Genomic DNA, 143,613 nt, shown 5'->3' with positions numbered 1-143,613 from the left:
TTTCCAATCCATTTAGGGTTTAGGTTTTACATTGTTTTGTATGCATGCAATCTACAAGACTACAAGTAAGAATAATTCCATTTGGTTTCAAACCACATTTACTTAATAATTTGTATAAAAAAAAATCAAGTTGGATGATATAGAAATGCACCTCAATTAGAAAGAGGTTCCTGCACGGTTATGATGCAAGAGATTATGTGCGATGGAATCGCGTGTCTTCATTGCAGCCGTCGATCTAATTCCATTCTCTGGTACCATCTCGTCGTCTATCAGATCAATCTTCAGCTCCGGATCCATAGTCTCGTTTCTCATTTCACATATGTTATGCAATACACAGCATGCCCCTAGAACCATTGGCAAGTCCTGAAGTTTCACCTCTGTTCTCTTCTGTAAACATGACCATCTTCCTTTCAACCTAGCGAATGCATCTTTCGAAATCCTTTGAATCTCACCGGTCTTCTCATTCAAAGCATGTTGAGTCCATGTTAAGTGTTGCTGAGTGTATGGTACTAAAACCCAATCCATTAAAGGATAACCGCTACTCCCAACAATCCACATGTCTTTCAGAAGGCCTGCGTTTGCTCTCTGATAAAGAGCTGATTTCTCCAAAACCTGATCATCTGGCATTGATCCTGGCCAGCCAATGCAGACATCTGAAAACACCCCTCTTGGATCAACAACACCCTGAACTGTAATTGAATATGAAGTCTTCTGGTTTCTTTCAGTATGTCGTTTGTTGAAATAAGCAGCCACGCTTATCTTCGGAGCGATTATGGGTATGTGGGTTGTGTACATTGATCCAACAACGTTTGATATACCCGAAATCGCTTCGAAATTCTCCTTTATCTTGTTAATTGATTCCTCATCAGGCCATTGGAGGTATCTGGGCATTAGAATCTCACGAATTGCTTTACATACCTCAAGAACAAGCTTATGACAGGTAGAGATTCCAAGTCCGAATCTTTTGGATACCAATCGAAGAGGCTCCCCGGTAGCTAATCTCCATATGCAAACAGCAACACGCTGTCGAACAGGGACAGCATCTCTAAGAGTCGTATTCTCCTTCGCGACAACAGAACTCAACTCATTACATATCAAATCAAATGTCTCCTTACCCATACGAAATGCTTTCTTGAAATCCTCCTCTGGAAATTCAGGACTGTTACATTCATCCCACCAAGCTTGTGACCTACTCTTAACCCACAACCTCCTCTGCTGTCCTCCTCCAGCCGTCGCGGTTCCCGCACCGCCGCTACTAGCGGTCTGTTCGGAGTCAACGATAGCCGCGGCCGTAGCAGTCGCAGCAGTAACAACCGCGATGGCGGTTCCAGCACGAGACTTTCTCTGTTTAACTTTCTCCGATTCGTTCTGATTTTCATAGCAACCCTGTAATTTATCGTAGTAATCGAGCATGGCGACAGTCCTCTTTTTGTGATTCTCCTCGAACATTTGCTTCTCTTCATATCGAGATTTCTTCAATTCATCAAAATCGGATTTTTCTTGCTCTTCAAGCAATATTAGAGAAGTGATTATCTCTTTGAACTCCTTCTGCCCCCCACCTTCTTCTTCTTCTTCATCGTGTTTGTTGTTCTCCGGGTCGCAATCCGGATCTCCGTGGTTGATGTCGTTGCCGTCCTTTGTCCGTTTTCTCCGCCTGCTACTGGTAATGGAAACAGTGTCGTTCAATTGAGCCATGGTTTGGAATTAGTAGAATCTACAGGGTGAGAGATGGGTTTCATATATGAGGTAGCCCTAATGGGTTAATGGGTTATAGTGTGAAAAGGGTATTGGAAATGACGACAATTAGGGATTGGATATTGATAATGAGAACGGAAACAAGATGGATTGGATTTTGCAGACGAAAAGGCGTGAAAGAGGAAATTGAGGAGAGAGAAAGAGAAAAAAATAAGAGACGTGTGAATACTGAATAGGTGTGAACGCGTTCCTCTCTGAAGAAACTTCCATTTCCAGGTCAGATAGATGATGATCATCATCATTATGATAAAGAAGACGACTTTTACATTTTACGCGCTTCTCGTTTCTTAAATTAATTAGTTTTATATTTTTTTATTATTTATATTACTTTACTTTAACTCCCATGTTTTGGATATTTTTCTTTAAATTTCATCATTTTAGAATATTCAGGGTTAAAGTTATACTTAACAAAAACGAGATTTTGTTTTTATCCCGTTTTAAATGTGATTAATTTATTATTTAATTGATCTCGTTCTTGGATGAAGTGTCATGTATTTGAATGATTTTGACCGATAATAAATACATGAAAAAATAATGTATTATGACAGATTATTGTTGGATGTGTTGTATAGATGTGGAGACAGCGTATCACTTGTTCTTATGTGATTTTGAGCTTATTATGAAACTTGACTATTATTCAATGGGTTATGCCGAAAATCATCATTAGTTGTTGGGAAATGTGAATGGAGACAATGAATTTTGTTGGTCTGAGTCGTTTGGCTCGTATCTCGTTTATCTTCTGATATGGACCAATTGGCTTGAAAGAAGCCGTAGAATGTTCAATGTTCAATGGTCGTTATCAATCTATGTGTTTAATTCATAATTCTATTATTATAATAATTATGAAGGTTTCATTGGATAAACCATTTGAAACAGTTAAGAAACTCATTAATCTTTTAAAAGATTTTCGTACTCGTTAAAATTTATTCTTTTTGTTTGATCATTGGTGAACTATTTTGTGTTGTGTTTTTTTTAATGTTATTTTTTAGTTTTTGTAATGTTTTTGTCGTTGATCTTAAACGACACTCATTTATATCATTTTGTATGAATCATTTTTATAATACTTATTATTTACGTGAAATTTATAAATAAATAAGTAAATATTTATGTCACTAATTTAATTATCGAATTTTAACAAATCGAGGATTTTAACGAATTTTTAGAGAATTAGTAATAAAAATTCTAATTCATTGTATTTATTTATTTATTTATGAATATTATGTAAATAATAAATTAACGGCATTTGAAACTGTTAATACATGAACATGTAAATAAGCTAAAATTTAAGAATTCTAACTATTTTTTACATAAAAAAAAAATATTATGATGTGAAAGACTACAAATATTAAAAAAAATGATCTAAGTGGGAAAGAAAAATCTTGATATTGAAGGTAAAAGATTTATTGATAATTTTTAGGTAAAAATTTTATAATAAGAGATTTTGGTAATAATTAATACTGAAAATAAACATGAAAATAAATGGTTGTAATCTTATATATTATAGAGTATATATTATTATATTTGTTTAAGAGTATAAACTAGCAACAATCAAACTGACCCTACATTAAACAAATTAAAGCTATTATTTGATTTGTTTTTTCGTTCAATAAGAAAATAATAATATATCCCTATAAAAAGCTATAGCCTTAAGAAATAAGCAACAAACAAACCTTTGAGGTTGACTTTAAAATTAGTTATATATATAAATTTGTGTCAAAATATTATAATATTATTGATAAATGACATTAAGAAGAAGGGTCTTGCTTGTAATATTTTTTTGTTACAAATATAAATATAAGGCTTCAAATTTGTAATATCTAAGTTAGCTCTTATTTGTTTTTTTTTTCATTTTTCTTTTGTAAATAGACTAATCTCTATATATATATATAATTATGCTTAATTTTTAAAGTGTCCGGATTGCTGGGTCGAGAGCTGTAGTTAATTTGGATATATATGTGAGAGTAATGGATATTTTGGTCGGATTGAGGGTTGATCCGCTCATAAAAATTTACCATAATATTTTTTTACGGTTTTTTATATTATTACTCGTGCAAATGCAGAGTTTATTATATATTATTAAATTTTATACTATTATTAAAAAATAAAAACTATTTTTTAAAATAATTATCAAATATGATATAAATTATAGTTGTTTGAATCAATAAATAATATTCTAAAAAAGGACTTACTGTACAGAAGAATTATTTTTTTTTAATACATTTAAATTTAATTAAGAAATTACTAATTGGATCTTATGATCCTATTAAGGAGATTAGGAAATCTAATTGATTTATTAACAAATGTAATGTCTAGAAAATCGCACAAGAAATGTAAAAAATCTATTTTATTGTCATAGAATATATTAAGCCTTCAAATTAATCAACCATTTTATTAGATGTTTCGATTTCTTGAACTTAGATCTTTATATATTTACATTCATTTATACTCATGTGATGCTTTTTAGAATATTTTTTAATTTTGGTCTATTTAATTTGATTTTATTTTGAAGTGTATCACGTTGATCTTATTTTGTCGGCTATCTAATAATTTTAAATTCGATTATATTGCAGTTATCTTCTATCAAAAACCCTATATTTAGTAGATTGGATGTATAAGATATTTGGTTGATTTAATATTTTTATGAATATTCAATTTTATACATCTAGTAATGTATATATAGTTTCACTCCTATTCAAAAGGCACAATTTTCTAAACTAATTTTAATTAACTTTGATATTAACAAATTAGTTACAAACACAAAATGTAAATAATTTTAAATAAAGACGAAAATATAAGTTAGTATCAATTATTTTTAGTGCAAATTAGATTTGTCCGGTTATTTAAATAAACCTCATATTATAATTTAATGATTATATATATATTTTTCAATTCAACTCATATTACTATTTAGCGGTTCAAATTCTCAATTTTATTAACTAATTATTTTTATAAATACTTTTTTTAAAGGAGGAAACTATCATGATTTTCATAGATGCAATTTTCATCGCGTTTTAAGTGAAAACTGAAACGGTGATGTTTTATTTCTTAAAAATTATTTTTGTCATTTCAGATATTTGAGTGAATTATGTTTATAAATAAATTTATTTAAAAAAAAAATTAAAAAAATAATTATACACGTCTACCAGCAAATTAACATGTGTAACCGTGGTTACATATGAAAATACTTTTTAATCAGTAACATAAAAATACAATTTTAATTTATCTTTTAACAAAATTTAAATTTAAAATATTTTGTATTTGAATTCAAATCTAAATATAAAAATATATATTATTATATGAGGCCGTTATAATTCTTTATTAAAAGCATAAAACTTTAGACCAGTTTAGTTTGACTTTTAGGCTGAAAATAATAAAATAAATTAAAAAACTAAGATAAATTATGAGAATCTGTGATTCTTTGAGGTTAAGAAATTTGTATTTTGACAAAAGTGAATAAAAACAGCTCTTGAAATTTTAAAAATAAATATAAATTATTTAGGAAATGACCCCAAAAGATAATCTATTAGTTTATTTAACATAATATAAAATACAATTTAACTAATTTTAATCAACATAATTTTTAACCATTACAATACATACCTTTTTTTTAATTTATAAAAATTATGAACATTTCATTGTAACGAAACAATCAAAATATTGATTCATGTATAAAAAGAAATGCATTGATTCATTTCTTCATCTTATACTATCATTAAAAAAAAAAACATATATATAACACTTTAAATTACAATAATATCGTGTTAATTTTTTAAATTAAAAATATAAAAAAGTTAAATAAAAATTTGATATGATACTAGAAGTTCAATAACATTAGTTGAATAAATATATACAGTATATTGTGATATTTTTAAAAAATATAACAATTTTTGGTTGAATGGTTTGTATGGAGAATAGAGAGACAACTCTCAATTCTTTTTAATCAATTCATACTTTAATAGGCATCAATCAAATATAAACATATCAAATATCATATTGACTAAAAAAAATTCTGACTTTGATTTTCCATATATATATATATATATATATATAATTGAAATGACAATAAAATAAGTAATGCAACTTGATTATAAAAAAAAGTCAAACAACTCAAATATTGAACTCAAAAACTTGATTAATTATATATTGTCATTGATTTTCTAACCAAAGAGTTAAAAAAAAAATTACATCATTAAACTTGATATATATATATATATATATATATTTTTTTAAGAACTTTAGTTCCGAGTAAGATTAATCTTCACAGGCAAGATTGTCAAAATCGAGAGTTTACGTAAAATCGTTAACTAATTATAAACTCGTAAAATTTAAAATTTACTTGAAAATTTTAATTTTAAAAAATAATATATATATTATTATCATTTATATATATAATTAAGTATTTTATCCTTAGACAATTTTAAAAATTTATATATTTAAATATAAAATTAATTAAAAAATAATAATAGGTAAATAATAATATAAAAAATTATACTTACCAAATTAATTATATTAATTTATTTATTTGAATAAATAATAACTTTATTTTTTATTTTTTAAATATAAATTTATTTTTTAAACTTAAAATCGTATAAAATCTAAAATCGAAATTATTTATAAAATCGTAAAATCTTTTTATCTTAAATTTAAAATCGTAAGAGTTTACCTATTTAAAATTTTACTTAAAATAAAAAAATAAAATCTTAAAATTTTAAGAGATAACTCGATATTTGTATAATAGGCTTTAATCCATATTGCTAATTGTTTTTCAATTGGGCCACTTTTCAATTCAAACCCAGCCCATGGGAACAGCCACAAACATGTCCGATCCATTTGCTGTAAGAACCCAGAAAAAAAACCGGTCTGATGAATTAAAGATCAGAAAAATCTGAAGAAAGTGAGGGCGCGGCGTCGGGAAAAGAAGGAAAGGATTCGCTAATCCGTTGGTAATCCGATTCTCAGAAATCATAGGTACGATATTACTTAATCGAATTCGTTAATTTCAGTTTGTTAACCATTGAAATATCTGGTTTATTGTTGTTCATTTGGATGATTTAGATTCAGTTTAAGAATGTTGGTTTAAACTTTAAAGCATATATTAGAATTACCCAATTGATCTGTTATCTGATATCTGGAAATGGGTATGTTAATTCCTTAAATGTTGTTAAGAAATGGGGCAGAAGAAGAAGACTGCATCCATGTTCATCAGACTTGTTTCTGCTGCTGGGACTGGATTCTTTTATGTGAAGAAGAAGAACCCTAAAAACTTTCCACAGAATTCTAAACTTGAATTCAGGAAGTATGATCCTCGGGTTAATCGTCATGTCTTGTTTACTGAGGCAAAGATGAAATAAACCAGACAACCCTTTACATGGTATGTAATATCTCTATCTTGATCATTTCATTGCTAGACAACTTGTTACAGTTTAGGGTTTATAATGATTTGGAACCATTGAAATAGATTAATGAGTTTTACTTGATCTGTTGATTTGAAATGAAATCAAGAATGGCTTTTTATCAGTCTAATTGTGTTACCACTTACCTAACATTGTTATATTGTGCAATATGATGTTTTACCTGTCCAATTATGTAGATTGTTGGCACTAATAATGATAACTAATCTTTTGTGCAAATCATTTAAGTCAAAACCAAATTCCGAGCAAATTTCAGACTCGATATTGAGATGATTGATCTGAGCCTACTAGAGATGTGGGTCTGGAAAAGCAATGAGCCTTCATCTTAATGGATTTTAGTGATTCATTTGGCTTAAAAGTAATCGTTTGAACTTTTAGCGACTGTATAAGGCATATTAGATTCACACATAAATGCAATTATCATCTCGGCTTTGGCTTGTGAAAGCTTTGGCATCGTCTGCATTCCTGCGAATGCAAGGGAAATGAGTGTAAGAAATCGATCAATCCTATAAAAAAAATGGAATTCATTTATGTAAGATGACATCCAAAAGTGCAAGGACCCTCTGTTGGAGATTTGAAACTGTCCAAAAATGAATTTGTTATATAGAGTAAAATAAGGTCCATGGATAATTATAATATATATTGATATTCAATAATTCGTTTCACGTTACTGTTCCAAAATTAAAAATAAAAATAAAATTGAGTCTTAGGACCAGAACTCTTAATCTTATTTAAGTTGACAAGATAATTAAAATTTTGACTTTATTTTTAAAATCTTATTATTTTATAATTAATGAGTAAAATTTAACTATAAACTTTTAACATGTTAAATTTTTATCATTTTAAATTTATGATTTGAATATTTTTTTTAAGTTTATAAATTATTTTAATTTTATTATTTGATACGATTTAAAAATAAAGTAAATTAATATTTATAAATTCAAAATAAGTAATTAATTATTCAAATAAATTAATTAATGTAATTATTATTTCTTTTATTTTTTTTAGAATTATTTTAATTTTATATAAAAATTAAAGTATGTATTCAATTATTCTCACGTACAAACTCTTTAGGTTTAAGGGATAACATAATCAGTGATGACAATTATAAACTGTTCACACCCCGCAGTTTTGACTCGATTTTTTTTGCAATTTTTCATTGGTTTGACCGGTAGTTGATCAGGATTGTATTTGTGTCATCTGCTCCGATCACACTCCGATTTTTTTTCGAACATTATAAACGAAATTAAATATATAACATTACTAATATATTTATTTATTTTTCATATTAAAAAAATAATTATTTTTTTAAGAAAATGATATAATTTTTGTTTAAGAAAATAATATAATAGTGCCATGGGGAAGTAAAATGGGACGGGATGGTAAACACATTATCTGCCCGATCCGTCCCATAATTGTGCAGAGCTGTATCAACTTGTAAAAATAAAAATAATTCTTAAGGTCTTATTCAATTGAATTTATTTATGATAATAAAATAATAAATTTCACTAAATGACACATTCAAACCCTCTTCCATTTCCTGGAATGTAAATAAACTAAAAGAGGGTATAAAGAGATAGGGCACTTGTGGGTTGTAAACCGGATGGTACACAACTTGGTTTTGGAAGGTTATTCTCAATATCTTCATTTACAACATGATTTGATTTTGAAGTTTGTAGCTTTGCATAGGCAATACCTTTTCTAGAAAATGAAAAATATTTAATTCATTCACCATAAATAGAAAGTTTTATCCATTTAAAAAAAATTCTAAACAATGTTGATATAAAATGAGAGAAAGTAAAAAAAAAAACTAATAAAAACCCTAAATTGAAAAACTTAGCTAAAAACTCTCTTTTTCGCGTATACAATACAAAAAGCCGATATAAAATATTCTTTACTTTATTTAGTTCGCTTGAATCGATTCTTTGTCAAGTCACGGAATGTCGACACATTTGCACGAGTTTGACATATGTTCCATTTGTAGAAAAGTATCATACGAAAGACAGAACAAGCTACATGTGTAAGTTTTTATGTAACTATTTATTTTCTTCCTAATCAACAATATAGTAAATAATTTTATCTTGGATATAAGTTGGTCACTTCATCATTTCTACTCTCAATGTAAATAATATTTGCATTTAATTATAAAGTAATTTTTGAAAAAGGTAATGGGGAGTTCAAAAGAGACTTGATCAAATCAAATTTGGTTGTTCTAAGTTGGCCATACATATACAAAAATGAACTATATTGAGCTTGACATTTTTGACTGATCATATTTGACAAATTTGAAAAGTTCTAAATAAAGCATGTCCATTATGAATCCATAATGAAAAGAAAGAGGTACAAAAAGTTTCCGTTGCCTAATGAGTGTTGTTTGGGTTTGACAAATCACATTGAATTTCTTTCCATGACATTGACATGATTAGTGATAGATGGAAGCACAATCAAAATAACCATATTTAACCAAATAGTCAACTCCCAAACAGTCCCTTGCACTTTCTATCACCCATAGTTTAGATTCATTGAATTTGCATTATATATCACAATTTCTCACTATATAATATATAATTAATATTCATATAGCTATACATTTCGATCTGTTATGTTCTAGTAATAATGATTAACGACAAAAGGCCGCCTTATAGGTTAATTTGTGTCATGTTGGTGGAACTTTAATGATCACCCATATTTGATGATATTCGTCACCCACATGAAGTTCCATCGATATTTTATATTGAAAGTGTAAAATAATTTTATTAATCTATGTTTTTGTGAAGATTGCAATTTATAATAATAAAACTCAACAAAATAGTTCATCAAGTAAAAGTTATTATCATAAATAATCATAGTACAAAAAATGTCCTTCGTTGATCCAATAACCGTATAAAGTTTTCACATTAAAAGAGCACTAAGATTTTTCGTAAATGGAGGATGCTAGTATGACTCAGTCCTCTCGTACGTAGCAACGACATCCACTTCAACATAAAACGTTTTAAATGAGAATTGAATCTGTGATATTTGGTCTCTTAAAAATCACACTTGAGTTAACTTAGTGGGTTAAAAAGTTTCCGTTGCTTAGAAGAATAATTAATGATGAGTTTTGCAAAATTGTTAAGTAAACAAATAATCACTTTATTCATGTATAACTTTGGTTTTTTGGATGGATAAATAATTTTAATAAGTGTATTTGTGAATTGGTGAAACACAATCAAAACATTAAATTTAATTTATAATATCACACTATATATACCCATTGTTAAGAGCTTTCCAAGTTTCATTGCTAGCGCATTTCGGTCACAAACAATATTCCGGGTGTGAATTAATATGCTTTCATTTCTACTAGGGACTTTATCCATGTCGATAGTGCAATTCTGTGTGCCAGTAAGGTATTGCCTAATAAAATGTGACAACTATAGCCTGTGACATCATCATAAACGCTTAAAGATCAACTCAACAACTCTAATGACCCATTATCGATCTATTAATATTATTTTTCATTGTGTTTTTTTCCTTCTTACAAGATATTTATTCTCCAAACTTTCTTTCACAATAAGTCACAACGTTCTTCATCACACCACACCACAGGATGATTTAATTATGAAATAGTTTCACTCTTTACAAAATCGGTGCTTAATTTCTTGTTTCTTTTGAAAAACGAAACATTTTTCATTACTCTTATTAAGACAATATATAAACATCTAAAGATGAAATACAATCCAAATAAAATCAAGTTTTGACAATAATGGTAATAAATACTTACATCAAATCATCCAAATTAAACAACAATAAATTAAAGAAAGAGAAACAAAAACTAATGAAGTGAGTACATCATAACATGAGTGCTTTTTCTTTAATTTATCTTGTAAAGAAAGAGAAACTTTTCATTGAAGAATGTTTTATGAGTTGAAAATTGAAATCCTTTAAAAGTATCTTTAATGAAACCCAACTCTAAATCTCCACTAAAGTATGATATGAAGATTGTGATTTCTATAGTTGCATGCACCAACATCATTGAGCCCAATTTTTATCAACCTAATTTGTCATCCACCATCCATTGAATGTTAACCACCTACAACAGGAGCTTCCATATAAAAAAACAATAAAAAAATAGACATGCAATAAGCTATCAAGAAGAGAGAGAGATAGAGAGAGTGGTGGGGTGACAGAAAGAGGGTGAGCACACATAGCTTCAAGCATAAGAAAGATGAAGCTACATAGATGCATGAAAGGCCATGTGTGCTCACTCTCTTCTGTCACCTCCTTTACCCGTCCGGCGCCGCCACCGGCGCCGGTTTTGTTTGTTTTGGGATGGTTTTCATGGACGGAGGATGGATCTTTCAAAAAATATATAGTATATATATATATGATATATTCATTAAGTGTTTGATGGGTGTGGAATTAGGTTATGAGGGTTCCTATGCTTTATATAGGAGGAGGAAGCTGATGGGTGCTAGCTAATAGAATAAATGTGGGCCGGGTTATCTCTTTTTACTTATTAATCTGGGCGGGCTTATCCTCCTTATAATATATATTGTTTTTCTGCTTGCATGTGTCTCTCTCTCTCTATATCTATATCTCATCCCACTCCATCATATGTATCTGCCGCCCTCTTATTGGCTCACTTAATGATGCTTTTTAACACAATCTTTTTCTTTTATTAATTATCAATATCATGTGCCAAAGTTTATTATTATTATAATTTTATATATCACATGCAAAAAAAAATCTAATTACATTTGAGATTTATAAGGGCATGCATAATGTTGGATATTATAGAATTTATCTATTTTTATATTTTTTTATAATATAAAGAAATATAATAATTTAATATTAAATTTAATCAAATTAAATTAACATTAATTTTTTATTTAATAATTATAAAATAATATTTCAAATTTTAGGAGAAATTTATTTATTTGCTTACTTTCTTATTTTATATTTTTATTTTAAATTATTGATCTATTAATATTGGTATCTGAAGCCTAGTTAGAATTATTATAATATATAAATAATTTAACAAACTAAACTAAATTATTTATATTATTTTAATACAATATTATTAATGTTCTTTAAAAAATATAACTATGTTAATAATAAATAAAAATGTATTTTTTCCGACTAAAATCGCAAAATATATATCCAAGATCGATCCTCTATTACGGATTTCTTTCCTCTTCTATGGAGGGCAAAACAGTAATATATATATTAAAATATTACTATTTTGCCCTCTCCATGTGAGGGAACAGAGAATAAAGAAGGAGCAACTGAACGACCGTAAAAGTCTGTCATGTTTGTCAGTTATCTGACCGTACTTTTTACCTATGTGTTGACAATCGACCAAGAGTTTTCGCTAGCCTCGCATCTAATCGTTAGTTTTAATTTATCTATGGTTTGATATTTTCGACCGAGAAGATCAATCACGAGTTACGACTCGTTTTTGACCGATAAATCAATGACAATCGGTCAATCTTCGCCCTCAACCGGCCCAATCCAACCCGCAAAATTCTCATTTCTTAAATTTTTATAAAATGTTTGATAAAAATAATAGTTATTTAAAATATTCTTTATTGAATTATTAAAATATTTTTTTATATTTTAAATTTAATAAAAATAAAGTATAAATATTTTAGTATTTTAATTAATGAAATAAATGATTTGATAAACCAAAATATTATGATTTGATAGCTAGTTAGAATATAGAAATATGGTAATATGAAAGATATTTAAAAAAAAATAAAAACGGTATAAAATCTCCCCAAAACAACATAGTTCTTGTTTAGTTTTGTAAAAAAAAAAACTTAAATGAAATTAACATGCAGTTTAATTGTTAAATATGTCAATAATTAATTAAACAATGTTTTATAAATAAAGTACATGAGAAATTAATATGTTAAATTATAATTAATATAAAATAAGTATATATCACACTTGATCAGACATCTGCAAAAGTATTTAATGTACAATGTGAATTAATTGAAATTTATTATAGCGGCTTTATATATATATATTTATATATTTATATATATATATATATTTATATATATATTAAGAGGATCTATAGGGAGCATGACTTTGGGGAGCGACTCGTACCGCGAAAGTGACATCGCTGATATACAAAAGAGACATCGTCCCTTTCGTATAACAACGAGGTCTCTTTTATATAATAACAAGGTCACTTTCGTATAACAGCGATATCACTTTCGTTGTACGAGTAGTCCCCAAAGTCGTGCTCCCAAACATTTTTCATATATTAAATATCTTTTATAAACTATTAATAATTAAAATTATATATTTGAGATTTCTAAATATTAAAAGAAATAAATAATATTATCCCATAAAAATGATATTTAATTTGTGTGGTACTCTTCTCATATCCATATAGTTCAGATTCAATTAAATACAAGAGAGACATATTTTTTAATTTCTTATTTGATAAATTTATCAAGTTTAATTAATTAAATTTATATTTGTAGTTGTGGGGCATTAATTACTAAACTGTTGTGACCAATGTTTTTTTTTTCTTTTAAATCTAAACGATTGAATCAATTTTACATTAATGAGATAATGGTCTCTCTCAGAGACAAGAGACAAAAGACAAAAAAACAGAGAGACTTTCTTCTCATTGGATCCTTATCCTTTAAGATCGATCGATGATCAGATTGACCGTCGCTGCTTGCCCCGCCCATTGCCTTACCTATCAGCTAGCTGTCGTCTTTATTTTCATGTTTCATCTCTCTTCTGCATGCATATCTCTGCACCAATACTTTTTTATTGTTATTAATTCATAATTAATATAATCTTGAGGCAAGTGAAAATATTTGTAATTCTCAAAATATCATAATCAATACAACCACTATTTATCCCAACTTCTACCCTACACCAACAAAATTTAAATATTCAACTTCGTTTGGAACTTGGATTCGAGCCCATCACATGTGTTTAGATATTGGATTCGAGCCTATCTGTCAAACTGTCAGCCCTAGGGTGGAGTGGAGCGAGCTAGCCAACTGCCCAAGGGCTGCCCACCGCCCACCGCCCACGGCCCACCATACTCAGACCTCGTACCAAAAAAAATAAAAAATAATAATACGACCTTAGAAGTGATATTATAAATTTAACCAATGAGACTAAATTACTTCTAATAATTTAAATAATGTTTCAATATAACACAAAAGTTAAATAAAAAGTAAAGAGCCCAAAACTTCGGGCCTACACAGATCCTGTGGTTAAATTTGTTATGTGTGTTTGTGAGCACAAGAATGACACTCTAACATTCTAAAAAAACGATAAATTAAGTTTAAAATAAAATCTTCAAAACTTGCATAAATATTTATATTTCTCTACCATTATTTGTCTTGTGTTATCATCCTATAAATTATTATTTATCTTCTTAATATAATTATTTAAAAATTAGTATTTTGTGATAATCACGGTTATAGTTACTTTTTAAAAATTATTAAGATAAAAAGTAAATTTGATTTTATTGACATTGATATGAAAAATGTGATTAACACTAAATTTTTTTATAAGTATTTAGATTAAGCTAGAAATTTTTTTAGATTATAATTTTATTTTTTGATAAATAAAAAAAAATATTATAGCAAATAAGGTTAATAAATTAAGAGGCTTTTAATTAACCATACATATTAGTATTAATTCAAACTAAGTACTTGCACATAATATTCAACAACTTTCTCTCAATCGTTAATTATATATAATTTAATTACTTTATATTTCCCTTGCCTCTAACACTAATAATGGCGTGACACCTATGAAAAAGATTTAAAAGGAATTTACTTTAACTAAATAAATAATCAGAATTGTTATATATATGATGAAGCCAAGACCAATAGGAAATCAACAAATACTATGTATGAGAACCCACGCCAAGATCTTTATACGGCGCAAAAGCCGATTTAGTTACAAGTATATATGCCTTTGAGATTAATTAAATCACATAAAAGTAAATATGCTTTTCGATTCCATTATATACATATATAATATATTGTAATCAACCAATAGCTAGCCATGAATGTTATACAGAGAATAATTTATTAAAATAACATACGGTATCATATGCTTAAAGAGAATAAGTACGTGATCATGCTTTTTCATCCATCACAAAAACAAAAAATACTTGAAAAGAATATGAGGGTATATTAATTTGACCGAGTGAATATTGGTTTTAATTAATACATAAATTGTCTCTTTAGTTTTTTTTAAATAAATAAGTAATTAGAGTTTCACTACAATAATAATAAGAAAGAGTAAAAGCTTGAAAGAGCAATTATACCATAATACAACCCATTTGAGAATACTTTTTTTGAAATATATATATATATATATATATATATATATATATATATATATATATATATATATATATATATATATATATATATATATATATTATCATGTCTAGTTAAACTTGTTTTTATGAATGACCCAATAAAAAAAATGATATTCAAATTAAATAATGTACGGTAAAATACGAAAAATAAATGAATCTATTAATGATATTATATATTCTACTGTGTTTAGTTAGTGTTTGGAGTATAATCGAGCGTCATCGGGGCGAGAATACAAATATCATTCATGTTTCATCCTCGGTTAACTACCGATTAAACTAAGAAAAAACTGTTAGCGGAAAAATTTGGATTAAAACCACAAAAACGAATTACCGTTGTAATCACATGTAAAACTTCATAATTAACTTCTTCCCCATATAAAAATTTCACCAGCTTGAATAAAATAAATTACTTAACAATTTCCAATATGAAAAAAATATCATTTCAAAATGAGGCCATAACACTGAGTGTAATTAAGTAATGAGTTATAATTTAATATATAAGCTTTAAAAAAAATAAACAATAAAAAAGAAAAAGAACACTAAACATGTGATGACCAGAACAAGTTGGTCAAATGATTTAACTGTGAGGTTTCTTGAATGTAATATTTAATTGTGTTGTGACAATTATTTATTATATTTGTGTTGTACAAAAACTGTTATCTTAAAAATAAATAAATAAATGAATAAAAATTAACTGGTAGCTAGATCTTACAAGAATTCAAGTTAAGAATGATAACAAAGGGGTTTCCCTTTTGGGTATGGGTCATTTGTTTTATCAAGTGGGAACTTTCTCTTTTGGGAGTGGAGGATGAGAAATGCCTCCTCTCTCCTATTCTCATTGGCTACTTAATTTTATAATAAAAAAAAATTAATCAAGAAACAAAATGATCTTATTGAAAATGAAATTCAAATTAAGTTTATATGATTTCTTTTAAATTTACAAGATTAAAATTTTACCAATCTATAAATAATTTTGATTTTGTTTAATTTTATTAAAAAATAAAATAACATTTACAAATTAATAAAAAAAAGTTATTATTTATTTAAATAAATATATTTTAATAATATCTTTTAATTAATTATACTTAAATATATTTGTGTTTTTTTGATTAAATTATCAATATTTAAAATTATATAATTAGACATAACTAATATTTTTTAAAATTAAACTTTTACAATTTTAATAAACTTCAATTCTACTAATAAGAATTTGGGTTCCATTTGTTCGGAATACGACTGATACCCGCGAGTTAGCCTATAGCCCGCAAAACACTTAGCTAATTAATCCGGGGAGCGAAATTTGACACATGACTGAATCGAACTCCACTTTTATTTCTAACCTAGAAGATCAATCCTATAATTGATTTAATCTTTCATAAGTAATCTACTTCTTAATTTCAATAGCATGATCTTAGCTAAAATGATATGCTTCTCCTACAAAAACACATAGACATTAGCTACCTAACTGGATACAAAGGCAGATCTACCTATATATATATAGCCTACCTGGGTAGATTTCAAATTTTAACAAAATCTTTATAACATTTGTTATTATTAGTTTTGAAGGGATCTAGCTAGGTTAGTGATCATCAACCAACTTGTCCATGTTCATAACGGAACAAGATGAGATCACTTGAATATATATATAATATAATAATATATAATCCAAAAGAGTATAAAAAATATAAAAAGATTCCCAAAACTTCCACTAGCAAGAAGAGGAGGAGGAGGAGGCATGGGCGCCCACATGTGAATTGTGATCATGTAGCAGTGGATATATATATATTATATTTATTTAAAAAAGAATTAGTCAATTATTGATTGATCTTCTTCAAGCTTTCTCATCATCATCACTTTCGGCAAACAATCACTCATGATAATCTATTACAAACTTTCGTGAATTGGGTTGTTGCCACGTAGCACTTTGAATAATTCGCATTCCAAAACTTCCCCAGCCACATCTCCTTTTATTCTTTCTATCTTTTCTTTTCTTTTCTTTTCTTTTTTCTTGGAGATTTGTTTTTCTTTTTCTGCTGTTTTCTTGGACATATAACGTGTACATCACTCGTTGGTTTGAAAATGAAAAGAATAAACAAATATATATATATATATGGGATAAGCCAATAATAGGCTTAGGGCATATAGTTCCAATTTTCATTTAAATTTCAATTTTAAGGGATCTACAAATTATTTTAGGCCAGACCCATAAAGTCAGCATTACAAATTTTTTACTATTATCTCTCTATTTTCTACTTTGTTGTCTTCTTTTAATTTTTTCAATAAAAAATAAAGACCACATTTAACAAATAACTTGTTGTTTTGTCCGGAAGAAAGATGAAAAAAAAAAAACAGGAGTTATAATTTGGGGGATTATTTCAATTATTTGTTTGGTACAAATTTAAAAAAATAATTAATTTTTGTTTGGTTAACGACTGGCAAGATAATAATATATAATAATAAAATAAATTTTAAAAAATAAAATATTTTAATTAATGAATTAAATAACATGATTAAAAGAGAAAAATAAAATGATAAATTAAAACAAAATTTTCTATATATTATTTTATAAAAATAGTGCTACATAAATAAATAAACAAAAAAAATTGTTTTATAAAAATTTGAAGTTTTTTTTCTACTATATTAACTAACACTAATAATTTTATTAAGTTTAACATTAAAATATAATACATTTCTTGTTTAAAAAATAAAAGTTGCATACCATACCAAATCGTATATTTGAATTGGTTTGATATATATTTTTTTCAAATTTTAAAAGATTTAGCAAACAATACATGAATTTGAAAGACAAGAAGAGTAAGGTTTTACAACTCTGCCGAATATTATACGTCTAAGAATAAACCACGCAAAGAATAACAAATTTTGTAAAATAATCCCTGATCGATAAAAACAAATAGAGCCGTCTTCAATCTTCTTCTAAAACAAAATTCAATAATTCAGGAATTATTATTATTAATGTTCCTGGGGTTCAAGTCGATTGAGATTGAAGTCTGATAATGGCTCCATCTGCCAGCTCTCATGAGGAGCCACATGATCTTTAAAAGGCATATATTGCTGTCATTTTTGTTATGGAAGGAGGATAATTAGGCAACCATTATTTGTGATTATATATGAATTCCTATTTGAATTGACAAAATAGATCCAAACTTGAAAGCAAAATCAACATTTGATACGACTAAGAAACTCCAAATTTTGTAGAAGAAGGACAATGAGTAATAGACTTAGTAATTGAGAAAGTTGTCAATTTGCTTGGTTATGCATCATTTTCATTAAGGGTGCATTAACAATAACAGTATATCCATATTTGATTCTCACTAAAAACACTCTAATCAAGAAATCAGGGTGTCGTGCTAGTCATTCCTGGTTAAAGGGATATAAGCAATTTTGCTCGAGATCAAACATTTCATTTTAATGCCTCTTCAAATAAGCTTGATTAGAAACTTCTGTTGGTTTTTTTGAGTAAAAATGTATAGACAAAGAAGAATAGCAAATGACTGACTTTCTTTGTTACTAGTTTGAATGAGATAAAATGAAAATGTATGATTTTATCATTACCTCCATCTGCATTAGAAGCTCTTTAGCGGTTGGAGCAGAGAGGACAATTCGACGAGCATCTGGCTTAATGAAACCCTCTTCAACACCATTATCAAACAATGCCAGCAATTTGTTATAATACCCATCAACATTTAGTAGACCAATCTAGGAAACACAATACAAAATAGAACATTAACCATCAAATATATCTTCAACAAGGGAAAAAAGTTGGATAGTTTTACCGGCTTTTTATGAATTCCAAGATCGGACCATGTTATCATCTCCAATAGTTCTTCCATGGTTCCATATCCGCCTAAAACAGATAAAACCGCCATTAGAGAGGTCAATATATAGATTGTATTATGAGTTATGTTCTTACCAGGAAGAGCAATGAAAGCATCAGACTCTCTAGCCATTAAAGCTTTGCGCTCATGCATGTCTGAGACAATCCTAACTTCTTCAACAGTTTCACCAGATATCTATTATGATAAACTAAGCCAGTGATCAATGTCTACTATTGACAGAAAGATTATCACTAGTTGATACAAGAACAGAATAGATACCTCAAGAGGCACAAGAGCTTTGGGGATTACACTGCATATATCACAATTTGAAGATAGAAAGGATCAAAATTTATTTGATTAGAAAATCAGGAGGAAGATATTAGTTGTTCAGTTCCATTTCTTACTAACCCAATAACATGGCAACCACCATCATGTACCTTCTGGGAAATCAAACCCATCAGACCAACACTTCCTCCTCCATATACCAATCCAATATTCTTCTCAACCTGCAATCCACATTCATTACTCAAAACACTCTACACATATGCGGTTTTTATAAGATGAAAAATTATTTGTGTCTTGTACAACTCAAATTTTGTTTGTCATCCAAACTAAAATTCAACTACATTTTAAACTTTTCTTAATATATTGGATTGTCTACTATTAAATGCTATAATTTATAGACAAATAAAAGGAAGCTAGTTAAATAAAGAACAACTTCCTAGATAAATATAAATGAGTTTTTCTTGAGAAGACACAACTATTTGGAGTTAATGTACTATTGGACAGGTAAAGATGTGCTTTGGAATAGGCCAAGTTTGATATTACCACACTCGCCCCTCAACATAAATGGGGAGACTCGAAAGATCTTAATTCAACACAAAAAACAGTGGCTTTGGACATAAATCCGAACAAATGGTCTATGTCAAGCTTCTCGTGCACAGAAGAGTCATGGAGTGTCCGCAGAATGATGAGCCTTGAATTGACACAGTCTGCGCACAAATTTCTTTCATAGGTGCCACGGCGTTATGGCCACGAACCTTGTGCTCTACCACTGAGCTAAACAAGCCTTCTGATATTTTCTTTTATAACTGAAAATCTGGAACCTAGAAAACTTACAGAGCCATAAAAGGAAACAGACTTGCCTTAGCAACCTAGACACCACAACCAGCAAGCCAAGCATCCAACGCTCCTGATCTGACGACATAACAAGAGCACGACACAAGACTTTGTGCTTGTTGATTTGTGACAAGACATGCTAGCGCTGTTTGGTTGCATCATGGTATAGAAAAAGAACAGTAGTATAAAAAAAGGTAGAATAGAGATATAGTGAGTAGTGATAATATTTTGGAACCCTCCACCAATGGTTGCTCTTGCCATTGGCGAATGCAGCAGAAGACTATCGATAGACCTAAAACTATCATACCATGAAGAACTTTGAAGGTAATAAGTGTTTCTTCATATATTGGATTGACCTACTGTTACAAAGTGTTAGAATTCACATAATATAAATCATCCAAAACGATAGAGATTGAACACAAGATTTAACGAGATTTTTTTCTAACCGTGCTTACGTCCTTGGGGAATCGCCCATTCTATAGGTTTTTATTGAATAATGGTTCCTGTAATCTTATGTCACAATGTCTCTACTTGTAAGAGTACATCAAGTCACAAAACTAAAATACCCTTTCCCCCTAATCCACTAATAATAACCCATAATCCTATGTATATATGTGTCATACCTAACACAAAAGATGTTACAATTTATAGACAATCAAACTAAACGAAAGTAAATTGGATAATTTCGAATAAAAGTTTGTAGATCAAAAGTCTTGGCAAAAGCCCATTGTTCAAATGAATTGTCATCTAATCCAACTACACTTCTTTCACCAATCGAAAAACAATAAGTTTCTAAAAATAAATCGAAAATCTAAATTAGATCTAGATACAAACAAAAACTTGGATAAATCATCCTTTCCAAATAAACCTTAAATATCCAACATCTGAACATCATCAAAATACCCATATTAAGGAAGAAGAAAAAAGAAGCATAATCATCAGCCTAATGAACTCATAACTGATAGCCAAAAACAAGGGAAAGAACATAAGCTCAAGTCATGGCAAATAAAAATGAAAAACAAACCAGGTATATCATCGAACACTTAACATGCAATCTGAAACAGCTAGAAGAAGTGTACACAGAATAAGCTCAGATAAAAGAGTAAGAAATAAAATGTAGACGAGTCTAATGGATTAAATGCCAACCAATTCACTCCCCAGTTCCACTGCTGCGTCACTGAAGACCTTCCTATGGCCAAAGTTGCTTCCACAAAAGACACAGACTTTACTAAACTTGCTTCTCGTGGTATTGTCTTCCATGGAAAAATCTCTTCTTTCTCTCTCTCAAGAAAATTTACCCAGAGCCGCTTCTAAGGATAATAATTAATGTCAGCTCTCCCCTCAATTCTCGAGACAAATTGTTACTATTAAAATCAAGAAATCATGACAATGAATTTTGGCAAAAACAAACAATGAGAGACATAGACAGAGAGGCTCCCTTTTTCCCACGCCAACTCTTCTTGTCGGCTTTAGAAAAAACTAGTTTTATTATGCAGACCTATTAAAAACCCTTTTTATTATTTGAGACATATCCTTCATATTTCACAAGATTTCAAATTATGCCTCTAATGTTTAACACTTCTATTCAAAATTGAAAGATTATCTATTGATATATATATATAAACTTATGAGGAACAAGGCCAACAAATCTCTATATGGCATTTAATCTTTCATTCACAATGTGACAAGAGAAAAAGACATCATTCTAGAGCATTACATAAGCATATGACAGTTGATCAAACCTATATTGTGTCACAATGTTTACAGAACCTGTATATTTCTTGCCATAATCTGATATGTTAAGCCTTTCAATTTTTAGCCTTGAAACGACTAGAGAAGCTCCATAAAGTATCACCAGTCTTAGCCACTGACATAGGAGGTTTGGACTTCATAAACGTCTGCTTATTTCCCTTGCCCATTCCATTAGCAAGTAACCATCTTGAACCAGACTGTTGCTGACTGGATGAACCCCAAAGTTTCTTTTTTCCCTGATCAATTTTCAGACCTGCAACATGAACTTCAGCGATCTTGAACTTAGGGATAGTTTCCTCTTCGTGATTCTCTTCCTCCTGTTTTGGCTCTTCTTTTACTTCTCCCACTTTTGTAGGTCTTGACTTGTTTCTTTCCTTCAGTTCTACGACAGTGTTGAATATTTTCATTTTCGGTGGTACAAAAACTCTCTCGACCTGAATTAAAGCCAGCATTGGTGTCCCTACTGGTTCATAATTCCTTGAAGGGTCACGAAGCTGTACCATTAACGCCACTGTGAAGTTATTCCCCATAATACCACACCTGCTACTTTTTCCACGTCTTTTCTCTCCCCTTGACCTTCCACGTATCAATTCCAAGCTGGAAGCCTGATGGGCGGCCAGGATTTTAGAAGTCCGCTCACTGATTTGATCTTCATCATAAACATCGCCAGAATCGAGCCGCATCCATTCATCAAGTGTAAGTGATAAACCCATTAATCCATCAATATCATCGTTGCTGTCCTTAATATCCAGTAGCTGAAGCCCTCCAGAACCTTCTATTCCTCTCTTCCCTTCTAGGGTTGAAATTTGACCTATAGATTGTGAACTGATATTTGCTGATCCTTCCTCGTCTGACATACCGGATTGTATTCTCAAACCCTCGATCGAGAGGGCCTCGATTTTATCCATTGCGAGAGGAGCAAGATCTTCTAGTGATACATATTCCGAGTCCATCTCTTTTCCTCTATAATCCATCTTACATGACCTAGACCTATCTTCCGCTCTGCTTTCTCTAAAACATTCATTTTCTTGCTGCAATGGTGTTTGTCTGCAATAAGAGAGCAACAACTTGAATTATTTAATTTTAGCTTAAACAACATGAATCTTCAAAAACCAAAATATAGAAAAATTAAGAACCTGTCAGTTGGCTCAAGCGTGGATGTGTTTTCTTCCCAAGCTATTTGTTGCATTGTCATCCCAGTAATATCTTCTAAGGGCATTAATGTATTTGCCTGCATCGAGAGCTTCTCGATCCCAACTGAAGCCATATGCTGCAATACGTCGTTTATAGTTGAACCCATTTGAGCAGGCACCACAACTGGATTGGAAACTTGCATGACCAAACGACCATTGCTTTTAGCATTCCTAAAGATTGCAGGATTCATAGACCGTAGAAACCCTCCATCTTTTGTCTGAACGAAAGGACCTAACCCTTCTTCTAGTGGAGGTAACTGCTGAAGCTCTTGAGGAGGAAGTTTAATGGGACTCCCAAACCCGCCCAAATTATCAGGTGGGGAACCCTTGAAAACATCGTCATTCAAACCCCACTCACGCATTAGTTCTTCAGTCTCCAAGTCTTCCAGTATCGATGCTCTTGTTTTCTGAATCATGGGTTCTGAGTTGTCAATTGCCAGTTCAATTTCTGATAGTAGATCCATGTCCTCCTCATAGAAATCATCATGTTCTTCAGATCCAACAATGTCATCCGCATAACCATCAAAATCAAATAACGAACACCCAGAATCTAAGATGTCTTTCTCAAATTGTCTCAATAAGCGCTCTCTTGGTGACTCGGGTTCACTTTCAGAACTCAAGCGTAAGGGACTGTGCTCGATTCCAAGCATGTCAAGAAACTCACCAGCTATACAATCGGTAGTGTCGTCAAAGCTTAGCGATCTAACCGTCCTAGAAATCTCGTTGTTTGATTTAACATCCAAGAAATCTTCTGCATCTTGGAGTCCACTTGGAGAATCCATTCCTAATGTCAAATCTGACATATTACTCAAAGCTATTTCTAGGTCCTTCATTAGCATTTCTTTGGAACACAACTTCTCCACTTCGGTTATTTTATCACTTGCTACAAATCCATCTGTAGTGTTATCAGGTTTCTCATCCAGGGAAGTAGCTTTAGAATCATTTTGAAGTGGAATGTCCAAAGCAGCAAGATCACATTCTGAATTAGTAATACCTCCAACCTCCATGATCAATGCATTTGTAGTGTTGACAGGTTTCTCAATAGCATCATCTTGAAGTTGAATGTCCAAAGCAGAACAATTGTCAGTATATATTTGTCCAGACATATCTGGTTCTCTTGAACTCCACTCTATCCCATACTCTGTAACAGAGAACTCACCATCTTCAGCTGCTTTCCCAGCATTTTCCTTGATGAAATCAGATACATGAGCATTTGGTTCAAGGCACGCGGTGGATTCCGATAAATCGATAACCTTGGCTTCAGAAGCAATTTCCATTTGCAAAGACTCTTCATCGAGTTTCTGATATAGAAGATCTATTGAAGTTGAAAGTTCTGATCTAGAAAGGGGTATAACCTCGTGAAGATCTTTAATGTCCTCTACAGAAAGAGAAGGAAGGCTTCCAGCTCGGCGTATTTTCAATTCACTTGTATTATGCCTCCTGAAATTGAGCATTTCAGAAGCATCCTTAACAGAGGAAACTTGAGGTGCAACAGAATTGTCGCCAATTACAGAATATCCAAAGCTAACATTCAGTGTGGCACCTTTAGCCTTGCCCGACAATCTGTAACTAGTTGTCCACTTTCCAGTGCTCTTTTCGTCCTCTAATTCTTCCAGAGTAAGAGGAAGTAGCCTTGTAAGGTCAACCCGATGCTTTCCTAGGTCAAGTTCTGGACCACGAGACACTGCAGCATACAATAAGAAATGTTTTGCCTCATACTTGGCTGAATGGTGAGGACCATTCCTACTACCATAGACTGAGCATACATGCTTCAGTTGATCCCCAAAATCAGCAATTCCTCGAGTAACCCTGGCAGGACGAGTCTCCAACTCACCATCTCGCCTCTTCCAATGGACACGGAGATTCAACCCTTCAAAATAAGAAGGCAAGCCTTCAATGGAATGGACTTCAAGCGTGAAATTGCAATTGAACCTACGATTCCGCACATTGGTAAACGCCTTCAATGGCTTCCAATTCCAAATGGACTTCTTGTCCTTAGCAATGGTGTTGTCTTCATTCCCCTCGTTAATCTTCTTCGTTTTTGACTCGGGCAAGTTCGGTTTCCCCACAGGTTTGGATCTGGAACCAAATGCAGTAGAAACAGAACTCTTTGACCTGGATTTATCAAGGTAAAGGGCTTTGCTTATAGTGTCAATCTCATGTTTCAGCTTCCTACTACTCCCTGAATCCTCACTAAGTCTCTTCCTGGCTTCGGTCTTTGACGATAGCATCTAGTCAAATGAAATGGAAATATATAAACATAAACAATCAAGGTGTAGCAATCAATCAAATCAAATCAAAAACAGTCACCAGAAAGTCAAAACTTGTTTTCATGCTAGCAATGAAGATTCAACAAAAAAACACAAACCCCCTTGAAATATGCACAAACCCACTTGAAATGACGTTAAAAAACACAGAATTGACGGATTTGAAGCTAACCTTAATCAAAATGAACAGCCGATTCAGATGAATGAAGCCCTAGTGCATAGATTTCGGTTACAGAGTATATTGGCTTCTGGGTATGAAGTTAAAGTACCCTAAAATCCATCTGGCAGTAATCAGATGCGTGTGATGACGATATAAACAATAATGGCAAGCAAAGAATAAGCCTTGCGACGAGTTGTGCAAGAATACGCTTCAGCTCTCTCTCTTCTCTCTCTCTCTCTCTCTCCTCCTCTGTCTGATTCTGAATCCGTCTCTCTCATAATCGAATCAAAAGTTCAAATTAAAAGTGAAATGTCCGTTTCAATTTCAAATATCAAAAATATTTCCCATATCTATCCAAAAATAAAATAATTTATATTAATTTATCATTTCCTAACTTAAACCATTGTTATGTTATGCAGTTAATTATTAACTAAGATAATATGGATTATGGATATGAATCATTTTTAAAATATGTTTCTTTTTTATTTAAATTTAAATTCATATAATAGAAAATGTTCTCAAATTAGATATTTAAAGTGATAGTTGTCAAAATCAAAGAATTTGAGTATCAATTGATTTTAAAAGCAATAATATATATTGCAGAGATTATGATAATATTGCCAGCATTATTATGAATTACAAATATTATGATAATATTTTCTACCATAAATATTATTTTGTATTTTCAATATTTAATATTTATTTTATATTAAAAATATTTTAAAATCTAGTGTCATATTAGCTTCTTAAAATTATTAATAATAATAATAATAATAATAATAATTTGATGTTTGTGTTTAAAGATGTATTATTAAATAAATGAAAGAATGAAGTTTAATATAATCATGATTTTATATTTAATTCTTACTATAAATATCTGTATTTATTAAGTGTTTGAGACATATGGTACTGGTTTATTTAAGATAATAATTTATAATTTTAAGAATATATGTTTAATTAATTAATTATAGATATATAATATACCCAAAAGAATGTGAAGAATTGGCCCTAACTACAAAATCCTAACATGTATGAAAATATATAATTTTGATATTCTGAGCAAAAATAAATAAATTGATATGAGAAAGTAAAATGAAAATATATAATTTTGATATTCTGAGCAAAAATAAATAAATTGATATGAGAAAGTAAAATATGAACATTCTTAGCAAAAATTAAATAAAAACGTGAATATAAAAATATTTGCTTCCAAACAGTCTTACACTATTGAAGATTTTTGTAAATATTATATCAAATATTTATTGCAACATAGCTAATATTGATTGTTGCAACTAATTTCACGTGAAACCTATGATAACTGGAAACTGGAAATTATTTTTATTTTATTTTGCTAAAAAAATATTTGATTGCCTCACCAATGATATAACAAGGAAATTGGAGTAAATATGAATTGTTTTTTATTTTATTTTAAAGTAGTACCATGAATTTTTTTTAACTTAAATGAAAAAAAATATATATTATTATAAAATTACTATGCTTTAAATGTTTTTCTTTTATCAAAATGGTCATTTATAAAATGTGGCTCATACGACTTATTTTTTCTTGTTTGTGTTAAGTACTGACATTAAATAGTATTGTAAATAAATAAATAAAATCACACTTATTGAATTATTTAATATCTTAGTCTAATGACTTGTTTTGAAAATTAATATTATATTTCTCGAGAAAGATGAGCTACTTAATTGTTGAGTAATATATCTATGTATGCAATATTTATGTATATCGATATTTCATAAGTTAACCAAATCGTTAAAAAAAATAAAAAAATTAAAGGCTTTTATCGTAAAATAATTTTTTTTTTAATAATCAACATTTTTAGAGACTAACTAAGCATCATATTAGATTTTATTGATTTATTCTAAAAAAAAAAACAAATTTTTAAATAAAATAAAATTAATTTTATATCTAGTAAAATAAAATAATTATGAATTACCTATACATATATATATATATATATATATAATATTACTGTTTATTTTTAATAATTAAATTTATACAAATAAATTAACATCAAATTTGTTTAAAAAAAATATGTTAAAATTAAAGAGACATAACAAATAATTTAAGATTTGAGCCTTAACAAGAGAAAAAAATAAATTTATTAAGATTAATCGATCTCTGTTTAATCTTGTTAACAAATTTATAATGGCGACTAATCTAATTTTTGAAATAAAAACAATTTTTTAATTATTTATAATTCCATTAGTCATTATTTATTTATAAGTATTATATTTATTAAATTATAAATATTATTTTCGTAAATAACCGATTTAATGAATTTAAAAAAAAATCGATATTATTTCAATATTTTTTAATTTTTTCACCCATAATTGTAATTAAAAAGAAATGACATGTACATATACAAATTTATTTTATTATTAATACAAAAATTAACAATTAAAAAATAAAATATCTATTATATAATAAATCGGGTACCTTTGATTCACATTTATGAATTTAGCGCTAGCTGTGCTGGTAGTTGGACCAGAAGAAGAAGCCAAAGTTTCATTGACCTTGTTGTCTGTCTGTAAAAAAAAGATTTCACCGGTCAGTACATTTTCTTTCTTAAATTTCTCATCATCATCCAGGAAGGAAAATGCGAATAATTATCGGACCATGTTTTGCCGGCAGAGGATTTCCGACTGCCGTTGATTCGTCCGGTGGCGGGATCAGATTTCCGCGAAAGACCTCCGATCCTTGATTTACTCACCCTACAAACTCATACAGGCCGCCATGGACTCGACGGCGGCTGAACCCAACCATCAGCTGGTCCCGCGCCGCGACACCTGTTGTTTCCGTCGCTCGCTTTTGTTCCTCTCTTTAGCTTTCATCTCCTTCTTCTCCTTTCCCTGCCTCGTCGGCTTTGTTTCCGTTTCGTTTCAGAACTTGTGGATCGTTAATCCAATCTCTGTTCCTTCTCAATGCAAGATCATTTCCAGCAGTAAGTTTTTTTTATCTCTTTTGGTTTCATATGAAAATAAGTTGGGGGATTTACTTCCTATTTGAGAAACCTTGTTGATTTACATGTTTGATCTAATAAATGTGTTTTCCATTTTTTCTGAGTTGAAATTTGATCATTGAACATGTGTCTATGTATCTAGTTCCTTGTTTTATATTGTCTTAGCTGGTCTATGCTATGCAGCTAGTTTAATGGAATAACATCTAACCCGGCCATGGGAATTGGGAACATAGGCTTCTTTCATATGAAGGGGGAATGCTTTGTTTGAAGTTGGAAATTTCTGAACAAATGCAGGTCTAGATGTTTTCATTAGACATACTATGATCTCATAATAGTTATGGAATGCAAATGACTGTTTTGCCATAGTTTCGGATTAGAATCATATAAGATGACAGTTATATCTTTAGATGAGTCAGAATTGCAAGCTAGTTTGGAGTTGGACTTTTTTGTGAAGCAATGGACATTTTGCTTAATGTTTCTTCCAGATGGATGGGATGGGAAGATTCTAGTAATAAGTGCAGTAAGTTAAATCTATAAGAGACATTGAATAATGCAACTGAACACGAAGGATGACTTTAGTAGTTTTTGCTAACAAATCATTAGAAGCAGTATTATTGTAACTAAAAACTGTTGGCGAGAAAGGATGGTGGTGATTGAGATCAAGAGTTGACCTTTGCTTTCTGAAGGGTGGAGCAACTCTTTCTTTATTATTCCAAACTAGTATAAACAACAGGATATTGAAAATGAACTTGAATATGTTGCATTGTGGTGATTCGAGAGGAATGATTAAAATTTTTGTAACTGTCTGAGCCATGTAGTTTTAGTTTTCTTCTCCTCAAACTAGTTTGATGCATCATGATAAAGTTTGTGTTAGCTTAATTATTTCAATTTTGTTTAACAAAGAAAATTTAGAAAATGAAACTAGCGTTTAGGAGAATGTAAATTCATGTTAGATATATTGCATGTTCTGGTTGGGGCACCAAAATATTTCAATTATAGCTTTACAATGATTCCTTCTGTTTTTTACCCAGGTGTTGCTGCCTTTTTGCAGGTGTTGATCTTAGGTCCTCAAAGGTCTGCAAACTTGGATTATTGAATTACAAAGCAAACTATGTGCTTTACCCATTTGAAAGAAAGAAATTCCGCTGTCGCTATGATTACTACTGGGCTTCTGTTTTCAAAGTATTGCTTCTCATTCTGTGCTATAACTTTACACTATTTCTTTCTTCTTTTAGAGTATGTAGACCTGTGTTTTTTCTGCCTATGAAACCATAAAGACATGCTGGAGTTAGATGTATGAGATTGTGATATTTTCTCCCACTTAAATATGATGGTATTATTTATTATTTGTGGTCTTCCAAACATGTAAATCTTTGGATAAAAAACCTTTTCCCCCATATACTTGGCATGGGTCCTCAAATATGACACCGAGCTATATAAACACACCCATCATAGACACTGAATTTAAATGTTTTGCTCAATTTTGCATTGCCATTAACCCTGTTAATAACTTCACTACATTTTATGGGTATTTTCCGGGTTTCATTCACATACTGGTATAATATAATTCATTAATGGTGTAAACTTTATGAGTAAAAAATGTGCTTTCTTTATGTTAGGACTCTTCTTGTTTCTGTTTTCTCTGTGTCTTTCTTTATTTGACTATTCTTTATAGATATTTTACTACTACATATCTTCTTTGGTTTTGATTTGTTTGAAAGATCCAGAATTTAATTTTTAAAGTAGAACAACATTATGGAAGCTTGAATTTAGCAGCATCCTCCAAGATATTAGTTATTTTCAATTTTTTGTCCTGTACAACTGTTTCAGTTTGCTTTTATTGGAGACAGTGAATGGTCCCATTTAGGAACATTTTTTTTATTTCTGTTTCCTTATTGGGATCCAGTTTCAGATGAGAAGCGTCTAATAATTACTGCCTCTGATCACATTTACTTTCTAAATGTTAGGACTAAGATACAATAACATAAATAAACAGTGTTTCCAAATGTGGCCAGAAACCTTGTAGTGTGGTGCATCATATTACTCCTTGTGCTCCTCTTTTGGATGTGAAGCATAAGTGTGCATGTCTGCAAGTTTAATGATATTTACAAACTAACTTACTGATTGTAACCTGGTTACCTTAGGAACAGTCTGTTTATCTAAACCAGAGGCCAATATTCACATTTTCTTCTTGAAATGTTGATTTTAATATGTATTAAAGGCATCACCTGAGAGTATCAATCAGCTTTAATATTGAGTTTCTTTAGTTAAAAAAATTAATGAATTAGTGTATGAAAAATTGTAGGTTGCATATAGTGATCATTCTGGCGAAACCCGGTTTGCACTTGCCGAGGCTCCAAACGAAGCCCTTCCAGTTGACTGTAGGCCTAACTTTGAAGCTGCATGGACAACCAGAGATATATTTGAGGTTCCCAACTTATTGAATTTGTTTATTGTTTGTGTACAATTTGTATTTGATTATAAAATAATGATCTACATGTTGTCTTATTCTCTAGGTGAACAAGACTTATGACTGTTGGTACACCATTGGTATTTCTAATGTGAATCTTAATGCCGACAATTTCTTTAACTGCCAAGCTGAAGGTCCATCCATATTTGAGATGCTCAAACGATATTCCATACTGTGAGTATAAATTATACAAGATTCTGTACTCTATTGGCGAAGAACATAGCTGTTTATTCTTTAGAAAGAACTGCATGTCTATATATCTAATTTTCATTTCTTAGCCTTTTTTTTTAAACTGTTACTGAAAAATATATATCTGCAATGTATTATCTAAGTTGTAGTTTTCATGAATTGAGAATTTGAATTTTTCTTCTTTCTATGGCATGACAGGTCAATGCAAATCTTGTTATCCTGGTTTTCTGGGAGGGGAAGGAGTGAATATTGGAAATGGGAAGTAATAGCTGGTGCATTAACTGGTTTCTTAACTTCCTTGATATCAGTTGGCTTGATAGGCATTGTCCCCTTATTGAAGGCTCGGCTTTCTAAACTTGGGTTGCGCCCCAGAGATTTTTTTGCAGCCCAATCGAAACGAGCTTTTCTGTTTGTTGCATATTTTTCCTTAGCAGGGTGGTTGCTCATTCAGTATTTGAAAATGCTCGGCTTTCCAAATGTATTAGACCGAGTCCTATAATTATCCTAACACCCTTTTTTTTCCTTTTTTTTCTGTAGATTGTTGGTTGGGGAGTGAATGTTAATGTGTATAGATAGTTTATGGAGTAGAATAAACAGATAGTGGTTAGATTATTTGATGTTTGTATGAAACGAAATCAGTCTATACAACAAAGATGATGATTCCTGTAGAGGTTCTGTTTGTATTTTTATTTTCAAACTTGGGTTTTCAATTGATGGATATTGCTCATTGTTCCATAACAATTTTAACCCAGAAATATTTGAGACCAAATGTTACAACAAAGAAGAAAAAGAGTTTTAATATGGTTTCATATGTTTCCTGTTTCCGAAATAATCCTCTCAATCTCTTCTAGGAGGCGTTCTTTTTCATCAGTTAACTCGTCATTTTGTTTCTGAAGCTCTTCTATGTGTTTGGTTTGCTCCGAGTCCTTTCTGTAAATTCCAAAATACATAAAACAAAGAGTTCCATTTTAGTTTCATTGTGGGTGCTTTTTTAAAAAAAAAATGGTGTTCATTCTTCATACCTATTCATGAAGGACAAGTTCAGTTTGAGAGATCGAACTTCCTTCTCAAGATTCTCACATCTCTTCAGAATTGACTGCATATCTGATGGAAGCGATGGAGTCAGGTTTCTCTCTTTAGCTTCTGCCATTCTGCATCAACAAGTGGATTCAGACGTGTCTCACGTTAAGCCAGATAGAAATTTAAAAATTATTGGTGTTTATCATTTGGATCTGAATCTGAATTTAGTATATAGTACACATACTTTCTTGATCTCTCGACCCTTCGCTTCTTTGTAGGATCACTTTTGTCCACTGAAACAATTCTTTTCATTAGAAACAAGTAAATTATCCCAGTTAATCAATATTGACATATGTGAAATCAAATAATGGGGATGACAATTTATGAATGTCACATAATAAGCATGGAAAATGAGAATTGAAATAAGGCTAATTTCATAAATAAATAAAGCACAGGGTAGGGGATAAAAAAACTCAACCCTAGAGAATCCTATTTTTCTCCTTATTATGTGACTTGATGATGATTGAAGGGGGAAAAACACCTGAATATGTAGAAGTTACAGATCCATGTCGAATTAAACTTCCCTTCTGCATAAGACAACACAATAAGGAAAAAAAAAGGAAATCAGCACACGACGATCCAACATGTTTGTGTATATAGATTGTCACCACAATAGCGTATTACCTTCTTATCATCTTTTATGTTATCATAGATCCTTTTGCATTGATCTGTTATTGAAGAAAAAATATTATTCAAGTAGTCTATCATCATTTCTTCAATTGGAATTTAGAACTGAAGAGACAAAGTAATAATAACCTTTCATTTTAGATCCATTACCCACAATTGGTTTCTTGTTAGCCTTTGAGAAACTCAAAGTTTGTCCACAGTTGCTTGGACCATCATAAGCATCAAAACCATTGGAGACTAAAGGTGCTGCCACTGAAGATTCACTTTGAGAAGGCTCACCAGACATTACACACATAATGGGATTCGTGTGAGTCATAATAAACCCATCATCCAAACATGTTTGTGATGTACCAAAATCATTTTCAACTTCAAAAGTTCTGAGGGCCCCTTGAAATTCAGTTTCTCGCCCTTCATTTAAGCCAGTCTCATTGAATCCAGAGGAGTTATTAAGCTTCTTGCGCTCTATTGTGCCCTTAAGCATGCTTACAACTGATGAAATTTTATCAGGTTCTTCTTCATCTTCTTCATCTATTGGTGGGTTGTTGAAAGCAGAAGATGAAGAATTTGACATAGATATAAACATGTTGAACTGGTTAGGAATGTTTGGAGTCTGAGCTTCGGCTAGACCTTCTGGGTTAGCGAATTCCTGCTTCGAACTGTTCATGCTATATCTTGACATAGTGTTGTTTGTGGCTTCAAGACCAAGTGATGATTGAGAAATCTGCATTGCAGCATACCTTTTCCTGAGGAAACAGAGTGTATATGTACTTACTTAGTCTAACTTAGATACTTTCTTAACAAGATCTTGGAGAACTGGATATATTGTCATTGTCAAGATACTTTTCTATGGATATACCTCAGCTCAGATGATCGGCTTCTTGTCATAGGCTGAGAACTGTGAAACCATGCCTGGATATAATAAATTATGATGTTAGAGACATTAAGATTTATGATGTCTCATTAACGGCCTTGAATCTACAGACCTTAGCCAAATGAAGATTGTTGGGTTGTAGTAAATCCTTTTCAACTGTGTTTCTGACAGAACCCCCAAAACAAAATTATAGAACACAATCAAAATGGAAAGAAATGAAAAGGGAAAATTTAGTTTCACTCATTTACCTGGTTAATTGTTGATTAAATTCACTCATGGTTCCATCTGCTGCGGGAATATTTTGAAGAACTGCATTATTATTATTATTATTATTATTGCTATCATTGTTTCTTTTCTTCTCAATTATGCTTAAGGGTTCTTGGGATAGAGTGGCTAAATCAGTTGAGATCCTGAGATGAATTAAGACCAAAACCTTTGTCAAATGAAGTGCTATTATGATCCTAATAAAACCATCTCTACTGCAGTTTTCTGACCTTTTTGATGCTTGTCTAGTTCGATGTGCAATGCTTGTTGTTGGATTATACCCATGGTTCTGAAAAGAAGAGAAAGTCATCAATTAATGATGAACCATAACACATACACGGATGATTTTAGCTAATGAAATGTATGATCCTAAAATGAAGAGATTGAATTATCGATTGAAAAATCTTAACATCTGATGATGAGAAAATCAATTGCTTGCCTCTCCATCAGTGAGCCAGTTCTTGAAAAGTTCTTCACTGTCAGTTCTGAAACTTTGAGAAAGATTCTTAAAACCCAGGATTTCCATGGATGGTACTGTCTCCATCAAAGACTTAAAGAACATGTCTTCGCTTGTGTTGCGATACAATTCAGAGTAGCTCCTTCCTTCCATTTCCATTCCCAGCCTCAATCAATCCTCTGATGGAGGATTTCAACCCAGAAAAAAGCAATTTCTTTTCCTTAAAAACACTTCACTTTAGATACTGCATACAACACAAAACCAAATAGAGATATCCTTCCAGACTTCAAGTCAAGCTTGTTCAAGTGTAGAAATGGTGGGTGAGACTTTGTTGCTTCATAAGTAGAAGAGACAAGTTGAATTATTATTGCAGGCAGCAAAAACATATCAATTTACTCATTAAGCACGGCAAAAGCTTTCCGACAAATAATAATTAAAATAAAAACTATGAATTATGAATATGAACAAGACATGGTCAAGACATGTTTCTTCCTATTTCTCCCAACCAAACTAAATTTTTAAATATCCTTCTTTGACATTTTAACAAACACTTGGTGGGCCATAAAAAGAAAACAAAATAAAATAAAATTCATGGCATCTTTGAATTACAAGTTTCCACCAGATGCCAAGCAGATGGGTTTTGTCATCTTCCTCACCTGTACAAAACCTAAATGATCAAGCTTGGAAATTTATAAACTGGGTACAATTCAACAGACATGTATGTATAAATATATATGAACATTCATTCTCTGTGATTGTGAATAATGTAAATATCTAGATGATGATTGCAACTTTCAAATTCTTTTTCTTTTCAACTACTCTACAATCATTTCAGGTATAATAATTTTAAACTAAACCTGGTTTGTTAGGTTGTGATTTTTCAAATAATCTCAAACAAAACATCAATCATTCTCATAGTATTTAAATAATTTCAAGGATTATTAAATAACCATGTACATAAAATAAATTAAAGAATTATTGAGTACTCTTTATATAAAATATATATAGTTATTTAGTAAACTTAGAAGCAGTCCAAATCACATAGCTAGCAATGCAGGCCTTATAGTGGGCTTTGAATATTAATTTGTTTTTAGGTTCAATTACTTTAATCAATTTCTATCCGTTGAATTTTGAACATGAGAACAAAATTTTAGATTCCATTTTTATTATTTACATTTTAAGTTGAATTGGAGTCATATTTTTTACTGCGTGGTGGTATTTGTTTCTTTTAATTTAAATTAAAGATAATCTCAAATTTCTTAAAACAAACTTATCAAAATAAAAGAAAATGACAACATTTTTTTTTCTAAAAAATTAAAGAAATAAATGTATATATTACAAACAATTATTTCAATATTCAAAAGCCAGTCATTTATAAAAAATCATAATTTTCTTTAACTCTTAACCTTTTCCGTCCATTAGCTGTTGACATTTGTATCTTCTCACTAAGTCCTTAACTTTTATCAAGTTAGTCGAAGACCAGAAAAATCATTTTTCGTTGCAAATCATATTTCTCATGTCATTATAGGTCTATAAAAATAATGATAGTTGAAACATGTTTCTTGTTTGGTTGACTACATTTGCAACCAGTTGATTATTTGAAAATAATTTCAATTCCCAAATTTAATATGATTGGAAGAACTTCTCCCCCCTCCATCCAATAAATCTCGAATCTCAAACTATACTCCTTACATTTCAAATGAATATTTGAAATATTTGTTTTCATAACACTTAAAAATTGTTTTAAATGTTTTTTATCTAATGAATTAAAGGTAAGTTGTCTTACAATTCCCCAATCAATGACTTTAATTGATCAATTTTTATCTAAATTTAAATCAAATGACAATAGAGGCCTTATAATGGGCTTTCAATATTAATGTTTATATATTCTATTCCTCTAATCAATTTGTAATAGTTAATTTTGAATAAGGGAATAAAAATTTTAGATTTAATTTTTATTTGGATTTTTTTGAGTGGAAATGAGTCATATGTTTGGTAGTGGTATTTGTTATTATTAATTTAAAATAAAAAAGAATCTGAAATTCCTTACAACAAACTTATCAAAAATAGATGAGACTAATAATATTTGTCTCTAAAGAATTAAATGAATAAATGTATATATTACAAACATTCATTTCAATATTCAAAACCCTGCTCATTAGCATAAGTTTTCAATGCATCATCGATTGATAAACTTATTTGAGAAGGAATATCTACGCCGCTTATAGTCTCAATCCTTTCTAGAAAATCATAATTTTCTTTAACTCTCAACTTCTCGTCGTTCCTTGGCCGTTGACATTTGTATCTTCTCATAATGTCTTTAACTTTTATCAAGTTATACGGAGACCAAAAAAGTCGTCTTCCGTCGCATATCATATTCCTAATATCATTATAAGGTTTATACGACATTTCCTTAGCCTTGATAGCTAATTCAACCCACGACCACCTAAGATAATGATCGTTCGAGCATGTCTTTTTTTCGGTGGTGGCTTCGTTTAAGACTAGATGATTATTCTTAAATAAACCCAACTCCCAAATCTGATAAGGTTGGAAGAACTTTTCTCTCTCCCTCCATCCAAACGAGCTATAAATCTCAAACGTTAAATTATATCCCCTATGTTTCAAAGGAATATTGGAAATAATTGTATTCACTGGACTTGGAAGATGTTTTAAAATATTTATATCTAAGGGGTTAAAGGTAAGCTGCCTTACCATTCCCCAGTCAATTGTTTCCATTGACCAGTTTTTATCAAAATTTAAGTCTATTGACAACTTACTAATATGAAAATCATAAAGAGCAACAAGGTTTCCCTTGTTCTCATTTAAGATTTCTCCTATCCTTTGATGATGAACCATGTCATCAATTTTTTCAAATATCTCTTTAGGAAGAATATTCTTAACTTCTTCGTATAATTTAATTCGATTCGCTTTAACCTGATATGAACTGAGATTGTCGTCTTTGATCTTCAAAGTTTGGATGTATTTCTTGAGATTATAGAGGTTGTTGTTATCCATCTTCTATTCTGCATTATATATTAATTTGTTTGTTAGTTCATTTACCATTTTTTTTTAAAAAGGTGTTAATTTTTTTAAGAAATTGAGTTAATTTTTCAAACTTTATTAAGAGTATAATGCAAGCATCTGGTTATCTAAATAATTATCTAAATTACAACATTAATTATATATCTTCAATCATATCATTTATTAATAAAAATATTTATACCAATAATATATTTTTATTAAAATAACTAAAAAAACAAATAAAATTATTTGAAAACAACTACATGATTATCTAATGAAGTTTTTGCGTACTGTATAATTGTTTTTTATATCATTTTAAAGATAAAATCTAAATCAAAATAATCTATAGATAATATGATTTTGGGGACAAATTAAATCTTGTTAATTTATTGAAAATCGAATTATTTGAATATATTTTTGTATTTAACATATATTTTATAAAATATGAAAATAAAATAGGGATAATTTCATATTTTATTTGATAATTTAAATAATTATGGATGAAATGATTTTATTTAGATTAAATTCAAACAATTATTCATTGAAGACCCATTCTTAACTGACATGCAATCTTACTACGGTTTTGAAGGAGAAAAAAAATATAAAACTTACAAAGTTATATTTATGGTTTAATACAAACATTCAAAATTTATACATATTCACATAAAATATTTAATATAAAGAGGATAATAATAAATAACAATGTACCTGATATTGATTGTGATACAAGAGAAACTTTGATAGAGTTGTCCGAGTTGTCCGACACACTCGAATAACAAGATTAAACTCAAATAGTTCTTGATTTTTCTGCCGATTATTGGAAGTCACTAGAATTGTTTTCACACAATGTATTATTTAAGTTTAATTTGTGAATTTATATAAGTAAAATTTAGCTTATTTTGGTATGTTGTGTATAATTTGAATTTCAATAGTAACATCTAATAAAAAAAAATTAATTATATTTGAAATTTAGATATAGTAAATACCTATGAGAATATACAATGATGTCATTTTTTTTTCTATATTCATACTTAATTCAAAATTTGTTTATTTTACCAAATTCACATGAAAAATAATGAAATCTATGGAAAATTTTAAATATATTTTACATGTTTAATTCTCACATATAAAAAGAGTGTTTATTAAAAGAAGAAGATAGAAATATTGTAGCATGAATATAATGGTCTAAGCCAAATTTGAAAATGGAGACTTGTTATAATATTTCATATTTTTAATTTTTTAAAACTTTTAATAATACTTTTTTTAGTGAAATTATTTTTTAATTTGATTGGGTCAAACTAAAATTTATGATGGTTATTTAATGTAGAGATATTTTATCAATATTTGTAATTTATTATACTAGCAATATAATTTTAACATATATATGGTCTAATATATATTTATAGAAATACTATTAATATTTAATTATTTACATAACCTATTAATTAGTCACACCTGTTCATAAAAGTCACGACCTTTCAATTTGATGAAGGATTATTTACATTTAATTCTTTAATATTTTAAACTTATTTACATTTCACCGGTCATCTTAATTAGAGACTACCTTTGTCAAAAAGTAAATATGAGTATAATATTATAGTAACATTTAACTTAAGTAAAAAAGTAATATCTGTCAACAAATATTAGTGCAAAACAGAGACAAAATAAAAAAAATCTCCAATTAATCTATTTGCATACTATTATTATTTTTTAATTATGTGCAACTTAGTGAGGATATTTTCATAAGATTCATATATACAGAGTCAAAATAAATAATATGCTAAATTTCTGAATATAAATACTTGAAAAATAGAGTAATTGAAGGAATTTGATATTAGCACATAAAGTTGTCAAAAATTAGGAGAAATAAAAAAGAACAACAAGCATATTAAATAAGATGAAACTATGACAAAAATGATCGAAGAGAAAGATTTGTCGTCGATTGTATTGTCTTGTTTCATCTTATCTCATATAAAATATGATTAACATGTCTGCAACCATATAATCTCAACAAAATATAAACAATATAGTAATGGATTGTGCAATTGTGCAACATCTTGTGAATAAATCGGTGCAACATTATCTTGTTTCATCTTATCTCATATAAAATATGATTAACATGTCTGCAACCATATAATCTTAACAAAATATAAACAATATAGTAATGGATTGTGCAATTGTGCAACATCTTGTGAATAAATCGATGCAACATTATCTTAATATTCTTTAAACCACAATGACATTCAAAATCGAAAGTGGTACAATTGTTCAACATGCGCTACTTATTCATTGAGATTTTATTCTTATAAAGGCGACAACTCACCCTTGTAATTAATTATAATTGTAACGCTTCAGATATTCGAGTGTTGTTATAATTGTAACGCTTCAGATATTCAAGTGTACAACACGTGTGAGTGTGATAATATAAAAAAAAAAAATCAAATATCTTACAACACACTTATCAAAATAAATTTGTGTCTAAAGAAATAAAGGAATAAATGTATATATTACAGACATTCATTTCAATATTCAAAATACTGCTTACTAACATAAGTTTTTAATGCATCATCTATCGATGAATTTATTTGAGAAAAAATATGTACGCTGTTTATAGTTTTAATCCTTTTTAGAAATCATAATTTTCTTTAACTCTTAATTTCTCGTCGTCCCTTGGACGTTGACATTTATATCTTCTTATCCTTAACTTTTATCAATTGTTATATAGAGAATCATATTTCTCATATCATTATATTATATGGTATATACGACATTTCATTAGCTTTAGTAGCTAATTCAATCAATGTCCACGCAAGATAATGAGTCTTATTTGGCTACATTTGTGACTAGTTGATTATTTGAAAATAAATCAATTCCCAAATTTGATACGGTTGGAATCAGGGACGGATCTAGGAATTAGAATTGGAGTGGGCTTAAATATTATATAAAAAGTTATATATATTTATAAAATATAAAAAGATTATATTATAATATTTAAATAAGTTGATTTTTACGATATTTAAAAAATAAAAATAATATATAATAAAATATATTTCATTATCCTTAGCTAAATCTCGAGTGTCAAATATTCAATAAAAAAATCATAATTCATTTATTACAAAGTTCCGTCTTCATTTTCTTTATTGCTGAAAATGTTCGTTCAGTAGTTGTGGTAGAAACAAGTAATTTTAAAGCAAGATAAATCAATATAGTCAACATAATATAAATTTTTGTTCGTTCACTCTCGATCAGTTGTGTCAACAAGTGTAAAACTTTCAAATTATTCATCACCTCTCATGTTTATAATATACCAATTCATATTTCAACGCAATGATATGTCTTCATCCCTGAAATCTTCGTGATAAACTTCGTTGCAAGCTTTCTAATATTATGGAGTATTGATAAAATGATACATTGTCATGGTTCTACATTAAATCAAACATAAATAAAAACAATAATAAACATTATATACATAATTAAGTTAATGATTATTTAAATTAAAAAGATGAAAATTGTATAAGAAAATTATAAAAATATTAAAGAGGATGAGATTGTACGTATTTGAGAATTAGAAAAACAAATACATGAAATTTAAATAACAATAATTAGAGAAAGAGATTAGTGAAATAATAATTAATAAAATAAAATATATTACTTGCCAATTAAAATAAAATAAAAAGGAAAGCAATTGTGGCTTATGGAAAGAATTGGTATATATACAAAATAAGGGATAAGGGAAGGAATTAGTTCATAGGAAGAGACTTATATTTTTATTTTCAAAATTTCTGGGGTGGGTTTAAGCCCACCTCAGCCCTCACTTACATACTCCCCCCTGATTGGAAGAACTTTTCTCTCTTCCTCCATCCAAATGAGCTAAATGTCAAACTATACTCCTTATATTTTAAAGAAATATTTGAAATAATTGTTTTCACAACACTTGGAAGTTGTTTATTTTTATCTTAATTCCACTGTCGTCCACCTCATATATATTCTCTAAACTTAAATCAAATAATTTATTTATTAATCAAATAATCTCTTTAGTCTCCCTTAACCTATTTCTTCAGTCGGCACCTCCTTCTTTCATCTCTATTCTTATATAAAAAAACATTCATAAATCTTCACCTTTTGTTATATTTGTCCTCCTTCAATTCTTGTTATATTTGTCCTCTCAAATTTTAATCTATCTAATTTCACTATCTTTAGAGATATCTCTAGAGTTTCTTCTTTGTAAACACTTGATTTGTTTTGAATTAAAATAATTTAAATTCAAGATTTGACAATAAAAAAAAATGAAAATTAAATTCGGTTCGAATTTGAAATATTCGAAATTCGATACGAATATCAAATTCGAATTCGGTTCAATTTTATTATAATTTATTCGAATTCGATTCAGTTTTCAAATTGGCTAAAAAAATTAAAAATTTGAAGAAACCAAACCGAGGAATTCAAATAATCCGAAAACCGAACTAATGAACATCCCTATTTGTACAATTTGATTTTTTCTCTTTAAAAAAACTTAAATTATAAAAAGAAAAATGATATAAAATACATTATTTTTTTTATGAATATTAATATTAATTTATTATCTTTATCAAGGTAGCCCACAAGTAAGAGCCGGTTTAAGAGACAAAAAGTCAAGAGTTTGATTCAATCTAAAAGCATTTTGAGTTTAAGCCGAGAATCAATGATTATGTGGTGTTATTTTAATTCTCCTTTAATTAAAAAAAAATAAAAAAAATAATGTTAATTTGTTGAATTAAATATTTATTAATAATTAAATTTTCAGAATAAAAATATTTTATTGGCTTTGGAAGTTGGATCTATATCCTAAAGTTCTTTATATTAATTTTGTTTTTGAAAATGTTCAATGTATATTAAAAATAAAAATAAAAATTGATTAAACAAAATAACAAAATATGACATGAAAATAACAAATAAAAAAATAAAAAATAAGTGAAATTAATACTAAAAAGGTTATAGAGCTCGTAAAAAGGTATATATTGAATACTGAAATTTTAAAAATCTCATCCCTTTTATCTTACCAATAATTTCGGTATTGATAAATCTTTTTATGTATATAAAATAATTAATATTTTCGATATAATAATAATTTCGATAATTTACCACCTTAGACCATATATAATTAAAAATCTTATTGCTACAATAGTATAATAAATTATCAAATATTGGTAAAATATCTCTATATATAAAAGATCACCCTCATAAATTTCAGTTTTGACACAACTAGATTATAATATAATTTTATTAATTAATTTTTTTTTAAAAAGTAATAAAAGTTAAATAACATACTCCGTTACAATATATTCATTATAACACTGTTTCTATCTTTAAATATTATTTCTATGTGTAGTAATTAAACATGTAAAAAAAACCTTTTTTATTTATACATTTCATTATTTTTCTTGTGCATTATTAGAATACACCATCTTTATATTATTAAGTATGAATATAGAAAAAAAAGTTGACATGGTATATTATCACAATATTTACTATATCTATATTACAAATAAAAATAAAATTTTGATTAAATTAATATCACTACATACCCAAATAAGATAAAATTGATACCAATATAAATTCATAAATAAGACAAACAATACATTACAATAAAACAATTTTAGTGACTTTATTTATCTATAGTGAGTCATAATCATCGTCAATCTTTTAAAGAACTATGTTGAATTCTACCTTCTTGGATTGGATCGGAGAACTCCATAAAAAATTTCTTTAGCTAACGATCACAAAGAATACAAGGTACATTGCTATTCATTATTACCCGTATATATTAAATATTTTATGTAAATATATATAGAACTGAATATTTATTTATTTTTATACATATATAATTGGATATTAACCCTAATAAAATTGCATTCTAACATTTGGTAATGTTTGATAAAGGATTATTTATATTTAATTATTTAGATAAAATTATCCTATCATAATCACTTTATTAGTAATTATTCAAATCATTATATGAAATATCAAGTTATCGTACCTTATTTTTTATAAAACAAATTAATAAATATTAAATACAAAAGTATATTTTATTTCTCTAAACAAAATAATTTACTTTTTCAACAAAAATAACATTTTTTTCTCCCAAAAATCTAATAAAGTTGTCCAACAAGGAGGTTGAACCAAAATTTAATCATATAAAATTATAAAATAATGTACTTTTCAGTTTTTGAATGAAATTTTGTGGTTTAAAAAATAATAAGACAATGTTACAACAATTTATTCACAAAATTTTGCACAATATACAAAACATTACTATATTTTGACAACATAATTCATGAGGACAAATCTTTTTTTTCGAATCATTATCTTATTTTATATAATTTTTGTTATCATTTTTCTATCTCGTATATATAATTTTTGTTTTAACTGTTCAATAAGTTTCACTTTAAAAAATTCAAATACAAATAGATTAAATAGAGAACTTTTTGTTATTTTATGTTTTGCAAGTTTTTTTTAATGGAGGAGACCCAGGTCATGACAATTATTTCACATTATTATGACCGTTCTAAGTGGATTATATTTTGCATTAATATTTGTTGATATCAGACTTTTACTTTAATTAAATGTGATTTATATATATTAGTATAGACTTGCATCACAAAATTATTATTAATTAATTTTGTCAAAAAAAATTATTAGTTTTATTATTATTCAAATTATATGGTAATTCTACATGAGGCCTTGTTTAATTATAATAGTGTAGTTATTTTCAAATAATTTAATTTTTTTGGTTATTTGAGTATAAAGATATATTTGCACAAATATAACTAACATATTCTAATCAATAATTTAAATGATGTGACCGAAAATATATGATTAAATGTTATAACTTCTATAATTATTTAGAGAACCAAATTAATTTATCCTATATTCTTAATAAAAGGATATAAAGTTCGGAAAATTTAAACCGATTTAAAAAAATGGTAGATGAACTCACAAACAAATTAATATCTCATATAGAATAAAAAATATAGATACCAACAACCTTTCTAATATAAAAAAAAAAAATCAGAACAATGGAGATCAAGGACGACAATCCTAATACCTATCAGGTCAAAGTAAATCAAATTCAATTATACAAAAAAAATTAAGAACGATCTTCCTAAAGAGATATTCAAAAAGATTGATGACATGTTTAACATAGCTAGAGGATTCGAGAAACTTGGAATGAGAACAAGAAAGACCTTGTTACTCTTTTAGATTTTCATATTAGTATATTGTCATTTAATCTAAATTTCGATAGAATTTGGTCAATAGAAGCAATTGACAGGAAATACTTACTTTTAACCCATTAGATCAACAAAAATTAAAACAACTTTCAAGTCCTGTTATTATAGTTATTTCAAATATTTCTTGAAATATATGGAGTATAGTTTGACCATCGTTATTTATAGCACATTTGGATGGAGGGAGAAAAGTTCTTCCAATCATATTAAATTTGGGAATTTAGTTTATTTTTGAATAATCAACTAGTCTCAAACGAAGTCATCGAACAAAAAAAACATGTTCCAACTATCATTATCTTATGTGGTCATAGGTTAAATTGGCTACCAAAGCTAAAAAAAATTATATAGACTATATAATGGTATGAGAAATATGATTTGCAACGAAAGACAAGGTCTCCGTATAGTCGTCTTTCATCGCAAATCATATTCATAATATCTTTATAAGGTTTATATGATATTTCCTTAGCCTTGATAGCTAATTCAACCCACGACCACCTAAGATAATGATCTTTCGAGCATGTCTTTTGTTCGGTGGTGGCTTCGTTTGAGACTAATTGATTATTCTTAAATAAACTCAATTCCCAAATTGAATATGGTTGGAAGAATTTTTCTCTCTCCCTCCATCCAAACGAGCTATAAATCTCAAACGTCAAATTATATCCCTTATGTTTCAGAGGAATATTAGAAATAATTGTATTCACTGAACTTAGAGGTTGTTATAAAATATTTGTATCCAAGGGGTTAAAGGTAAGTTGTCTTACCATTTCCCAAACAATTGTTTACATTGGCCCGTTTTTATCAAAATTTAAGTTGATTGATAACTTACTAATATGAAAAACGTCAAGAGTAACAAGGTTTCCCTTCTTCTCATTTAAGATTTCTCGAATCCTTTAATGATGAACCATTTCATCAATTTTTTCAAATATCTCTTTAGGAAGAACATTCTTAGCTTCTTCGTATAATTTAATTCGATTCGCTTTGACCTGATATGAACTGAGATTGTCGTCGTTGAACTTCAAAGTTTGGATGTATTTCTTGAAATTATGGAAGTTGTTGTTATTCATCTTCTATTTTGCATGATATATTAATTTGTTTGTTAGTTCATTCATCAATTTTTTTTAAATAAGTGTTAATTTTTTAAAGAAATTATTGAGTTAATTTTTCAAACTTTATTAAGAGTATAATGTAAGTTCATTTGGTTATCTAAGAGTAATTATCTAAATTACAACATTAATTATATATCTTCAATCATATCATTTATGAATAAAAAATTTTATACCAATAATATATTTTATTAAAATAACTAAAAAACAAATAAAATTATTTGAAAACAACTACACATTATCTAATGAAGTTTTTGCGTTCTGTATAATTGTTTGTTTGTTTTTTTTTATCATTTTAAAGATAAAATCTAAATCAAAATAATCTATAGATAATATGGGTTTTGTTTGTGTAGTTTTTTTTATGTTAATATGATTTGGGGGACAAAATTTTGTTAATTTATTGAAAAATTGAATTATTTGAATATGTTTTTGTATTTAATATATAATTTATAAAATATTAAAATAAAATAGGGATAATTTCATATTTTATTTGATAATTTAAATAATTATGAATGAAATTATTTTATTTAGATTAAATTCAAATAATTATTCATCGAATAAGACCCATTCTTAAAAAAGAATAAAAATCTTACTATGGTTTCGAAGGAGAAAAAATAATAAAAATCTTACAAAGCCATATTTATGGTTTAATACAAATATTCAAGTTTTATATATATATTCACATAAAATATTTAATGATAATAATAAATAACAATGTTCCTGATGATACAGGTACATTGACAGTGATGCAAGAGAATTTTTGATAGAATTGTCTACCACAAGAAAACAAGATTGAAATTCAATTAGTTGTCGATTTTTTTTAATGATAATTAGAAGTCACTCGAATTGTTTTTACACAATGTATTATTAAAGTTTAATTTGTGAATTTATATAGCTAAAATTTAGCTTATTTTGGTAGGTAGAGTATGATTTGAATTTCAATAGTAACATTTAATAATATATATATATAATATCATATTTTATATTATTATATATAATTTCTAAACCTATTTTCGTTCATCTCATATATATTCTGTAAACATAATTTCTTAGTCTATAACTTCATTTTTATTCTCTAAACCTAATTTTATGTAAACATAATTTCTTAGTCTATAACTTTATTTTTATTCTCTAAACCTAATTTTATAACTGCCTCCACCTCATATATATATATAATTAAATAATTTCTTTATCCTCCCTCGTATTTATTTTCTTAACATAATCCTTCAGCCCCTCAACTCTATTCTTTAATCTAATTCCCCCTCGTATTTATTTTCTTAACATAATCCTTTAGCCCCCTCAACTCTATTCTTTAATCTAATTCTCCAATTGCAACCTCCTTTTTCATCTCTATTCTCATATAAAAAAACTTCATAAACTTTCAGTCGTCCACCTAAAAAATGAGACTATAAATCTAATCTTACTATATTTGCCCTATGAAGTTTTAATCTATCTAATCTCGTTATCTCTAGAGTTTCTTCTTTGTCATGACTCTTAAGTCTTGATTTGTTTTGAATTAGAATAATTTAAATTGAAGATTTGACAATAAAAAAAATGAAAATCAAATTCGGTTTTATTTCGAATTATTCGAAATTCGAAACAAATATCAAATTCGAATTCAGTTCAATTTTATTAAAATTTATTCAAATTCGGTTCGGTTTTCGAATTGATTACAAAAAATTAAATTTTGAAAAAACTGAATTGAGAAACTCAAATAACCTGAAAATCGAACTGTGAACACCCCATTTGTACATTTTGATTTTTTCTCTTTTAAAAAACAACTTAAATTATAGAAAGAAAAATGATATAAAATACATACTTTTTATTTTATGAATATTAATGTTAATTTGTTGTTCTTACCAAGATAGTCCAGTGGTAAGAGTCGACTTTACATACCAAAAAAAGTCACGATGCCATCTGAAAACTTTTTGAGTTTAAGTAGGGATCATAGTTGTCATGAGTTATTCTTTAATTAAAAATAAAAATAAATGTTAATTTGTTGACTTAAATATTTATTAACAATTAGTTTATCAGATTAAAACTATTATAATGACTTTGGAAATTGAAACTATATTATAAAGTTTTTTAAATTAATTTTGTTTTTAAAAGTTCATATATATTAAAAATGAAAAAAAATAGTTTAACCATAACAACAAAACATGACATGAAAATAATAAATAAAATTATAAAAAATAAAAAAAAATACTTAAAAGGTTATCGAGCTCGTAAATTCTCGAGAAAAACGATTAACTCCTCGAAAGACTCTACTGTTTTTTCTAAACGAATCTCAGAAAAAATAATAATAATAATAATATGAATGATAAACATCAGACGATTATACGATCATTGAAAGTTCGACGATTTCTCTTCAAACTAGATAGTCCACCAAAGAATAATTGCGATAGTAACTCAAATATGTAGGTTTGTCATATCAATCGCATCAATCCAAACTTTTTAACAACTATCTAAAGACTCGGGCAATATCCAATGAATCCTAGTAAAACTTCACCCCTCGACAATGCAAAAGTAATTGAATTATCGATTCAATATTTTTTTTACTCTTTATATTAATTAATTTGTTAAAAAATATTATTAGTAAAAACATCATTATTAAAGAAAATATTAATTTATTAAAAGTAGAATATATTATTTTATTGTAAATGGATTATATAAAATAATTAAATAATTGAACAAATTTCAAGAATGAAGGTGATTAACTATGATTGAATTTTGTTTAAATTTTTCATACTCTATCCTATTTATTGTAAAAAAATTATTTACAAAATATATATAAACTAAGATTCAAATTTAATTTAAAATAAAATAAATAAATTACAGAAAATGACAACGTATAGAAAGAGGGCTCTACATACATTTTTCTTAATATATATATATATTAAAAAAAACAAGACAAACCAACATATTATAACAAATTAACAATATAACCTATTAAGCTTAAAACGTAATTAGGAAAATCAATTATATAAAACCCAAAATAAATAAAATTTCACAAAAATATGTTACAAAATTTAATTATGAGACTATTAAACTATATAAAATTTAGTAATCTTAAGTCCTTAAATTATTTTCACTTAAAGCATTTTAGTGAATTTATTTTAAATATTTTATTTAAAATGTCTTACCAATTGAAATCCCAAAACAAAATATCGAGACCACATATTTTGAATTCCCAAACAAGATGGATTACCCACCAATGTAGTTCAGTGATAAAAATTGGTTTAAGAGAACAAGAGGTTACGGGTTCAATTCCATCTGTAAACGTTTAAATGGAAGCCGATGGACATGATTATGGGGTTGTCATGCTAATTCACTTTATTTAAAAAAAAAATTAAAATAAAAAAATATCGATCACATATTTTTGAATTTAAATAAATAAAGTATGACGTATTTCTTTTGGAAAAAAATGGATATTTTAGATTGTAAAACGCATTCATTCAATAACTTTACCAAATATATTTATATTTTATATTATCACTTTTACACGGGTTGTACACGTTTATCCGAAGCGTTACAATTAGAATTAATTACAATGGTTGGTTGTCGCCTTTAAGAATAAAATTTCAATGAATAAGTAGCGCATGTTGGATTATTGTACCACTCTCGGTTTCAAATGTAATTGTAGTTGATAGAATATTAAAATAACGTTGCATTGATTTGTTCAGAAAATGTTGTACAATGCACAATTACTGATTATGTTTTTGTTGAGATTATATTTGTCGACAACATAATTAGCGATAAATCTTTCTCTTCTATCATTTTTGTCATAATTTCTTCTTATTGTCGTTTTTTTTCTCGTAATTTTTGACAACTTTTTGTTCTAATATCAATTTTACACCTTCAATTACTCTCTTGGTTAAGTATTTATATTCAGAAGTTTAGTATATTATGTTTTTTTGTAATTTTGTATATGCATCTTATTAAATATCCCTAAGTTACACATAATAATAATAAAATAGTATGCAAATATATTAATTAGAGAATATTTGTTTGAAAGATGTTTTGCACTAATCTTTAATTCAACGTTATGATAATATTATACTAATATTTCTTTTTTTACCAAGTTTTTGTGTAACTAATATGTCCGATTGAATTGAAAAATAAGTTTAAAATATGAAGGAATTAAAAATAAATTAAAATTTTGGTCCATCAAATTGAAAAGTTGCGACTATTATGAACAGGTGTGACTAATTAATAGATTGTGTAAATAATTAAATATTAATATTATTTCTATAAATATATATTAGACCATATATATGTTAATAATCGTATTACTAGAATAGTAATAAATTATTAGTAAAATATCTCTACATTAAATCACCATGATAAATTTTAGTTTGACCCAATTACATTACAAAATAATTAATTTTTTTCAAAACATACAATAAATAAATTAAAATAATATAATAAATTTTACATTTCCAAATTAGGGTTATACAATTATATTCATGCTACACTATTTCTATCTCCGTCTTTATTTATTTTTATATGGGAGAAATAAACATGTAAAATCCATTTAAAATTTTTCATAGATTTTATCATTTCACATAATTAGTAAAATAAACAAATTTTGAATTAAGTATGAATATAGTAAAAAATAAATTGACATTTTTGTATATTGTCATAGTATTTACTATATCTAAAATTCAAATATAATTAATTCTTTTATTAAATGTTAATAGTGAAATTCAAATTATACATTATATACCAAACTAAGGTTTAAATCTTTACCTATATAAATTTACAAATTAAACTTAAATAATACATTGTGTAAAAACAATTAGAGTGACTTCTAATCATCAATACAAAGAACTACTTTGAGTTCAATCTTCTTGAGTATTTCAAACAACTTTTCTTGCATCAATTTAAATATCAGGTAAATTGTTATTTATTATTATCATCGTTATATTCAATATTTAATGTGAATATATATAATTCTTGAACATTTGTATTTAACCATAAATATGACTGTAAGTTTTTTACTTTTTCTCCTCTTTCAAAAATCATTGTAAGATTGCATCCAATAGTAACCATTTCATCAATAATTATTTAAATTATCAAATAAAATATGAAATTATTCCTAATATATATATTAAATACAAAATAATATTTTAATTATTTTATTCAAATAATTCACTTTTTCAATAAATTAACAAGATTTTATCTCAAAAATCATGATTATTTTGATTTAGATTTTATTTTAAAATGATATAAAAAAAATTATGCAGTGATGTTACATGAAGGCCTTATAGGCAAAACTTTATTAGATAATTATATATGTAGTTATTTTCAAATAATTTTATTTGTTTTTTAGTTATTTGAATAAAAATATATTATTGGTATAAATATTTTAATTAATAATTTAAATAATATGATTGAAGATATGATTGAATATATTCAATAATTATTTAGAGAATCAAATGAACTCACAAACAAATTAATATTTTATGCAGAATAAAAGATGAATAGTAGCAATCTCTCCTATCTCAAGGAAGCCACACAAACATTGGAGATCAACATCGACAATCTCAATTGGGCCAAATTGATTCGAATTCAATTGTATGAAGAAGCCAAAAATGTCCTTCCAATTGAGGTATTTGAAAAGATTGATGGAATGGTTCACCATCAGAGGATTCTAGAAATCCTAAAGGAGAACAAGCGGAACCTTGTTACTCTTCATAATTTTCATATAAGTAAATTGTCATTTGATTTAAACTTCGATAAAAATTGGTCGATGGAAGCAATTGATTGGGGAATGGTAAGACAACTTACCTTTAACCCATTAGATACAAATCTCTTAAAACAACTTCCAAGTCCCGTAACTACAATTATTGCAAATATTCCTTTGAAATATAAGAAGTATAATTTGACGTTCGAGATTTATAGCTCGTTGGGATGGAGGGAAAGAGAAAAGTTCTTCTCACCCTATCAAATTTGGGAACTGAATTTATTTCCAAATAATCATCTAGTCCCAAATGAAGCTGTCGAACTAGAAACATATTCGAACGAACATTATCTCATGTGGTCGTGGGTTGAATTAGCTTCAAAAGCTAAGAAAATGTTATATAGACCTTACAATGATATGAAAAATATTATTTGCGATGGAAGGCGAATGTTTTGGTCTCCGTATAACTTGATCAAAGTTAAGGAAATCATGAAAAGATATAGACGTTATCGGCCAATGGACGATGAAAAGTTAAGAGTTGAAGAAAACTACAACTTTTTAGAAATGATTGAGACTATACGCGGCGTAGATATTCCTTCTCAAGTAAGTTTATCGATAGATGAGGCATTGAAAATTTATGCTAATGAGCAATGTTTTGAATAGATTGTAATATATACTTGTTTTTTTAATTTTGTAGACACAAATATTGTCATTCACATTTATTTTGATAAGTTTGTTTATGGAATTTGAAATTATTTTTTATTTTATTTTAATTTAATAAAAAAAAATCAAATTTGAAATTTTTGTTCTCTTAATCAAAATTCACGATTACATGATTACAGAATAGAACATAGAAACAAATTAATATTTAAAACCCATTGTAAGGCCTGCATTGCTTAGTTATTTGATTTGGACTACTTCTAAGTTTATAAAATTAATGAGTATAATTTGATTTCCCTTTAAAAAAACAACTTAAATTAAAAAAAAGGAAAATGTTATAGAATACACTATTTTTTTATGATAATAAATGTTAATTTGTTGAGATTAAAACTGTTTTAATGATTGTGGAAGTTGGAATTACATTGTATTTATTAAATAATAAAAAAAAAATAAGTCAAGAATGAAAGGGTGATTAACTATGATTGAATTTTGCTTAAGTTTGTTATACTCTTTCTTATTTATTGTTAAAAAAATTATTTACAAAATATATATAAACTTGATAAATTTAATTTAAGATAAAATAAATAATTTACAGGAAATGACAGAAAGAAGGCTCTAACATTCATTTTCTTAATATATATACTATTAATTAAGCCTAAAACTTAATTAAGAAAATCAATTATATAAAACCCAAAACAATTAGAAACAAAATTTAAATATGAGACTATTAAACTATATAAAATTTATTAATCTTAAGTTCATTCTTAAATTATTTTCACTTAAAGTATTTTAGTGAATTAATTTTGAATGTTTTATTTAAAATGTGTTGCAAATTCAAATCTCAACAACAAAATATCATGATTTTCTTAATTCTAAAGAAATAAAGCATGGGGTGTTTCTTTTGAAAAAAAAAAAAAGGATTTTTTGAGATTTTTTGAAAAAAGGAATTTGAAAGCTGAAATCATCATCTGGATATTAACATTATTCACTATCACAGAGAATAGAAGAGAAGAAGATGGTATAATCATATCTATACATGTCTGTTGAATTGCACCCAGTTTATAAATTTCCAAGCTTGATCATTTAGGTTTTGTACAGGTGAGGAAGATGACAAAACCCATCTGGTGGAAACATGTAATTCAAAGATGCTTTGAATTTTTTATTTTGTTTTCATTTGATGGCACACCAAGTGTTTGTTATATATGATCATACATTTCATTAGCTAAAATCATCTATGTATGTTTTATGGTTCATTAATTCAGAACAATGGGTATAATAATCCAACAACAAGCATAAAAAAGGTCAGAAAACTGCAGTAGGGATGGTTTTATTAGGATCATAATATATAGCATTTCATTTGACAAAGGTTTTGGTCTTAATTCATCTCAGGATCTCAACTGATTTAGACACTCTATCCCAAGAACCCTTAAGCATAATTGATAGCAATAATAATAATAATAATAATAATAATGCAGTTCTTCAAACCATGAGTGAATTTAATCAACAATTAACCAGGTAAATGCGATAATTTTATTTATTATACTATTATTGCTACAATAGTATAATAAATATCAAATATTGGTAAAATATCTCATACATAAATTTCTGTTTTTGACACAACCAGATTATTAGAATATAATTTCATTAACTAAAAAAGTTTTGAAAAAATAATAAAATTTAAATAACATATTACGTTACAATATATTCATGATAACACTATCTCTACTTTCTTATTTTTTTTTATTTGTTAATAAATATTATTTCTATATGTAGTATTTAAACATGTAAAATTCATTTATTTTTATATTAAAAATTTCATTATTTTTCTTGTGTTATTAAAATAAACAAACTTTATATTATTAAGTATGAATATAGAAAAAAAAATTGACATGGTATATTATCACAATATTTACTATATCTATATTTCAAATAAAAAATAATTTTTTGATTAAATATCACTACATACCAAAATAAGATAAAAATTTTGCGTATATAAATTCACAAATTATACTTAAATAATAAGTTATAAGAAAACATTTTTAGTGAGTTTATTTATCTAGCGAGTGAGTCATAATTATCATCAATCTTAAATAACGATGTTGAATTCTACTTTCATGGATTGGATCGGAGAACTCCATCAAAACTTTCTTTAGCTAGCGTCACAAAAAAATATAAGGTACATTGCTTTTCTGTTAGGTATCTACTTATAAATTATATCAATTATTAAAATAATTCTAAATTACACTTAGATTAAATGGAGAATTATTTGTTAGTTTATGTTTTGCATTTTGTTTGAATGGAGGATGTAGAATGACCCACCGTCGGGAAAATTACTTCACATTATTTTGCATTAATGTTTGTTGATTATAAACTTTTACTTTAATTAAATGTTGTGATTTATGTATATTAGTATACTTGCATCACAAAATTATTATTAATTGTATTATTATTCAAATTATACATCATATACCATAAGCTAAAAATCCCTCCCTATATATATTCACAAATTAAACTTAAATTATACATGGTCTAAAATCATTTTTTAGTGACTTCGTTTATCTTGTAAGTAATTAATTAGTGACAATTACAAAAAATTTGCTACAAATCAGATTTTTTTTTTTTTTAGTATAAGCTCCACTTTTAATTATTATTATTATAGTCTTTATATTAGATATTATATATATAAAATTATCCCTATTTTAAATGATATAATTGAAGATATATGATTGAACGTTGTAATTTCAATCATTATTTAAAGAATCAAATGAACTCACAAACAAATTAATATTTTATGCATAATAGAAGATGAATAGTAGCAATATCTCTCATCTCAAGGAAGTTACCGAACTTTAGAGATCAACCACGACAATCTCAATTGGGCCAAAACTAATCGAATTCAATTTTATGAAGAAACCAATAATGTTCTTTCAAAGGAGATATTTGAAAAGATTGATGGCATAGTTCACCGTAAGAGAATTCTAGAAATCCTGAACGAGAAAAAAGGTTTTGTTACTCTTCAAAATTTTCATATAAGTAAATTGTCATTTGATTTAAATTTCGATAAAAATTGGTCGATGGAAGCAATTGATTGGGGATGGTAAGACAACCTACCTTTAACTCATTAGATACAAATCTTTTAAAACAACTTTCAAGTCCCGTAACTACAATTATTTCAAATATTCTTTAGAAATATAGGAAGTATAGTTTGACATTCGACATTTATAGCTCGTTCGGATGAACGAGGGGAGAAAAGTTCTTTCAACCATATTAAATTTGGGAATTTAGTTTATTTTCGAATTAACTAGTCTCAAATGAAGTCACAGAAAAAGAAACATGTTTCAACTATCATTATATTATGTGGTCATATGTTGAATTGGCTACCGAATTGGCTATCAAAGCTAAGAAAATGTTATATAGACTACAATTATACGAGAAATATGATTTGCGACGTAAGACGACTTCCTGGACTCTGTATAGTTGTCTTCCGTCGCATATCATATTTTTCATATCTTTATAGCTTAGTAGCTAATTCAACCCATGATCCTATGATCATTTGAACATGTTTCTTATTCGATCGGCTGCATTTGGAATCAGTTAATTAATTGGAAATAAATTCAGTTCCCAAATTTGACATGGTTGGAAGAACTTTTCTCTCTCCCTCCATCCCAACGAGCTATAAATCTCGAACGTCAAATTATACTTCTTATATTTCATAGAAATATTTGAAATAATGGTAGTTATGGACTTGGAAGTTTTCTTAAGAGATTTGTATCTAATGGGTTAAAGGTAAGTTGTCTTACCATTCCCCAATCAATTGCTTCCATTGACCAATTTTTATCGAAATTTAAATCAAATGACAATTTACTTATATGAAAATTATGAAGAGTAACAAGGTTCCGCTTGTTCTCGTTTAGGATTTCTAGAATCCTCTGATGGTGAACCATTCCATCAATCTTTTCAAATACCTCAATTGGAAGGACATTTTTGGCTTCTTCATACAATTGAATTCGATTCAACTTGGCCCAATTGAGATTGTCGATGTGTTTGTGTGGCTTACTTGAGATAGTAGAGATTGCTACTATTCATCTTTTATTTAACATAAAATATTAATTTGTTTGTGAGTTCATTTAATTCTCTAAATATTTATTAAATATATATATATATATATAAATTTCATAAAATATTTAATATAGAGTGCAATAATAAATAATAAAAAATTGGTTTTCACAAAAAAAAAAAAAAAAAAAAACTTTGATCACACCAAAAATACTTTGAATGAGTGGGACTCCAAATAGTCGAAGAAGATATAACTCAAAATAATTGTCATGATATACCGTGGTAAATTTGATATTATCAATAAGTGTTTGTAGATAAATGAAGTCACACAAATTGTTTATAGATCATGTCTTATTTAAGTCTAATTTGTGAATTTATATGGGAGGTTCAACTTATTTTTGTATGTAGTGTATAATTTAAATTTTAGTACTAACATTTTATCAAAAAGTTAATTTATAATTGAAATTTATATATAATAAATATTATGACAATATACAAGAATGTCAATTAAATCTTTTTCCATATTCATACTTAATTAAATTTTTTTACTAATTCACATTAAAAATAATGAAATCTATGGAAATTTTAAAATGAAATTTACATGTTGAATTGTTGCATATAAAAGACTGTTTATTAAAAGAAAAAACTAGAAGAAGTTAATATATATATATATATATATATATATATATATATATAATTATACTTTTCTATTATTAAAATAATTCACATTTTATCATGGTGATTTAATGTAGAGATTTTTACCAATATTTTGTAATTTATTATACTAATATAATAACTAGAGGATTAATTAAATACTATAAAATTTATAAAAAATATAATTAATTATATTAAAATAAAGAGTAAAAAAATAGAAATTTATTATAATCTTCCTAATCAAATATCAATTATTTATGTTAAAGTTTAAAAAGACAAGTGTGAAATTAATAACATTTCAAACCTTAATGATGTAATGTTATATCATTCACTTTTTTCTCCCAATTTCTTTGTCCTTATCACTCCTCATTAGAGTCGGTTTCGAGTTTTAAACTGCCCTAACCCTGATAAAAAAAAAGACGTTAAGTCTATTTTAAAAAATTAATAAAAAAAATAAAAATTGATAAGATTTAAACTTATAACCATATAAAAGTTCTAAATCATTATCTTCAATCACTGAGCTATAAGATTTTATATTTAAAATTATAATAAATTTAACTAAATATCTTAATATTTTTAACAAATAAGTTGTCCTAAGAGTGAGAGGATTTGTCGGCTTTTATATATATATATATATATATAAAAAGATTTTTAACAAATATATGGTTATATATATTGATGAGTGATATTAGACCATCTCTAAGACCATCTTCAACCCACAAACCCACTCTCAAACCCAAAATGCAGTAAACGTCACATCAAACAGTAATTTATCTTCAACCCAAAAACTCATTTCCAAACCCAAAACAATATTCTTAAAATATTCTTTTTTTACACTAACTTTTTAATCTTATTAATATTATCTATATATTTATCAATTTCGCATATTTAATCCCAATCTTTTCTTATTCATTTAATAAAATTAATTATATATTAATAATTCATACATAATAAAAATAATTAAATAATATATCTAAATAAAACAAACATAATATATTAAAACATTATTAATAAAAAAAAATTATATGTTTATTCGTAACTATAAAATAATTTAAATAAAATTTTAAATATAATATAATTTAATAATTTAACTATATATTTAAAAATATTATAACTTTTATATTAAAAAGAAAAAAAAAAGTTTAAAGCTTAATTTTGATTATAGATATATAAAGTTATATATAAAAAAATAAAAAAAAAATAAATTGAGGGCCATTTTAAAAAAATGGCCAAAACGAGGAATGAACAGTGATAACTCAAATATGGGTTGGTTAGAGGAGAGAGACATTCAAACGCATTTTAGGTTTACGAATGGTGTCCGGTTGAAGTGAAAAAGGGCACGCATAATGGAATTTGTGTGCCCGTTGGAGTTGCTCTAACCCACCCTCAAACCCAAACCCATTTTGCGTTTTTTCCCCTCCAACCCACCATCAAACCCAAACCCATTTTACGTTTTTTCCTCTAACCCACCCTCAAACCCTAAACCCAAAATGGTGAAAATGCCATGTTTTCTCTCTGGAATATCCATATTTGGGTATTTACTATTCACAAACGTATTTACTTTTCAAAATTATAAATAAGTCCTTTAACTTTGATATATGTATAAGCATTTTTTTAGTTTGCATTTATTTTATTTAGGTTGTTTATTGTAAAACAAAATACTATTGATATGTATGAATTTTATATATTAAGTTTTTTTATATATAATTTATTTATATTTTTATAGTTTATTTAATATTTTTATATTATATTTTATAACTTAAATTTTATAAATTATAAATTTATAATTTTAAAATGTATTATTTTGTTGTGTATGAATTATTAATATATAATTTATTTTATTCTAATTTTATTAAATAAATAATAAAAGATTGAGGTTAAATATGTAAAATTGATAAATATATAAATAATATTAATAAGGTTAAAAAGTTATTGTAAAAAATAAATATTTTAAGAATATTTTTTTAATTTAGAAATGAATTTTTAGGTTGAAGATGAATTATTGTTTGAAGTACTGCATTTTAAGTTTGAGGTAATTTGAGAAAATGAATGATATAACATCACCAAGTTATGAAAAGAAAAAAAAGTATAAAAATAAAGAGATAAATTATTTGATTTTATCAGCACTAAAATCACATCAAATTCTCTCTAATTCACTTTTTTTTTTTTTAATTCCCGAATCATTTCTCATATACTATATATTTATAAAAAACAAAATAAATTTTTATTCCGAACAAGGCTAATAACCTTGAATACTTTTTTTCATGCCCAATAAATACCAAATAAATTAGATCCCTTTATCATTATGTATTTTAAATTATATTTAATAAACAAAATTGTGATATTTTTATTAAAAAGAATATAAAATATTTATATTTATTTATTTAAATATAAAATATAATTATTTTAACTTAAAAAAGTAAAAATAAATTTATTTATTTTTTAGCTCGGAATAGATTGTCATCGTCTAGTAGAAGGTAACATGGAGGTTAGGAAAAAATAAATTGATTTTAGGTAATAAATTTTAGTTTCAATTTGAATTAAACTATTTTGAATAATATTATATCAAAATAAAAACTAAAATATCTATTGCATTTTTTTTTAGCATATGACAAAAGTAAAAACACAATACATTAAATTAAAGGATAAAATAACAACACACTCGTCCTCATATGAAGGCCGGAAAACATTGGTGCTCAAGCAATCTTAACCTGAATGATTTTAGGTTTCTTGGGCTCCGGCGGCGGCAGTTTCTTAACCGTAACAGTTAAAACCCCATCCTGACAGACAGCCGCGATTGCTTCTATATCTGCATTTTCCGGCAAGGCAAATTTCCTCATGAATTTCCCAACCCTTCTCTCCATTCTCACATACTTTGAACCATCCTTTTCCTCCTCCTCCTCTCTCTTCCTTTCACCGCTGATGATCAAAACATTATCCTCCATTACCTCCACCTTAATGTCGCCGGATTTCAGACCAGGCATGTCGATTATGAATACGTACGAGTTCGGATACTCTTTCACATCGGCCGGGGTAGATGCCATAGCCTTGGCGTCGCGAACGTAATCCTGCGTTGGGGCTGAGCCCTTCTCACATGCGCCGCCATCGACGAGGTTTTGGAGTGCTTGGAAGAAAGCAGGGGAATCGAAGTTCATAATCCTCATGTCCATTTCTTCTTCTTCTTCTTATCTTAATTAATTCGATGATCCTATCTGTTGATGTTTGGTTTCCGTTTGTTTGTATGTTTAATTGATGATCTTCAATGGAAGGCAATCGATATGATTTATAATGAAGCTGATGAAGATTCTAGAAAACTCAAGAAGGAGAAGAAAAAGAAGAACTTAGAGAATTCTAGGACCTTCTTTATACTTCTACTCCTCATGAAGATGATGACGTCACGTGTTTTATTATTTTAAAAAATCAGAAATGTTGATGAAAACTGGTATATTTGTTTAAATAAAAATTTAACCTTAAAAGCTTGTTTAAAAGCATGTTTGATCTCGAGTTTTTAGAATTCACAAAATAAGTTACTCAGGAATTTTTTTTTCAGGATTAATCACTACCTTTCAAATTTAATACGTTGCATTTTCATTTAAGAATTCAAACTCGGAGATAAATGTTATTTGTACATAAATATTTTAAGTAAAAATAATATTATTTAATTTTTAATTGGTTTAATTTATAAATTATATATAAAATTTATAAAACATTTAAAAAAAATATATAAAAAATGCAAATAATCATATAAATTGACAACATTTATAAAAAAAAATTATCAACTATTAAATTTTGAATCAAATTACTAATCAAATTATTAATATAATAAGTAAATAAAAAATTTGTTAATAGAATATATAGTTGTTTTCTAGTAATAAAATATTATGGTATATAATTAAAAAAATATTAAAAATTATTTAAAATTAATATATATATATATATAAATAATTAAATAAAAAAAATGTGATACTAAAGAAATGATTTTTTTTTTCAATTGTCTTAATTTATTTTTTATAATAATAAATAAATATTAAATAAATCTATTAATAAATTTAATTAAATATATTTTAAACATTTTTAATATATATTTTTTTTAAATTTTTTATAGTTTTATTTTGATTTTTAACAAACATTTTTTTATTTCTTTTATTTCAATCTTTTTAATTAATAGTATATTTATATTAATTTTTTGTTATTTTTTCGTTAATTCTAAAATATTATTTCAAGTATATAATGTCTTATTTTGTTTTTTATAATAATAAATAAATAAAAAAGAATTTCTTTAAAGCTGAACATATTTTTTTTTTAATTTATATATTTTTTAATATATATATATATATAAAAGAACATGATAAATTAAAATAATAAATATTTATTATATTCTTATGGATTTTTGGATGTATATTTATATATCATTAATAATTTTAATACTAAAAAAAATACATTATTAAAATCTCTCACAGATATATATCATCTCAATTATCATCTTCACCTTAACCATTCTCAATTATCATCAAACTTAAGCATTTGACTATGCATTTTGACATGATCTTTTACTTTGATTCACCCTCCGTGAAAAAAATTTGCAGTCTTCAAGGGTGCATTCTTGAACATTCGATTACACATTTCGGCACGATCTTAGACCCTGAATCACCCTCCCTGGACGAACCCTTAAGTTTCTCACTAATGTTTGTTTTACTCAAACCGACATTCTCAACATTCGATTACACATTTCAACATAATTTTATGCCCTAAATTACTCTCCATGAACGAACCTTTAAGTTTTAGCAATAATGTTTGTATTATTCAAGTCAATATTACATTTGTGAAACTCTTAAGTTCTTATCACCAATGTTTGCGTTACTCGAGCCGACATTCTCTCCGTTGACGAACCTTTTGGGTTCTCACCAATGTTTGTGTTATTCAAACCAACATTCTCATTTTCACTTTTTATCTATTAATGTTCACACACTCACATATTTTAGGAGGGATTCAAATGTGTAATTTATATATATTAATAAATAATTTTGTATCAAAAGTTACTTAATATTTTAAGTAATGTGTATTAGAGTTAGGATTAGTTAAGATTTAAGTTAGGGTTGAATTGGATTCATTCAAATTCCAAAAAGAAAATTTTACCTTTAATTAATTATTTACTTATTTAATTTTTAAGAATAATATATATATATATAAATAAATAAAAAACAAAAAAATATTTTAAGTTTACTCAACTTAAATGGTTGAATCCATCCCTAATTATAGTATATCATGTAATTGATTCTCAATAGGATATAATAAGTCCAATATTTTAAAACAAGATAAACATGATATTATTGTTATTTAATCTTATTTTATGAGAGGACTAATAGTATTTGATATATAAAAGATATTATAAAAATTGAAATTAAAAAGCATTTTAGTATTTGATTTATAATTTTTTTGAATAACTAAATTTAATATAAAAGAACCCCTTAAAATATACCAAAATAAGAATAACAATATTACTTTTCTAAAACCTGCAGCGGCGGCACTCCCATCTCCCAAGCTCTCGCGGACTAACAGCCGCCGGCGCTCAGGGGTTGTCTCGACTTGTTCCTTGCCAGAAGCAGTCGATAAACTCCCCCCGGCTCCCTCGCCTGCAACTTTAGGAACAGGTATATAAGTCTTATGGATTTAATTCATTAAGTTTGTATGGTTTGGTTTCAAATGTTACAAGATAAACTGATATGATGTAGAATTGATTTTGTGTGTCTGATTCAGTGTAGTAAGTTGGTATTAAATGGTGTGATGTTGATCTTATCAGCATTTATTTAATCTTAGATGTTAACATGTTGTTTCCTGATTTTTAAATGATGCAAGATGGAATGAGGTAAGAAATAAGAGTTTTGGGGTTGAGTTAATTAAGTACCGAAATCATACAAATAGAAAATTGAAGAGTATATTATGTACAAATTGAACACTAAACCTTTGAAATCCCAACAAAACTTACATAAGACCATGAGATAAAGGAACTCAATCTTTCCTGTGGTAATCCAAAGAAGATGAGCATATAATCAATACCAGTATGATTTCAAAACAGTATGCAAAGCCTTCATGTTTGGATTGAGAGAATACATGTTTATTGTTATTGTTGGGGAGGCTGAAAACTCTTTTTGAGAGTTTGTAAGCAATTTCAAGCGAGGTTGTGACGGGATAGACCATTATCGATTGTGGCTTTGATATGAGTTTCAAGTTCTTACAAAATGAATTGAGCTTATCGGCAATCAGCCTCCCTTGAATAGTGATTGAGTCCAGATGAGAGAAGATCAATACATGGACACCAACAAAGGAGACCATTGCTGGAGTGGGGTTATAGGGTTCCAACACTGGCTAGCATCAAAAGCATGTTTGCTTCATCAACTTATGGTAGACTTGGCTAAAACTACTTATAGTCATCGTTTTTTTATTAACCTCCGTTAAGTTCTCGATATTCAATTTAAAAAAGAAAATGAGTTCAGAAAGCAAAAATGAGCCCTACACAAATTGAAGAAGCAAAACTAGCATTTGTTGCAAACCATTTAAAAAAACTTAGATGCAATTAACAAGCAAAAATAAATAAATAAATAAAACAAGGAGACAAAAGACTGAAAATTTGGAGGGATTGTTTGAATAAACTTTATTTTTTGTCTTCATTGCGAGCAATGGAGTCATTGTGAGTGCATGCTTGTAGTCTTCTTTTCTTCCTTCTCTCATTTTATGTACAAATTGGGGAGGTGGGCTACTTTCCATAATGCAGTTTTATTGTATTGCTCAAATTACGATGAAGCTGTTTTACATTGTTACCATGAATGTTGTTGTCTAAGATAGTTGGAAAACTTGTTATTGGTAGGGTGTTTCCAGTTTGCTGAATCTTCTCAACAATGGGCAAAGCATCAAGGGATAAAAGGGTCTGAATTATTTTCCATGCCCTCTGCAGTTTCATGTCAGTGCAAGGATCCAGTTAATTAGTTCATTGACATATATATTTTGGCAGGATATCTACTATCGAAAAGCAAAAGAAGAGGGCTGGCGTGCACGTAGTGCTTTCAAGCTCCTTCAGATTGATGAAGAGTTCAACATTTTTGAAGGTATGTTAACTGTGTAAATTTCCTGGTTTCTCTAATTCGTTGTTACTGTATTCTCTTAAAATTTTAGAATTTATCTGATTACAAAGTTTTCAAAAGAAAATTGCCTGCAAATTCTTGATCCGAAGATTATTCTTATCTCACATGTCATGAAATAAAATCCTTACCTTATTGTAGTCTTTCACATATTGCTATATGCTGACTGCTTTTGAAGTTTCCTATATTGTCTCAGCATTTTCTACGCTGGTTCTTTGCAGGAGTGAAACATGTGGTGGATCTTTGTGCAGCACCAGGTAGTTGGAGCCAGGTACTCTTAGTCCTTTGTGTGTGTATGCATACATGTACTTTTCCACATGTCATGTTAATGGAATGTGAGTGTTTCCAACATGAGTATGAGTTGAAGCTTTAGTACTTGTTTGTAGCGATTAGTTGACTTCATAAAACTGTGTAAAAAGAGGAGGAGAATGCTTACTTATTATGATACTACATTAAAGAGCTAAAACGTAGGACTTGATGATAGCTCTGACTGAGGAAGGATAAAACTTTTTTATCTAAATTCTTGATATTTGCAGTATAGAGGTTGTAGTGCATTTTTGTGTGGTTTTCACATATATAAATGATTTTTGCAGGTTTTGAGTCGAAAAATATATCTCCCAGTGAAGCTGTCTCCTGATGTAAAGTGAGTTCTCAGATGAAATCACCATTATCCAGTTCTTTTATATAGAGAGACAACCCACTTTTGCAATTAGTGATAATGCCTGCCTGTTTATGCTCACACTATATTTGTTTCTGTGCAATATGTAATTATTCGAGGCTTGAGTCTTAGTTGACATTCTATAGTTGTAGACACTCAGTCCTATACTTATGAAACCTAGTGTTGGAAATATGAGTTGATTGTCACTGAATAGGAAGCTTTGTCCTTTACTGTATTTGTCTCCTGTCATGATAAGATATTTTATCCTCCTTTAAATTGACTATTGGGTGGGAAGGGATTGGAATACTTGAAACCCAATAGTATGATCCACTCAGGGTAAGAATCAGTTTTGAGTTTTCTGATGCAATAATTTTTGGTTGTAGATTTTTCTTGCTCTGTTTTTTTCTCCCCACCCCCTACATGCAATTTTGAACGTCCCTTGCGTTCTAACTTTTAAGTTGACCTTAAAAAAAATACTAATAATCCAAAACCATACTTAAAGAGAGTTCATTTCCTTCTTCTATTTGCTTCCAACAATACAGCCCGAGTTTCCATATAGCTTTAGTTCTCAATCCTTGAGTAGAAGTCTTTAATGATTTCCATATAATTTTAGTTACCAGTCTTCATATCTCTACACCAGTCCTTTCTAGGCTTCAAATGTAATGGATTGGGTAGATGGAAGAATTAACTCCATGTGAGTGCTGGATTGTGTTTGCCTTTGTTGGATGTATATTTGTCCTAAGTGGTCCTATAAGTCTGAATTTGTAAAGTCAGTGCACAAAGCTGGGTATATGTTAAGCTTCAAATCACTAATCCTGAATTACTCATCTGACATCTTAAATTGTAGGGACAGTGATCTTCCACTAATTGTGGCCATTGATTTGCAGCCAATGGCTCCAATAGAAGGTGTTATCCAAGTGCAGGGAGATATTACAAATGCTCGAACAGCTGAAGTGGTAATTTGACTATCCAAAATTCTTATTTACATTTTCCGAGAGTGAAACATTTATAATAATCATAATTCCAAGTGTCAAATATAAGCTGGCATTGCATAGTACTAGTCCACTTTGAAACTAATCCTTGACTGTTTTGTTTGTGGTGAGCATGTTTATTGTATCCTTGTTTCTCGTCATTATGTGGAGTACTTTTGTCATGCATTAATTAGAAATCATAAATATATTTAGGTCCATAAATTTGTGATAGAATTGTTAACATCAGACTTCTTGTTGATCCAATTTTTTTTTCTGATTCAGGTAATTAGACATTTTGATGGATGCAAGGCTGATCTAGTTGTATGTGACGGGGCTCCTGATGGTCAGGCATAATACTGTTTATTTTCCATAATACTACTATTGGATTTTCTCCTATAATATAGTTGTATTTTGTTTTATACCAATCTTAATGTTTCATCTTGATTTCCAGTTACTGGACTCCATGACATGGATGAATTTGTTCAATCCCAGCTAATTTTGGCAGTAAGTGCGGGAACTCCCTTAGGTTTCGGTTTTCCTTATCGGTATATAAATGTCTGATTCTAAGAGTCTTCTTTTACGTATTTAGATATTATATTCGTGTTTCAATGACATTTAATAACCAAACAGCTTAACTTTTGTCTCTGGATGTCACTTTGCTGGACAAAATGTTTTATGCTGGCATTAGCCTTTTTCATCTGTTTATGATATCCACTCCATCAATTTCTTTGTAAAATGCAAAACAGGTATCCTAGCCATCTCTGGTTTTTAGTTGAAGAAAAATTACCTCAAAGCTGTTATATCTCCAAAAGATATTTAGAATGATAAATTGCTAAGAAAATATATACACAATATATGTAAAAAACTAATTTAATATAAAATAATTTAGTTAGATACATATTGGCGGTTTCTCATTTGTATATAGATCCAGATACGTGTTTCCAAATACAATATTTCAAAATTTTCACATGATTATACATATAAAAAAGTGAAAACTTTTGCAGGGCTTAACAATTGTCACTCACATTCTCAAGGAAGGTGGAAAATTTATTGCGAAAATTTTCAGGGGAAAGGACACAAGCCTCCTTTATTGTCAGGTAGTTTCAATAGTTCCCAGGAATTCCTGATCTTGCATTCATTTCAGGGAAAATTGTTGTAAGATGGAATAACTTCTAGAAAGGTGATGTTGTGCTAGAAAGAAACCTTGGTCTCAATTAAATAAAAATAAAACAAAAAACTTCTAGAAAGAAACTTTATTCTAATGGCGACAGATGATTATCCACATGATCTTGTCTAACTTTATTAAATGTTATATCTAGTCATTTTAAAGAGGATTTGTTGCATTCTGCAGTCAGGTTTCAGGGAACACACACCAGAGTAGCTTTTCGTCTAGTTGGTTTAGGAAAAATATTATGCTCTAGCTCCATATCCATCCTGATCAATATGTAGCCCCTGAATTACCTGTTCTTTAATGTTTTGCATTTTACTCTTTTAGCCTATTGTCTGCTGGCCCCTGAATTTATATTTATTGATTTCCATTAAACATAATTAGAACACTTAAACCCTGAAAATTAAAATAAATTATGGGCCCATGTTGCTAGATTCAACTTGTTTTTATGACTATTAATACCTAAATTCTGGAATCACTTGTTCTGCTTTTCTTGGTGCAGTTAAAACTATTCTTCACTGATGTGACTTTTGCCAAGCCTAAAAGTAGCCGTAATTCAAGTATAGGTAAGTATGGCTTAGGAGCTCTCTGATTACAACTTGTGTCCATCTTTACTTTGTTTTCCTGCTAACCTTGTTTATCTACACATACTTCAGATGACTTGAAAATTTCTTACAAGTTATTGATTTCATATATTTGATTTTGTTCCAGTAGTATTATATCATATGATTTACCCTTCGGTTATGTTATTTTCTAGGAGGAAAGTATAAAGATGAAGACAATTGCAGAAAATAAAAAATACTGTTTGAAATTGTAAAGTGTAGATTAACCCCCTTATAGTAAAGAACCCAGTACTGACTGCATGGAGAAAGCACCAAAAATAAACTGAAAAACTTGTTCAAATTTTCAACGATGAGATTTGACATCAAAATTATATTTTTCTCCGTACAAAACCCACTCGAAGTAGCTCAACTGTAATGAGTATTGAACTTGAGATATGGGATCTCAAGTTCTTCTCTCACTCAAAGCACCTTGATTGAATAAATGACTAATAATGTCTCCATGACAAGTAACGTGGAATGGAGCTGACTTTCATCTCTTGTATTGTTATAGAAGCGTTTGCAGTCTGCGAGAACTATTCTCCTCCTGAAGGATTTAATGAGAAAGATTTGCATCATCTTCTTGAGAAGGTTGGAAGTCCGTCTGGAGCTGAGGATCTAGGTATTGCAAACATTTATATATCTTTTATAATGTATTTTATTTTTCTAGTAAGTCAGCAAGAGTTTATTTTATGTGTTGGTAAACCCTGTTTGAAAATTTTTGTTCATACCCATGAATGGATAGATTGCAGCAGTGAATGGCTTGAGGGTCCAAATAAGGTGTATATACCTTTTCTTGCATGCGGAGATTTGAGTGGATACGACTCTGATAGATCGTATCCACTTCCAAAGGGTCCAGACGGGACAACTTACAAAAGCTTGGATCCTGTACAACCTCCTATCGCTCCCCCTTACAAGAGAGCCCTTGAAATGAAGAAGGCGTCTAACCAAGGTATCCGAGAACATCTCGATAACCTGTCCATCAATTCCTAATCGGAGATGGCTTGGTATGTTGTTGATCATTTTCATATTTTGACTGTATCATTTGATTTTAATTTAATAGGATTGGTTTCTTTAGGATATTATTTATCAGTTTAAAGTGATCTGTGTTCCTTGAAATCAAATTTGTGCTACTGTTATTACAGGTTATGTTAAAGACATATTTATTGACTGTCTTTTGCATACATTCCATCCATTTTTATTATTATTAAATGACTTAATAATATTAATTAAATAATATATTATATAATAAATTTATTTAAAATTTAAAATAAACTGTATAAAAACTATATAAGTCTAAAGAATATTTTAATTTTAAATTTTGAAAGGTTAATAGTTCTAAAAACAATTATATTAATATATGTGAAATTAAATGATTGAATTTTAATATTTTTTATTTGATTTTATTATATTTTTAATAATATCATTTATATCCATTTTTTTGTAATTTGAAATATATATAATTTAAAAATAACGATGTATAAATTCTTTAAATATTTTTATATTTTAATATATATATATATATATATATATATATTTAAAATTATTTATTAATTTATAAATTTCCAATTTTCTAAATTTTCTTTTTGATACTTTTGACTCACTCAATACTTTCCCAATATCCAAATCTCAGTGTGAATTTTTAACCGCTGAATTTTAAGTAGTAAATATTTAAATATTTGGAAATAAAAAATTAAATTAATTTAATAATATCTAAAATCAGTATTGCATAAATATATTAAAACTATTATAACCTTATAGGTTAATTATATTAAATAATAAACTTAATAAATATAATTTGATATATATATTTTTTTTATATTAAACAATTAATGTAGGTCCATAAAAAGGATGATTATAAATATATATCACTTTTTATAAATGGAATACTTTTATTAAATTTAAAAGGATAAATTAATAAAATATTATGTTTAACCTTTTTTTTTTTCTTTTTTAAAAAGATAATTTAGTTTTTTTTATTTAAATAAAAAAATATAAATAATTAAAATATACATTAAAAACACTTGTTTTAATCCATATAAATGGAAAATTCACACACATTTATTGGCTTAACAATAAATAAAAAGTGTTTTTTATATTAAAAAATAGAATAAATTTATATAATCTAATTCGATTCGGTTCGGTTCCATTTGGATCAACTGATTGTTAGTCAACATTGGAAATCCAATTGGCTAGATGGGCGCCATCGTTAAAACAGTTTAATTTATCAAACAAACCTAGCAAATTCAGGCATTAATCACGATAAGAAGCATACGTGCAATTTACTCATCTTTCTCTCTCTCTCTCTCTCCGATCCGGCTTACCTTTACACAGTTCGTTCTCATTATAGATCCATCAATTTGTCTTGTTTGGTAAGTGCGATCTACTCTCAAGCTTCATTCATCTTCATTACTTCATTGCTCCGATTGATCAAGAAAATCACTTCTGATTACACTTTTTACGATCTTAGATTGCCGTCGCGAATCGCCATCTCTTGTTGTTTGACTTATTCTTCTATGTTCGTTAGGACAAGTCCAGTCCACAGTCCTCATCTTCGCAACTGACATCTCGTTTCCGCTATTGGTATAACCATGATTGATATATACTGATTGTTTACACAATGCATCTCTATTCTTCTTCTCCTTTCCTGTTGAATGTTTTTTTGGTAAAATCCTGATTTATTAATCTGTTGTGTAGGTGAGTTAGTAACTAACGGTGAAGAAGCTGTTCTTTTGGCTTTTTCAGAAACCGGTGAAATGAAGAGTGTCATTACTCCTTTGAGCACTACTGTCATAATGCCTTCTCCTGTTTTACTATGGAGATTTAAGGTGCTTCTGCTTTCTTTTACTATGGTGTTTGGCTCAGTTTCATGATTTTGGAAATGTTGCAATATATAGTTTCAGTTTTGTTGGAACATGATATTGGAGTAATATCTCATAATTATGTGCTTATGTGATGAATTTTATTATAATACTAGTAACTTATGTATTATATCTGATCTCTATTATAAAAGTTATCACATCTTCAAGAAAACAAATTCTCTTTGAATTTCTTCATATTTTTAAACTTTTAGGTTGCAACTAGTTTGAGCCATTGGTGGAGGATTTCATTGTTCAAGTTAGTTTTTTTTTTTTTTATCAGCCTTCGTCTTTCACTTGAATTCTTTCTTTCTTTATGCTTGTAAGAATGATCAGTTGGTACATTGGTGTCCTTTGCACAGAAACTATGACAGTTGACACTCTACGTGTCTGCATTAAGATAGTTTATTTTCAGTGCTTGAGCTTACAAATTTGTTGTTTTATTCTTCTGAATCTCTGATTCTTCTTTTTGTCTCTCCAGATATTATTGTTTATTGTGTGGGGCTTCTCTTGCTCAAAGGTCAGTCCAGGCTTAATCCCAGCAATGTATCTGGTATTTTTGAACCTAATAAGATTTATATTATTGGGTTTTAACACTGTTCTTTCTCCATGTGTGTCTTGTTTCTGCAGATAGGATGGGATTCTGTAATGAGAATGAGTGTGGACTTGCGGGATTTATTTCTTTATGAAGCCTTTTTATATTATAATCCTCTTCTTCTTGTGGTTAGTGAATTTTCAGGATTGTATTTCTTGATTGAATTTTTCATGTTTTCCTGCATTTATGTTGTTTGATTGGTTTCAATACTGCAGACTCTTATGGTTTGGCTTTGGGGAGTAAATCTGTGGGTATTTGCTCAGTCAAACATTGGTTATGCTAAAATGTTTGACCTAGATCAAAATCACCTTACTCACAGAGAAATATGGAAGGTACTTATTTCTGAGGCTACTATTCCCATATCTTTCATTTCATTTAATTTTATGGAGCTCAATTTCCTCTATATTCTAATAAATATCACAAGAGTTTTTTAAGCTTTCTGGAATATTTCTCTCAACTCTCAGTTTGATCATATTTGTTGGCATCTCAAATGAACATGAAAATCTGGTATTCATAGGCTTATTTATATTTGCAATTTTGCAGTGTGCCACTTGGATGACAATCATTGTTCCAACTAGCATGACGGCGTACCTTTATCTCTATTCGCATGGAGAAGTATCTTTGGCTGCTTCACTACCAGTGTAATAGAGGCTACCTCTTTCTATTATTTCTGCCAAATGCTTATTTTCTTACTCACAAATGAAATCTTTTGCTTCATTTGGTCCTATATATACCACTTTACAAGTTTTTTTTGTATATATCAAGCACCAGGTGTTATCACATTGAAACAATGGTTGTCTGTTAATCCTTAGAGCTTGTTTGAAGTGGGGTTATTTGGAAAATTTGAGGCTATGAAATCAAGATCTTGTTTGACAAAAAAGTGGATTTTAGGGTTATTTGGGTTAATCTAAAATATTTTTTTGTATTTAAAATTTATAAAAAATATTGTAAGGGGTATTTTGGTATTTAGTTGATGAATTAAGTAGTTTGATGGTTGAAATGATAAGTGATGTGATAGAGGTTTTTTTGAAATAATTCAAATGACCCAAGATCAATAAAGCTTTTAATGTCTGAGTGGTTAGATATCTCTCTCCTTTTGGTTATTTATTTTGCTAAGTGTGCAGGGTTATAACGTTGATCTGCTTTGTTTTCTTTTCTTTATGAAAATGTTGGACTCTCTTTTGTTCTTTGCAAGGTTATGTTCGAAACAATATCAGATTTGTAAAATGCAGTTGTTGGTGATTTAAGAAGCAAAATTATGTTCGAAACAATATCAGTTCTTTGCAAGATTTCTTGATCCACTAAATAGAGGGATTATATTAAAGTAGCATCAGCTTCACTTATGTGTCACATTCTACTTGTTGACAAATCACTCATATTTGTTATATTCTCCTGTATTTAATTTGATATAAGTCTCATGTATATTTATTGCAGGTTCTTCTCTATGCCGCTGTTGCATTTCTTCTGATATTTCCTTTTGACATTTTCTATTTGTCATCACGCTACTTCATGTTAAGGACTTTTTGGAGGATAGTCTTCCCACTACAGGCAAGACTTCCTTTTAAATTTGGGTATTCACTGTGAGTTTATTGCTTCAAAAGTCTTCTACTTAATACAATTTGACGATTGTTTCATGTATTCATATGAAGTGGGTAACATTATGCATTTAGCATCTTGCAACTGGACTTAGTTAGAGTGGTTGAAAATGCTATAGACATGTTTATTTGGATTCTGATGAAGTCCTTATTTGATGAATGGTTATTTGGATTTAATCCAAATATAACCCCTTATCCCATCATCAATTAAATCATTCAAACCATCAATTAAAAATACTCAAACAATATTTTTTCCAAATAATCCTACATCAAACAAGCTCTAAGTGATTAGTTACATAAAGACGGATGGGTAATGTTGTAGTTAAAGGAGTTCGTAGGTATATTTTTCCTTATATGCCTAGATGTATATATTTGCTCCTTTTGTTATGATTTTTTATGGTCTAAAAGCACATGTTACCTAGGACTTTAGTTTTATATTATTTATTATTTTTGTTTATATACAAAAATCACATAACCAGTTAATTCTATCACTTCCCGAAAACCTTTGTAAAACATAATATGATCTTTCATTGCTTCAATTATGCATAACATTATCAATATTTTGATTCCATAGGGTTTAGGGTTTAGGGTTCTTCGTAGGCATAGTTTAAAGCATGCTACTTTTTGTTTTCTTACCTTAAAAAATTGTATTTAATGATAGAATTGTATCTACGTGATGGTCAGCAAAACTTCAAACTAATGATTGTGAAAAGACAGTAGAAGGAAGAAGCACATGGCACACTCCTATTAACCAGGATGTAACATTGCCATCTACAATGCTTAAGAGATCTGGAAACGTAACTTCTTATATTTATAAATTATAACCACTGTATGACAGTAGTCAGTTTATAGAATTCCTACAGTATGACGCATCCTAATCCACTTGATGAGAAGACCATAAAGTATAAAGTTTCCGTATGGCATTTCTAATCTCTACTGTGGACATCATGCATTATAGACACTTAATAATAATGAAGGCTGAACTAGACTGAATAGCATTCAAATATACCCTCTGGTGGAACTTGTGGATTGTTATTTCTTGCCAGTGCTTGGTGACCTGTTCTAAATGATCACTCAATTACTCTGCTGATATATATTCAAACCATGAACTGCAATTATTTCTTGTTGCTATATTATTAGAGATCCTGGTGGGATATGCTAATTAATCTGTTTGTTTTATTTTCTGTGAGTTTGCAGTGGTTATAATGGTACTGTTTTTTTTATATATCTGTATACAGGCAATATCATTTGCTGATTTTTTCTTGGCTGATATTCTGACCTCCATGTCGAAGGTACGCATTGTATCACTGGAATGATCATTTTATCCATTTTCCATGATGTATTATTGGTTGATCAATTTCCTCAGATGTTCACTTCACACTAAATTGAGAAATAATTTTTGCACATGGAAAATAACCAAGTATAGAATAAATAACATATCTAACAGAGTTATAATTGTTGAGCTTATACCCCATGACCATGTAAAAGATCTAGACTGATTGATCCAATTTTTTTAGTATCATGGTCGAAAGAGAGCATCTTTGCATTTACATCTTCTGTTACTGAAGAGAATTACTTGAATTTGATGGAATTATTCTGTTAATTTTCTTTTTTTTCAATTTTCAATACAGGTATTCTCAGATTTGGAACGCTCCGTCTGCAGAATGGTCCACAGACAGGTCAGTATTTCTACAAACATCAGATAGAAATAACAATTTCATGTTTCAGGGTATCTTAGGTCTTACAGTTTGGTCCATCAGCTCTTTATTTTTTTTTTAATCTCACAATAATACTTATGAACATTACATTGAACAGTCATAACCCTTGTTGTTCATTAGCTGTAGAACAACATATATTTTACCCAACTCTCCACTTACTATTATTATCTTTTATTTTAAATGTTAAAATTTGTATTAATAAACTTATCAGTTATCACAGTGTCAACTTCACAATATCCTTATTTAGTGTTCAACACACGTGACCTGGATGTTGTTCATTAGCTACTCAAACATCAAGCCATTTGAATTGGTTCTCCATTTTTATGTTTATACATATTGAATTTTAAAGATTTTGAAGTTACATACAAAAAATTATGAATAGTGAGGATGATTGGGGCAAAGAACTAATTTGTCAAAATAGTTTGTCTTACAAGTTTACAGCTATTATCCCTCTAGTATTTACAATTATTTCATTACTATTATTTACCACTATACCATCCTACACTAATTCTATATCTCTACATAGATAATTACAACACATTCCAAATAATAGCAAGTTAAAGTTCTGAAAAATAAGGCCTGTAAGGCTGTAATATTGAATTGCATCATCAGGTTTCGAGCTTGCCTTGTCGTGATGGATTCTCTTATTTGCGTTAACTCTAGTTTATTCTCTTCAGCTTGCATCATCTCTTTCTTTCATATGAGTGGAGATGAGTTTGTTTTGGCTCATTATTATACAATATTCTTGAACTCTATGTTATATAGATTTTAACTGATAGATATAAATCTCAACAAAAGAAGTAAAGTGAAGTTAAAAATAAAAAGATGAGAACTAGAAGGGTAACTTATAACACTTTACCAGTGGTTATGGCAGCCATTGGTACAGGCTGGTTCAAAACTTAGATACCATTTAAAAATAATAATTGGGAATATTAAGATTGTAATATATTAATCAAATTCAATAATTTTCTTCAATTATATCTTATTTGTATATCTTAGTATAATAAATGATAATATTTCCGACAATTTTACATAAGATATTTGTAATTTTGTAAGAGTGGGGTTCTATTAAGGTTTTCTATAAGTATTACATAGGACAATTCCTATATCCTGTGCAGGTTGCTACTATTGCTTGGTTTGAGGCCGATTCTGTCTGTGGTAGTCACTCTGTTGCTATTCCTATAGTTCTTGTTTTGCCCTATCTCTTTCGTCTATTTCAATGTCTTCGACAATACAAGGACACTGGGGAAAGAACTACTTTACTGAACGGTGAGACCTTGTCTTCATGTAGTTATCATTTGTTTAAAATTGATCTGAAATTTATCCACTTAGCCATGCTAAAATTGATATGAGGATCACCACTAGGAGCTTGTTTGATATGGGGTTTCTTGCACACACACACAAACAAAAAAATGTATTTGATGAAAAGCTAGTTTGTTTGAGTTAAAAAAATACAAGAAATATATTTAACTATTGAACATCTTGCAGAACTTATATAACTTATCACATTTTTTCACTTGCATAACTTGGTAACTTGCTTGTTGTTTCAGCACTGAAATATTCAACTGCAGTACCAGTCATATTTCTTTCGGCCCTCAAATACCATGTCATTCCTGATAAATGGACAAGCTTTTATCGGCCTTTGTGGCTTCTCTCAAGCATCCTGAACTCTTTGTACTCTTTCTATTGGGACGTGACCCGAGATTGGGACTTGACGTAACTATATTTTCTTTGTACTCTCAAATATCAAATGATAATTAATTCAGTCTCTCTTATTATTTCAACCCTTTTTGCCTTGTTATCAGTTGCTTCACCAGGATTTTCAAGTTCAACAAACCTCATATCTTCTCCCATATGCTATATGGACGGAAATGGGTAATGATTTGTCAAGCCCTATTCTAACCGAAATTACCCTTTCACATGAAACTTGTAAAAAAGATATTCCTGAATGTGGCAGGTTTTCTTCTGGGTGATAGGAAGTAATTTGATCCTAAGGTGCACATGGACATACAAGTTGTCTGCTCATTTAAGGCATAATTATTTAACATTATTCACCATCACTGCCTTGGAAATGATTCGTCGGTTTCAGTGGGTATTTTTCCGGGTAGAGAATGAATGGAATAAAACAAACTCAAAGTCGAATTCTCAGATTGCCATGAGCAATAACTTGTCAAATGAAGAAGAGAAATTACTCAAGTCCAATAACCACAACATATAGAGAGACCTACCTACCTACCAGCTCCAGAAAATTGAGGTTTCCTCTAATACCTACCTCTTCTGCTCCTCCTATTTGTTTACGATATTTTTCATCAAAATTATAGAAGGAATCGCGTTTTTTATTTTATTTTATTTTATTTTATTTTATTATTGTTACCTTGATGAGAAGGTGAAAACTATGTCCTATTATTTATAACTTTGTTTATCTCATCACAAGGAAAAGATAGAGGTGTTCAATTCCTGATATTATTGATAACCCCATATAGAACAAACCAAAGCAAAGATGGATATTAAATTTTCTATCCTCAGTTCAGTTAGAACTTGTTTGATCATTTTTTATTTGAAAATATTGTCTTTTTTTTTAGAAAATATCATGAAAAGGTTCTAAAGAGTGGCCTTTTATAGAATTATCATGTTTCATCTCACTATGAACTCCTTGATTCAAGTGAATTAGTGACAATGAAATGTTTTCTTTTTGAGTAAAAATTACAAGCTGTTAATTTTGAGTATTCTGTAACCCATTCAAACCAGTTTTAACCGTAACACTTCTTAAATATGAACTAATTTGATACGCAATTAAAATATATTAATTTAATTTGGGAATTTTTTTTTTAAGGATTCCAACTTTAATTTTATTTTTTTAATAAGAAAAATTGTTTAGACGTGCATAGAATATGGTATTATTGAACATATTTCAATAAATTATGAAACCAATTCAATTTTGGATACACATAAACTATAGCAGGTGTAATATGGTGGGATTTAATTACTTTATCCAAAATTTAACCCAATTTATTTCGCAATAAACCTTAAGTCACTCTCACTTAAATCAATATATATATAAAATCGAATTTTAAACCTCAATATCTTAAATAAGATTTTTTTTTGGTTTGAGCTTAGCATTGAAATATTGTGTTAACCTAAATAAATTTGGATCAAAAAAATAATGATGAAAATGTAAAAAAAAAAAATTTGGTAGGTGGAACATAATTTTAACAAGAAATTATATTTTCAAATTTTGTAAATTTTATTTTGTATGGACGAAGATGTTTAAACTGTATAAAAATAATTTGTAGGAGAGTAAAAATTATTAGTAGAGATAATAATATATGGTAAGGAGTTATTAATAGATGTTAGAAAAATAATTTTTAATAAATATAGTTTTTTTTATTAATGAGATTACATTATAAAATGTATATATGTCTGGTTGGTTCTCATGAGCTCTGGACTCTGGAGAAAGGAAGAAGCTTCAAGAGCCTTCTCCTTCTCTCAGGACTGAACTATTAAGAAAAAAAGAAAAGTTATAAATTGTCTCTCTTTCTCTCTGAATTATGATCATAGAAAAAACAAAATGAACCCATCTTCTTCTTCATTTTGCACCCTGTTTTCTTCCTTGTTCCTGCTATTAATCATAATAGGAAATTTCCCAGCTTCGAAAGGCTCATTTCTAATTAGTCCCCTGTTTGATAATCCATTAATAAACCAGCTCCAACAGCTCGATCATAACAATAATAATAATAATAATATATGGGATTGGGATCCCTTCCGTGTTATTGAACACTTACCTCTCGATCTTCATGACAGAGATGATCACGTGACTCTTGCAGCCGTGGACTGGAAGGAGACTAAAGATGGTCACGTGATTTCCCTAGACGTTCCTGGGTTTAGTAAAGACGAGTTAGGGATCGAGATTGAGGAGAATCGGGTGTTAAGAGTCAGCGGCGAGAAAAAGAAAGAAGAGAAAGAGGAAGGAGATGATGATCACTGGCACAGAGCTGAGAGGTGGTCTTATGGGAAATTCTGGAGACGGTTTCGATTGCCTGAAAATGCAGATATTGATTCTGTTAAGGCAAAACTTGAGAACGGTGTACTTGTTGTCTCTTTTTCCAAGCTTTCTCCAGATCGAATCGGAGGTACCAAGCTTGTCTCTATAGATGGTGGTGGTGCTGGTGCCGGTGCCGGTGGATCAGAAGCTAAAGAGGAGCTATGAATTATAATAAGTAACTAAACCAACCATGCAGTCTTATCTCTATCTATGTTTGTATTATAAAAATGTCATGATTATGTATGAGTTTAATTTCATCTTGAAGTTAAATTTACTTTCTTGAGAAAATTAAAATAAAATATTTTTACCTTAGAGTTTGTTTGTATTGAGTTATTTAAATAAATTAAGGTATTTAAAAAAATGTTAACAGTTGATGATTTTGAATGAGTGGTTTTTAAAGAAATAAAATAATTATAAGATAAATTATATATTGATAAAAAAAAAATTTTTAAATAATATTTTTTTTAGCTATTTTAATTATTGATTAATGTATTGACGAACTTAATTAAAAAAAAAAAAAGTCAATTAATGGATAATAGGAAAAAAAATATCTAAAAAACAACCCACAGAATTATTTTTAAAAACTTGTAGGAGTGAAATGGTAAGTTATTTGGTGATTAAATATTCAAAAAGTAATTATATTTAATATAAAATATTTTTTTTTAAATATAGAATATGTTAATAAATTATTTAGTGATTTGTTATTTAAATAAAAATAAGACTTTAATGTAAATAAATATAAATTTAATCTAAATTAATATAAATTTACATCAAAACGTGAATTTATAGTTTAACATTCAGTTGGACGATGGATTAGTAATAGTTGATAAATTAATTTATTGGGATAATTTAATTGAAGCTATTTAAATGTCTATCTTATATTTTTCTTTTATTTATTTAATTATCTCTTTAAAGTTTGATTTTTTATTTTTTATTTTGTTTTCTTTAAGTATTTTCCGAGATTTTCACTCAATTGAGTGTTTTTTTTTTAATTTTAACTCGATGTATTTCTGTTGAAACTCAGTGATCGATTCAAATATTTGTCAAGTTTAATGCGTAGTGTTTTCAGTACTAAATCCCTATTAAATTTGTTATACCATATGAAATATAGTTATCTGCAATAAACTTCAACACAACAGGAGACAATAAAACTGTTTAAAAAAAATATGTTTAATACATGTATTTTGTTCTTTGTATATCATTATATATATTTTGTAATTTAAAAGTTAAATACTAACAAAATAATTATATGAAGCTATTGCTTTTATTATTGATTTTATTTTAATTTAAATTATTTAAATAATTTATTTGAAATTATTTAATAGTTTTGTTTAATTTAAGATTATAAACAGGCTGGTCATATTTTACTAAGGTTAGTTTAAATGATAAGAATGAAAGTTAAAATCCCAACAATAAAGTATTTATTAACTTCTTATTTAAAAAAAAGGGGGTTATTTATAAAAATAGACTTAACAAATATTTTTATTTTAAAAAAACAAATAGAGTGTTTTGATTGATTAATTTGATTATAAAGAGAGAGAGTATGATAGATTTAAATAAATAAATTTGATATTCAAATAAGAGCTTAATTTTTTTAATAAGATTTTAATATGTATCATTTGATTAGGAAATTTATATTAAATAAACAAAATTAGTTGGATATGCCAGTAAGGGTCACTGTCATGTATTTGTCAATGTGTTCCAAAAATAAATATATATTTCGAACAATTTTAAATATATTGAGATTAAACCGAAGGCCGGTTCGGTCCAGGTTATTTAAATAACTTGGAGAGAGAAAAAAAATGATTATTGGTAATGATTAGTGATAATTTTGAGAAAATGGTGATTTTTTTTTGATAAAAAGACTTAAAAGGTATTGATATATATAAATAAAATAAATAATTATAATTTAAAATAGAGCGTATTTTAGTATTTTAGTTAATGAATTGATTGATTTGAAGGATGGGAGAGAAGTGTAGTGACAATTGATTTAGTTAGGTTATTTGGAAAACCCAAATCCAAACAAGGCCCAAAAGAAGGAAATACCAAATTCAAAGCCTTTTTTTAATTCTTCATATAATATCCAATAAATCAATGCATTAAAAAAGCACTCCATTCCTCCTTTTGACATGTTTGAGTCTTAAAATGTAAATTAAGAAATTTGTATTAAAAAACTAATATTTTTGTCTTTAAGCAGTTAAAATCAATTAAATTATGTTACACTGAAAATAATAGGTTTTAAAGATTTTTTAATATTATTTTAATTGTTTTATTTAATTTATTTTCAGAAAATAATTTAATTTAACATCTAGGCAGGGTTATATTAAATTACCAAAATAAAAATAAAAAACATTTCAATCTTACTCTTATCTATTATATTATTCATTTTATTAAATAAATATTCTTTATTTTAAATTATTATCTATTATTTTATCATTATTTATTAAAAAATTCACACTTTTTTAAAATTATAATAAATCATTATTTTAAAAAAATAATCAAAACAAACCCTCAAAATTATAATAAATTATTATTTTAAAAAAATAATCAAATCAAACCCTACTATAAGGGTGTGTTTGTTACCCGGTAGAAAGGAATATAACACTATTAGTATAGTATAAACTATACCAATAATATTTTAATATGGTGTTTTGTTAGAATTTTTACTATTAATATAAATTATGTCTCTATATAATTTATACCTCATATTCTGTATAAAATTGTAACCAGTCCCCTTAGGTATAATATTTTTTTTATATCACTTAATTTTTAATTTCTCATTATAATCTTTATTAATATTATATATAATTTATTATATTATAATATATTAAATATATTTTATTTAGTTTTAATATTATTATTATATTTAATTATTTTTAATATATATTTTTAAATAGTTCAATATTTTAATTAAAAAATATTTATTTATTTTTATAATGATACTTTTATTAATTATTAATTTATATATTTACTTATATTATAAATAATAATTTTATTTTATTACAAATTTTAATAATATTTAAATTAAATAAATATAATTTATCGTTTATATTATAATTAAATTTTTTATATGTTAATTAAATTTACATTAATTATTAAATAATAGTACAATAATTTATAATAATAAACAATATTATTTATAATATAAATAAATATAAAATAATAATAATAATTAAAATTTTAAATTAATATCTATACAATTTATACTACATTTTTCAACTTATACTACATTCTAATACTATATACTAAACACAAAATTATAAACTATATACACTTATACAATTTCTTATAATTCATACCAAACATCAATAATCTATACAATTTATACTGCCCTATATTATTTGTACCTTGTTACAATTTATACTTTTATACAATTTATACCTTATAATAATTTATATCACGTATCAAATACTAATAACAGTATTGAACCAAACATAAAATCTAATATAGGACTAGTTTGGAGGTTGGATTAAAATTATAACTATGATGATTTTGAAGAGATATAAAAAAAAATAAATAAAAAAACTTAAAATATATTAATATATAAAGATAAAATAAAAAATAATAATTTAAAATAGAAAATATTTTAATAAAAAAAAATTATTTTATTATTTTATTTAAATAATGAAACAGAATCAAATTATAGATTATGGAAATGGAAATAATTAAATAATAATAATGATGGGAATTAAATAAATATAAAAGTTCCTACCAAAAATGGTCATAAAATTATTAATGGGGACGGGACCAGGTGTAATGGGAGTTAGCCTCGTTTGTAACGCCACTACCAAATCGAATATGCCCAATTTTAAGGCCTAGTTTGATTTCAATATCCATCGTCAGTTACTTTTTCTAATTATTATTTTATTAATGATTTTTTTTAATTCATAGTTTGATTATTTGACACAAATAAATGAATAATTTATTTGTTTTAATCAAATAATATAATAAATTTGTAAATAATTAAGAAAGAATAAAAAGAAATGAGATCCATCCAAACAAAGCCTAATAATGAAATCTGTCTAAGATGATCATATCCATCCATCTATCCTCTTTGTATATATAGATAGGAAACGAAACTCAAACTCGTAAGTTTTAAGCAGAGCATAAATCCAGAGCAAGAAGAAGAAGATGGGTTTGAAGGTATGTATGTATGTTTTTTTTTTCTTTTTATAAATCTGGATCCAAATAAAATGGTTTGATTCGTTTGAAATCAATAGTGTTTAGATAGATCTTCACTTCACTATATTGAATGTACGTACGTACGAATGAGATCTAATCGATCGATCTGGGGTTGTGTTTGGTTTAATAATTAAGGATCCATCCATTCATTCGAGGTGGTTGAATTATTAGGGTTGTGTTGTTGTTGTTGTTGACAGGAGGATTTTGAGGAGTATGCTCTCAAGGCAAAAACATTGCCGGAATCAACAACAAATGAAAGCAAACTTATCCTTTACGGCCTTTACAAGCAGGCTACAGTTGGACCTGTCAACACTAGTAAGTTTTCATCAATCAATCAAATCTTCCTTTTTTATATGTTTGTTGATCTAATGTTTTGTTTGGTTTGATTTTCCACAGCCCGACCTGGTATGTTCAGCATGACAGAAAAGGCAAAGTGGGATTCATGGAAGAGTTTTGAAGGTCTGTCTGTCTCTCTTTATTTCAGATCCCAGATTCAGATTCATATTCATATTTTAGGGTTTATTTGAAATTAATCAATCAAATGGGTATATGACAACAGCCAAGTCCAAGGAGGAAGCTATGAATGATTACATAGTAAAGGTGAAACAGTTACTGGAGGAGGCTGCTGCTGCTTCTGCTTAATGATATTATGCTGGAAGAAGAAGAAATTTAGTTTTTCATCTTTCTTTTCCTTATTAATAATAATAAATCACCCAACCCATCTTATCTTTCTTAAATTATTATTGTAATTCAACTGCTTGTGTTATTATTATTATTATATTATGGTTGTCTTGTTTTATGATCCAATGTTACTTAAATTCTGCCCTTTTTCTTTTTTAACAGTTTCTTTAGTTTGCTCTTTTCTACCTTTTTCATATCCAACTACCCAAATGTTTATATTTCCAAATGATTGTTGATTCAACAGATTTGGTAATGATTTATAAAAACAAGTCATGTAAAAGAGGTCAATTAGTTGGTTTATGTTCTAACCTTATTAGTCCATGGCCCTAGCTCTCAAACAGTATTTTATGAACAATAAGTCATTACAGAATCAAACAGGCCTAATAACTACTTTCTTTTCTCATATTTCATCAATAAATTGAATGCTATCAAAATGTAATTAAACAATTATTGTGATTAAAGCTATAACCACTGAATCTAATGTGAAACAGACAATCCATTTTCAAAAAAGACAAAATTTGTGATGACAGATTTTATTTGGGGGAGCAAAACTCAGCCAGCAGCAAGTGTTGTGAGTCAGTCAGTCAAGTCAGTGTGCCAGTTTTCAATAGATAGAGAACTGACTACTAAATCCAGCTGTTGTTGTCCCCCCACCCCACGTTTTTCATTGTCAAATCAAGATTTAGGGGAAGGGGTCAACTTTATTTCCAAATCATATAATAACAACAAATAGAAAAAACAAGCTGAAAATTCACACTTGATATTATAATACTAGAAATAGAATAGATGGATGATGCATACAACAACAACAACATCTCAACTTAAAAAAGCATACACCATCATAATCTTCTCAACAGTCTAAGTGGTTACACTTTACTTACATCTCTATATATGCATTCAACAGAAATTTCTCACATTCATCATCTGTTACTCTCTAAGATGAAAGAAAGATGGTCAGCATTTCAGAAATACTACCAAGTTAGGGTGGGAAATGAGAACCATATCATACTCGTCTTTTCTTACTACTGAGGAGGAAATGGATACCTTGAGATATAATAGTCCCTTGCACTTGCTCCTCTAGAACCTCCATCCCTAGAAAGAATGCCTTTAAGATCTCCTATTATTCTTGCCAACCAAATCTCTAGATTCCTCTGGATTTCTCTCAAGTTGTTCTTAATCGAGTCCAGGCACCGTTTGTTTGTTGCTACTTTCACCTGACCATCCTCCTCTTCCTCTTTCTCATCTTTCATACATTGTTTAACAGTCTCCAGCTGCAACGCCATTAGCTTCTGTCCTGCGTCCGATGCACGCTGCTGGAGCTGGAATGCCTCGAACAAGAACTCGTTTTGCCTCTGTGTTCTGATCTCCAGCCCTAGTGTTGGCTCGCATGGATCGCTTGCCTGCTGTTTGTTCAAACAACAAATCCTTATTCAACAGTCTATACATTACAAAATGTTTATGTCAACCATTTGGGAACACTTTATGGATCTGGATCTAGATGAGAAATAGATTTCTTTGGAAACATGTTTCGTGTCATTAATCTCATCTAGATGATGTCACATTTGGGAATATAACTTGGTGCAGTTTCTCATCTAGATCTAATCCATATTCATAATCAATTAAAATAATTGTCTACCAAGTGAAGCAACAAAAAATACACTTATAATCTATATCTTGATAAAAAAAAATCTTATACCAAATAGGAAATAGTTCAATTTCAACTTTCTCCATCTTTAGATTAAAATGCCAATTATAGTGGAAAAAACATACTAGATTGTAGAGGAGTGAAAGGGCAACAATAAAGGTGTTATAATGCCTTACCATTCTTCTGCATAGATCATCAATCTTTCCTGCAAGAGTTTGGTACCTCTTTGCTTGCTTACTCATCATTGAAGGTACCTTTGATAAATCACTACTACATACCCTTTCCAAATTAACAAGTCCTTGCTCAAGCAACTTCAGCTTAGAAGCAATTCCTGTTGATTCACCATCTACCTTCCAAGGAGACTCCCTTCTGAAGTATATAACACTTGGATCATTATAGACAAGAGAGAGGAATAACAAGTTCAATAGAAAGGCAGTCTTAATTACCTCGAAACAAAATGCTTCACTTGATACATTGGCTCTGGTGATTCATAATGTACATCCTGCAACCAATGTCCATTTCTTAGTTCATAACAAATATTGGATCCATTGTAAAGGCACATACATATAAGGAAACAAAACAGGTTGGAGACAATCAGACAACAAAACCCAAAAAAGAACCAGATCTAAGACTAGCCTTCAAGAACCAGATCCACACATGGGAAACTCAATCATGGTGCCCTCATCAAGAAGTTAATTCAATTCCAAGCCAAGACCTTCTTTATTTTGTCTCCGAATTGCAAATATATGGCTGGTTGAAAAGGATGTAAGAATAACAGACCACTAGACAAATCACCAACATAGTGGTCCAGATAATAGATAACCATGGAATACCTAACTAATTGAAAGTTTTAAACAGTGCTAGAGGACCATATTTTGGGTGGTGACCTAGTAGATCAAGACAATTCCAGCTTACAGATAAGTGAATGGGGACAAAAAAGCCATAGGAGAAAGACAAGGGCAAGTTGTTTATCCTCTCTTCAACTTTAATGGGGGAGATCCGTTTCTAAAATATCAGCAACACATGCAATTCATCATTTGTGGGTTGCATGTCTTTTGTTAGAGTTCAAACAGAACAGATTTCATAACAATCATTCAATAACCCATTAAAAGATGAGGAAAGTGTAAATAATAAACCTGCCAGGAACTTGGCCTTTCAAGCCACAATTTCGAAGCAGAACTCAAGAATTCAGGGTTAATCGCATTATTCTGCCCGAATGTATAGCCCTTTTTGTCCATATTGTTGTACCTTTCCCTATCCCTAAAAGCTTCTTCCTCCCCGGGATATAAACCATCAGAAACCCTAACCCCTCCACCAAACTTCTCCATCAACGCCTCCGAACACCATCCGCCGCCACCTCCTCCTCCTCCATCCGAAAGACACTCCGCGAAGTCCGGTGGTCTCTGGGACATGAAATTGAGCATCTCATCTCTTTCTCCAACTTCTCTCCTAAGGTCATCAACGCATTGCGTCAACTCCGCTTCCGATTTCTCCAGTTCCTCAACCTTCGCGCGTAAGTGTGAAATCTCTTCCGCATCGTCTTCGATCCGACGCAATAGACGTCTCTCCTCCTGCTGCCATGCGTGACGGTGACTGGCGAAGATCTCCACTACTCGAGCGTTGGCTTTGGAATCCTCCTTCCGCCGCGAGTAGAGTTCACGTAGCTGCTCCTCCGCTTCTTCTAGATGAAGTGATAGGTCCCTGTTACGCGATTGATAGTTTGAAACAAATGAGATTGAGGATTTAGGAAGGAGTCCGAGGAAGACAGCGAAACTGATGCCGATATAGGTTGTGAGTAGCTTCTCGCAGTGATCAACTTCTTCTTCTTCTTCTTCTTCGGTTTCATCTTGATGATATTGCTGTTCTTTAGCTGCTGCCATTGCAGAAGAAGGTAGTAGGTGAAAATGCTCTTTCTCTCTCTATATATCTATCTCTTCTCTCTCTATATATATCTCTCTTCTCTCTCTACTGAGTTGATTTGCTTGGGAGAGATGGAGTGAGTGCTCAATTCACAGGTCTCTTCTATTTCAGACGACGATGCAACTGAACTTTCTGCTTAACTTTTTTTTATTACACCATTTTACCGAAATATCCTTTTTACTGCACCATTTTGGACGTATTTGAAAACTACTCAATTCGAATATATTATAAAAAAATATATAGGACAAAAAAAATATTATATATATATATTTAAATTATTATTTTAATAAATTTAATTATTTTTAAGTAATTAAATAAATATTTAGAGGAAAATGATTCGACAGAAAATTTGAAAGATGAAATTATTAATCGAACTGCTCGTAGCACTCTATTATTTTTTATATTTTTTACATTTTTTCAACTATATCGTCATTTCACTTCTCAAATTCTCTACTCCTAACACTCCATATATTTAAAATAATATTTAAAATATATAAATACAAATTAATACATAAATAATTAGATTTATTAAATACTAATTTTAAAAGATTAATTTCAAACCTCATTCAAAAATAAAAATAAAAATATAATTATCTAAATTAATTATAAAATTAAAAATAATAGATGAAAGAGATTAAAAATATATATAGTCACTGTATCTCATTTATTTATCTATTTATTTATTTATATATATTAAGTTATTAAATTATAAAATATTAAAAAAATATTAATATTTATTTAAATTATTTTTTATTTAATATTTAATATAATGAATTTATTAATTAGAGTATAATAGTGTTAGAGTTATTTTAAGATAATGAGTTTATTAACTAATATAAAGGAGATTAGAAGTGTTTTTCAAGTCAATGTTAATAACAAAGGAGACAAAATAATTGAAACATAAATTGTTTTTCATTGTTTTAATAAAGAGTTTATGACATTAATCTTTCGAAATACCTCCTACTATTATCTTTTAATTATTTGTATTTATTTATCATTATTTTGGATATATATATATATATATATATATATATATATATATATATATAAATAAATAAATAAATGATCCATTTCCACTTTATAGAATATAATTTAAAACGACTATTTATATTTTATAGTTTAAATGTAATTTGAATATTAGAATAAAGTATAAGAATACTTTGTAATATTGTTGCATATATAAAAAGGGAGGCAGTTCCTCAGGGTCTTTGTAAAATCATTTACTTCTAAACCCTAATTTCATCGATTCTCTTCATATATTCTCAATCAGAGTTCTTTAGATTTGTTACTGTGTTGATAATAATCAAGAACACCTCGTATTTTTTCATGTTTACTAATTCTAACCAAGAATAATTTTAAGATGCTCATAATATTTGGTAGAAATTGTTTGAACACTATTTCATTAATTCATTTGATTTATTTTCCTTCAATATTTATAGTTTAACAAATTATAAAATGATTGAATATTTTGATTTTGTAAATTATTTATAAAATTTAATATATAGATTATCAATTATTTATTTTGATTTTGTAAATTTTATATTATATTATTTACTAATTAATTTTATATTGTAACTTTAATTTGAATTTAATGAAAATGATTTCTTTATAAAAAAAAGATTTTTCATTTTGAGAGTTATGAATATATTATTTTTGGGTACATTTAAAAAATCGAATGAAACTGGTGCAACATACATAATAGATATTTTATATTCTTAAAATTAAGTATAGAAGAATACAATTTATTGAAATAAATGATCCGTTCTCAAAACTCAAAAGGCGAAAATGGTTGCTAAATAGTCGCATACTCAAAACCCCCCTCTATCTCCCTCCCTTTACAATTGAAATTCAAAATAATGGGAACTGGCTAGTCAATCGGGGTTACTTGAAGAATTTTCCAAAACTCATCGGTGTTGAATCTTCAAATCCTAGTTGTTCGCCGGAGAATCTCCGATTTCTTCAATACTTTAAATCTCTTCAGCGTCGTCCTCAATCCACCGCCCAAGAGCCGTCTCTCCTCTTAAAGCGTAGCGGTGACTCGCGAAGATCTCCAATACTCTTCCGTTGGCTTTGGAATCATCCAGCAGTTACTCCTCCGTCTCGGCCAGCTGAAGAGAGAGAGGTACAAGTTTCTCAATCCACGCTTCTATGTTTCTCAAGCTGATTCCGCTGATACAAGTATATATATATGATTGTAATAATTGAAAATAGAACAATTGGCTTTTGCAATCTAATCAAATTCTATGTCAGCTCTTTGCTTTTAAGGTCTTTGTGGAAAAGGATAATTGGAATGTAATTGCTTATTTATTTGAGTAACTTTTATAGGGGATTAAAGAAGAATTTTGATACATTTGGCTTTTCTTTATTTACCACTTTTATCAATTTATTGGTAACAAAGTTGTTTCTTTTCAAATAGTAACTTTTGTATCTTCAGGTTTCTGTTCTTTTGCAGTAATGTCGATTCTCAGTAGATTCTTTCACAAAAAGGCTCCAGATGGATTGATCGAATTTGTTGACAGAGTATATGGTAATGTTACTTCTGTACCCAGTGAAAACTTTGTTTTAGTTAATTCTTGTTCTCATGGGAAAACTCTATGCATCTGTATACACTTTGCAGTCTTTGATTCTTGTTTCTCGACTGAAGTTCTGCCTGATGGAGTATACCAACTTTACTTGCACGAAATTCTGACCGAATTACATGAAGAGTTCCACGAATCATCTTTTCTTGCGTTTAATTTTCGAGAAGGAGAGAAACAGAGCCAGTTTGCTAAAAATTTATGCGACTACGATGTCATAGTCATGGATTATCCTCGGCAATATGAGGGTTGCCCCCTTCTGCCTTTGTCTTTGATTCACCATTTCCTTCGTGTATGTGAGAAGTGGCTTTCTCAGGGTAATCAGCAGGATGTTATTCTGCTCCATTGTGAGAGAGGGGGTTGGCCACTATTGGCATTCCTTTTGGCCAGCTTTGTGATTTTCAGGAAGATGCATAGTGGAGAGAAGCGGACACTTGAGATTCTTCATCGAGAAGCTCCTAAAGGCTTGTTGCAGTTGCTGTCTCCGTTGAATCCACTGCCTTCTCAGCTTCGTTACCTTCAATATATATCAAGAAGATATTTATCTCCTGAGTGGCCTCCACCAGAAAGAGCTCTTTCTTTGGATTGTCTTATTCTCCGTGATATTCCAAATTTTGATAATCAAAGTGGTTGCAGACCAATTATCCGTATTTTTGGTAGGAATCTTCTCAGCAAAGATGGTTTGAGTACCCAAATGCTGTACACCATGCCCAATAAAAATAAAAGCCTGCGGCATTATGGACGGGTAAAGGGGCCTTACGATTTTTAACCATTATTTCTCCATGTTTATTTGTCTGATAACAGTCTTTGTTGCAGAAGGACAGTGACCTTATTAAGATTGACATACAGTGTTTGGTTAAAGGGGATGTTGTTTTGGAATGCGTTCATCAGAATTTGGAACCTGAAAGAGAAGTAATGATGTTTCGAATAATGTTCAACACTGCTTTTATTCGGTCCAATATCTTAATGCTCAACAGTGAGAATCTGGATATTCTATGGGATTCAAAGGCGTGCTTCCCAAAAGGCTTTCGTGCAGAGGTGAATCCTTTTAATGCAGTGAACTTCATAGAACTAATCCACCTTCTTATAATAATATAGTTACAATTTTCTTTGAATAGAATTTTTTTATCCGTGTAATCTCAGGTCCTATTTGGCGAGGTTGAAAACGCGTCTCTCCACGTAACTCCAACATCAAAATTAAATTTTGAAGAAAAAGGCGGTCTACCAATTGAAGCTTTTTCAAGATGTCAAGAACTTTTCAGCGGTGCAGAGTGGGCTGATAATGGTGATGATGCTGCCTTATGGTTACTGAAACAGCTTTCAGCGTTGAATGATGTTAAAGAGATGTCGCTATTGCGCAAAAGATTTAGCGGGTATTCATCACCTCTTGATTCAGAAGAGGAAAATAATGCATCTAGTATTGCAGATAGCCTGGATTTTCTGGACCCAGATAAAGTTAATAACCATCATTTTTCTAGTTTAATGGGGATGAATTTCCCGGATGAACCTTCATCACAGGACTCCAATCCTGATGAAGCATCTGAGCCTAATATACCTGCCCTTCCTATAAATTCTGAAACAACATATGAGAATCCTATGCTTCGTTTACAGCCAGTAGAAGTTGTCCAAGAAAAGGTTGACAAGGTTCTTTCTATTAATGCACTTTCCCTTCAAACACCACCTCCACCTCCACCACTTCCACCACCTTTTTCTCCTAAAATTTCCGTCCCTTCAGTTTCTACTATAAAATCTAGTGAAAATCTTTCATTTCTTCCTCAGTTAGGGGAATCAACAGTAAAGGAGGTGGACACCTATTTTTCTAGAGTACCTCCTCCTCCACCTCCACCACCACCACCATTTGCTGTCACAGTTCCTTCAGTCTCTTCAGAAAGTACTGTTTCTCCACCACTCACTCCTCCCTCACCACTACCATATTCTTTGTCTTCTGTTACAAATGTAGGACTCCCATTGGCACCCCCACCCCCACCCCCGCCTCTTCCTCCACCTATTAGAAGCACAAGCTCGTCATTGTCCATAACGGAATCTACACCCTCCGCTATGAGTAGAGTGCCATTCCCCCCTCCATTTCCATCTGCATCTATGAACAAAGTTGCCTCACCTCCTCCACCACCACCTCCTCCTCCTCCTCCATTTCCTGTTACAAGAGGCAATTCATCACCACATACCACAAATAAAGGCTCACCACCACCTCCTTCTCCATCTTTATCATCTACAACTCCCACATTCAGTAAAGGAAATGCACCACCTCCTCCACCATTACCACCTTCATTTCCTTCATTAAATAGAGGAAATGCTCCACCTTTAGGGCCACCTCCTCCATCTCTTCTACCTATCTCTGCCGAAAAACAACCTTCTAATCTAGTTCTTCTTGCACCGCCGCCACCACCACCACCACCACCACCACCACTTCCTCATGTTTCTCCCCTCACTACAAATAAAATGATTCCACCTCCTACACCAGCCCCTCCCATCAAAGGTAGAGGGGCTCCGCCATGTCCACCTCCTCTACCTTCTCCTAAGTTCCCACCAGAACCTCCACCACCATCTTCCCTTAAGTCTGCTTTTATTCAACCACCCTCTTTGGTGCCTCCGCCTCCTCCACCACCACCATTATCACAATCTTTTAGTAGTTCTAGATCTAAAGGGCCACCTATACCACCACCTCTTCCTCCTCTTCAAAATCTTGGGACTGTTTCAAATCTTCCACCACCTCCACCTCCACCTCCTACTGGACCACCACGACATACTTCTGTACCCCCACCCCCACCTCCACCTCCTGGTGAACCACAACGGAAAACTTCTGTACCCCCACCACCACCTCCACCTCCTGGTGAACCACAGCGGAAAACTTCTGTACCACCACCACCACCACTAGCTCCAAGTCTTCCTGCTGCCCCCCCTCCACCTCCACCTCCTAGTGGACCACCACGACAAACTTCTGTACCCCCACCACCCCCACCACTAGCACCAAGTCGTCCTGCTGCCCCCCCTCCACCTCCAACTCGCAATTTGGGACAAGGTCCTCCCCCACCACCCCCACCACTAGCACCAGGTCGTCCTGCTGCCCCCCCTCCACCTCCAACTCGCAACTTGGGACAAGGTCCTCCCCCACCACCCCCACCACTAGCACCAGGTCGTCCTGCTGCCCCCCCTCCACCTCCAACTCGCAATTTGGGACAAGGTCCTCCCCCACCCCCAACAAAAACTATACCTTCAGCACCACCTCCATCCGCCGGAAGGGGGAGAGTAGGATCAACAAGCATGGTAAAAAATAGAGTTGGCGTAGGTTCGTCTATTCCACCCAAAAAGACTTCATTGAAGCCCTTACATTGGGTGAAAGTTACACGGGCAATGCAAGGGAGTTTATGGGCTGATCCTCAAAAACAAGAACAACAATCAAGGTATGCAAACTTTTTTGTACAGTGAGCTTAAGATGCTAGTATCTGTAACTTAGAAAAATTCTAGACTTGAATTGAATCTTCAGATTTTCTTGTTTCTTTTGCATATGCATCTTTCAAGTTTTTGGGTAACCTTGTGGCCAATCATGGCATGCTGATGCATTATGCAATATATTATAAGCTTGAGTGATGACAAAACGTGTTTAACGAGACAAATAATATGATGGTTATAGCTGTATAATTAGTTTCCTTAACAGGGCTCCCGAGATAGATATATCAGAGCTTGAAAATCTGTTTTCAGCAGTATCCGTTTCAGAAGGTGCTGAAAAAGCGGCAGGTCGCCGCATTTCCAAAGTGAATAAACCAGAGAAAGTGCAATTAGTAAGTGGTTTACTTGTCTAAAACTGTTTAACTTGTATAAAAATACGGTGTTAGAACTCTTCTGTGTATTTGATCCCTTCAACAGCTTAGAGGCAGTTAAAACTATTCAGGAAAAAATGTGATTGTGGATTTATTTGAATCCAGAAAGTACTTTTGGAATGCTAGTATATTTTGGAAAGGTGTATGCAACCATTTTAGACAAGTGTAGAATTATGCATATTTGTGGACATAAGTCTTCATTGGTTCCTTTTTTTAAAAAAAAAAACTCTTCGGGTTAGTTGCATGAGTTATACCTGGTTTATCTTTGGTTGATAGATAGTTTGACTGAGTTGGTTATGTTTTTCCTCTTCATAGTTTGATAAACAACATCTCATTTTGCCTCCTCTTTGAAGTCTTCTACTTATTTTGTGCGTTCTACTTATATTTCATATGATCTTTGTTAGGTTGACTTGAACAGAGCAAAGAACTGTGAAATCATGCTTGTAAAGATAAAAGTCCCTTTGCAGGATATGATTGTAAGTTCATTTCACCTAATCTCGCTCATATTTCTCCAACCAAAATTATATTAGAGTGCATTAGAACCGCATTTTCTTGGGTATACCCATCTCTGCTAGCCCAACAACAAATCACACCTTTCTCTTACTATGACTTGACTTTGAAGATACAATTTAATTTTTGTTACTAGTCACGGGTTAACAGATTTTTATCTGAAGCAGTTACAGGGAGATTTTTTTCCGGAAAGCTACTTAATGTAACACTTTTTTTTCCTACTAATTTCTTATATGTTTGTAATGGAAACCTGGAATAGAAGATATGAATTGTGGATCTGTGTCTCCTCTTCTATATCTTTAATTTTCTTTTAACCGCTTGATGAGAGTGATATTATTTTGTGCTTGCTTACAACGTTTGAATATTTTGGTCTTCGAACTGTTAAACTTGTTCAATAAGTTAGACAAAATATGTTGCTTCAGTTGGGTATTTAGTTGCAATATGGTACATGTCTGCAAATTGCTGTTAGATTCTGTATATAGCTAAAAAAATCAGTTTCATTTATCCAAATTGACAGCCTAGGTTATGGGAGAGTCCCTTGCAAATGTATTTCTTCTTCTATATTTTTTTTTTGAAAAATGTCAACTTTCATTGAAAGTAAAACGCAAGATGCGTTTAGTGAATTACAGATTTCTTCTTCTTCTTCTATATTTCACTTACCCTTGCAAACACCATGCATTTTTAACATTATTTCATTAGTAAAAGACCATGGATGTAAAATGATCTGACTGTACTTCTAATATCCCTTGATCTTCAGAATTCTGTTCTTGCTTTGGATTCTTCTGCTCTGGACATCGATCAAGTTGAGAATCTTATAAAGTTTTGTCCTACAAAAGAGGAAATGGGGATACTAAAGGTACACTTTTATAGCTCGTGCTTGCGTTTTGAAAATACTACCGTTAAAATATATTTTGATGCATAATGATTTTGGAAAATAGCTAAATGTGGGGGACTTCAAATTGCATGAATTCCAATCTTGTTTTTTTTAATAATCCACTCCATCAAGTGCTGATTTAAAAATGTTGATATATATATTTTCAAACGCAGACTTCAATAGAAAATATTGACCTAGAAATTCAATGTTATGTGCACCTATTGGAGATATGCCCTCAAACTTTCTCAAAATCATGCTCTCATTCTTAACTATTAAATGTCAAGAAAAAAGTTGTCATCTTTCAAAATATAGAGAAAGTATTTACAGTTATAAATGAATTTATATGCCTTCTCTCCACTTTAAAATAATAATACTATTGTCTAATCTACAAAAAAGTAATATTCTTTTTTTCATGAAAAATAAAGCTTGTATTGAATGTATTGTTGCAAAGGTTGTGATTTCAAAGGTACAAGCGATGCAATGCATTTAAAAAAACAATAAATTTCCTGTTGGAATCAAACATTGATCCCAATGAAAGCCCAAAATAAATAGCAAAAAAACTTAAAAGAAAAGGAAAAACTTATACATTTACCTCCTTTTCCTATCCTTGGACATGCCTCAAAAGGCGCACTACCGCAAACTCATGCACCACGGCATTGGTGATTATAATTTTAAATATTATAGTTTAGTTTTATCTTTTAATAAAATAATTGGTTAGGTTATATAAGTATTCGCGATCAACCTTATTCGGATAGCAGAAAGGATAAGTAATATAATTAGATTAGTAGTAGGATTTGGCAGTATAAATAAATTTGTCCGTTTTTTGGGAGCTTTGGACTGATTGGGGTAGGAAGATCCTGTTTTTACAAGAATTGATACCTATTCGTATTATCATCTCATAGATCTTATGGAACAAAAGTAACATATATTTCTCTTACGGAAAGAAAAGACCACTATCATATTTGAAGAGCAATTCCTTAGCGTGTGTCCTCACTTCCATCACAGTGTTTGGAACCTTCTGCATGTGACATATTATGGATTTGATTGTAAGCCTTAGACAATTATCTAGTTTCCAGTTTGAGTTTTTGTTATGCCATTTTATATTTTTGTTTCTTGCATTTGCACCTTTTAGTGAAATTGAACTTATTTATATTAAAAAAAGTATAAAATAGATGTAGGTTTTCATAATAAAGTATGCAATTATTAACTAAGCAAGTCTATTCTTCTCACTTCCTATTCTCGGTCTTCTCATCTCAATTCTTACTCCTAGAAAATCAACCTCTATCTGAATCCTCTTTTATCTCTTTAGCCTTTTACCCAAACCCAGTCAAGACATATGCCTCAAATCTTCCTACCTACTCTTCATCACCCCAACCACCCTATTCAACTTCCATAGTTTATTCCGATGATTTAATTGAGTTTTGAGTTAGTTATCTCTTTCTTGATCATTTCAAAGATTTATTTTATAGTTTCTGCTTCACATTTCAGAACTACACGGGTGACAAGGAGACTCTTGGAAAGTGTGAGCAGGTACTTTATGTCTTTAGTCTTTATTCATTGATGTGGGTAATTCATCTTTCCTGCATGCATTTTTATCTCACAAACATTTTCATTGAAATTTCAGTTCTTCTTAGAGTTGATGAGGGTCCCACGAGTTGAGTCCAAGTTAAGAGTATTTGCTTTTAAAATTACTTTTTCGAGCCAGGTATAAAGCTTTTATTATTTTGGCATATGATTTTTTCCCACTTTGTTCTTCTTCTTTATAACTTCAAAGTTATGTAGGTGGCTGATTTGAGGTCTAACCTTAACACTATGTATAGTGTTGCCATAGAGGTGATGTTTTTATTAAACAAGAGATTTTTTTGCTTGAATCAACTGAAAGTCCATTCTTAACATTTTTTTATACAAATGAATTTCTGTAGGTAACAGAGTCTGTCAAATTACGCCAAATAATGCAGACAATTCTTACTTTGGGAAATGCCTTGAACCAAGGCACTGCTCGAGGTATTAAGCTATAAAAATTTGAAGTCTTGCATCACAATGTTTGGACCTTTATGGCGGTGCAAACCTAAAATGTGATGTCTTCTTTTAATTACAGGAGCTGCAGTTGGATTCAAGTTGGATAGCCTGCTTAAGTTGTCTGATACTCGTGCAAGAAACAATAAGATGACATTGATGCATTATCTGTGCAAGGTAGTAACTTGAGAAGTTTCACTTATATAAAATATCATCGTGTTCTTCATATTATAATCTCAGCCTGGTTTGATGTGGGTTATTTGAGATTAATTTCATATAATCCCTATCCAATAAACAATCTACTCATCAATCACGTCATTCAAATCAACCAAAATAATCAAATACCTATTAAAAGAAAAAATCATTATATATTTATGCCCATAACATATTTTTACCCAAACAACCTAATTTTAAATAGCTACTACATCAAACAAAGTTATTTGGAAATAACACTTGGTTATTCAGTTAATCTAGATCAAACAAGGCTCTCATGCGAGAAACATCTTTCTTTTCAGACATTGCTTAGAGACTAATAACATCTTAACAATTTAGGTTCCAAATAAACTTGAAAGAATACTGCAAAGTGAATATATAAGACACATATTTTTTTATGTCAAAATGAATGAAATAATATTATTACAACCGTACAATCTATATGATTAAATACGCAAGACAAGACCATCCATAATTAGAGATCTATGTCAATCAATTAATGGATTAATCTCAAATCAGTTATATATCACACTAGTTATGATAGTATATAGCTCTACAAAAGCTTATATGCTAGCCATAACACAGTTGAGCATTAAATCTTAAATGTTTCTCCTTGTTTATTGAATGTGAAGTGCATTTAATATTTATTGTTCTTTGGAAGTTAATTCAGATTTCCTTTTTCCATTCTTCATTGCTAGCTTCTTGCTGAGAAGTTGCCGGATTTACTTGATTTTGATAAAGATCTTGCTCATTTAGAAGCAGCCTCTAAGGTATTGGAAAAGGGGTCTTCCCCTGTTTGCTCATCTATAGATTCTTGAGCCTGGTTTCTACAATATTATATTTATCTATGTTTAATCCTGCATATATATGATGGTCAGATCAAATTGAAAACTTTGTCTGAGGAGGTGCAAGCTGTGAGCAAAGGACTTGAAAAGGTAGAGCAGGAACTCGCTGCCTCAGTGAATGATGGGGCAATATCTACAAGCTTCCAAAAGGTGAATATATCCTTTAGATTATAGGTCAATCAATCAGATGTCAAATTCATCGCAAGTTTTATAACACTTATGCAGATCAATCTAATTTTCTAAAAACCCCATCCATTCAATAATCTACTAATTAATCACATCATTCAAAATTCAAATCATCCACCAAAATATTAAAATACCCTACTTTTTTGAAAGAAAGAAAATTCTCCATCACATATTGATACTCCTATTTGTCTTTTTACTCAAATAACCTGATTTTTAACAACATACATCAAACGAAGTTATTTGAAAATAACCACTTGGTTATTCAAATAACCCTACATCAAACAAAGCCTAATATTCCATTCCACGGTAGGACCCATCATGTTCCATATGAGATGTGATTGTGACCATTAGCATCTTACATCTCAGCCCTCCATCTGCCTCTTTTCCTTGCCGCCTTGCCAGGATTAACGTTATTACATTGCACCTCTTTTCTTTGTATGAATTTGACAGACATTTTATTTACTGCCTCTTATGAATGGTCTATTTGTAGAGGCCTCCATTTCAGCAGTTAAAATGAGAAAATGCAAAGGCAGTGATGTAATGACTTTGCTTTATTGTGTAATGAGTCAGGGCTGTCACATTGGTATTGTAGCTTCCAAATAATATTTAGTAAAAACTTGACTTGGCAGGCATTGAAGAATTTCCTGGATACAGCCGAAGCTGATGTAAGGTCACTTATTTCATTATACTCAGAAGCGGTGAGCAATTCATCCTCCATCCTTCCATTATTTGAACTTTTTTCTCTTCCGATTATTTGAAAAATAAAAGCATTGTTTGATGGAAAATTTGATTATTAATGATTAAGATATTCTTTGTATTAATAATGTTAAGGATATTTTAGTATTTTAGTTAATTATTCGAATAAGTTTTTTGATTGATGATGAGGTAAAATGTTTATTTCTGACAGGGAAGGAGTGCTGATATATTGTCTCAATATTTTGGGGAGGATCCTGCTAAGTGCCCATTTGAGCAAGGTAATGTTTAATGCCATCTTCCATTTTTATAACCCTTCTTTTCTCGATCCAGTCTTATTAACCATCACATGCTTATTATTTCTGCAGTTACACAAATCTTGTTTGTTTTTTCAAAAATGTTCAAGAAGGCGCGTGAAGAAAACGCGCAACTAGCAGAAGCAGAGAAGAAGAAGCAGGAGAAAGAGGCCATGAAAGAGTTGGCAACAGCTCAGTCCGCCAAAAGTGATGTTGATCGGTTGAGATCGACCGCTCATCATAGAAGCCTCAAGAGTGTTGTTCCTCCTCAATAAACTTGCAGTAATAATACAATCCACAATCACTTAAAGAAAATGTCATTAAAATGACAATTTTTAGATTAGAAAAATGATTATTTGTATTTATTGAACTAAAATTGATTAATCTTCTGAGTTCATAGTGTTATTTAGAAACGTTGTTATGAGTATAACTAAACAAAACACTGCAATCAGTTTCCTAATTAAAAAAAACTAACAAAAAGCATTGCACTAAACCAAAATACTAGATCAATGTCTAGAGATTCAATTTTTTAATTTTAAGGCCAAATTTTATTAAATAAGAAAACAAGCACAAACCCTTAGATAGGTATGTCCTCAATGAGGGTAAATTATGAATTAAAATTTTCGGTCTGATGAAGTTTCTTGTTCCTTGAACTACCCCCCATTAGATTATAATAAAACAAATTATTATATTTATAACTTAAAAGAAATATATTCTTTTTAATATTATCATCATATTTTGTTATAAACAAATTATTTCTACGATTAAAGTAAGGTAAATTAGTAATCAAACATAATAATAAAAACGTAATATTTATTTAGTTAATAGTTATCATTTCATTACAAAATTAATTTATTGTTCAAATATATATATATATAAAATAATTTGTAAAATAAATGGGTCTTTTTAAAATTCAGGTACCCAGTCCCGAAATCGATAATATCGGATATCTGAATTTTCATGACCCGAAACCAATTTTTTATTTTTTACATATTTAAGAAAATGTTAATTTCATATTCAACTTTCCAGATCTAAAATGTCAATTATATGTTTATTATAATAGTTAAACATTTTATTGGGAAAAACATGATTTATGCAGTTCAACTATTTTTATATTTGTAGATCTCAAGATGTTATTTTTTTATTTGTCATTTATTGTGTAAATTTTAAATAATTTAAATCATGTTATAATTAAAATAAATTGTGTTTTATTTATTTAAAAAAATAATAATGGTTTAGGGTGATTTTGTTTATTTATTTTTACTATGGGTTTAAACTTTGAACAATGACCATTTGTAGCTTTTAGTTTAAAATCTGAGCTGAAGAAATCAATCACTACGATCATCATCATCATCGCCGATTTTAATCTACAGTTCGGCGGCATCTTCTTCCCCGAGCTGGAGTAACCCTGACCTCTCTTTGACGGTATGTATCATCATCATCTGATCAAGTCATTTTGCTCTAAATTTGTATATTGGAGTTCGTTTATTTGTATCATCAGTTCTGTAAATTAAGCCCACAACGAAAAGAGAGAGACTTGAGATCTTGTCCAAGCTACACACGATCTAGCATTGACTGTGTATTTTCTATTGCAGATTGATTGGTGTGTTAAAAGTCTGTTGCATACTATTTAGACTAGACTTTCTAATTCTTGACTGGTGTCTCTCTTCTATTGCAGATTGATTGTCTGAACCAAGGCTTTAACTGTGATTTCAAAGGAGAAAATGGCTGTGTAAGGCTTTAACTGAAAACTTTCAGCCTTTTTTCTTAGTTTTTTTATTGTGTGTTATAATGAATGTAAAAGAAGGGAATGATTAAATTTGCACTAGAAGGTGACCCTCACTGGTTTAGGGTTTGTGGGTAATGTATTCTGTTCAAAAATGGACTATAGCCCAAACAAGCATGGTTTCTATAATCAATCAGCTTATGAAGTCTTTCTACATGGGGCTTTGTGAGAGGGATTGATGAAACGAGATGATACTTTTTTTATAATCAGATTATACTAATATTAAACATGAAGCATTTCACTTCTATGTTTTAATGTGATCTGAAATTTTGAGGTTAGACAGAAGAGTAGATTCATTAGAGTAGGTCTTCTTATGCTGCATAAACTTTTGTTGTATGCATGGTGTACTGATTTCTTATCTTTATTTCATTTCATCTCCTACAATAGTGTCGCATCTGCTCCTGGAAAGGTCTTGATGACTGGTGGTTATCTCGTATTGGAGAGGCCTAATGCAGGTATTGTGCTTAGTACAAATGCACGTTTCTATGCCATTGTGAAGCCATTGTTCGAGGAAATAAGACCTGACAGCTGGGCATGGGTATGTTGTAACATTGCACTTTGTTCTTACTGATTGTTTATTAGTATCTCAATTTTTTTAGTATAATTACATAGTTCATTCTTGTAAGACAACTATTACCCAACCAATTGGTATTACCACTGGCTTCTAGTGGTGGACCTTCTTGGATACTTATGAAAGTTAGATTTCTAGCAAAAAGAAAAAGAAAAAATGAAACAATGATCTTTTTACTAGGCTGATGTCCATCTCTCTTGGCATTGGCATTTCTCATATATATATCTTTTGCTTATCTTTTTGTTTATTATTGTTTTCCACAATCATTTGGACTTTTGCACAAGAAACACAAATGAAATAAAACAAAAGGACAGAACAACACAATCAATTGCCATTTCTTACTTTTTATTGATAATTCCTTGTTTTGTGCAGGCTTGGAGTGATGTCAAAGTAACTTCTCCACAGATGTCAAGGGAAATTGCATACAAGTTGTCAATGAAACACTTGATCCTCCAGGGTGTATCTAGAAGGCATGGTTCTTATATTTTTGATGCCTTTATTTGTACATGGAGATCATTTTTATGTTCTTCAGTATCATGTCCTAGGATTTTTTCTTTCCTAGCAAACCCTTTGGTCTAATTGGTTTGTGATATGGTAACACTTACTCAAACTTTGATCTGATATTATAGTGACTCAAGGAACCCATTTGTAGAGCATGCAGTGCAATATGCTGTAGCAGCAGCTTTTGCAAAACTAGGAAAAAGTAAAAAGGATTCACTAGAGAAATTACTTTTGCAAGGTAATGGTTGATGACTCACATTTCTGCTTCTCATTGATGGCAAAGTAACTACCGTTATCTAATATGTCAAGTGGATTAGTCATGCAGGTCTTGATATTACTATCTTAGGTTCCAATGATTTCTATTCATATCGGAACCAGGTATACTTTTCACAAAAGTGTAGTGAATGTTGACATGATTTTTTTCAGCTGTTATCTTTTCCTCGTTTTTTCATTAATGCCATCTATTCTATAGTTTTTATGAACTGCAAGTCTTAATCCTCTACTAACTATAAATCAATAGAAATTTACAATGTCAGGAATACTACCCTTTTTTTGTGCTAAAAGGAGTCATTTGACAAGGTTCTCCCTTAAATTTCGACTATCTTGTCCATGCACAAAGCAAGTGTGTAGGTTCAACAAAATTCGTAGGAAGGAAAATAACTTTATTATGGGGGCAGGGGAATAATTAACTGAAGAAATAAGATTCCATCCATGAGAAATAAATAATTTTCGGAGTTCCATAAATTCCACTTTTGTTTCCATAAATTCCACTTTTGTTTCCATAAATTCCACTTTTGTCAAACCCACACATTTGAAAATCCGATGCATGCCCATGCATTTGAGAATCCTATGCCACACTTTGTATCACTTATCACAACCCTGCAGATAGTTCCTCAACAACTTGTAAATGTTGCCTACTTAATTGAGCCTGAAATTGTTGATATTTTATAAACCTGACACTTAAGAGGTTTGTACTTGAGGAGGAAGTAAGACCTACAAATGCATTTTCATCATACTCTGTAGAAGTCTCCAGAATATTTTTTCATAGTATCCCAAAATTTCACACAAAAAAGCTCAATAGCTGTTTCGTGGTCTGAGACTCTGAGTACTGAAAATTTAACAAAAAAGAAAAATTATATAAAGCACTTGTTCAGTTAACAATTCAACATATATAGCATTTTTATATAATATTCTAGTGCTATCAATATATTATGTTTTCATCTGAATCAATAGTTGAGAGTTAAGCGTTACTTCAACTCTACTTAATAGATTGAGTAAGTATAAATTTGTTATTGGACCTGTTGTAACAACCATGAGGTGATTTAAACTTGACATTAAAATTCCATGTTTTGATATACTCTAAGTCACCATTCGACTTTTAACAATCCACTGTGCTCTGCATTCTAACACTTACTCGGCTAGATGTGTGCTAGGCTGCTAGCATAACCCCAGACATAACTATTGTTTAGACAATAAATAAATTAACAAATTGTTCCGTCCTATTTTATGCGAATTTTTAGTACTTAGGTGAGTTTTAAGGAAATGATGGTTTGAAAAATCTTAAATGAAAATACCCCTAAAATAGAAAGATCATGTTTGTACTTGTAATAAATGTCTGGCAGTAGAGAGAGATAGAATATGTATTATTTTTAACGATAATGATTGGTATTGTGGTGAATGATACAAAATAAATATTTTTAAGTAGATAAGAACATTTAGGGATTGTATTGTTATAAAGTTATTGAATTGTCCAAAGAAATTGTATAGATTGGGACTGAGAATTATTTAAATTTTTTTGGTAGATTGAAGCACGTGGACTCCCTTTAACACCGGAATCATTGGCTGCACTTCCTCCGTTCTCATCAATAACTTTCAACACTGAAAAAGATGGAGAAAATAGCAAGCCTGAAGTTGCTAAAACTGGGTTGGGATCATCTGCTGCAATGACGGCTGCAGTTGTTGCTGCTTTGCTTCACTACCTTGGAGTTGTTAAACTACCTTCTAAGGACAATGGCCATGAAAGAGAGAGCAATGCAGATCTTGATGTGATACATATGATTGCTCAAACAGCTCATTGTATTGCACAAGGAAAGATTGGTAGTGGGTTTGACGTCAGTTCGGCAGTCTTTGGAAGTCAACGTTATGTCCGATTTTCTCCAGATGTTCTCTCTACTGCTCAGGTCTCTTCCATTCACTACATTAGAAAATACCCCATTTGGAAACACTTATTGTTTTTGTTTATTGATCCGTTTCCAAATACAAAAACATTTGAAAACTAGAAGTTTCTGTATTTGGAAACAGGTACAGAAACAAAAACAATAAGTGTTTCCTAATGGACCACTGTATATGTTTCATTCTCTTAAATTGTCCTAAACAACTAAAAATCCGTCTTAAGAGGAACTTCTTTCTTTGCAGGATACTTATAGTGGAAAAACATTAGAAGATGTCATTATTGATGTCCTAAACAGCAAGTGGAATCATGAGAGAACTAGTTTTTCTTTGCCTCCACTGATGAATCTTGTATGTTTCCTGATCTTCCCAGACAGTATTATCTTGATCATCCACTTTGAATTTAATTTTTTTTTTCAGAGAAACTTGTATGAAAAATACCATCAGTTTGTAGGATGTATCTCCATTTATTATTCGCATTTTGAACATTTTTTTTTCTGAGCAAATACTCTATTGGACAGAGGTACCGTCTTCAGTGGCTATACCAAAGAAGTGCCACATTTCATAGTCATTAGTCTGTTCTTAGCCTAGTAGTTCCTAATATACAGATGTTATTTGTGCATATACAGATACTTGGGGAGCCAGGAGCAGGAGGATCATCCACTGTTTCAATGGTTGGTGCTGTGAAGAAGTGGCAAAAGTCTGATCCTCAAAAAGCTCAAGAGACTTGGGAAAAACTCTCAGAAGCAAACTCTTCACTTGAAAAGCAACTCAACTTATTAAGTGAACTTGCTGAAGCCCATTGGGATTCGTATCAATGGGTTATTGAGAGCTGCAGCAATCACAACTCAGAAAAGGTTTGTTCAGACACTAAGTTGACATATCATTTAAATTCATTGCAAATCTTTATAGCTAGTGAATATCTTAGAAGATATGCCTTTTCCACTTGTTAATTTTTTGAATGAGCATTTTTCTGTTCATAATGAAATAGATTTCATCTGCCATCATGCCTCGCCTATCTCTGCCTTTCAGGAAATCTCTTTTGACTTGTATAAGTTAACTTTATTATTCTACTTTGAATATAGGGTGATTTCTATTTATTTCCCCTGATAATTTGATTTGAACAGTGGATGGACCAATCCAATGATGCAAACAAACTAGAAATTATCAAAGTGCTATTAGGATCAAGGGATGCCATGGTTGAGATCAGGAACCACATGCAACAGATGGGTAGGATCGCAGGGGTTCCGGTAAGTTTCTTTTAGTAAATCTTCTTCATTTGATTTTTTATGCATTTTGCTTACCGTTTATGTAATCCATGAAGGCACCTTGCTTGCGTTCTTTTTTAATAAAAGAATGTTGACATTTTCCAAGACGAATTGCCATATTTCCAGCCTAGAAAATGACCCAAGTCTTTGGAGATGAGAAAAGCTCGATTCAATATTGCATTCAAATTCATCATAATACATTACTATTTATAAACATAAATTATTAACTGGCTATCTTACTATACTAATTACCATATTACCCTTATAGTGATAAGTTACAATAAATAGTTTTTTTTTTATCAATCATGTATATAATAAGAGACCTCCTCGAATAGGTGTAATTGCATGAAATAATCATTTAGCATAATTTTAATCTTTCTGAAATTATCATTGATCGCAGATTGAACCGGAATCACAAACTCAACTTCTGGACGAGACAATGAAAATGGAAGGAGTTTTGTTGGCCGGAGTTCCAGGAGCTGGTGGATTTGATGCTGTTTTCGCGGTCACTTTGGGAAAATCAAACGAAAAGATTTCCAAAGCATGGAGTTCTCTCAATGTTCTTGCATTGCTAGTAGGAGAAGATCCTAGAGGAGTTTGTTTAGAAAGTGGCGATCCCAGAGCCCAGGAGATAACATCCGCCGTTTATTCGGTTCATATCGGTTAAAATCCATTTTCTTTGAGCAAGTTTTTCGATTCCCTTTACATTGAACCGAAATTGTTATGGAAATCGAGAGATTGTACTTTCTATTGAAGTATTTGTTGTCTTTAATAAAATGTATGATGCAGCTAATGTTTTTGTTGTATTATAGACAAGTGTATTAATAATATTTAAAATAGAAGTTAAATTTAAATGATATTCATTATTTATATACATGACTAATGTTATCATCAAATATGTAATTTAATAATATTAACCAAATTCAGAAGTTAAATATTCCTAACATTATATATCATGATGAATTTAAATATATACATGATATGATGGTAAAATATTTCTACATTATGAGTTTCTACTACCAATGGTACATGATGAATTTAATTATGTGCAACAATTCAGAACTTTTTTTTAGCTATGCTTATCATCTTTATGGTTTTATGTAAATTTATTCAAACTTAGGAAAAAAAAGAAAGATAAAGTACATGTTGAGCCTTCATTTTTATTAAGAATGTGATTTGTGTAGGTTTCTAAAAATAAAATATCAAATTATCATTCAAGTTTTTTTTTTTATTGGGATCAATTTAGATTTTAAACTTCTTTATTTTAAACATCACAATTTGAGGCGGTTTATTATTAAAGTTATACAAAACGAGGTTTTATTTTAACGATTTCAACGTTGTTAACTTATTATATACGTGACATTTATAAATAAATAAATAACAAATTAATGTCACTAATTTAATTACCGAAATTCACTATAATTTTCACTACCGAATTTTCGAGAATCAGTAGTTAAAACTCTAATTTCGCTAAATTAAATTAGAAAAATTAATATTTTATTTATTTATAATAAGTTTACGACGTTGATACCGTTAATATAAAACATCGTTTTTTATAACTTTAACCCTAAGAAACCTCAAGTTTTAAGATTTGATAGCCCGAGTAGAAGCCAAATTTTAAATTCGGCCAAAACAATAAAAATCAAGATTTTTGTAATTTTTTTTTTGGAAATTACAAATATATATATTTTTTGATATGGTTTGATTTAAGAATTTGTCTATAATTTATTTGTTTTTTTTGTTATGTTAATTATTAGGTTAGTACCTTCTAGATTTAAAAAAAATAAAATATTCTTGATGATTCATTTTGTTTTATAAATAACTTTCACATAATCAATAAAATTAAGTAATTATAAAAAATAAAAAAAATACTATTCTAACAAAATGCAAAATCAAATATGAAACCCTTAAGAGGGTTTTATGAGATTCGAAATGTTTAAAGACTCTTGAAGAAATAAAAAACAATTCTTTTAGCACAAGACTCCAACCGCACTCAAAGAGTCTCTCTTTATCTCTCTCTTTCTCGCCGCTTGGGATTTACAGTTCTGCTAAGCGATGGCCGCCCTTCAGTACCTGGATTCTATGCGCACTTCCAATCCAGAACTCGGCGATTGGTGCAATACTCTCGCAGATCTTTACGAGAAGAAGCTATGGCACCAGCTCACGCAAAAGCTCGAACAGTTCGTCGCTCTCGCTGCTTTCCAGGTCACCCATTGCGTTAATTCCGTTTTTCTCAACTATTTCTCTTCAAATTATCCATTTCGATGCTGAAATATGTTCATGTGTGTGATTCTGCATGTCCAAGATTCCTGCTTTCACACATTTCAACAGTTGCTCTTATTATTTCAACCGCCTAGATTTGTAATTCTAGGGTTTTTTCCTTTTGGGTTCCTTATTTTTTTGTTCTCAAAATCTTTGTAGGGTTCTAGGTCGACACAAAACATTAGGTTTTAAGGCAAAATTAATCAACTGTTGAGACTTTTAACAGGGAGCTTGGAAGTTTCCAATAGGGTCTATGTAGATGGAGTTTGGATTAGCAGAATCTTCTTGTGTATATCCATGGAATTTTTGGTCTGCCTCTTTTGAACTAGTTTTATGGAATTGAATGAGCTTAAATAATTTACTCTTGGAAATCTCTTACTTTTGATATGGGATCAAATCACCAACATTTAGAGTGAGTTGTTAATGACCTATTGTGCTAACATTTTATCTGTCTTTGTTTGACTACTACAATTTAGCATGACCAACCAATCTGAATTTATATTAATATTAAAGAGAATGAGCGGCTCACTTTGTTATCTTTTTCTTTTGATACTGGATCAAAGCTTCAACATTTGGATCAGGATGTTTATGGCCTCCTGTGCTTGCTTTCACCAGGCTTTGGATGAATACTATTGCGATTCAATAGTTAAAATTGGATTGTGTATTAATGTCAAGTAATTTATGACCATAGTTAAACTTTTACCTTATAAGACCAACTATTGTAGAAACAATGAAAATAAACAGTTGTTGAATGAGCTTTTATTTCAATGGTTTAACTCTATTGTCACATGGATGGGGAAATAAACCTGAATTGCGGATATGTCAATTTGGCTTGGAGGCATAGCATCGCTAGATATGACTAATAATTTTCAGAAATCTTACGAATGTAGTTGAGTGTAGATATTTCATATTTGGGAATATAATACTTGATGATCCCCTGCGGCCTTAGAATTTAATAAGGCTTGAGCTTAAAATTTAGTTTTATATCCCAATCAACACATCAATCTGGAATGTTTTAGCTCAACCGTCTGACATTTAAATTGTCTTATTGTTTTGCATCAAATGTTGGAGCAATTTGTATGTTTTCCTTAGAGTGGCATGGTATCAGAGGCATTCTGATTTTGGTACAGGATTGTTTCTTGTGAAATTGTTTACTTGTAATTCCTGGGTTCTTTTATTTTTCTCTGTTATGATGACATATTTCCTTCAAGCTTGGGTAATGGCTTTGCTTTATATTATTTTATTTTTATATTTGAGTTGATAATTATGACTTGTTTTTGTTTAAGTTTGTACAATAAACATTATTGCAAAATTTCAGGCTGGTGACGCTCTTATACAATTCTACCATAATTTCATAACCGACTTCGAGACCAAGATCAATCTTCTCAAGTTGGCTCATTTTGCTGTCATAGTCTCTAGGAAGTACGCAGAGAAAGAGGCTGCTATTAGTTATCTTGAGGAAGTTATTGAAAAGCTTCGAGCTACACGAGAGTTGCGCATTGAAGAGCCTGTACTTTACATAAAAATGCAGATTGCTGCTTTTAAGCTCGAGCAGGGAAACCAGAAAGAATGCAAGAAGTTCTTTGAAGAAGGAAAGATCACCCTTGACAGCATGACTGATATTGATCCGTCTGTTCATGCAATCTACTATTGGGTTTCATCTCAGTACCATAAATCTCACCAGGAATTCGCTGAATTTTACAAAAATGCTCTTCTATATTTGGCATATACATCAGTGGAGTCCCTTTCAGAATCATTCAAGCTGGTAACACAATCTGTTATTTTATCCACAAAGTCTACTGTCTTTTACATCATTTGATAATTCCTCCATGCTATTTAGCCCGTCAAATAAAGAATCATTAACTGATCAAGTGCATTCCAGGGAACCTTCCCTTGTATAATTCTGTTTTTCTACAAGGACTTCCTTTAGCTCTCTTTCTAGTTTCATTACGCAGAACTTTTTTGAAAGAGTTACCTTCAACAAGGTTACTGTTCATAGTGATAATCTATCTAGTTCACGAGCCACATCAATATTTCAGGATTCATGATGCAACTGTTTAAATTTCCCATTTCTGATGGAGCATTACTTTGTGGTGCTTTAATTTTGATGGTTGATTTTGTCATTACTTTCTTGTTTTGACCAATTGGGATTTTCTTAAATTGACTATATTTCAACACTTTCTTGTTGTCTCGAGCTTCATGTTGTTCCAATGGTTGCTAATGAAATTTTTTCCCTCTATATCTTTAGGATTTGGCCTTTGATTTGTCTCTAGCTGCACTGCTTGGAGAAAATATATACAATTTCGGGGAACTACTAGCACATCCAATCGTAAGTTTTCATTGATGAATATAAGGAAGTTGTCTAGACATATGCTGCTCTTTCCTTGGGTAGAAAAAATATAATTTTGGTTTAACTGTAGTCCTTGAGCCTTTATTTACTTGTTGGAATATCCCCCATTGATTGTATCAGGTAAAGTCTCTTGTGGGAACGAATGTTGAGTGGCTTTACCATATTCTTGAAGCCTTCAACTCGGGTAATCTGACTAGGTATCAAGAATTATGCCATGTGCATAAATCTCCTCTGAGTGCGCAACCTGCGCTTGTGGCAAATGAGAAGAAGCTGCTTGAGAAAATTAACATATTGTGTCTAATGGAAATCATCTTCAGGTATTAATGTAATGTAATGATTGCAAATAATTGAGTAACTAACTTTAACTAATGGTTTCATTGGGATTTCAGTCGACCTGCTGAAGACAGAACCATTCCTCTAAGAGTCATAGCAGATTGCACAAAACTTTCAATCGAGGAAGTTGAACATCTTCTGATGAAAAGTTTGTCTGTAAGTCTTTTATTACTTTCAAACATGCTTGTGCAGGATTTATTATTATGTGTTGAGAAGTATTGATTAAAAGATTATGGATGCATAAACAGGTTCATCTTATTGAGGGCATAGTGGATGAAGTTGAAGGGAGGGTTCATGTTTCGTGGGTGCAGCCTAGGGTTCTTGGACTATCACAAATAAAATCATTGCATGACCGTCTTGACGTTTGGACTTATAAAGTACGCACTGCCTTGTTGTCCGTTGAGGCTGAAACACCCGACTTAGTTGTCTCCTCCTGATCAATTGTTTTTTTATTCCCCCCTCCTTGGTCTTCTGTTTGTTTAAAGCAGGTACTCACATTTTCATTTGCTTTTAGTAATTTCTCAGACCATCTATTTTTACTTTTTTTTTTCCGGAGGAAAGCAAGCAGTTAGCTTCATGTACTTCATATCATAATTGAGTTTAATTTTATAAACTTAGTAGTAGTGTTCAATGAGCAATATCTGTCAAATTGAAATACCTCTGCTTGGATTTGTATTTTCAACGACTCGGTTACTTTCTTACCCCCAGTTGTATTAAATATTGGGTTATAAGGCATATGTTTTTTTACATTTAATTGTGGATAATGTTATACTGCTTCATGTTTATCTTTCAACTGTTGGGACTTGGGAGGGCTTGTATAGCCTTCTTACTTTTAGGAGGTTCAAGTCATATGCACCAATAAACAATTATTGAAATTGTAATTTAATTATTCTCAAAAGAGGCTCCATTGTAGAGTTTATATTGAGACGGTGGGGAGTTTGTTTGTGAAGAGAAAGTTCATACGAAAGTTGGGCAAATTGAGGATATGGTGGTTGATGGGCTGCATTTTATATGAATAAGTGGTTTAAAAAAAAATCCAAATGGTGAGCTATTTCATTTGAAATTTCTAAAGATTGTTAATTTTGATGATATGTTTCATTTGAGTTTTCACAATAATGTTGCTGTGATTATGCTTTTAAAGAGTTTTAATGATAAAAGTTGTTTGTTTATGTCCATTCACCACTAGGTTTTCTTATTTTATTTTAAAAATAAAACTGATTTTATTAATGATTTAAAAGTACATAACAAAATAATTCAGTAAAATTTATAATTTATCTCAGAAACTCTTAATGATATAAACATTAGCAACAATTCCTCCTATTATCAAACTGGTGGTTTTGAACAAATAAATTAAAATACTGAAATTGACCCAAAATTTACTAGTTTCATGTTCTCTGTTTACTCATCATGTTTAGGTGTCACATTATACTAATTTTCTTTGTGTGATCTGACCGCATTGAATTACAATTTCTATCGAGTGACGGGATAGAAGGACCTTGTTGTCACGATTCGGTTGTTCATCAGATTCATTTCTCCTTAAAGAGTGGCACGATTTGGTCTTTAAACAAAATCTTAATGTGTTTAAACTTATCTACTAGTTTCATGTTCTTTGTTTGCCCATCACGTTTATGTCACATTATACTAATTTTCTTTGTGTGATCTGACCGCATTGAATTACAATTTTTATCGGATAGAAGGACCTTGTTGTCACGATTTGTTGTCACGATTCGGTTGTTCATCAGATTCATTCCTCCTTCTTAAAGAGGGGCATGATTTGGTCTTTAAACAAAATTTTAATGTGTTTAAACTTTTTACTCATTCAAGACTTTAAAACAGTTAAAAAAACTTAAAAAATACTATAACAAAGTCCATTAATAGATCTAAGCTTGAACATAGATGAAAGTGCATAATGTAGAACATAGATGATCAGGAAGAAAAGAATTCAACTTAAAATAGTTTTTTAAAAACTTGTTAAGTCATATTTATAAACACTATCCAATATATAACAAATTGATTTTTTTTCTTATTGTTTATCATAAAATTTTCAATTACAAATAATAGCCCACCTAGAAGAAAAGATCAAAACCTAGTACCCAAAAGATTCAAAATCATATTGTTTATAATAATTGGTCTTATTTATATATGTTAGAAATGAGGTAGAGTGATTTTAGTTTATACATATAAATAATCAATCAATTTATTTGAAAAAATATATATTTTTTTTATCTTTTATATAATTTTCTGTCATTCTCCAAATTTATAGTCATTTATCTAAATTTACTTTTTAAAAAGAGTGAGACACTAAAATGAGTTAATATAAAATATAATTATGAAAATAGATTGAGCATACAAAATGAAGAAGTCATTAATAAAATCAAGAATTACTTCTCTATATGAAAAACCCTCAAAACTCCAATTAAGAAAGAGGGAGAGAAAGTTTTAGCAACTAATTGTTCTTCGATCCACGGCCGCCGCCGCCACCGCCGCCCCTTAGAGATTGCCAGAAAACAGGCCAATTACTCTGAGCCTCTTTCCAACCAAGAAGGGATCCTTCCCTCAAAGGATCCCAGCTGGCGGAGACGATTCCATAGCTGATCCCTAAAAGAGCTGTTCCAAAGAAGATAAAGGACACGATAACAGGAATCCAAGTCGGCACGTCAATCTTCAACCCTACTTTCAAGTAATAGAAGAAAGGGAAGAACAATATCCCCACGAATAGAGGAATCCCAACTGATAATCCAATCCTGTTAATCATCCTATTCGTCACCACCTCCGGAATAATCCCAGCTTCCCCTGTTTCTTCTTCTTCTTCCTCTTCCTCCTCTTCTTCTTCATCTTCATCGTCATCTTCATAGTCTTTTCTGGGTTTCCTTTTCCGATTGGGTTTCTTTCGCCGGGAAGGACCAAACCCTTTTGGGGAATTACGAGTTGCTGAGAGTGGTGTCAATTGGATAAAGATTTGCTTAATTGGTTTTGCCCTGTAGATTGATGGAGTAATTAGAACGTGTTTGGATAAGGATGGAGAAGAAGGGAAGAGGGAAACTCTGATGAAAGAGACGGCTTCCATGGCTACTCTGCTCGGTGGTGCTCGCCAACATTGGTTGGTTCTCATTTAAAGCTTTATCTAAATAAAAAGAAGGGTTACTTTTGGGTCTGTTTGGTTGCTCAAAATTGAAAACAAGTCATGTATTCAATGGGAAGAAAATGACAAAAAGGAAAGGCTAAAACAAAGCCGTCACGTTTCCGTCTTCTCCAATCCGTTCACAGTTTGATAACGCAAGCTCTTCAGTTCAGTTCCTATCCATAACATCGCAATTTTCATGGTATGCTTATAGATTGGCTTCTCTTATCGCTTTCCAATATACCCTTTTCCTTATAGCTAGTATTTGTCTTGCTGAAACCCTAGATTTGATCTTTGTTTCTGTGATGAAAACCTAATGGGTATTTTCTCTTACTTTCTGGCTTTGAATTGTAGTTTAGAGATTGATTATGATTCAATTTGATGCAAAGACCGTCTCTTCTTTCATTGACAGTAGATAAAGAAAGGGCTATTATAGATTTGGTTTGTCTGTTTGATTTGTAGGTTGTAATGATCATTAAAGGTTTATGCGGAAGATACGAAAGATGGAATCCAGTTCATCCAACAAGCGGAGCTTTCTGGGGAATGGGGATTGGGATCGGTTGTGGAGTTGGTTGGGGTCCTGGTTTTGGTCCTGATGTTATTGGGTATGTTGGAGCTGGCTGTGGTGTTGGTTTTAGTGTTGGCTTAACCCTAGCTGGTTTTGGTATAGGTCTTCCGGCTAGTTATGTATATGGAATTCCTCATAATGGTAACAAATCAATCAATCCCCACCACCAAAATCTGTTGAGGATTTTGCCCAATTTTATTATTAATCTTCTTCTGTTCTTGTTTATTGGTATGATTTAGTGTTCAAGTTAACAAGAAGAGGTGCTATAGAGCTTGGTGGATATAAAGGCATAGATGAAAAGGTACCTAATTTCAGGCATTTTGAGAAAGGGGTAAATGTTCTTGACTTGAAGGAGGCTGTTACTTCCCAGACTAAATATATTTTGGATGCCTTGAGAAATCTAGGAGCTGGTTTCTCTAAATCCTCATAAAAAAAAAGTGTTTGTTCTCTTCTTTGGTTGATGAGCTTGATTTGAGCATGTTCTTATTCTTAAACATTTAAAGAAGCATCAAGATTATTATGGGTTTTGAGAAACTGTGCAAATTGCAATCAGGCTGGACATCATGGTTCTTCTTGAGGAAATTTTGTATTTTGTGTTCGTTAATCTTTTGATTTTCATGGATTTTATTTTTTTTTTATTTTTTATTTCATGGTTAGTTTAGTTGTGTTTAAACTATTCTAATTTTTTTTTATAATACATTGATTATTTTGTTTATGAAGTATGAATCTTGTTGAGTTTTAGAATAGCTTAGGAGCTAAAACCATATGTTGTAAGCCATTGGAGTTCAAGCAGAAACCAATTTCCAAAATAACAAATTGTTCATTATTCCACACTCACCTATATTAATATTTTATTATTCAAATTCAGTTTTTTTTTAATTTATTTATATTTGAACTTATTATTAAATATATATATATATATCTAAATTATTATTTTTATTAAATTATTATTTTTATTAACTTAATTATTTATATTTTGTTATATATATATTTTAAATTATTATTTTTATAAATTTGATCATTTATATTATAATTATTATTTTATATAATATTTTATTATTATTTTAAAAAATTTAATCTAATATATTATATAAATGAGAATTATTTAAATACAACCAACATTATAAAAAAAATGATAATTCAAATATCACCACATAGAGTGGAAAATAACGGGATCAAATATTTTAGAAACAATAATAAAATATAAGTCAAAAATGTTTATCAACGAACAAACTTAAATATTTTAGAAACAATAATAAAATATAAGTCAAAAATGTTTATCAACGAACAAACTTAACCGATTAAGAAAATTATTATGGGACGTTCTCAATAGCACATAAATGAGAGAGAGAAATATGATAACTTTATGATAACTTTTATGATAACTTTATTAGAAATTAATATGGACGTTCTCAATAGCACATAAGAGAAATATAATAACTTTATTTCTAATGAAATTTTGAAAGAGAAGAAAAACTAATGAAGTTAAAGTCAAAATCAGTGTAGTTGAAATGGATAACTCACAAAAGTCTATAATTTTTGAAAGATGTGCCTAAAAAGGTTATATGATATCATAGTTAAATGTATTGAGTAAATTTGTTAATAATTTAGAGAAGAATAATTGTAATTATTTTTATAAATTATTATATATGGTTATGGTTAAAATATTTTAAATATGTTAGTATTTATCAATTATTTATAAGAATGGTATAATGAATATATTTATTATATTATATTATATAAATAATAATTGAAATGTAAATATATATATATTAAAATTAAAATTATAAAATTTATAAAAATAATAATTTAAAATATATATATATATATATATCAAAATATAAATAATCTAATTTATAAAAGTAATAATTAAAATATTTTAATAAAAAATAATAATTTAAATATATATATATATATATATATATATCAAAATATAAATAATAATGTAAATATATATATCAAAATATAAATAATCTAATTTATAAAAGTAATAATTGAAATATTTTAATAAAAATTAATAATTTAAATATATATATATTTAATAATAAATTAAAATATAATAAAATTAAATTAAATTAAAATATAAAAACTGAATTTAAATATTAGAATAAGTTAACCTTCATCAAAATTAGTTTGAGAATTTGTTCTTGAAGCAGAAACAATGCAAATGATAGGATCTATCATGAAAAAATATAAATCAATAATTAAGTTGATGATTAAAATTTTGAAATCTGTTTTTTAAATATTTTTATAAAATAAAAAGTTATTGAGACTAGGGTTTCGAAGTTACTTCAACTCTAATTGCGAAGAACTCGACGTGAAATTGCCCCATTTGAATACACAAAAATATTTTGAGATTGAAAAATCACCGAATAGAATACCTCTCTATTCCGATTGAGATTGAAAAATCACCGATATAGAATATTCCTCTATTCCGATTGGAGTTGAAGGCACATCAGTTAATTTAGAGGTTTATTTCATGATAGTTGATGGTTGAAATTTTGTTTTTTGGCGCGATAAGTCCCCACATACACTTTAACTAATTTATCAGGCGAGTCGTATGACGACTCGGTAAGGGTGTTAAATATTTGATCTTAACTGAATATTAGATTAATTTGAATTTTATTTTCGGTTTTTAAATTGAATTTTAAAACGATTCAAATATGGTTTTCAATTTAATATTCGAGTCGGGGTTTCAACTCGAAAAACTTGAACCAAGATATAATTCGAAAACTTAACTGATGAACATCCAAAACCTATGACCTCATATAGACCGTGGTATTCACATATTTTATTACCGTTACCATGAGAGAATATCAATCTGTGTAAGCTTGAAATAATTTCAATTCCAATAGAATGTATTCCAATTCAAATTCTAGGATTGCCCTAGACTAAATTCTAATCTATTTATTTTTTTATCACTCATTTTCTTTTAATCCAAAATTATAAAACTAGTGATATATTATTTGTATCAATTTTAGTAAGGAGAACTTTAATCTCAAAATAAAGCAAACATAAAATATTTCATTTATTTAGAATTTATTTTTCATTCTCATACATAATTATTTACATGGTACCCAACAAACGCATTTATCAAAGTTGCAAGTTCCGCCTAAAGAATGACCTTCTTTCAGACAATCTTTATTACATTTCACTTCCCAAAAGAAACAGGGACCTTTGAAAGTGCCACTATAAACTTCGCAATTCGATTTCGAAACTGGAGGCCATTTTAAAGTTTGTTCACCTGCATTCTCTGCAAAAAAAATTATTTATTAAATTTTACTTTTTACACTTATTATATAGTCGTATTTTATTTGAATCTTATTAAAAACAAATTAAATCAACTTACGAGAAATTAGAAGAGATAACACCAAAACAAAACAGAATAGCAATTTGTTCATGTTGAACTATAACAATGATATATTATGTTAGAATGAATTGATTCAAGAATATGAGTTACTATTTAAACTAGTGAAATAAGGATAGAAAAGTAAATTATATGTATGATTGTTGAAATCTTGGAGTTATATGTTAAAAAGTGAATATATTTTCAACTTAAAGTCTTGTTTGTTGTGTCATTTTTTTAACTTTATTTTTCACTAAATTATTTAAATAATAAATTAAATTTTATATTAATATTCTTATGCATATATTTAATTATTAATATATTTTAAAATTAACAAATGTTTCTAATTTATTATTTAAATAACTTAATGAAAGAATAACGTCAAAAGATGACGCATCAAATAAGACTTTATTTATTTATTTATTAAAATATAACTTTAAAATTAAAAATATATATATAAAGTATATCAATATATTTTAATTTATAATTAGAATAATTTAATGAAAATAATGGTGAGACTTTAACATGTCTATCATGATATTTAATTTGTGACTATAAATTATGAAAAAATATAAATAATATGACTTTTTATAAATTTCTTTTTTTTTGGAATAAGGTTTAGGGTAGGTTTTGAGGAGTGGAATTAGAAATAGAATTAAAATTAGAATGGATATTGAAATTCTAATTCAGAAAGATTCATTTGTGATGCACACGGATAAAAATATAAAATAAAATAAATTTAATAATAATAATATGTATTCAATGTTTAAATTTTTTAATAAATCACAAATAACATATTAAAATAAAAAATAAAACACTCTCATTCCATATTTTATTTACTTCGGTAAAATAACTTATCTTTTTATATATTTTATTACATATTTTTTTCGAATTAACCTCTCATATATATCGTGACCTTACACTCTCACTTTGGTCAATCAAATATTTGATTCATATTTTTTAACATTTAACATAATGACACACTTTGATCAATCAAATATTTAATTCATATTTGTTAACCACTTTCAATTGATATTGGCCTATTATCCATTGACAAACCACATTTCAATCAAAATTGGTTAAAAGTTTGTACTTATTTTGTTAGGTTGCAAATTTGAAACATACGTATATCATTTTTAATTTTATTTTTAACCGTTTTAAATTTATGGGCGGGTCAACTCACAATTCGATCCAAGTATCCATTGCTCTCACATATATATTCTAATAAACCACAGCTCTCGACCCGACAATCCAGACATTTTAAAATTACGCATCATTATATATATTAGTTAGTTAAAACGTTGAACTTATATTGTTAAAATGTCGCGTTCATCAAATTTAGTGTTCCATTTAAAATATAAAGTTTATTAGTCTAGTTGGTTAAAGGGTTGTACTTGTTTTTGTTAGGTTGCAAATTCGAATCATACCTATAACATTTATAATTTTATTTTAACTGTTTTAAGTTTATGGGCGGGTCAACCACAATCCGACCCAAATATCAATTTGTTCTCATATATATATCCAAATAAATCACAACTTTCGACTCGTTAATCTGGACACTTTAAAATTAAGTATCATTATATATATTTATATATCCAAATAAATAGTTGGACTTATATTGTTGAACTTTCAGTTAAAAAGTTGAACTTATATTGTTAAAACGTCTCATGCTCATTAAATTTAGTGTTGAATTAAAAATATAAAATATTATTAGCCTAGTTGGTTAAAAAGTTGTACCTGTTTTTGTTAGGTCGTCCGAACACTTTCAAATTAAACATTATATATATATATAAAAGCAAACCTTGGGCCCCTCTAATTACTCTAATCGTTCACTTTTAGTCATCAAATTAATTTTTAAAACAATCCGCACCTTCAACTTTTAGAAAATCTCTAATCGCCCTTCAATGAACTTTATTTTTTTGTTTAACATAACGGTTTAAGCATAAAATATTATTTTTTTATATATTATCTTTAATCTTCTTTTTTATATTGATATATATAATTATTAAATCACTTATATATTATATTATATATATATATATTATTAAATTTTATATTTATATAATTATTAATTTTTTTATATAATATATAGATAATATATATATATTATTTTTATCTATATTTATATCTATATAAAATAAAGTTTAAAATAATTTATATAATAAATATATATTTATATATAATTATATAAATATATATAAACTTTAATTAGTTTATATATAATATTTATATAATATATATTTTAAAAGATAATTTGAGAGTTATAAGTATTTTTATACGGTAAAGATTGCCATTACTTTTAACCTTTAAATTATTTTTTTTAATATATATTATATAAGTTATATATATATATATATATATATATATATATATATATATATATATATATATATATATATATATATATATAATTAATGATTAAAGATAATACATATAAATTATTTTAATTTTTGTTATGGATATAGAAATATATATATAATTAAATAATATATATATATATATATATATATAAGAGATTTAATAATTATATAAATACAAAATTGAATGATAATATATATATAATATTATATATAAGCTATTTAATAATTATATATATAAATATAAAAAATAAGATTAAAGATAATATATAAAAAAACAATATTTTAAACTTTAAACCGTTACGTTTAACCAAAATGTTTACGGAATGGTCATTTGTGACCTTTTTAAATGATGAAAAGGCGATTTATTTTAAAAATTAATTTGAGGGCTAAAAGTGAGCGATCAGAGTAATTAGAGGGTCGCCTATGTAATTTTCTATATATATATTATTTTTGAAAAAAAATATATAATAAAAATAATTTTAATATATATTATTATTTTATTGAAATATTGGATTAACACAACCAATTAAGATAGCTCAAATATTATTTTAATTAAAGTTTTGATTTTAATTAAAAATATCGGTTTAACATTTAACTTCGTAGAATCAAAAAATAAATATATTGGTTCTAAAATTTAAAAAAATATATTGATTTAAAACTTTAATCGCGTATTAAATGATAAAATAATAAGTTATTTTACTTGAAAAAACATAAAAAAATAAATGAAATTTCAAATCAAACCTAAAATGAATGGAATTGAGAACTATAAAAATAGACTAAATTGAATTCAATTAAAATTATAATTCCAATTTTAATCCTTAATATATAAACTCTAATTTTTAATATTATAGGGTGTAACAAATTTAAGAAAATTGAATCTCCTAATTTCAATTCTAATGTAAATTTTACTAAACACACCAACTACAAATTATAAAAAAATATATTATTTATAATTTTTCATAATTGATGGTCACAAATTAAATATTATGTGAAACAGATTCTAGAAATGATAGACATGTTAAAGTCTCATCCTTATTTTCATTAAATTATTCCAATTATAAATTAAAATATATTGATATACTTTTTTTTATATATATTTTTTTTAATTTTAAAGTTTAAATCTTAATAAATAAAGTCTTATTTGTTGCGTCATGACGTTATTCATTCATTAATTTATTCAAATAATAAATTAAAAATATTTAAATTTTAAAATAAATTAATAATTAAATATATGCAAAAGAATATTAATATAAAATTTTATTTATTATTTAAATAATTTAGTGAAAAATAAAGTTATGAAAATGACGCCACAAACAAGACTTTAAGCTGGAAATATATTACAGAAATCTATAGTTTACTATTAAAGAAAAAGTGACGGATATAATTCCAAGATTTCAACAATATATTTAATTTACTATTCTATCCTTCTTTCACTAGTTTAAATAGTAACTCATGTTTTTAAATCAATTCACGTTAACATAATATATCATCATCATAGTTCAACATGAACAAATTGCTATTTAGTTTTATTTTGGTGTTAGCTCTTCTAGTTTCTCGTAAATTGATTTAACTTGTCTTTAATAAGATTCAAATAAAATACAATTATATAATAAGTGAAGAAAATGAAATTTAATAAATATATTTTTTTTTGCAGAGAACGTGGGTGAACAAACTTTAAAATGGCCTCCAGTTTCGAAATCGAAGTGCGAAGTTTATAGTGGCACTTTCAAAGGTCCCTGTTTCTTTTGGGAAGTGAAATGTAATAAAGATTGTCTGAAAGAAGGTCATTCTTTAGGTGGAACTTGCAACTTTGACAAATGCGTTTGTTGGGTACCATGTAAATAATTATGTACGAGAATTCTAAATAAATGAAATATTTTATGTTTACTTTATTTTGAGATTAAAGTTCTTCTTACTAAAATTGATACAAATAATATATCACTAGTTTTATAATTTTGGATTAAAGAAAATGAGTGATAAGAAAATAAATGGATTAGAATTTAGTCCAAGGCAATCCTAGAATTTGAATTGGAATACATTATATTGGAATTGAAATTGTTTCCTACACATAATGATATTCTCTTTTAGCTTAACGGAACAAAAAAAAAAAAAAAAAAGTAGATATCTCATCCTTTGTAAGGTCATGAGTTTAAGGATGTTCATGAGATCAATTTTAGTGTTATTTGAGTTTATAAGTTCAAGTTCTTCGATTTTTTTTAATTAATTTGAAAATAGAATCGACTTCGAATTTGATTTTTGGTTTGAATTCGATTTTTTTAACTTTATTACCAAATTAATATATAATTATTTAGTTATATGTAATAAATTGAAATTTGAATTAGAATGAAAAAAAAAAGTTTAAACTTGTCTGAATCATAGCATGTCTCTCTTTCTCAGCTTAATGAATTGGAATTTGAATCATAATCATACTCTTTTGAATAAAAATGAGTTAAAACTGTGTACTTTTTTGAAATATAAGAGTTTTCTTTTTCAGCTCAATGAAATGGATTTGGAATTTGAATTAGAATAAGAATTTCTAAATGAAAACGAGTTAAACCTATGTAGTTTTTTGAGTTTAAGTATTACAGGTAGCTACTATATATTACTCTGTTGTTTCTGTTTCAACTTTCAACTTTATTTTAAAAAATGAAGTCCTGACCTGATTGTATATAATGATTTCCTTTGCCAATTTGTAGAAGTTTAGGTTAGGCCAACAACAAGCCAAGAAACAGCTTGCACCATTAATCATTAATGATACATGATCAAAAACCATAACCAACAACACATTGGTCAGTCACATATATATTTCTTCTTCTAGATCGAAATTTCATTGAATTATTGATTTGCCACATGGGTTTCAGGCTTCCAGCGTGGAATATTGGCCGCGAAATGAGGAATTTTATTTTATTCAGATTGCTTATCAAATATGTAGATTGCTTTGAGTAAAATTATTAATTAGAGAATTGTTTAATGATATAATATTATTTTTTTGCTTAAATTAAAATTAAATGAACCACAAATCAATCCATGTAAAAAAAATATAAGACAAATAAATATAAATATAAATTTTTTTTTTTTTTTTTTTAAAGAATCAGTATTCAAAATTCTTATTTCGTTAAAATAGTTAAATTAATAAAATTAATATTTTTTAAGGCAAATTACCTGGGCGGCCCTCTAATTAATCCGATCTCACTTTTAGTTCTCAAAATAAATTTTAAAACAAATCGCCCCTTCAAGTTTTATATAGGTGATCAATGACCCTTCCATCAACTTTTAGGTTAAATATAACTGTTTAAACTTAATATATATATATATATATATATATATAAATATATATTATCTTTAATTATTATTTTTTATATTTATATATTATTATTATTATTATTATTAATTTTTATATAATAATATAATTATTAAATTTCTTTCTTATAGATAAAATATATATATTATTTATTTTTATTTAAATTTATATCTATATTTATAAAAATATATATATTATCTTTAATCATTTATATATATATATATCAATTTATATAATATATATTTTAAAAAATAACTTGAAGGCTAAAAATGAGGGTGACTTTACCATTACTCAATTACTTTAGATCCTCAAAATATTTTTAAAATATCTATTATATAAATATTATATATAAATTAATGGTTAAAGATAATATATATAAATATATAAATTATTTTAAAATTTATTTTATATAAATATAAATATACATATACATATGTATATGTATTGATAAAAATAAATAATATATATATTTTATCTATATATAAAAGATTTAATAATTATATAAATATAAAAATTAATAATAATATATATATATATTAATATTATATATATATAATCGATTTAATAATTATATATATATAATCTATTTAATAATTATATATATATAATAATAATTAAAGATAATATATAAAAAATAATATTTTAAGTTTAAACCGTTATGTTTAATAAAAAATTTGACGGAGGTCTACTGCTGCTGACCTTTTTAAAATTTGAAGGGACAATTTGTTAAAAAAATAATTTGAAGAGCTGAAAGTGAGCGATTGAAGTAATTAGAGGACCGTCCAAATAATATCTTCTTTTTTATAAATGTCATTTATATAATTTTACGGAGTTTAAAATTGTTAAAACAAATTTTGTATAACTTTAATACTAAATGTGAAGTTAAAAAGAAGATATCCAAAACTAAGTTAGCCTAAATAAAAAAGAAAATAAAAGAAAAAAAGAAAAAGAGATTTAATTTCACACCAAGCCAAAACTATTAATATATGAAAGTATTTATATTATGGATATTTTAACTAAAATTAGAGGGCAAAACTCATATCATCAAAATCATTACGCATTAATGAATTATAATTTTTTTTTATTTAAACTAGCATGTATTTCGTGTATTTGGATATAAAAATTGAGAAAAAAAATTACGATAAAAATGTGATAGCATTTTTAATTTACTATCATATATATAAATTAACCATATCTCTCAACCCGGCAATCCGGACACTTTGAAAATTAAGCATCATTATATATATATATATATATATATATATATATATATATATATATATATATATATATATATATATATATATATATATATATATATAAATAAATTAGTTAGTTAAAAATTGAACTTATAATATTAAAACGTCTCGCGTTCATCATATTTGGTGTTGAATTTAAAATATAAAGTCTTATTAGTCTAATTAGTTAAAGGGTTATACTTGTTTTTGTTATGTTACGAGTTCGAAACATACATATAACATTTTTAATTTTATTTTTAACCGTTTTAAGTTTATGGAGGGTCAACCCACAATCCAACCCAAATATCAATTTACTCTCACATATATATCCAAATTAACCACAGCTCTCGACCCGACAATCCGAACAATTTGAAAATTAAGCATCTTTCCGTGCGATACACACGGATAATAATAAAAACAAAATAAATTAAAAAAATTATAATAATATCTATTCAATGTTTAAAATTCTTAATAAATCATGAATTATATATTAAAATAAAAAATATAACGCTTTCATTCCACATTTTATTCATTTCGGTAAAACTACATATTTTCTCACATGTTTCATTACATATTTTTTTCTGAATGAATCTCTCATCTCGTGACTTTACACTTTCACTTTGTCAATCAAATATTTGATTCATATGTTTTAATAATTAGCATCGTGACCTCACACTTTGGTCAATCAAATATTTGATTTATATTTGTTTAACCACTTTCAAATGATACCGGTTTATTATCCATCGGTAAACCATATCTCAATCACACTTGGTTAAATGTTGTACTTGTTTTGTTAGGTTGTAAGTTCGAAACATACAAATAATATTTTTAATTTTATTTTTAACCGTTTTAAGTTTATGGACGGGTCAACCCACAATCCGACCCAGATATCCATTTACTCTCACATAAATATCCAAATTAACCACAACTCTCGACCTGACAATCCGGACACTTTAAAAATTAAGCATTATTATATATATATATATATATATAGATTAGTTAGTTAAAAATTTGAACTTTATTGTTAAAATTTCTCGCGTTCATCAAATTTGGTGTTGAATCTTAAATATAAAGTGTTGTTATCTTAGTTGGTTAAAGGGTTGTACTTGTTTTGTTAGGTTGCAAGTTTGAAACATATAAATAGCATTTTTAATTTTATTTTTAACCGTTTTAAGTTTATGGGCAGGTCAACCCATAATCTGACCCAAGTATCCATTTACTCTCACATAAATATCCAAATTAACCACAACTCTCGACCCGGCAATCCGAACACTTTAAAAATTAAGTATCATTATATATATACAGATTAGTTAGTTAAAAATTTGAACTTTTATTGTTAAAATGTCTCGCGTTCATCAAATTTGGTGTTGAATCTTAATTATAAAGTGTTGTTAGCCTAGTTGGTTAAAGAGTGTACTTGTTTGGTTAGGTTGCAAGTTCAAAACATATAAATAGCATTTTTAATTTTATTTTTAATCCTTTTAAGTTTATGGGCGGGTCAACCCACAATCCGATTCAAGTATCCATTTACTCTCACATAAATATCTAAATTAATCATAACTCGACCCGACAATCCGAACATTTTAAAAATTAAGTATCACTATATATATATAGATTAGTTAGTTAAAAATTTGAAATTTTATTGTTAAAATGTCTTGCGTTCATCAAATTTGGTGTTGAATCTTAAATATAAAGTGTTGTTAACTTAGTTTGTTAAAGGTTATACTTGTTTTGTTAGGTTGCAAGTTTGAAACATATAAATAACAATTTTATTTTTATTTTTAACCATTTTAAGTTTATGGGTGGGTCAACCCACAATCCGACTCAAGTATCTATTTACTCTCACATAAATATCCAAATTAACCACAACTCTCGACCCGAAAATTCAGACACTTTAAAAATTAAGCATCATTATATATATACAGATTAGTTAGTTAAAAATTTGAACTTTTATTGTTAAATTGTCTTGCGTTCATCAAATTTGATGTTGAATCTTAAATATAAAGTGTTGTTAGCTTAATTGGTTAAAGGGTTGTATTTATTTTGTTAGGTTGCAAGTTCGAAACATATAAATAGAATTTTTAATTTTATTTTTAACCGTTTTAAGTTTATAGGCGGATCAACTCACAATCCGACCTAAATATCTATTTACTCTCACATAAATATCCAAATTAACCACAACTCTCGACCCGACAATCCAGACACTTTAAAAATTAAGCATCATTATATATATACAGATTAGTTAGTTAAAAATTTGAACTTTTATTGTTAAAATGTCTCGCATTTATCAAATTTGGTATTGAATCTTAAATATAAAGTGTTGTTAGCCTAGTTGGTTAAATGGTTGTACTTGTTTTGTTAAGTTGCAAGTTTTAAACATAATAAAAAGCATTTTTAATTTTATTTTTAATTGTTTTAAGTTTATGGGCGGGTCAACCCACAATCCGACCCAAGTATCCATTTACTCTCACATAAATATCCAAATTAACCACAACTCTCGACCCGACAATTCAGTCACTTTAAAAATTAAGCATCATTATATATATACAGATTAATTAGTTAAAAAGTTGAACTTATATTGTTAAAACGTTCCGCGTTCATAAAAATTGATGTTGAATTTAAAATATAAAGTCTCATTAGCCTAGTTGGTTAAAGGGTTTTACTTTTTTTTGTTAGGTTACGAGTTCGTAACATACATATAGTATTTTTAATTTTATTTTTAACCGTTTTAAGTTTATGGGCGGATCAATCCACAATCCGACCCAAGTATCAATTTACTCTCACATATATATTCAAATTAACCACAGCTCTCGACCCGACGATCTAGACACTTTGAAAATTAAGCATCATTATATATATATATAGAAGGGTTGTACTTGTTTTGTTAGGTTGTGAGTTCAAAACATGCATATAGTATTTTTAATTTTATTTTTCACCGTTTGAAGTTTATGGGCGGGTCAAACCACAATCCAACCCAAGTTTATCCATTTACTCTCACATATATATCTAAATTAATCACAACTCTCGAACCGACAATCCAGACAAATTGAAAATTAAGCATCATTATATATATATATTAGTTAGTTAAAAAGTTGAACTTATATTGTTAAAACGTCTCGCGTTCTTCAAATTTGGTGTTGAATTTAAAATATAAAGTCTTATTAGCCTAGTTGGTTAACGGGTTGTATTTGTTTTGTGAGTTTACAAGTTTGAAACATATTTATATCATTTTTAATTTTATTTTTAACCGTTTTAAGTTTATGGGCGGGTCAACCCACAATCCGACCCAGATATTCATTCACTCTCATATATATATCAAAATTAATCACAGTTCTCGACCCGACAATCTAGATACTTTGAAAATTAAGCATCATTATATATATAAAGATTAGTTAGTTAAAAAGTTGAAGTTATATTGTTAAAACGTCCCGCATTTATCAAATTTGGTGTTGAATTTAAAAATATAAAGTTTTATTAGTTTAGTTGGTTAAAGAGTTGTACTTGTTTTTGTTAAGTTGCGAGTTCGAAACAAACCTATATCATTTTTAATTTTATCTTTAACCGTTTCAAGTTTATGAGCGGGTCAACTCACAATCCAATTCAAGTATCCATTTATTCTCACATAAATATCCAAATTAACCACAGTTCTCGACCCGGCTATCCGAAGACTTTGAAAATTAAAAATCATTATATATATAGATGGTATATTTCCTTTAATTTTTTTTAACCATTAATTTGTAATTTAATAAAAAAAATATAACTACATTAACTATATTTTAATTTTAAATTCCTCATCTTTAAATTTAAACTTTTTATTCAAGAAATTTTTATTAATAGATTGTAAATACTTACATATCAATTAAAATTTTGAATTCCTTATCTATCACTCTTAGTATCACCCCAAGTTCACTTTAAATAGTACTTCATTTCATATTTATTATTAATTCACTAAAATTTAAATAATTTGTATATATATATAAAAAAAAAATAATTATTGCTAAAAAATTTCATTATATATCAACATCAGTTTTTCATTATGTGTTAACTTTTATTATTTTTAGTAAATTGTTTAATACAATTTTAATAAAATTTAGTTGAAAAGATTTTAAATAATTTTTGACAGTTTTGAAATTAATTATAAAAATAACTAATTTGTTAAATAATTTTTAAATTTGTTAAATCAAAATAAAATATAATTTTTTTAAAATCAGTATTTAAATTAATTATTAAAATTAATTAATTTAAAAGATTATTTATTTAAAATAGGATCGTCAATTGTTTTTTAAAATCAGTAAAATGTGTACGTGTACAAACGTATTTTTCACTAAAATTTCGTTTAATTTGAAGTTTGGTTATATTCAAGAAAGAGCTTTCGCGATTTATCCTTCGTACCCATTTTAAAAATTTGAACTTTTATTGTTAAATTGTCTTTTGAAAATTGGTTGTATAACGTTTTATTTAACCAGTTATTCTTTCGGTCCTAGACATGCACATGTTTTTGTGTATTTAAAAATTGTAACAATAATATATAAATACTTGTACATGTTGCTGGCAATAACTGGGGAAAATACCTAAAGAATATCAGTATTTTGGAAATTGAAAAATGCAACCAATTAGGCCCTAAGAGCGATGTCCCCGGTCCTAGGTGCGTTTTCATCGTTCGGGGGTCAAGACCCTCGTTCCTAGATCGGGAGTCCCTCGGTCGGGGTCAATATTCTTAGTTAGGGTGCGAAAGCCACTAGTCCTTGGTTCGGGAGTTCTCGATCGGGTGTGAGACTCCTCGGTCCAAAGTTCGGTTTCTTGGTCAAATGTAAAAATCCTCGGTCTTGGTTGAAAAACGTCGATCGAATCTCTCGGTCCTAGCTAAAAAGCATTGGTCAGACCAAGAGGTCAGACCTCTCGGTCAAAATTGTAGGCTTGAGAGGTTATCTCTTGCCTTCGGATTCATCAAAGGAGGCTATTTATAGCCTCATGAAGTCAGTTGATCATGAAAGTGGGCTTGAATTAATCAAACACCCATGATGGTGTTTTGGTTGTTTTTTCGGCTAGTTTTCGATATAGATCAAAATTACAATCTTAGATGTATGGAAAATGATGGTGATTATTTCACTTTTTGAATGGGGTTAAACCATCTAGAACGATGAAATTCTATCTTTCAGAAATCTTATAAATCATCTACTTTCTTATTTATTATAAAAAAACTTATAACTACCCTATATATATATATATATATATATATATATATATATATATATATATATATATATATATATATACTTTCATTTTTAATATTATCTGTAAATTCTATATCTTATTTTTAAATTAAATTAATTTAAAATTTTAAACTTTAATATTTACCTTGTAAAAAAATTACAATTGATTATCCAAGAAATCTTTTATAGATTATAAATATCAACATAGGTTTAATTAAATAGTTAGATTATAATAACGCAGTGAAAGATTTGAATTACTTATCTAATTAGTTAGATTATAATAATATAGTGAAAGATTTGAATTACTTATCTAATTAATCCTAAATTCACTTTAAATAGTGTTTTCAATCTTTTTATCAATTCACTTTAATTTACATTAGTTTTATAAGTAATTTGTTAACATATTATTAGATTAACATGAACAAATTACTTTTCACTTTTATTTTGGTGTTAGCTTTTCTTCTTGCTCGTAAGTTTATTTAATATGATTTTCATAAGTTTCAATTTTAACAATTATATAACTAGCAAATTAAATAATATTTATTATGTTTTTTTTTTTCAGAACATGATCAAGTAGTGTCACTACCACCTTGTAGAGCTTATAGTAGCACTTTTAAAGGTGTGTGTCTATGGGACCCAAATTGCTGGAAACATTGCATACATGAAGGTCATATATCTGGAGAATGTAATTTCAAATTTCAATGCATTTGTTTGTTACCATGTAAGCCCGACAATCCCCCAATTCGTGCTCTATAAATGTACTATTGTATTAATTACGATTATGAATAATTTTGTATGGAAATAAATAAATTATAATAAAAGAAATTTTTTGCTTATTTAATTTTGAAATTAAAGTTATTATTTTAAATTTGCTTTAACATTTAAATCAAGTCTATAATATATATATATATATATATATATATATATATATATATATATATATATATATATATATATATATATATATATATATATATATATATATATATATATATATATATATTTATATATAACGCTTAAATTTTAAAAATACTCTAGATTAACGGGTCCTCGCACCATAGTGAACGACCCACTTTATAAGATAAAATAGACCGGGTTAAAGAATCTATTAACTTACGAATCATACAAACGGGTTATGAAATAATATAAAATATCACCAACTAAAAATATAAATTAAAGTAGATAAGAAATCTTATTTAAATTATTATTATATTTATTAAATTAATTTTTAAATAATTTTTAAATTTTAATTAAAATATAAATTTTTTATTTTCTCTCCATAATATATAAAATTTGAAAAAATCTAGAAAGCTCAAGCAATGGCGTATTTTCTAAAAATTCGGATTGAAGGCTTGAGAGGTTATCTCTTGCCTTCGGATCCATCAAAGGAGGCTATTTATAGCCTCATGAAGTTAGTTGATCATGAAAGTGGGCTTGAATTAAACAAGCACCCATGATGGTGTTTTGGTTGTTTTTCCGGCTAGTTTTCGATATAGATCATAATTACCCTATTAGATGTATGAAAAATAATGGTGATCATTTCACTTTTTGAATGGGGTTAAACCATCCTGAACGATGAAATTCTATCTTTGAGAAATCTTATAAATCATCTACTTTCTTATTTAATATAAAAAAACTTATAACTACCACACATACATATACATATATATATATATATATATATATATATATACTTTCATTTTTAATATTATCTGTAAATTCTATATCTTATTTTTTAAATTAATTTAAAATTTTAAACTTTAATATTTACCTTTTAAAAAAATTACAATTGATTATCCAAGAAATCTTTTATAGATTATAAATATCAACATATGTTTAATTAAATAGTTAGATTATAATAACATAGTGAAAGATTTGAATTACTTATCTAATTAGTTAGATTATAATAATATAATGAAACATTTGAATTACTTATCTAATTAATCATAAATTCACTTTAAATAGTTTTTTCAATCTTTTTATCAATTCACTTTAATTTACATTAGTTTTATAAATAATTTGTTAACATATTATTAGATCAACATGAACAAATTACTTTTCACTTTTATTTTGGTGTTAGCTTTTCTTCTTGCTCGTAAATTTATTTTATATGATTTTCATACGTTTCAATTTTAACAATTATATAACTAGCAAATTTAATAATATTTATTATGTTTTTTTTTCGGAACACGATCAAGTAGTGTTACTACCACTTGTTGAACTTATACTAGCACTTTTAAAGGTGTGTCTGACCCAAATTGCTGGAAACATTGCATACATGAAGGTCATATATCTGGAGAATGTAGTTTCAAATTTCAATGCATTTGTTTGTTACCATGTAGACAATCCCCAAAAATTCGTGCTCTATAAATGTATTATTGTATTAATTACGATTATGAATAATTTTGTATGAAAATAAATAAATTATAGTAAAAAACATTTTTTCATGCTTATTTAATTTTGAAATTAAAGTTATTATTTTAAATTTGCTTTAACATTTAAATAAAGTCTATAATATATATATATATATATATATATATAACGCTTAGATTTATAAGAAATTTTAGATTAACGGATCCTCGCACCATAGTGAACAACCCACTTTATAAGATAAAATGGACCGGGTTAAAGAATCTATTAACTTACGAATCGTACAAACGGGTTATGAAATAATATAAAATATCATCAACTAAAAATATAAATTAAAGTAGATAAGATATTTTATTTAAATTATTATTCTTCATATTTATTAAATTGATTTTAAAATAATTTTTAAATTTTGATTAAAATATAAATTTTTTATTTCTCTCCATATTTATCATATACATTATTATTTTAACTCTTTTTTATTTTAATATAATTATCTATTAAAATTTAAAAATACTTTTACCTTTAGCTTATACAAATATTTTACCTTAGTCTTTAATTAAAATTTAAAATAATTTATTAAAAAAATAATTTTATACCTTATATAATTAATTAATTTTCTTTTATTCATTCTATTTTTTATCTATTATTTTATTATTTTAACTTGATGATTAATTTAATATAATAATATATTAAATTTTGAAAATATTTATAATTTAGTTTTTAATTCAAATTCCAAATAATTTATTAAAATAAAATTTTTATACTTTCTTTTCATATTTATTATTTATACAATTAATTAATTTTCTTTTATTTATTATATATTTTATCTACTATTTATTAACCATGGTTAAATATATATACATATATAACTATCCATATTTATTATATGCATCATTATTTTTTTTCATTTTTTAAATTTAAAATAATTATATATTAAAATTTTAAAATATTTTTACTTTAGTTTTAATTTTATTTTACAACTATTTTATTAAAAAAATAATTTTATACATTTTTTTTGCATATTTATTATTTATATAATTAATTAATTCTTTTATTTATTATATATTTTATCTATTGTTAATAAATACATGCATAATATAACGATTAAATATTTATACATGCATAAAATTTTAAATTAAATTCAACAATCCAAAATGATATAGTGGTTAAAATATTCACATTTCATATTTGAGACCAGAGTTTGAGCCTCAATTGATTCAAATTTATAAATTTTAAAATAAAAGTGACGATGCAGGGATGGAAGAATGATGGTTCGTATTGAGAGTGAATGAATACTTGTATGTATGAATTTGTGTGGACGAGAATGTCAAAAGTAAGAGTAAGATGACATATGTGAGCCCTTACGTAAATACGTGTGTGAATTTGTGGTTGATGGGAAAGACCAAAAATAATGGTAAGATGGCATATGTGAGGCCCTAAATAAACGCGCGTATGTGAATTTGTGATTGATAGTGAAGGTCAAAAGTAATGGTTTAAAATATTTGTTAACTCGTGAATCATACAAACGTGTTATGAAATAATATGAAAAGTCACCAACTAAAAAATTAAAGAAAATTAAAGTAGATGAGAACTTTTTTTTTAGATTATTAGTCTCCATTGATTTTAAAATAATTTTTTAGTTTTGATTAAAATATATATTTTATATTCTCTCCATATTTATTATATACATCATTATTTTATTTATTTTTAAATTGATATAATTATATATTAAAATTTAAAAATATTTTACTTAGTCTTTAATTAAAAATTTTAAATAATTTTATACTTTATATAATTAATTAATTTTAATTTAATTATTATATCTTTTATCTATTATTTCATTATTTTAATATTGTTTTTTATTAATTTAATATAATTATATATTAAATTTTAAAAATATTTTTACATTAGTATTAATTTAAAATTTCCTTAATTTATTAAAAAAATTATTTTTTATACTTTTCCATCATATTTATTATATATCCAATTAATTAACTTTTTATTCATTATATATTTTATTTATAATTCATTAACAATAATTAAATATATACACGCTAGCATAACTCCATATTTATTATATTCACCATTATTTTAATTCTTTTTTTATTTAATATAATTATATATTAGATAATGAGAAATCAATTAAAGAATGCTTAAATTGATGTCACAATATTTGTAGGTTAAAATTTATTTTTGGTAGAATATTAGTTTTTTTTTAAAATTAAAATTTGAATTTATTTTTATTTAACCATTATCAATATTATTTTTTAAAGATAAGACATTATAGCATGTGTGAGTCATAATTTGAGGGATGAGAAATTATGGTTCGAATTGAAAGAGTGAGTGTTAATCATGAGATTAATAATACGAGATCTATACAAAATGTTTAAAGTGAAGTCTAATGAAAGATAATTAGAGATTATTTCAACTTTAAAGTGAGATCACAAATAAGTAGAAATATATTTTATATAATATTAGTTTTTATAAAATAAAATTTAATCATATTATTATTATTATTTTTTATAAAATGATAGACATTTTATAATAAAAATGTATCAATTAACTAACATTTTACCGAACCCAAAAATTAGTAATGAGCGAGAGTAAAATGTCGTTACAAAATGATCGAAGTGAAATAACGAGTAATATAAGGTTACTTGAGAAATGTTTGAAATGATGTCACAAAATAGTTAAGTTAACAAAATTGATATTTTTTTTTTATAAATATCATTTATATAATAATTTAACAGAGTTTGAAATTGTTAAGACAAACATAATTTTGTATAACTTTAACAGTTTCAAAATGTAAAGTTAAAAAAAGAGATATCCAAAATTAAAGTTAGCATAAACAAAGAGACTTAATTTGACACGAAGCAAAAACTATTATATGAAAGTGTTAATATTATGGAGAGTACTTGTAACTAAAATTAGAGTGCAAAACTCATATCATCAAAGTCATCACGCGTTAATGAATTATAATTTTTTTATTCAAATTGTATATATCCTTTAATTTTGTTAACCTTTAATTTGTCATTTAATAAAAGAAAAATATAACTACCTTATCTATATTTTAATTTTAAATTCCTCATCATTAAATTTAAACTTTTAAACTTTTTATTCAAGAAATCTTTATTAATAGATTGTAAATATTTACATATCAATTAAAAATTTGAATTCCTTATCTATCACTCTTAGTATCACCCTAAGTTCACTTTAAATAGTACTTCATTTCATTTTTATTACTAATTCACTAAAATCTAAATCATTTTTATATACATACCAAAAAAATAAAAAATTTCATTATATATCAACATCAGTTTTCGTGTTAACTTTTATAATTTCTAGTAAATTATTTAATATAATTTTAATAAAATTCAGTTGAGAAGTGTAATATAATTAATAATTAAAACAGGATTTACTATTTGTTTTTGCCTATAACGATCAAGTAGAATCACAACCTTTTAGAGATAAGTAAAACAATTTCAAAAGTATATGAAACATTCCACCCACAAAGGTCTTTCATTTTACCAGGGTTGAAAACCATGATATGAATATAATATTTGGCATGTTTGATTCATATTATTGCAAAAGTTTATTTATCCAATCTATTGTAACTTATTCGTAAATCAAAGTAACTAGACTTCCAATTACATTTAAGGTTTCATTATTCATGTTCTACTCACTTTTTACCTTCACTTTCCCAAACTATTCCCCATGATTTTATTTCACTTTCTTTAGTTAGTCATCTTTTTTTTCTTCTAAACAATTGAAATAAAATAAAAAATTAACTTAAATATTATACTTTAAAATAAAATAAATTCAATAAAATTATAATAAAATATATTACAATATAAATCAAAATTAGTTGATATACAAAATACATAATTTATAAATTATATTTATTGTAAACTTATTAAATTTTATAAATATAATATATATGTATATAATTAAAATAAATGTTAACTTAAATATTATATATTAAAATAAATACATTATATAAATATTAAAATAAATATTACATATAAACATTAAAATAAAATAAAATTAAAAATAAAATGTATGTAAAACTTATTAAACAAGAAAAGTAAAATAAAATATGTATTTTATTTTAATAATTTTGGATAAGCTTAACTTATTTTGGAATGTTTATTATTTTTATTTTTATTTAATGTAATTTATTTTAATATTTATATAATATATTATTTAGTTTATCCGTTCATGCACAACCCTAATTTAATTTAAAGAATATATAAGTAAATGCAAGTACATTATAAAAAAAGATAGTTCAAATATTTCTTAAAAAGATAGTTCAAGTATTTTTTAAAAATATATCTTTTAAATTTTTTTTAACACTATTACTATTATCTAAATATTGAATTTATGAAAATCCTTTTAATAAGTATTTGCTAGAAATTAAATCACTGTTAGAAAAAATTGATAAAAAAAATATTTACATGTTAGAAAGTACTGTATTAATAAAAAAAACTATAATGTAAATATATCATCAAATCAAATGTCATAATAAAAAATAATCTTCCAAAATGTTTTTTTTCTTAAAATTTTGTACATTACAATTTATTTTCAATAAATTAAAAAAATAATATTACCTTAGTACATTTTATTTTTTTAAGGTTTTGATCATGTATAAATTGATTAATTAAGTCAAATATAAGTCGCAATAGATTATAAACTGAACCAATTTCATTTTTGGTCACCAATATTGTACACAAAGTTGAATTAGTATATATTAAGTCAAATAAAAATATGATTTGTCTTTGTTGATGTCAAATGGTTAGATTATAATCCAATTAACCGCAACAACTTCTCCATCCATAGATCTTCATTTGATTAGGGAGTGACATTTCAAAGATGTTGAAGATTGAGCAGTTGGGCAATTGATATCCATAATGGTTATGGTATTGTGAGCTTTGTCCAATATGGATTGCAAATACTTGCCTTGAGCCTCTATTCTCATCTGTAACTTACTTTGTACCTCAAATTGATCCTTCATTTCTTTCTCAACTTGAATCTGGTACCTCAATTCACTTGAATAAAGATTGTGACTAGTACTCGAGGTTGGTGAATATACATCTCCTGCACACACAAACACACAAAAGAAAGTTCAATAATTCAATGAAATTTCGATTTAGAAGATGAAATAAGTGACTGACCAATGTGTTGTTCATTATGATTTTGATCATGTATCAATGATGCAATCTGTTTCTTGGCTTGTTGTTGGCCTAACCTAAACTTCTACAAATTGGTGAAGGAAATCATTACATATAATTGAATTTGGACTTCATTTTTAAGATAAAGTTGAAAGTTGAAACAGAAACAAACAGAGTAATAGTAGTAGCTACCTGTAAGTGGCTCTTCAAGTGGTACAATGTCAAGCCCTTTACCCCCATTACTTTCAGCACTGACTTTGGAGTTGCTTCTGCAAACTATACAAACTCAGGCAGGCTATATCTATGAACAGTTTCAATAATGGAAGAAAGAATTAAGAAGAAGAAGACTTACTGTGTGTGCCTCCCAACTTAGTAACCGCATCAACAAATCGTTCGTGAAGATCAGAAGTCCACCGGAGCCATGGCTTAGGATCTCTGGACATCATAACCGCATTTTCGTAAGGATACTTCATTCCTCCTCTTCCTGCGCTGTAGCTTCTCTCCATATATATTCACAACACACTGATCATAGATTCATATAGCTATTATCAATTATCTTCAATGACGACCAGATTTCGTTCTATCAATCAAAATCAGAAGAAAATAACTGCAGAATGAATTCTCCTTATTCCTTCTTCTTAAAGAGATAGATAGATAGAGAGGCCTACAAAAAAAAATTATTTAGAGAAAAAAAAAACAATATTACTTAAGCTATGTGTTATTGTCATGAGAATTAAAATGTTAGTTTCTAATTAATTATTTTATTATTAACGTTAAAAACAATTAAACCGAAAGTTGACAATAATCGAAACAATAGACTTGTCATTGCATGTGTCGCACTACCATACGACCACATTTGTATTAAACGGTTGATTTAAAATTAAATTGGGTCCACCACTACCATCGGACGGATGGTGGGTAAGTAGTGAGAGAGAAGGCCACAAGGGAGGGGTTTGCCACATGGGTTCCAGGCTTCCAGCGTGGAATATTCGCCGCCGAATGAGGAGGAGGAATGTGAATATATTTTAATTACTATTTTTTATTTTATTTACATATTTCATCTCGAAGATATTTAATATTCAAATATGTAGATTGCTTGAGTAAAATTATTAATTAGAGAATTGATTAATGATATAATATTATTTTTTATTTTAAGAATAAACCAATCACACGTCAAACAATGTAAAATAAAAAAAATTAAACATTTAGTCGAAAATATATTAATATAAATATAAATATTATATATGTCATAAATATGTTGAATTGACGACTCACTTAGTCAAAAATAACTATAATGAGAAGACTTTTGTGAAATTTAATTGAGATTCACTAACTGATGTCCAAAATTTTGGAGAGTTACTGAATTCTGACGACTAAGATACTAAGATCACATATTTAAGTTATTATTCCGATTTATTTCAAATTTTAAAGAAGAATCATAATTATATGTATATAACAATAAACATGTGAGTAAATTTGTAAAGATTTACCTATAATGATTATGGTTCTCTTTAAATTATTTAGTTTAACAAATAATGGTCTTTGTGTTAAATTTTGTGAAGATTTAATAATGGTCTTTAACATGGTTTGTATATCAAACAAATAAACATGTAATTAAATTTAAAATAATATCATACTTATTTAACAATACAAATTTTATAAAAATGTGTCATATTTATTTAAAGAAAATGTATATACGTAGTTAAGTGATAAACCGAAACATACTTTATCATTGTAATTTTATTTTATAATATATATTTAATATTTTAATTTAATTGTTTTATTATAAAATATTTTTTTTTTGAAATATTTTAAAATTTAATACAATAAATTTTAATTTATATAAAATTTTAACTTTAATAAGATTTGTTTTTTTCTGAATTATATTTATAATATATTATTATATAAAATATATGTATCAAAATTATTAATCTTATAAAATAAAATATTATAATGGTTAATTTATTAAAAGATTTTAAAATTAAATAAATTTCAAAATTTTACGTGTTTTATTTTATAACAAAATTATTAATTTTTTTATTTAAATTGTTGCAAATGATTAAAATTTTCATTTTATAAATGAAACTTGTATATAATTATTATAGATAAGGTAATATATTTTTATATTAAATTACAAATTAAAAGATAGACAAGATTTACATTAAAGAAAATTAAAGGATATAATTTAAATTATTTTTTGAATTATAGGATATAATATAAACTATTTTTTTGAAAATTAAAGATATAATAAATTATTTTAAATAAATTACTTTATTTTGAATTATTGTAACCATTTTAATTTATATATAATTATTATTTTAATTTTTCATTTATATAATACATATTTTAATAACTATCATGATTAAAATTATGGAGAAATGATTAAGAGGGAATTTGGAAGAGAATAATGTGCAAATAATACAATATGAATAATAAAATTTATCTCTTTATTCTCTCTCCTTATATTTTTTTATCCGCCAATAACATGTCATGTCAATCTATCTCTCGTTCTTTTCCCCAATTTTCCTCTCCCTATTTGTCTTTTAAATTATGTATATAAATAAAATACTAATAATACTAAAAGTTTAGAAATAAAATTATTGTTTAAAACAACTTTTTTAGAAATTAGAATTATTTTAATAATTATAAATATATTATACATATAAATTAATATTATTAAAAAAATATTTTTTATTACTTATTTTTTAAATAAAATTATTGAGTTAAAATATTATATATATATATATATATTTATATTATAAAGAAGTTACATTAATTTTTTAATATTATTTTTATTACTTATATTATTTTTTAATCAAATTAATTTGAAAATTTTACTCTTTAATAGATTTTAAATATCTAGTTTAATTAAATAATTAGAATATAATAATATAATGAATTCTTTATCTATTCTTTCTTACTTTCACCCTAAATTCATTTTAAATAATTCCTCTCATTTTATTATAAATTCACTAAAATCTAAATCATTTTATACACATACCAAAATCAAACTAACATGATCAATATGGATAAATTAGTTTTCAGTTTTATCGTGTTAACTCTTATCATTTTTCGTAAGTTTATTTTTAATAAAATTCAGTTAAAACAGTAATATAATTATTAATTAATTATTTTGCAGAGAATCATCCAGTAGTATCGTTACCGCCTTGTAGAGTTATGAGCAGCACTTTCAAAGGCATGTGCTTATGGCCCCCTAATTGTATGAAACATTGCCTTCAAGAAGGTCATCAAGCTGGCGACTGTAGTACTTTCGATTTTAAATGTATTTGTTTGATACCATGCAAACCTGATCATCCCCCAACTTCTCCTCTATAAGAGTACAGTTGCATCAATTATTATTATAAATAGTTTTGTATGCAAAAGATAAATAAAAAAATTTAATTTTGAAATTATAGTGATCATTTTAAAATACGATTTATGGACTATTTAGTTTAAAAGAAACCATGAAACGTATAGTAACCGCAGTATACTTAATTTTGAAATTATAGTGATTATTTTAAAATACAATTTATGGACTATTTAGTTTAAAAAAAACCATGAACGTATAATAACCGCAGTCGACCGACATTTTCTATATAACGTTATTATTATGATGATCGGAAAGATTTCTTATGTAAAACTGGTGGAGACAGTCCAAACTTGTTAAAAATTGATTTTATATTTATATTTGTTCGTGGGTGAACATTTTTTACTTATGTTTCTATTGTTGATCCTCAATCCTCAATTGTTAATCTCGTTGTGTTTGTTGACAGAGTGAACACTCGTGTTTTTATTATTTTTGTCGACTATCATTTATATTATATTGCGATTATATTTTTTAAAAAAGAATTATTAATTTTATTAAAAAATCATATTTTATTATCTAAAAATAAATTAAATCATTTAGTTAAAAAATATTATTATTATATAAATTCTTATTTTTTTAAAAATAGAATAACTTTAGTTTTATTTGGCCGTGGTTTGACTGTAAAAATATTTAATAAATGACACATTTAATTATGTATAAATAAATTTAATATTTGTTTCATTATTTAATATTTAAATGTATTTAAATACAATACAAATCATTTACTCGATGGTAATTTCTGTTTTCTATGAACCGATTCTTACACAATTTAAAACAAAGTTCTTTAATGAGATGAAGAACGTGGCTAATATATGTGACTTACTAATTGTTTATGCGGGCGTCGGGCGTCGTTAACAAAGTAATATTTTCCTTTGAAAGAAAATGAGCTAATAGACATAGTAGCCTAATGCGCGAGTTCTCAGAAACAATTGAAGAACTTGAACTTATCGATTTTTCTTTGGAAGGTGGTCAATTCAATTTTAGAAGAAGTAATGACAATGAGGGTCACGTTCATTCTCGTATCGACTTATTTCTAATTAGTGAATTAATCTTTCGAGAATTTTCTAATATATTTCAAAAGGTCATTCCATGGAGTTGTTCAGATCACTGACCGATCTTGATAGAACGCCGAAAGATGGAAAGAACATGTCGACCATTTAGTTTCGAAAATAAATGGTTGATCAAAGATGTCTTTATACCGTGTGTGAAATCATGGTGGGTGAATCAGTCATCGGTTGGTTCTTCGTCGAGTAATCTCTTTGTGAATTTAAGGAATCTGCGTAAGCTTATCAAAAGTTGGTTCATGGGAGGTCGTCTTTATTTTTTGCTAAAATCAATTACTTGTGCAGTGAAATTAATGTCATTGACGGAAATGAGGAGATTCATGAACTCTCCGTTGAGGAGGTTAGTTCTCGAATTCACAATATTAGAAAATTACTCGATATGTGTAAGGAAGAAGAAGCAGGGACACGCCAACAAAGTATAGCTACATGATTAAGAGTTGGAGATCGAAACACCAAGTTTTTCCATGGATCTCTAACGAGCAAGCAAGAAATAATATGATAAATTCTATCTCGATCAAGGGGGAAGTTTATGATATTGAACCTAAAATCTCTACGAGTATTGTCAAATTCTATAAGGGTTTGTTTAAGGAGTCATTTGAGGTCAGACCTAAATTGAATGATATAACTTTTGATTCAATTAGTACAACGCAAAAGGATATGTTGGAGGCTCATTTTACGTTGGAGGAGGTTGAGAAGGCCATTAAGGGTGTGGAAGTGATAAAGCGACGTGATTCAATGATTTACTTTTACTTTTTTTTAAGAAGGCATGGTCTTTCTTTAGAACTGAAATTATGGAACCAATTGATCATTTTTATCGATTTTTATCATTTGATAAGAGTTGGAACTCTACTTTGATATGTCTCATTCGTAAAGCTCCAGAAACTATTGATGTGAAGAATTTTAGGCATATCAGTCTTGTTTCGTCATTCTATAAGATTGTCGTAAAATATTTGACCAACATGTTGCGGAGGGTATTAGAGACGGTCATATCTAGTAATCCGATTACGTTCATCAAAGGTCGTCAAATTTATGATGTCGTATTAATAACTATTGTCAAATTTATGATGTTGTATTAAAAGCTTATGATCGTGTCAATTGAGAGTTTTTATTTGATGTAATGAACAAAATGAGAATGAGTGCGAAATGGATTAGTTGAATCAGATTTTTATCTCTTAACGGTTAAGTTTTCTATTATTGTTAATGGAAGTTCTCAGGAATTTTTCGAGAGCTCTAGAGGGATCAGACAAGGTGATTCACTCTCTCCTTTTTTGTTCGTCATTGTTATGAAAGGTCTCCAAAAAAATGATGGTTTTCGTAGAAAACTCGTGACTCGTCCGTGGAGTGAGTTGTGGGTAAACGATATCCTTTTACCATATCATATTTACTTTTCGATGATGACACGCTCTGCATGGTTCAGACTATTTATAGGAATTTTAAACACCTTCGAGATATTTTATGGTTATTTGGTGTATGTTCTAGTCTTTGAGTTAATCTTAATAAATCAGACATTTTTTTTCAAATTATGTTTTGAATAGAAGAAGAATAAGGTTGGTAAATATGTTGGGGTTCAGAATTGGTGATCTTCCATCAACATATCTTGGTATGTCATTAGATGCTAAATTGCGATCCAAGGTCTTGGGACCTGATTATCACTAATGGAATGTAAATTGTCTAGATAGAAAAGTAAAATAATCTAGAAAATGGGTCAGTTAATCCTCATTAAGAGTGTGTTGTCATCTATGTCCACATATATGATGTCGTTATTCATTCTTCCCAAAAATGTGGTAGTGAAAATTGAGAAAATAATGTGTAAATTTCTATGGGGATCTTCTAACTTATCGTTTTGTCATCTAGTTAGTTGGGATAAGGTTAAATGTTTTAAAGATCAAGGAGGTCTAGATATTCGAGATCTTATTTCTTTTAATAAAGTTCTTATATCAAAATGGTGTAATAGATATGCAATGGAGTCGAATAGTTTTTGGACATCGATAATCAGATGTAAGTATGGTAATGATTGGTCTGGTTAGTTCACAAAAATGTCTAATTATCCAATGGGGTGTATCATTTAGAAGAGAATTTATTTTATGTGGAAAAGTTTTAGTGATCAGTCTAGATTCATTGTGGGGAATAGTTATCCGATTAGATTTTGGAACGACATTTGGTGTAGTGTCAAAAGTCTAGCTACATCGTATAATGAGCTTGCTTCTATTGTTATATG

General features: G+C 28.3%; 18 protein-coding genes across 25 annotated transcripts in view; 10 read left to right on the top strand and 8 right to left on the bottom strand.

Moving 5' to 3' along the window:
- LOC124946002 (protein ALP1-like) overlaps window positions 1–1,945 on the bottom strand; it is a 1,995-nt gene extending 50 nt beyond the window's left edge. The window contains exon 1 of the mRNA XM_047486550.1: window positions 1–1,945. This exon is cut by the window's left edge and continues 50 nt beyond it. Within this exon, the coding sequence (XP_047342506.1) occupies window positions 157–1,695 (1,539 nt within the window). The 5' untranslated portion in view covers window positions 1,696–1,945 and the 3' untranslated portion in view covers window positions 1–156.
- Window positions 1,946–6,577: 4,632 nt separating this feature from the next.
- LOC124910495 (50S ribosomal protein L33-like) lies at window positions 6,578–7,337 on the top strand. Its single transcript, XM_047451139.1, has 2 exons — window positions 6,578–6,723; window positions 6,922–7,337. Exon 2 carries the CDS (start codon window positions 6,924–6,926, stop codon window positions 7,104–7,106), a length of 183 nt encoding a protein of 60 aa, XP_047307095.1. The 5' UTR covers window positions 6,578–6,723; window positions 6,922–6,923; the 3' UTR covers window positions 7,107–7,337.
- Window positions 7,338–18,257: 10,920 nt separating this feature from the next.
- On the bottom strand, window positions 18,258–21,903 carry LOC124945736 (cytokinin riboside 5'-monophosphate phosphoribohydrolase LOG8-like). Of its 2 annotated transcripts, XM_047486225.1 has the most exons (7): window positions 21,618–21,903; window positions 19,761–19,858; window positions 19,632–19,662; window positions 19,448–19,547; window positions 19,311–19,381; window positions 19,090–19,233; window positions 18,258–18,588 (listed from the first exon to the last, which is right to left on the bottom strand). In XM_047486225.1, the coding sequence occupies exons 1-7, from the start codon at window positions 21,729–21,731 to the stop codon at window positions 18,487–18,489; spliced, it is 660 nt and encodes a 219-aa protein (XP_047342181.1). In that variant the 5' UTR covers window positions 21,732–21,903; the 3' UTR covers window positions 18,258–18,486. The 2 variants fall into 2 exon arrangements, with proteins under 2 accessions (XP_047342181.1, XP_047342180.1); XM_047486224.1 differs by having other exon boundaries at window positions 19,311–19,547.
- Window positions 21,904–22,103: 200 nt separating this feature from the next.
- Window positions 22,104–26,130, bottom strand: LOC124944855 (protein PLASTID MOVEMENT IMPAIRED 1-RELATED 1-like). The gene is made up of 3 exons (XM_047485199.1): window positions 25,856–26,130; window positions 23,360–25,647; window positions 22,104–23,270 (listed from the first exon to the last, which is right to left on the bottom strand). The coding sequence occupies exons 2-3, from the start codon at window positions 25,645–25,647 to the stop codon at window positions 22,280–22,282; spliced, it is 3,279 nt and encodes a 1,092-aa protein (XP_047341155.1). The 5' UTR covers window positions 25,856–26,130; the 3' UTR covers window positions 22,104–22,279.
- Window positions 26,131–28,435: 2,305 nt separating this feature from the next.
- LOC124910217 lies at window positions 28,436–32,190 on the top strand. Its single transcript, XM_047450835.1, has 5 exons — window positions 28,436–28,805; window positions 29,875–30,005; window positions 31,129–31,251; window positions 31,340–31,467; window positions 31,681–32,190. The coding sequence occupies exons 1-5, from the start codon at window positions 28,598–28,600 to the stop codon at window positions 31,979–31,981; spliced, it is 891 nt and encodes a 296-aa protein (XP_047306791.1). The 5' UTR covers window positions 28,436–28,597; the 3' UTR covers window positions 31,982–32,190.
- A 54-nt stretch (window positions 32,191–32,244) lies between these two features.
- On the bottom strand, window positions 32,245–35,723 carry LOC124910216 (protein CYCLOPS-like). Of its 2 annotated transcripts, none has more exons than XM_047450834.1 (11): window positions 34,764–35,723; window positions 34,555–34,613; window positions 34,309–34,470; window positions 34,173–34,224; window positions 34,046–34,098; window positions 33,340–33,932; window positions 33,187–33,230; window positions 33,044–33,089; window positions 32,747–32,795; window positions 32,505–32,633; window positions 32,245–32,412 (listed from the first exon to the last, which is right to left on the bottom strand). In XM_047450834.1, exons 1-11 carry the CDS (start codon window positions 34,938–34,940, stop codon window positions 32,289–32,291), a joined length of 1,488 nt encoding a protein of 495 aa, XP_047306790.1. In that variant the 5' UTR covers window positions 34,941–35,723; the 3' UTR covers window positions 32,245–32,288. The 2 variants fall into 2 exon arrangements, with proteins under 2 accessions (XP_047306790.1, XP_047306789.1); XM_047450833.1 differs by having other exon boundaries at window positions 33,319–33,932; window positions 34,764–35,721.
- A 24,118-nt stretch (window positions 35,724–59,841) lies between these two features.
- Window positions 59,842–60,457, bottom strand: LOC124945743 (17.3 kDa class II heat shock protein-like). Its single transcript, XM_047486231.1, has one exon. It carries the CDS (start codon window positions 60,391–60,393, stop codon window positions 59,920–59,922), a length of 474 nt encoding a protein of 157 aa, XP_047342187.1. The 5' UTR covers window positions 60,394–60,457; the 3' UTR covers window positions 59,842–59,919.
- A 2,285-nt stretch (window positions 60,458–62,742) lies between these two features.
- LOC124944707 (putative tRNA (cytidine(32)/guanosine(34)-2'-O)-methyltransferase) lies at window positions 62,743–68,926 on the top strand. The gene is made up of 12 exons (XM_047485036.1): window positions 62,743–62,874; window positions 64,089–64,146; window positions 64,233–64,326; window positions 64,581–64,630; window positions 64,953–65,002; window positions 65,865–65,973; window positions 66,271–66,331; window positions 66,440–66,492; window positions 66,993–67,085; window positions 67,659–67,722; window positions 68,270–68,377; window positions 68,501–68,926. The coding sequence occupies exons 2-12, from the start codon at window positions 64,120–64,122 to the stop codon at window positions 68,746–68,748; spliced, it is 957 nt and encodes a 318-aa protein (XP_047340992.1). The 5' UTR covers window positions 62,743–62,874; window positions 64,089–64,119; the 3' UTR covers window positions 68,749–68,926.
- LOC124910066 (SPX and EXS domain-containing protein 1-like) lies at window positions 68,755–76,984 on the top strand. Its single transcript, XM_047450690.1, has 14 exons — window positions 68,755–68,762; window positions 68,901–68,905; window positions 70,453–70,583; window positions 71,095–71,133; window positions 71,244–71,336; window positions 71,424–71,540; window positions 71,752–71,847; window positions 72,643–72,756; window positions 74,042–74,095; window positions 74,435–74,482; window positions 75,640–75,790; window positions 76,072–76,237; window positions 76,327–76,396; window positions 76,479–76,984. Exons 1-14 carry the CDS (start codon window positions 68,755–68,757, stop codon window positions 76,737–76,739), a joined length of 1,353 nt encoding a protein of 450 aa, XP_047306646.1. The 3' UTR covers window positions 76,740–76,984.
- A 1,090-nt stretch (window positions 76,985–78,074) lies between these two features.
- On the top strand, window positions 78,075–78,779 carry LOC124910450 (22.7 kDa class IV heat shock protein-like). Its single transcript, XM_047451093.1, has one exon. It carries the CDS (start codon window positions 78,090–78,092, stop codon window positions 78,726–78,728), a length of 639 nt encoding a protein of 212 aa, XP_047307049.1. The 5' UTR covers window positions 78,075–78,089; the 3' UTR covers window positions 78,729–78,779.
- A 3,801-nt stretch (window positions 78,780–82,580) lies between these two features.
- LOC124910204 (acyl-CoA-binding protein) lies at window positions 82,581–83,552 on the top strand. Its single transcript, XM_047450815.1, has 4 exons — window positions 82,581–82,706; window positions 82,943–83,060; window positions 83,142–83,204; window positions 83,305–83,552. Exons 1-4 carry the CDS (start codon window positions 82,695–82,697, stop codon window positions 83,385–83,387), a joined length of 276 nt encoding a protein of 91 aa, XP_047306771.1. The 5' UTR covers window positions 82,581–82,694; the 3' UTR covers window positions 83,388–83,552.
- A 665-nt stretch (window positions 83,553–84,217) lies between these two features.
- LOC124945230 lies at window positions 84,218–87,075 on the bottom strand. 2 transcript variants are annotated; one of them, XM_047485625.1, is made up of 4 exons: window positions 86,208–87,075; window positions 85,518–85,573; window positions 85,248–85,437; window positions 84,218–84,829 (listed from the first exon to the last, which is right to left on the bottom strand). In XM_047485625.1, exons 1-4 carry the CDS (start codon window positions 86,949–86,951, stop codon window positions 84,449–84,451), a joined length of 1,371 nt encoding a protein of 456 aa, XP_047341581.1. In that variant the 5' UTR covers window positions 86,952–87,075; the 3' UTR covers window positions 84,218–84,448. The 2 variants fall into 2 exon arrangements, with proteins under 2 accessions (XP_047341581.1, XP_047341579.1); XM_047485623.1 differs by having other exon boundaries at window positions 85,248–85,440; window positions 86,208–87,074.
- Window positions 87,076–88,648: 1,573 nt separating this feature from the next.
- Window positions 88,649–99,453, top strand: LOC124910260 (formin-like protein 14). 3 transcript variants are annotated; one of them, XM_047450887.1, is made up of 19 exons: window positions 88,651–89,109; window positions 89,424–89,518; window positions 89,609–90,312; window positions 90,384–90,605; window positions 90,711–92,688; window positions 92,770–92,989; window positions 93,244–93,367; window positions 93,811–93,882; window positions 94,674–94,772; window positions 96,279–96,320; window positions 96,415–96,495; window positions 96,573–96,623; window positions 96,713–96,794; window positions 96,889–96,983; window positions 97,718–97,789; window positions 97,898–98,014; window positions 98,680–98,748; window positions 98,958–99,024; window positions 99,112–99,452. In XM_047450887.1, the coding sequence occupies exons 2-19, from the start codon at window positions 89,446–89,448 to the stop codon at window positions 99,312–99,314; spliced, it is 4,371 nt and encodes a 1,456-aa protein (XP_047306843.1). In that variant the 5' UTR covers window positions 88,651–89,109; window positions 89,424–89,445; the 3' UTR covers window positions 99,315–99,452. The 3 variants fall into 3 exon arrangements, with proteins under 3 accessions (XP_047306842.1, XP_047306843.1, XP_047306841.1); XM_047450885.1 differs by having other exon boundaries at window positions 90,711–92,989; XM_047450886.1 differs by lacking the exon at window positions 93,811–93,882 and having other exon boundaries at window positions 88,649–89,109; window positions 90,711–92,989; window positions 99,112–99,453.
- Window positions 99,454–100,344: 891 nt separating this feature from the next.
- Window positions 100,345–106,191, top strand: LOC124945503 (phosphomevalonate kinase, peroxisomal). The gene is made up of 11 exons (XM_047485949.1): window positions 100,345–100,464; window positions 100,718–100,771; window positions 101,213–101,363; window positions 101,769–101,866; window positions 102,026–102,135; window positions 102,223–102,275; window positions 103,700–104,077; window positions 104,313–104,417; window positions 104,696–104,923; window positions 105,194–105,316; window positions 105,735–106,191. Exons 2-11 carry the CDS (start codon window positions 100,764–100,766, stop codon window positions 105,999–106,001), a joined length of 1,521 nt encoding a protein of 506 aa, XP_047341905.1. The 5' UTR covers window positions 100,345–100,464; window positions 100,718–100,763; the 3' UTR covers window positions 106,002–106,191.
- A 1,108-nt stretch (window positions 106,192–107,299) lies between these two features.
- On the top strand, window positions 107,300–110,961 carry LOC124945912 (26S proteasome non-ATPase regulatory subunit 13 homolog A-like). Of its 2 annotated transcripts, XR_007099999.1 has the most exons (7): window positions 107,300–107,539; window positions 108,915–109,361; window positions 109,845–109,925; window positions 110,067–110,263; window positions 110,336–110,435; window positions 110,528–110,767; window positions 110,841–110,961. XR_007099999.1 is itself a non-coding variant. In XM_047486435.1 (6 exons), the coding sequence occupies exons 1-6, from the start codon at window positions 107,390–107,392 to the stop codon at window positions 110,714–110,716; spliced, it is 1,164 nt and encodes a 387-aa protein (XP_047342391.1). In that variant the 5' UTR covers window positions 107,300–107,389; the 3' UTR covers window positions 110,717–110,961. The 2 variants fall into 2 exon arrangements, 1 of the variants encoding a protein (XP_047342391.1); XM_047486435.1 differs by having other exon boundaries at window positions 110,528–110,961.
- A 1,625-nt stretch (window positions 110,962–112,586) lies between these two features.
- LOC124946031 (protein PAM68, chloroplastic) lies at window positions 112,587–113,391 on the bottom strand. The gene has a single exon (XM_047486583.1). It carries the CDS (start codon window positions 113,389–113,391, stop codon window positions 112,726–112,728), a length of 666 nt encoding a protein of 221 aa, XP_047342539.1. The 3' UTR covers window positions 112,587–112,725.
- A 24-nt stretch (window positions 113,392–113,415) lies between these two features.
- Window positions 113,416–114,634, top strand: LOC124946032 (cadmium-induced protein AS8). 2 transcript variants are annotated; one of them, XM_047486584.1, is made up of 3 exons: window positions 113,416–113,602; window positions 113,863–114,109; window positions 114,208–114,634. In XM_047486584.1, the coding sequence occupies exons 1-3, from the start codon at window positions 113,600–113,602 to the stop codon at window positions 114,396–114,398; spliced, it is 441 nt and encodes a 146-aa protein (XP_047342540.1). In that variant the 5' UTR covers window positions 113,416–113,599; the 3' UTR covers window positions 114,399–114,634. The 2 variants fall into 2 exon arrangements, with proteins under 2 accessions (XP_047342540.1, XP_047342541.1); XM_047486585.1 differs by having other exon boundaries at window positions 113,592–113,720.
- A 22,003-nt stretch (window positions 114,635–136,637) lies between these two features.
- On the bottom strand, window positions 136,638–137,550 carry LOC124910601 (myb family transcription factor PHL11-like). Its single transcript, XM_047451273.1, has 3 exons — window positions 137,317–137,550; window positions 137,157–137,233; window positions 136,638–137,049 (listed from the first exon to the last, which is right to left on the bottom strand). Exons 1-3 carry the CDS (start codon window positions 137,468–137,470, stop codon window positions 136,927–136,929), a joined length of 354 nt encoding a protein of 117 aa, XP_047307229.1. The 5' UTR covers window positions 137,471–137,550; the 3' UTR covers window positions 136,638–136,926.
- Between the last annotated feature and the right edge of the window lie 6,063 nt (window positions 137,551–143,613).

Source organism: Impatiens glandulifera, chromosome 7 (genome assembly GCF_907164915.1).
Source record: "Impatiens glandulifera chromosome 7, dImpGla2.1, whole genome shotgun sequence".
NCBI lineage: Eukaryota > Viridiplantae > Streptophyta > Magnoliopsida > Ericales > Balsaminaceae > Impatiens > Impatiens glandulifera.
The sequence above is the reverse complement of the archived record's forward strand: the minus strand, read 5'-3'. Positions and strand labels throughout refer to the sequence as shown.

What these genes read in the sequence shown, in the direction of transcription:
- LOC124944855 (XM_047485199.1), bottom strand. Translation starts at nt 25,647, where the DNA reads ATGCTATCGTCAAAGACCGAAGCCAGGAAGAGACTTAGTGAGGATTCA. An exon ending in ACGCTTGAGCCAACTGACAG is followed by an intron (nt 23,271 to 23,359) that starts GTTCTTAATTTT and finishes CTCTTATTGCAG; the next exon opens with ACAAACACCATTGCAGCAAG.
- LOC124910601 (XM_047451273.1), bottom strand. Translation starts at nt 137,470, where the DNA reads ATGGAGAGAAGCTACAGCGCAGGAAGAGGAGGAATGAAGTATCCTTAC. An exon ending in TAAGTTGGGAGGCACACACA is followed by an intron (nt 137,234 to 137,316) that starts GTAAGTCTTCTT and finishes TATAGTTTGCAG; the next exon opens with AAGCAACTCCAAAGTCAGTG. An exon ending in ACTTGAAGAGCCACTTACAG is followed by an intron (nt 137,050 to 137,156) that starts GTAGCTACTACT and finishes ACCAATTTGTAG; the next exon opens with AAGTTTAGGTTAGGCCAACA.
- LOC124910217 (XM_047450835.1), top strand. Translation starts at nt 28,598, where the DNA reads ATGGACTCGACGGCGGCTGAACCCAACCATCAGCTGGTCCCGCGCCGC. An exon ending in ATGCAAGATCATTTCCAGCA is followed by an intron (nt 28,806 to 29,874) that starts GTAAGTTTTTTT and finishes GCCTTTTTGCAG; the next exon opens with GTGTTGATCTTAGGTCCTCA. An exon ending in CTCAAACGATATTCCATACT is followed by an intron (nt 31,468 to 31,680) that starts GTGAGTATAAAT and finishes ATGGCATGACAG; the next exon opens with GTCAATGCAAATCTTGTTAT.
- LOC124945503 (XM_047485949.1), top strand. An exon ending in GACCTGACAGCTGGGCATGG is followed by an intron (nt 101,364 to 101,768) that starts GTATGTTGTAAC and finishes TGTTTTGTGCAG; the next exon opens with GCTTGGAGTGATGTCAAAGT. An exon ending in GCAATCACAACTCAGAAAAG is followed by an intron (nt 104,924 to 105,193) that starts GTTTGTTCAGAC and finishes TGATTTGAACAG; the next exon opens with TGGATGGACCAATCCAATGA.
- LOC124944707 (XM_047485036.1), top strand. Translation starts at nt 64,120, where the DNA reads ATGGGCAAAGCATCAAGGGATAAAAGG. An exon ending in ATGTGACGGGGCTCCTGATG is followed by an intron (nt 66,332 to 66,439) that starts GTCAGGCATAAT and finishes CTTGATTTCCAG; the next exon opens with TTACTGGACTCCATGACATG. An exon ending in AATCCCAGCTAATTTTGGCA is followed by an intron (nt 66,493 to 66,992) that starts GTAAGTGCGGGA and finishes AAACTTTTGCAG; the next exon opens with GGCTTAACAATTGTCACTCA.
- LOC124945912 (XM_047486435.1), top strand. Translation starts at nt 107,390, where the DNA reads ATGGCCGCCCTTCAGTACCTGGATTCTATGCGCACTTCCAATCCAGAA. An exon ending in TCGCTCTCGCTGCTTTCCAG is followed by an intron (nt 107,540 to 108,914) that starts GTCACCCATTGC and finishes GCAAAATTTCAG; the next exon opens with GCTGGTGACGCTCTTATACA. An exon ending in AACTACTAGCACATCCAATC is followed by an intron (nt 109,926 to 110,066) that starts GTAAGTTTTCAT and finishes TGATTGTATCAG; the next exon opens with GTAAAGTCTCTTGTGGGAAC.
- LOC124910216 (XM_047450833.1), bottom strand. Translation starts at nt 34,940, where the DNA reads ATGGAAATGGAAGGAAGGAGCTACTCTGAATTGTATCGCAACACAAGC. An exon ending in AGCCGATCATCTGAGCTGAG is followed by an intron (nt 33,933 to 34,045) that starts GTATATCCATAG and finishes CTGTTTCCTCAG; the next exon opens with GAAAAGGTATGCTGCAATGC. An exon ending in AACTTGTCCTTCATGAATAG is followed by an intron (nt 32,413 to 32,504) that starts GTATGAAGAATG and finishes TGGAATTTACAG; the next exon opens with AAAGGACTCGGAGCAAACCA.
- LOC124910450 (XM_047451093.1), top strand. Translation starts at nt 78,090, where the DNA reads ATGAACCCATCTTCTTCTTCATTTTGCACCCTGTTTTCTTCCTTGTTC.
- LOC124946032 (XM_047486584.1), top strand. An exon ending in ATATGGAATTCCTCATAATG is followed by an intron (nt 114,110 to 114,207) that starts GTAACAAATCAA and finishes GGTATGATTTAG; the next exon opens with TGTTCAAGTTAACAAGAAGA.
- LOC124945230 (XM_047485623.1), bottom strand. Translation starts at nt 86,951, where the DNA reads ATGGCAGCAGCTAAAGAACAGCAATATCATCAAGATGAAACCGAAGAA. An exon ending in GTGAAGCATTTTGTTTCGAG is followed by an intron (nt 85,441 to 85,517) that starts GTAATTAAGACT and finishes TATATACTTCAG; the next exon opens with AAGGGAGTCTCCTTGGAAGG. An exon ending in ATGATCTATGCAGAAGAATG is followed by an intron (nt 84,830 to 85,247) that starts GTAAGGCATTAT and finishes TTGAACAAACAG; the next exon opens with CAGGCAAGCGATCCATGCGA.
- LOC124910260 (XM_047450885.1), top strand. Translation starts at nt 89,446, where the DNA reads ATGTCGATTCTCAGTAGATTCTTTCACAAAAAGGCTCCAGATGGATTG. An exon ending in GAACCAAGGCACTGCTCGAG is followed by an intron (nt 96,795 to 96,888) that starts GTATTAAGCTAT and finishes TTTTAATTACAG; the next exon opens with GAGCTGCAGTTGGATTCAAG. An exon ending in TATCTACAAGCTTCCAAAAG is followed by an intron (nt 98,015 to 98,679) that starts GTGAATATATCC and finishes TTGACTTGGCAG; the next exon opens with GCATTGAAGAATTTCCTGGA.
- LOC124945736 (XM_047486224.1), bottom strand. Translation starts at nt 21,731, where the DNA reads ATGGAAGACAATACCACGAGAAGCAAGTTTAGTAAAGTCTGTGTCTTT. An exon ending in TGGAACTGGGGAGTGAATTG is followed by an intron (nt 19,859 to 21,617) that starts GTTGGCATTTAA and finishes TGTGGATTGCAG; the next exon opens with GTTGAGAAGAATATTGGATT. An exon ending in TTGGAATTCATAAAAAGCCG is followed by an intron (nt 19,234 to 19,310) that starts GTAAAACTATCC and finishes TGTGTTTCCTAG; the next exon opens with ATTGGTCTACTAAATGTTGA.
- LOC124910495 (XM_047451139.1), top strand. Translation starts at nt 6,924, where the DNA reads ATGGGGCAGAAGAAGAAGACTGCATCCATGTTCATCAGACTTGTTTCT.
- LOC124910204 (XM_047450815.1), top strand. An exon ending in AGTTGGACCTGTCAACACTA is followed by an intron (nt 83,061 to 83,141) that starts GTAAGTTTTCAT and finishes GATTTTCCACAG; the next exon opens with CCCGACCTGGTATGTTCAGC. An exon ending in TTCATGGAAGAGTTTTGAAG is followed by an intron (nt 83,205 to 83,304) that starts GTCTGTCTGTCT and finishes ATATGACAACAG; the next exon opens with CCAAGTCCAAGGAGGAAGCT.
- LOC124946031 (XM_047486583.1), bottom strand. Translation starts at nt 113,391, where the DNA reads ATGAGAACCAACCAATGTTGGCGAGCACCACCGAGCAGAGTAGCCATG.
- LOC124910066 (XM_047450690.1), top strand. An exon ending in CTTTGGCTGCTTCACTACCA is followed by an intron (nt 71,848 to 72,642) that starts GTGTAATAGAGG and finishes TATTTATTGCAG; the next exon opens with GTTCTTCTCTATGCCGCTGT. An exon ending in GGATAGTCTTCCCACTACAG is followed by an intron (nt 72,757 to 74,041) that starts GCAAGACTTCCT and finishes ATCTGTATACAG; the next exon opens with GCAATATCATTTGCTGATTT.
- LOC124945743 (XM_047486231.1), bottom strand. Translation starts at nt 60,393, where the DNA reads ATGGACATGAGGATTATGAACTTCGATTCCCCTGCTTTCTTCCAAGCA.